This window comes from Crocodylus siamensis, chromosome 5, assembly GCF_052110815.1.
Source record: "Crocodylus siamensis isolate JL-2025a chromosome 5, ASM5211081v1, whole genome shotgun sequence".
NCBI classification, from domain to species: domain Eukaryota; kingdom Metazoa; phylum Chordata; order Crocodylia; family Crocodylidae; genus Crocodylus; species Crocodylus siamensis.
Window position 1 is genome coordinate 77607000 of NC_143399.1, and position 131886 is coordinate 77738885.

At 45.5% G+C, this 131886-nt stretch overlaps 3 protein-coding genes across 11 annotated transcripts; 1 reads left to right on the forward strand and 2 right to left on the reverse strand.

The window, feature by feature from the left end:
- Window positions 1-15726: 15726 nt before the first annotated feature.
- BRD9 (bromodomain containing 9) lies at window positions 15727-54485 on the reverse strand. 7 transcript variants are annotated; one of them, XM_090049261.1, is made up of 18 exons: window positions 54275-54485; window positions 53896-54116; window positions 49596-49728; window positions 45396-45456; window positions 43896-44040; window positions 40096-40206; window positions 39210-39322; window positions 37002-37134; window positions 36161-36202; window positions 31666-31741; window positions 30642-30737; window positions 30066-30198; window positions 26792-26903; window positions 23352-23390; window positions 22871-22942; window positions 20050-20152; window positions 17805-17972; window positions 15728-16685 (listed from the first exon to the last, which is right to left on the reverse strand). In XM_090049261.1, the coding sequence occupies exons 1-18, from the start codon at window positions 54351-54353 to the stop codon at window positions 16585-16587; spliced, it is 1938 nt and encodes a 645-aa protein (XP_089905387.1). In that variant the 5' UTR covers window positions 54354-54485; the 3' UTR covers window positions 15728-16584. The 7 variants fall into 7 exon arrangements, with proteins under 7 accessions (XP_089905389.1, XP_089905387.1, XP_089905384.1 ...); XM_090049258.1 differs by having other exon boundaries at window positions 39210-39385; XM_090049260.1 differs by having other exon boundaries at window positions 15729-16685; window positions 39210-39325.
- A 49-nt stretch (window positions 54486-54534) lies between these two features.
- On the forward strand, window positions 54535-74920 carry TRIP13 (thyroid hormone receptor interactor 13). Of its 2 annotated transcripts, XM_090049266.1 has the most exons (13): window positions 54535-54669; window positions 55997-56162; window positions 57773-57902; window positions 60551-60606; window positions 61958-62048; window positions 63610-63682; window positions 65639-65702; window positions 65982-66068; window positions 66495-66601; window positions 70988-71141; window positions 71666-71778; window positions 72518-72587; window positions 73127-74920. In XM_090049266.1, exons 1-13 carry the CDS (start codon window positions 54578-54580, stop codon window positions 73220-73222), a joined length of 1299 nt encoding a protein of 432 aa, XP_089905392.1. In that variant the 5' UTR covers window positions 54535-54577; the 3' UTR covers window positions 73223-74920. The 2 variants fall into 2 exon arrangements, with proteins under 2 accessions (XP_089905392.1, XP_089905393.1); XM_090049267.1 differs by lacking the exon at window positions 72518-72587.
- Window positions 74921-105512: 30592 nt separating this feature from the next.
- LOC149864316 (serine/threonine-protein kinase SBK2-like) lies at window positions 105513-118825 on the reverse strand. Of its 2 annotated transcripts, none has more exons than XM_090048277.1 (4): window positions 118680-118825; window positions 110157-110368; window positions 109545-109747; window positions 105513-109265 (listed from the first exon to the last, which is right to left on the reverse strand). In XM_090048277.1, the coding sequence occupies exons 1-4, from the start codon at window positions 118823-118825 to the stop codon at window positions 108696-108698; spliced, it is 1131 nt and encodes a 376-aa protein (XP_089904403.1). In that variant the 3' UTR covers window positions 105513-108695. The 2 variants fall into 2 exon arrangements, with proteins under 2 accessions (XP_089904403.1, XP_089904404.1); XM_090048278.1 differs by having other exon boundaries at window positions 110157-110331; window positions 118680-118746.
- Window positions 118826-131886: the final 13061 nt, after the last annotated feature.

Here is a 131886-nt window from a genome sequence, read left to right on the forward strand (position 1 = left end):
CTCTGCTAGGGTCTGTGTGTTGCCTCATTCCTCTCCTGCCTCCTTATCATTTCCCCCCTCACTTCCTACTTTCCCCCTCTTTTTATCTTGGAAACAAATCATTCAGAGAATTAGCATTTTAAACCATACTGGAATGTGCCAGCAGGATATTATTATTCCAGGATGTGTTAATAGGTGTCATCAGATGGTTCTTTGAGCTACAGTTAGAGCTAGTGATGCCATTGCTTACAGACTGCTAAGCGGATGCCTCTCAACCCTCCTCATCCCAAACAAAAAACCAAACCAAACAAAAAAAACCAAAAAAACAAAAACATCAAGCAATGAAGCTGATGCCTCAAATGATCCTTCACACCTTGGTACTAGTCAGAGGCTACATTCAGAAGCTGCATTAAATCTGAGCATCAACGTGACTGAATGGCTTCACAAGTCCAGCTGCCCACCATTTCAGTTTAACCCCATAAACTTTACAGTGGAAGACAAGAATTTTGATTCCTCTGCACTGACAATGGTTTCCCACTCTCTCCAGGAAGAAGCCCCGATATTTGCTGTCAAGTTAACCCTTCATGGATGCAGAAGATGACAAAAGCCAGTTCTGATTCCTCATTACTTAAGATGCTTTCCTACAGCTGTCACCTGAACCTGGTGGAACTGGGAAAGAGAAGAGAAGAGAAGCATTAGCAACATGTAAGGAGTACACATGGGTGCAAGTGCACCCGCTGGAAACACCAGCCATGAAACCAGAAGTGCTGACAGAAGCGCACTTCCGGTTTCACCGTTGGTGATTTTGGGCTCTGCGATCGGCTGCTGCTTGACCCCCCAGTTGGTGATCTGGTGCCCACCCTCCCCAGACTTGGGAGGCACCAGTCACCCATGCAAAGAAGACATAGGGGGGACAATACTGGAGGAGCATTTACATGAGGATCACATGCCCTGATGTCTCATGAAACCCTGTCCTGCCAGCCTCAGTGGATGAGAACAGGGAATGCTTAGATATATTTCTGCCTCTAGCCGGAGCCATGTATAAGATGGGAAAGCTCTGCTGCTCTACAGCATGAATTTAAATGAAGTAAGAATTAGATGACCCCACCACACCTCTGCTGAGTCCACTGAGCTAAGTTTGTCATTGGTGTAAAGAAAGAGGTTTACAAGCAAAGGATTGCTTTTTATCTCTGTACATTACAGAAACTAGTTAGAACAGGGGTGCATCCTGAAATTTAGGGGTTGGTATATGGGACAGGGCAGTGGGCCAAATCCAGCTGCAGGCACAATATGGCACACAGGATCAAGTCCTGATCTGGTACACACTAGACTGGCCCTGTGGACCAACCTCACACATTCAACTTGTGGGACCAAAAGACTGGGCACCATCAAGTTAAAACCTGCTCCCTGTTAGCAATAAGCAAGTAGTAGTTTAATCACTACAGTTTTCCTCAAGACACATTTTTGTTTTTACCTACAGTCAACTGTAAAGGACATGCATTTAAAGAGATATAATGTCTTTCCTTGTTTAGCACTTTGATCCTTTACTGGCCTCAAATTCTCTCTGTAATCTAGTTCCACAGCTCCAATAAAATGCCTTATTCCCCAAGCACAGAACTCAGGAAGCATGTACCAGGCATCAGACTTTGGCTAGGGACAAACATTACACATAGTGATCAAAAACTGGTTTAAACCTGTAACAGAACAGATGCTCAGTGAACATAAACTGGTTTGAAAATGGCTGAAACCAGTTTGAGATAAACCAAGTTGAATGTAATATCAGACTTATCTGATTTGGGTCAAACCAGTTTATGAAATGTCTGTCCCAGACCCCTTGCTGGATTAAGATAAATCAGACTCCCTCAGCACCCCGGCATGCTCTCTGGGCTGGGTGGGGCTCTCTGCTCCAACAGCGGGCTGGTCCCTCCCCTCTGCTGTCTGGCTGCACCTCCAGCAGAGGCTTGCAAGCATAGCAGTGTCTGCCTGGTTTCCCTCTGCTTTCCCCCTCCCCTCCCCGCATTACAGACACCTCAGCATTAGCAAGCAGACCACATGCTGGCAACCGTCCATGCTGTGGCAGACAGCAGTGTGGGCTTAAGGCCTTTTGGGACTAATCAAAGCTCAGCTGGTAATGTCCCCCCATTTCTTCTTTGTTTAAGAAGAGTCTGAACTAATGAGATAGGCTGTTTGTTTTCTGACCTGGTGATAAATGCTAATAACAGAGCTGATAAATGTTCTGTTATCATTTGGGGGTCAGGAAGGACACCCCTCCCTAATCCTGCCAGGGCCTGACCACACACCCACACCCTCAGCTCAGCACTGTGGAAGGGAAGGGAGGACTGCTCTAGCACCTCTGGCTTCTACCCTGAGCCACTGCAGGCATGTGCCTGCATTTCTGAGATGTCTGTGCAGTTGCACAGTAATTCAGCCTAGCCAGGTTAAATTAACCTGCAAAGATTGAATTCGTTCAGGCTCAGGCTTTTTGAATGTCTGTCCCTAGAGCCTTTATTATAGAAGGAAAAGCAAAAATGCACCCCCAGACTGCCATGCAAAACTACTGGGGGATGTTCTTTGGTATCTGTAACAATTACAGTGCTGTGTTTTTCCCCACACATTAACAGTAAGTGTTATTTATTGGTACACTTAAAGAGCTAGAGTCCACATTAATGTAAATCATGACCAGTTTTAAGTCAAACAAAGCTCCTATTAGCAGAACTTGGAAAAACTGGTAGCTAACACAAACATCAACTAAATCTCAGACACCTCACACCGTAACCCTGTAGCAGCCTTTGTGTACAGCAAAGAACTATTTACTTTTCAAGTCAACAATAGAATTAAACAAACCCACAACTTGGCTTTATGTGATTGCAGAAATCATATCACAGACCTAAGCATAAAAGTTGGAATAGATGGTTGCATTTTTAAATCTTTAAAACAGCTTTTACAATTAACGCTTATGGAAACTTGCAACATGCACTAATTAACCATCTAAAAAGATCAGCCAATTATTAGTAATAATTAGAAATTCAGGGTCTCTTGATTTGGGCTCAGCTTCAAACATGTGGAAGATGCCCTATTTTTAGAGGCTAGATGTTCAGCAGTTCCTAAGAGTCAGGATCCCTGAAGCTGTTTCTTGTTGGGTATCCGAGGCTAAGTAGTCACTACTTGCAGGGCAGCAGTCTGTCTGTATGTACACCCAGGACCAAGTTGTTAGTTATTATTATGAAAATTAGGATAGTTAGGAAGGAGTTGAAACATCCCTGAATTTATAAACAAAACAAATCAAATATGCACAGGAAAAGCTACAGTCTGCAGCATGCCAGAGAAAAAAAAAGAGGAGACACAAACTTTCATATTTAGGAGATCTGGGTTTAAGCCAATGATGATTTTCAAATATTGAACTAAGCTCTGCTGTGTCTTCTCTCCCAAAACCCCGAGGACAGATACCATGATGCATAAAAGATTGCCTACACCTATCCTAACCATGCAGCTTGTCCAATAAAAGATATCACCTACAAGAACTCTTCCCTTTCACTTACTGAAGCCACATAATCATCATCACTGTAATGTTGCCTGGCTGAGGAACTGTTAGGAAAGCATTTGCTTGCAGAACTTCTTGGTGGTCTGATGTCATGTGATTTCTACCAGTCAGACTAAACCATAATTATCAACTAAGGCTTCACATGAGTTTATGTCACATTTGATTGCTAGAGAACGTAACAGAACTCGGGAAAGGGATGTAAACCACAATCCCCCCCAAGTGAAGTTCCAAACCCAATGTGTCATCCATCCTCGTTCCCCACGCAAGGTTAAAGAGAAGGCAGGGCAGGGTGGCATCTTAGGGCACTTTGTACACATGATGGGGGTTTAATCCCTAGGGTTTTATTTTATGCTGCCTGCCCAATGGGGGATGAGCTGCTGGCAGGCCAAGTGCCCCCCCCCTGAGCTGCAGGGAGCCCTGGTCCTTCCCTCTGCAGTGATGGTGCTCCCTGGGGCCACCCAGGTCAGCTACTAGAGGGTCAGGTGCTGCCCAAGGTCGGAGGTAGCACCTAGCCCGATCCAACTGTTCCCCAAGCCTGCCCAGGAAGCAGTACCCAATGGGTTTCCAGCAGGTGGGCTCAGGGAAGAGTTGGGCTTGGTGCTGCCTCCAAGCTGGGGCAGCACCTGGCCCACTAGCAGCCTGCCTGGACAGCCCTGGCAGGTGCCATCCCTGAGGAGGGAAGGACTGGGGCTCCCTGCAGCTCAGGGGCTGCTCAGCCCACCAGCAGCTCGCCCCCCTGCCACAGACGGGCTCCGCCAAAAAAAATCAGGCCCCTTGGTGCTTCTGCCTTCAGCAGATGCCTGGGTGGGCTGCTAGCAGGCCAAGTGCTGGCCCAGCTCAGAGGCAGCACTCAGCCCAGTCCAACTCTTGCCCAACCCTCCATCTCCTTCTGCAACACATTTTCTCTACTCTAAAACAAACCTTCAACTCATCTCCACTTCTTCCTTCCAGACTACCGCCACCATCCCCTTTCTGTCCTAGACCCTTGAGGCAGGATACCCAGAGTATCCCCTCATTAACCCCCAGGCTTCTGTACCTTCCACAACTGTGAATCCTGGGAGAGGGCTGTTAAACAGCATTGTTCGGGCTTCCTTAAAATGTATTTAAGATTTATCCTAACCATGCAGCTAGTCTGATAAAAGCTATCACCCACAAGAATTCTTGCTTCTCCCAGATTTAGACAGCATTTTACTAACAAGTCTTAACATAAAACCAAAGCAGCCTTACCAATTAAGAAACATTCAAAACTCCATGTGGGAGGGATTTCCTTCCTGAAAAGATACGTACATCCTGATGGTTTTGAATATTTCAAGCAAGGTACAGCAATCTAAGTTTTCAGAGAAGATTCACTACAAGTCTGATGCCATTTCAAAGCCAGGGCAAAAATGTCACTATGGAGATTTATCTCATTTATACCTCTTCCGTTTACTGCCACTTCTTCAGCATTTGTGAACAGTCTGAGGCTTAGGCCACAATTACACTGGATTTATGGCAATAGGAAGCCCTCTTCTAAAGTGATAATTTTCTGCTGGGCATTTGGAGCTGTCTGACCTGTTATATTGTCCAGTTTATAGGCTCCATATATTTTTCCTATTTCTGCCCAAAATCAGAAATTAAATTTTATTTAAAGAAAAACAGAAGCAATGATTCCTCCCAGAAGCAGGTTCCCTTCCTTTTCTCAACCATCACTAGTTATATTTTATACCGAAGAGATGCTCTAAAGATAGAAATATACATGGCACAGGTAAATCTAAATAATGGACTTTGTTTGCCTAAATTTTTTATGGCAGACTGAAGGCTAAAGTTTCCTCTGCCTTCCCACCATCAACTATTCACGCATAACCTAAACCAGTGGTCTCCAACCTTTTTAAGTACGACATCACTTTTTGAATTGCAGTGTAACCCAGGATCTACTGCATGCCACCATGGGAGTGAGGCAGGGGTAGGGGTGAGTGGGACCCCGGCCAGGCTGGGTGGTGGGAGGATTGCAGCCCGGGTAGCTCGTCCAGGCATGCAGTGGGGCTCCCACTGCTGCACACACCCCGCTGGAGGCCCAGGGGCATGTGCCTCCCCAGTCTGTGCGTGGGGCAGAGGCGGCTGCTGCAGTATGCTGGGCTTTGTGCCCCGAGCCCCACTGTAGTTGCCTTGGGATAGGCGTGATGCCACATGCATCCTGCTCCTGGGCAGGCAGGGGGTGCAGCTCACCCCAGCAGCAGGACTCACGTGGCATTGCACCGCTCCTGGAGCAGCTTCAGCAGGGCTCAGGGTGCAAAGTCCAGTGTGCAGTGACAGTTGCCTCTGCCCTGTGCACAGATTGGGGGGGCATGTGCCCCCGGGCCTCTGCCGGGGTGCGTGCAGTGGCAGGAGCCACCCCACATGCTTGGACGAGCTGCCCAGGCTCTGATTCTCCCATCCAGGGCCCAAGTCACCCAGTGGCAGGGGGTGCAGCAGTGGATCGTCTCACTCACCCAGACCCGTGGCAGGAGGCGCAGCTCAGCCTAGTGGCAGGACGCATGTGGCATTGTGCTGCTCCCAAAGCAGCTGCAGCTCTGTATCTCAGTCTGAGGGGGCTGAGCGCATGCATGTATGTGCACATGCACACTCAGCACCCCCAGACTGAGATCAACTGTTAGAGGCTCCACGATCAACCAGCTGATCACAATCAACCGGTTGGTGACTACTGACTTAAACCATTTTGGGGGGGAACAACCATTGTTTCGATGGCTTCCTGCAACCCTGATTAGCCATATGAACAATGGTTAGCTCTCTTTTTTGAGAAGAACAATTGATATTTACATGTCCATCACCTTACTGAACTTCAAGAATTCCTGTAAGTTACCTGATTTTTGAACGATCTCTCTGGCACTCTGGAAAACTCACATTTACTAGGGAAGCAAACTTAAAAATATGACAAAACGGAAACAATAAATAGCTTCTATCACTGATATTTATGATTAGCTATTACACAACAACCTTTGACTTTTGCAAGAACTACTTTCATTTTATTTTTTTTAAAGTTAGGAGAGAGAGAAAGCAGTTGCTTTTATAGGGGAAATAAGCTATTTAAAATGCAGCTTTTCGAAGACTTTAAAAAGACAAACTCTGGATTACTCAACATGCTCGTAGTATACTTGTCTGTATGTTCTCCAACTAGTAAGTGTCGTCACTGTAGCTGGACTCTTACAAATTGAATGTATAATTTCCCAGCTCACCGCAGCTTTCAACAACTCTACAACTGTGTGCGTTCTGCCATTCAGTTATCATAACGTGCACCTCTACCCTGCCTCCTTATTGCCTCCTTATTGCATGAGGACCATGGGCACGGAGCTGGAAGTTGAGACATGAAAGGAAAGTGCTAGGGAAAAGGAATTATCAGAAGACAAACTGAATCTTGGGAAGTTGTCATCGTCTATTGTCGAGTCAAACAATTCTCCACTGAAATGAAAATATCAGCAAACACCCTTTTTGGTTTTTTTTTTTAAATTAAAAAGAATATGAAGTGAGAATAGAGGGAAGGAGAGGGGCAGGAAAGTAATGCTTTGGGAATAAAATAAACAAAGGCAGATTATGGCCTAAAATTTCTTAACTTTTTAGTTAGTCTAAGGTGCCATCTACCCTGCCATCTAATTAACTTCTGACTAACACAGCAACCTACATCTCTATAAAAGTTTATCGGTTTTAAAACTGATATGCAACTGATATCTCAGTTCACGATAAGTAATTTGTGATAAATTCCTCAGTATTGCAAAAATATGCTTGAAAAACAAATCATTAGCAAAACGTTCCAAGAGACAGAAACCTTAAACGGTTTTTCTTTTTAATCTGAACAACGCAATGATGAGGATGAGGATGAGAAAGAGAAACTGCTTTCAAGGTTCAACTGTATTAATTAGGACTAACAATAGAATACTGCTATGCTGGTTTTTTTATTGGGGGGGTGGGAATCTTAACCACTTTCATTTTTCAAAGATTTTTTTTGGTAAACAACTAGAACTTATGTACATATCTCATTCAAATGAAATTATGTTCAAAATAAAATGATGCCCTGCATGGTATACATTCCAGCCAGATCAAATGGAGCTGTTATCTACTGTATATACTTAATTACATTATCAGTACTGTCCATTTTTGGCATGTTCTGTACAAGGGATAGAGCCAGCCCCATCCAGAAAACAAGAAACAAAAGTCCCCCAACTTCAAGGCAGTTAGAGCAGTAGTACCACTGGAAAAAACCCACAACCCTTAAGACAAAGCAAGCAGCAAAACCAGGCATTTTCTAGCAGTCTCTTTTGCAGCTTTTTCCTAATATAAATGTCTATGAAAATGGGGGTCCAAAACTAATACCAAAAAAAGTAACAGAATGGTGGCAAGAGACCTGCCTCAACTTTTGTCTTCCTAAAGGCAGGTCACCCATTCATATTTGCAGTTTTACAAGACACCAACCAAGAGGGCCAACAAGGCACTGGTTTCATTTTATGGTCCTGGTGGCATAAACAGGATGCCTCTGAAAAACCTACATGAGACAGAAGGAATCCAAGTCAAGCAAATACTTGCAAACAGCCACAAAGCACCTTCCCTGGTTGTCAGGACGAGGCGGATAGTCAACATTTATATTTACAACGCTATTTTTCTCTATCTCTCTGGAAGTTCCCATAAGGGCCATATGCCTTATTATTGCTCTCCACAGCAGGTTCAGCTGTGGAGATGCATCTTTCTGCCCCAACTCACCTTCATAAGTGCCTTCAGCATTTCTCTAGTCCAGTGCCTCCTCTCTTCCCAAGTTACTCAAATCAGAAGAGCTTGGGATCTCTCCTCCCGGCAGATCTTTGGAGTTACGCGCTGACTCCCATCATACAGGGAAAAAAGCAAAAGCTGGTCACCAATACAGCCTTCCTCCGAGAACCCCCCTCTCCACAGAGACTCTCTGGTTTAAGAGAAGCCTCTAACCCAACTTTGAGGAAAGTCTGTTTGGTTGCAGCTATTCCCCTGGCAGCTATGGAAACAGTTTCTCCTAGATCCCAAAGCTAACGCTGGTTCAGGGAGGAGCCTGATTGAGAGGGTGGGACCTGCATGGAGCACCTGGGTTTTACAGCCTGAAGCTTTCAGTGTTATTCCCCCACATCTCTCAGTAGCTAAATGCTGGAGCAGCTCTTCTGTGCTCACAGGTGTAGATTCCCAGAGCTGCCGGGGCACTGCGGGGACTGACCTTGAGAGCTGGCAGATCAGGCGCAGATGCATATGAAGGACAGCGCACTGCACATATCAGACATGCAATATGATAAAGCCAACACCATTCCCATGACCTGCCCAGGGAGATGCAGCTGGATTCCCAGCCCAAAGACTTTATCCAAGAACCAACCTCTCTCCTTCCTCCATCCCAGTTGTCTCTAAGACCAAGGATTGAGTCCCTCCACCGCTTAAAAAGCAGCTGGGTTGTTCACTGAAACAAAGGGGACCTCCCCTGCCACAATCCTAGATCCCCTCTGCCCAAACCTAAGGCCTCAGCCCAATAGAGCACACCTGAGCTGGGAGGATGGAAATGATCTCTGGCTAAATGACCTGCCTTGGAAAGCAATCAGAAAGCTGCTCAGGCTTGTGGGGGGGCATGAGGCACTTGCAAATTTGCTGTTAGTGCCCCTCCCACCAGCATGCAGCATTTTGGGTGTACAAATATCTCTTAAGAGAAGTCTGGATGTGCAAGGTACAGAATCCCTTGTGGCTCTTAATCAGACAACCTACGGGAATCCCTGTGCTTCTGGTGGGAAGAATAAAGTTTGTACCCTGCAGCTGACAGTGCTGTTCACCAGTTCAGGTAGGTGAGAAGGTGCTGCTTAGCTTTTTAATGGCTAAGGGATCACTTTAAGCAGCTGATCTGCAGAGAGGGAGGAGAACTAAAGCAAAGGGAAGTCAGGACTTGAAGGAAAGAGCTGGAGCCTTAGTGAAACCTGGGCTGAAAGGAAAATAGCAGGACACTCTTGCCAGTTATCTTGGCTTCTCAGTTAAATGTATTGCTTCCCTTTGAGCTCTACCCAGCCCCTCAGGGATGAGGGGGAGGCTCAGTGGCCTCAACTGCAATAGAAAGCAGCTGAGATGCAAACTAGCATTGAGGAATCTTCTCCCCATTATTAGCAACACGTAGGGGGTGCCTGCAGCTGTACGCACACCCCCTATGGTTGGCGGTGCACCCCCTGCAATTGGTGGTTGCTACTCATTACCCCCTGCCGCCCTTGCTGTCCACACCGCCTGCAGCATCTGCAGGCGGTCACCGATTGCCAGTGGCATCTGTGGGTGGTCACTGATCACTGGTCGGTGCTCACCACCCACCCCCACCACCTGTGGGCGGTCACCATGCCCTGCCAGCCATGGGGGGTACATGTTGTTCATACTCACTATTACTGCTCTGGGGCCATTTTCTGGTGTGCATATAAGTGACTGCCTTTTAATTCCTTGTAGAATAACATATTAAAGTCCAATTCAACTCCTTGTTTTGTTTCTATTAATTATTTTTGTGTGGTTTTTTTTAACCTCAAGCCTTTGACTGTTCATTTCAGACTTCTAAATTGGTACAGACATGTTATCATATAGGAATCTGTTACAATTGCTTTCCTCATTTTGAAAATATTGTTTACTATCAATCCACATGTCTCGGGGGGAATAAACAAGCTAAAATGTTTGGAAGGATTTTTGTGTTATCCCATGCATGACTCAAGGCTTGGCTCTGCAGTGTGAGGGCAGACTGGAGATAGTACGAATAACACTATCTGCCTACAACTGGTCGCACTCCCTTAACTACACATATAACAGATTTGGAGCATTGTTGCAGTTATGATGGTGTCTGCTTCTTTCCCAGCCTTGAAGGGTACTTGTGCCCAGAAACCTGTCAAGCCTTTCTCCCAACTTTACACTTGATCCAGCAAAAGCCATCATAAAAAGCCCTTATCTTTTTAAATTAAACATGTAATATCCAAATGCATTTACTTAAACTGGTGTGAACCCATGCCTAAGCACTCTTATTTTGGTTTAGTATAAAACAACCCCTATTTAAGCTGACTTAAAGTCTGTACAAGGGTTGCATTATTTTAACTCCACGGATGCAGCTTCACTATGTAGAGTCTAGACGAGTGGTTCTCAACATTTTGGTACCAGAACCTGTTTGTAAACATTGATGGCCCCAGCCCAGTGCCCCTCACTCCCAACCCGCTAACCCCCAGCCCTGCAGTGTGTAGGATATAGGGAGCCCCATGCCACCTCTTGGAGTCTGGAGCTCTGCCAGCCTGCAAGGGAAAAGCTATGGTTTCCCATGTTTTTCTCCTTTAAAGAAGAATCCATTTTTAAAGGTTGTTTGTGACCCTTTCATATATTCTTGCAACCTACTTTTGGATCACAACCCATGGGTTGAGAAATGCTGGTCTAGACCGTGCCTCAGACCTTTCTTGCCCCCAACTCATTACACCACTCAGAAGAAACACTGTCTACTAATTGGTAGGTGTAGGAAATCTAAATATTCATAAAATTATTTTAACTGTGCCCCTGGCACAACTGGGATCAGTTTGCTTGTGTCCTGTACTACTTTTTCTCATGCACCAAGCCATTCTTCCTTTCTGTGGAATATTCTTATTAACATTGGAAATGGAGAGGCATCTACTAAAATACCATCACTTGTTTCTGCTGCTCTCAGGACTTTTAGGGTACATGTCTATGAGTGCATTTCCCTGGGGACAAATAGCAGCAGCACATAGTTGTGCTACTACTTGTTCCCAAGGAACACCCCTGAATGTGCACTCTGGTGTGTGGCAGATTGCCCCAGGTGGAGTGTGGTAGGCTGTGGCTAACATCTGGGCCAGCCACAGCAGACCTGCTTAGGATCCTGGGGGCTTTCCAGGGCTGCAGCAGTAGTGACCTGGGCATGTGGAGCCTGGCTGGCAGCCAGAGCATGGCTCTGGCTGGCCAGAGTCTAGCTTTAGGCAGCACACTTTGCAGGTATGTGCCACCCCACTTTTTTCTGGCATGGGTTTTTTAGATACCAGGATTTCCCAGGATCTAATTTTTGTGGCATGCTGCAAAAATGCAGCATCAAGAACCTTTTCACATGCACCATATGCATTTTGCATTCCCTCAGAAATCTCTGAGGCATCGCAAGGTGCATGGTCTTGCTCATCTGGACATGCCCTTGGAGTTTGGTCTAGCATAATGTGTCAACAAGTTGTGATAATGGATACACATCTGTATTTTATTCAGATCTCTGCCTTAATCTCAGGGTGCAAAGAGGGAGATGTTTGTGTATTAATTTTCAATGCAAGATTAGAATGCTTTAAGCCAAATTTGTGCTAAAGACCAGCTATCAGTATCACGTTTGTTGGAATCCGTTTTTCCCTGCTATGGAAGTTTCAGCTATTCCTGAACACAGATGGAAGGCATAGTTTACATCTGACATTTATCCTCTCCAAGGGAGGTGAAATGGAAGGAATAAATATACCTACTTCAGAGAACCAATTCAGACACTGAGTAGCAATCCAGAGTGGACTATTTATAATTTTTTTCCATTCATAGAATCAGAAAAGTAGGATTGGACAGAATGTCAGGAAGTCATCTAGTCCAACCTCCTGCTCAAAGCCAGACCATCCCCAACTAGATTATCCCAGCCAAGGTACCGAGCCAGGTCTTAAAAACTTCCAAGGACCTCTGTCCACCACCACTCTGGGTAACCTGTTCCAGTGTTTTACTATCCTCCTAGTGAGAAAATTCCTCCTAATATCTTACCTAACCTTCCCTTCCTGCAACTTGAGACCGTTGCTCCTTGTTCTGTTATCTGCCACCACTGAAAACAGTTTAGTTCCATCCTCCCTCGAACCTCCCTTCAGGTAGTTGAAGGCTGCTATTAAATCCCTTCTGTCTTCTCTTCTCCAGACTAAATAAGCTCAGTTCCCTTAGCATCTCCTCAGAAGTCATCTGTCTTAGGGCCCTCATCATTTTTGTTGCCCTCTGCTGGATTCTCTCCAATTTGTCCATTCTTTGTGTAGTGTGGGGGGAGGGTGCAAAACTGGACACAGTACTCCAGATGTGGCTGCACCAGTGCAGAATAGAACGAAATAATCATTTCCTTTGACCTGCTGGCAACACTCCTACCAGTGCAGCCCAGTATGTATTTAGCCTTCTTGGCAACAAGGGCACACTATTGGCTCATACTGTTTATTGTCTAATGTAGCCCCCAAGTCCCTTTCTGCAGAGTTGCTGCCCAGGCAGTCAGCCCCCAGCCTGTATTGGTGCATGGGATTGTTCTATCCTATGTGCAAGACTTTGCATTTGTTCTTGATGAACCTCATGAGATTTCTTTTAGTCAAATCCTCCAGTTTGTCTAGGCCACTCTGAATCCTAGCCCTACCCTCATGCATATCTACTACTTCTTCTAACTTGGTGTCATCTGCAAACTTGCTGGGGGTGCACACTATTCTATCTTCCAAGTCATTGATGAAGATATGGAACAAAACCAGCCCTGGGGCACTCCACTTGATATTGGCTGCTATCTAGACATCAAGCCATTAATTTCTACCTTCTGAGCCCGATGATCCAGCCAATATTCTGTCCACCTTACAATCTATTCATACAGCCCATACTTACTTAACTTGCCAGCAAGAATGCTGTGGATAGTATCACCACACAGTCACATCCTGGCGATCTTCAAAAAGCGTCTTGACGTCTACCTTGCTGAGGTCATCTGCCCCCAGCAGTCTTTTCTGACTAAGTGCAGGGGGGGCTGAACCTGATGATCTGAAAGCCCCCCTTCCAGCCCCCAACATCTATGAAACTATGAAAAGCCTTGCTAAAAATCAAGGTATATCACATCCAGTGGTCTTCCCACATCCACAGAGCCAGTCATCTCAAGATAGAAGTTATTCAGGTTGGTCAGGCATGACTTGCCCCTGGTGAATACATGCTGACTGTCCCCAATCACCTTTTTCTCCTCCAAGTGCTTAGAAATGGATTCCTTGAGAATCTGCTCCACGTTTTTTCCAGAGACTGACGTGAGCCTGACCAGTCTGGATCCTAGTTCCCTGGATCCTCCTTTTTCCCTTTCTTAAATATGGACACTACACATTTGCCCTTTTCTAGTCATCCGGGACCTCTCCTGATCACCGGTTTTCAAAGATGATGGCAAGCAGGTCTGCAGTCACATCAACCAGCTCCCTCAGCACCTTCAGATGCATCTCATCCAGGCCCATGGACTTGTATACGTTCATCTTTTCTAAGTAGTCCCTAACCTGTTCTTTCACCACTGTTGGCTGCTCACCTCCTCTCCAAATTGGTAGATTGCTTACTCATGTCATTTGCAGTTCTTGATCCAAATGGTTTTTCTTTGTAAACAGAATTCAAGATGGTGTAAGAGTACCATCACTTCCCATGCAGCAATTTACAGTATTATAATTCAGTGTTTGAGAATTCCTTGTGCCCAAGAAGAAAATATTTGTTATAAAGAAACCAAAAGGGAAAGAAAAACAAAAGCACAAAGCAAGCAACTGCACCCTGTATAATGGTTTATTTGCTTGCAGCATGAATTTTATTTAGTGTTAGTAGTCCAAGGTTCAAAGGCCTTCTGGCAGATCAGAAAGACAGATAGTCTTTTCCACATAACATCTTCAACCCTGTTTTATAAAACTCCTTCAAAACAGGAAAGAAAGAGCAGTCCCTCAGCTGGCTTATGTATGTGCACCTGTATTCAGGAAGAATAAATTCTGGATAAAAGTTTTAGCGATGAAGGTAAGGGTGTCATTAAAAACTGGGATACTGCTGATGACCTAAAGAAGACTGCTTTGCATTTGAAAGCCTAATCTTATCCCATGTAGCTGGTTCAATGAAAGATATCATCCACAGAAAATCCTTGCCTCTATCAAGCATAACATCCCTCCAATGGTACCAAAATTAGGATACCTCATTTGGCTGAAACACTCAGGTTTTACCAGTCAGAAAAGTTGTAGTTGTGCAATTTTGCACACTTATTAGTAAGCCAAGGTTCTTTTTCTACCTGTAGAATTGCTATTTTGTAGCCCTTTTCCAGCCTTATTCAGCTCTCAGCAATGGACCTGAATAGATAGCTAATATATACATATACACACAAAGGACATAGTGACAAGTGTATTAAAAACCCCAGCAAATAGTTCTTATCCTCTTGTGGGATGGTAAATGCTTACTTAATCATCACATACATGATATGCTTAAAAAAATTAAGAAAGAAGAAACAGGAGGTAGAAATAAGTTTGGTTTTCAACCTAAATATAGCCTGCTTTTGTTTTGGTTGATGCTAATTAACAGATTACATTCTGTCCCTGCTCTATGTAGCCATAACTCTAGAAAAATCTTTTTCTGTTCATTCTAGCCTTCAAAAACATGGTGTGTATTATATTTGGGGTCAAGTGTACTTTAGAAACTATGGTGATGTTAGCCTCAGAGCTGTAAAACACTGCCATTACACAAAAACATTGCAAGGCAGCATTTAGATTCTTAAAAAGGACCTTTCCTCTACATTTGGAGTTTCTAGATATAAAAACACATGCGAAATGCCTGTATTATTTCTTATCAACTCTTCTCTGTTTGACTATTGTCACAATGTCTGCTACATGGATGTAGAGCAAGAACTCCATGCTAAGGGTTTTTACACATGCAAGACAGTGGCCTTCTTTAACCCCAGTCACCAACACTTCAGAACAATAGAGGAACCAATTCCTTTTGGGGTTTACTCACATCACATTAAGAAACTGGTTGGCAATGCAGGGGAGGGGACATCCAAGTGATGAGCTCTTGAACAAACACCTTGAAATCTGTCCAGAGTCTTAGCCTGGAAGCTGGGAGTGAGAGACAGGGACTGCACAAAAAGCAGGTGCTGGAAAAAGGAAAGTGTCCTGCCTCCAGCAGCTAAATGGGTCCTAGCTAGACTTCAGGGGGAAATGTTAAGGTTTATATAAGACACCAAAGGTAGTATAACTAAAACATTCTATATAAGAGTGGACATACTTCCACTTAGGGACGGGCTATGCAGGACCTGCCACTTGGAAGAATGCACATGGACAGACTGAGTGGGGGTAAAAGCAGGTTACCCTGGAAACAAGTTTCGTTATACCACTATGTGCATTTTGTAGCATCAGAGAAATACAGACCAACTATTTCTGATATTTCAGGCTTGGTACAAATAAGCAAACATGCTCCCTCTCAGTAATAGTAAAACATCAACAGTTTAAAAAAAAAAGAATATTTTGTATGATTTTTATTAAGTTAATATTTACAAAATATTGCAAATATGTAACATTCATCCAGCTGACACATAATATCAATGGTAAAAAACTCTGTCATGTCAGTGTTGAATTACAAAAACTTCATTTTTAAATTAAAGTACACTTGCTTGTCCAGTATACTTTCACTCATGTAAATATACATTATGTTAAAAAGTCTGAGTATTTGGACCCCTTAATATTAAAAATACAAGGGACCACCAAAAAAAAAGTTCTTCGGTTGCAGGGCAGTATTCTTGTAATGAACAGTCTATTATTACAACCAAAGTCCTTTTGCTTCCAAATGAAAAGTTTTTGGAGTATTAAGAAATAAGATTTTAACAACACAGGAAAATGTAGACAATGTGAAAATGATCACAATCTGGGGAGCTGCATCTTGCTGGAAAAATAAATATTCCTCCTGGAGAATGTTCTTTGTCTTTGGAACTAAACAAGACTGTACCCACCCGATTAGAAATTTTCATGACTGCCAGCATGATGCTAGAAAAATGATAAGCTTGTTTTTATAAAACACATTTCTAAAACAAATAATCTGTGGTTCTTTTCTATTTCATATTCATCATACACCACTACATTAAAAAACAAAACAAAACAAAGGCTGAATATGGTGCATGGCTGACAACATGATATAAAAGCTAGGCAAATTTTACAAGTGCAGAAAATATTATTATACAGCAATCCTCATAAAAAAGAGGACAGAATCGAGGTTTCTGCCATATGACAAAAACTTTATAAAAAAGTTAAACCACCAAAAGAAAAAGAATAAATATTGTACACATCAGATTAACTTGTAGTGGCATTTGCAGGTTCTGGAGACTGAAGAAATTCATAGGGGTCATGAACCATATCTTGCTGTTCCCCTACACTCAGATGAGAAGGGCTTCCTGCAGAAGTTGAAAAGAGACCTTTTAATAAAATGAAACATCTAGGAGAGAGGTTCCAAAAGATAAAAAGCACTGGTATCCAATCTAGCTTTCTTCCCGTTCCTACCACTGCAGGTGACTTGTACACTGGATTTTCAATGAGGCCTAGGCTGCAACTAGCCTGCAAACTTACTGTATCCAGCAGCACCCTCAGAAATGTGCTGCTTTTCAGGCTCCCTATGCAACATCAGTGGTGAGCCTGCCCCCAGAGCAACAGGGCATTTATACACATACCTTTTTGTCCTGAGATGCGCCAGAGATCTGCCGCTTCAGAACAGACTCGATTAATTGAGTTTGCTCCGCACACAAGCTGATGTGAACTACACCACTGCACCTAGTGCAGTGCAAGTGATGAAATGCGCATCGGCGCACAGAAAGTGGTGGCAGTGCGTTTTTGAACTAAAACATCTTCTACGTGTTTTAGTTCAAAAGCATGCCGCTGCTATTTTCTCAGAGCTGATATGCATTTCATTGTTTGTAACTGGAAGTGATGCAGTGCCCTACACTGCATGTGTAAAAATGCCCTCAAAGACTATCAACTAATACACACATATAGATTTTGAACATGGTGCTGTCAGATACAGCAACTCATAGTCAAGACATGGCCTCCAGTTCTTCAGTCACTACTAAGGTTCCTTAATATCTTAGGTTCTCTTGAAAAAAATCTACCCTTTTCTACTACCCTAAATTTTCATTATTTACCAATTTTAATCAAAAGCATCCAAAGGAAGTTTCTTGCTTCTTAAGCATGGCACAAAACAATCAAAATTTCACATTGCCATTTGGTTCCATCTTATTCCTGGACCTCCAGATTAACTAAGGAGGTTGTTACCGTCTCCAAGCAACAGTGGATTTCCTTTGGATTAATACCCGACATAGCTGAAGGACTTATTTGAAAAGAGTATCATGGGCGTTTAAGAATTAGAAATGGTTACACTCAGCGCATAGCATGTTTCAGCTAAGTCATCTTCAAACAAGCATTTTTATTATTGGAATATTCCCTCCCTGTCCTTTTACCCATAAAGTAGGTCATGTCGCTCTGAATTGTGATGTTACAAATTCTGAGACACTCCAGCTTACCAAGGTGATGCTGATCTCTTTCAGAGGTGTTGGAGAGGGAACTGAGGTTAGATGAGGGCCTGGATCCCACTCTGTCAGTCTGAGCTTCATGAAGGTCCTGCAACAACTTTGTTGTTTCATCCAAATGTAAATGATTATCATCATGATCAAGCTCCTTCTTCACTTTCCCTAGGAACCACAAATAACCAAGATCAATGGGTATTAAGTGTGGATGAAACCAATAATCAGAGTGCACAGGTAAGCAAACAAAGATGCACCAGATTCCTTTCTTAAAGTGGACAGAACTGGTTTTCTAAACAAATACAGTTCTTTCCTTGTTGAAAAAACAAGGACACACGAGGAAAGAACTGTATTTGTTTAGAAAACTAAATGCTGAGGGAGGACTTGATAGATGTTACCACAGATTTAAAAAAGTTGTAATAAAGAGGATGGGGATCAATTTTACTTGTTGTCTAGCCAGGGCTGAACAATAAGTAATCAGCTGAATTTGCAGCAATAAAAATGTAGATTAGAAAAACCTCTCTTTTAACTATAAGGATTTTTAAACACTGAAACAGAGCATCTAAGGAGGATGCGAGAACACCGTCATTGGAGGGCTAGAGTACAGAGACTAATATATTTTGGGGATGGTCCAACTACACTTCATCTTCTCCAAGGAGGAAGGACATGAATTAGTTGACCTCTTTGATTCTTTTCAATCCCACACTTCCCAAATCAGTGGGCCCAGAACTATTAACTGGAATATGGCTACAGCAGAAGATGTGTTAACCGGCACTTTATTAGCCGGAAAACTATTAACCAGCATCGGAGGGACATGGCAAAAGTGAAACCAGAAGCACCACTTCTGAGTTTTGCCACTGCCACAAGCAGAGTTCTTGCCACTTCTTCAGCCCACAGCCCAGGGCAAAGCAGCCTGCGCAAGGCCCCCCTTCCTGTCCCCTGGCACACTGATGCCGGACAGTGCACCAGACGGTGCACATTTGATTAACCAGAATATTGGATTAACCAGCATCCCCCATCCCTGGGGGATGCCGGATAACAGAGCTTTTCTTGTATAGGATTCTTTTCTTAATACCCCCCTTTTCAAAAAAAACAAAAAAACAAAAAAACTCCAAACAAACCAACCAACCCTAATTTTACAATAAAGCTAAAGAAACCAAGCCTACTTTTAACTACTTTAATATATGCAGAAACAGATGTTCTACTCTTATATGAGGTTCGCAAAGAGATTCTCGCATTATACAATAAACAGGAAAAAGGAACTCTGCTTCCAGAAGAAATATGAGTTGATATTTTGAATGCTCCAACTGGAGCTGAATAAACTGAAGCTGAGAATTTGGAAGAGATTCCTGACCATTAGGGCAATCAGATCCTGAAACAGTCGGTTCTGTTTTTGAACACTTTCAACAAGAGGAGTAGCGACAAGAAAACCAGACTCTTTTCAAAAGCACTTAGGCAAGTTTATGAAAGGAAGGTGACATACTGCATCTGCAGTAAAAGGTGACTGTACTCAGTGACCCAGGATGTTTATCTATTCCCATCCTATTTTCCTAACTTTTAGCAAGAGGAAACATACGTAGGCCTCAATAATCATGTTTAAATTAGGCAGCAGTGTGTTTGAAGAAACTCTAGTTATTCTTTCCTAACACTTCAAACGTACACAGCCAGTAAAACCATACACTGGGCAGATGTATATTACTCTAGCACACAGAGAAACTCAGGATGAAGTTCTTAATATACTTGACTCACAACTAAACAATATTTGAAACTCAAGTCTTTTATACTTTCAGGCCTTGACAGGCAAGTTCTTTAGATGGGTGGCCTTCAACTGTGTTATGTCTACCGTTCTGGTGGCATGGAAATTCATTCATTTAATTTTTTTAAGGTCACATTTGGAAGCTGCAGCTCTGGGTTCAGTCCCAGGCATAAATCTGCAGGAACGTATAAGAAATTAAAACTTCAAATTTGTTATGACTACTTTGGTTTACAGAACAGAGTAAGAAAAAACCCCCAAATAATTATGTTGTTATAGAATGAAGGCATGCCTATGCAAAGGGAAGACAGACTGAGGTTGGCTGAAGCATTTTTCCTGTGCTGTGTTATAAATCCTTATCTACATGGATCACGAAAACATTCAGTATTACTCAAGCACCTCTTCAGTAAATCTAGAAGTTACTTCACTTAATTACTAGAGCTATATTATTATACACCGCTGAATTGGCAAGAGTATTTAATCATCACTTACCCAATGAACTTAACATGGAAATATCAAGGGACACATCTGAATATGTCTTCATAGATAAAAAGTCCAAAACAGAAGTATTATGGTCTCCAACCGATTCCCCAACCTGATTCATTATAAAATGAAGAGAAAGAAAAAGAAAGATGATCTGGAGACAGAATTAGTGGGTATGTATCAAAGTAATTGTAGTTTTTGAAGGTTATTTCTTGCATATATCCACACTCTGAAAGAATGTGATATGAGCTTGAACTTGCCAGACAGCAGTACTTGGAACTGACCACATCCTACTTCTATTAGCATGCCTGCCTCATTTAAGGATATCCCAAAGGGGTAGCCACAATCACCATCTCCTTTCCTTTCCTCTGTTGTAATGCCATAGAACAGCAGGGAAAGAGGAGGGAAGGTTGGTCTCCCTATGTAGTAACCCCTTCTACCTCCCATGCGACGATGCTGAAGTATGAAACATGTAGCCTTAATTCAGTATCTAGAAAGCTCTGAAAGGATGCATTTCATCCCCTTCCATGGATCAAGGCATGCAATATTTGAAGATGGGCAAATACCTCATCATTACGTTTGTAGATCTAACAAGTTATAATAGCACTTGCTCAAATGACCACTTTTTTGGTACCAAAATCTGGGAGACAGTTCCAAATGCTATACAGTGCTAGGCCCACCTTGGTCTTGGTTGCTGCAAGCTACCATTATTGTGATGTTATAGGGGGCAGATTAATCAGTCCAAGCACAGTACTGCATGAACACAGCTCTGCTGAAGTGTGGGGGGCAACCTTTTAGGCAAATGTGACACAAGTTAGCCCCAGTTAGATTCTCCCCAATAGCCACTATCCTACCCGCCTTGCCCTATCTGCTTTGTACTCTGTCTGAACTGCTGTTCTTCTTTCTGCTCCCTTCTCTGTGCTCCTTGTGAGATCTGCTACTCTGATTTCTCTTCATTGCCATGTCCCAATGCTGTCTACCCCTCCCCAAACTACCTATAAAGAGGCTGCCTGTGCCACAAGTTGGCCACCCGTACTCTACTTCTTCCAGTTCAGAAACATCGTATTTTTTCACATACAGCACATATCACTTCCCCCCTCAAAACCAGCAATTCCTCTAAATTGTGGTTATACTAAGCCCTAGATAGAATCACCCAGCTCTGATTCCTGCTGCACAGTGGTATTACTAGGCAGGCAGCTGAGGGGGTCAATTACCTGTTAATGACCTCTTCTTTTTTTTTCACTTCACATGTTTTAACAATCATCTCTACTTTTTAATCATCATTCCACCAATCAAGCGAACCTTTCTTAGAACAATATTGCTGCCTGCTATGGCTTCTGGCCTCTTCTCCTATTTCACAGATCTTTAGCTGTTTTTAAGATCATAGGTCCACCCCTGGAGACCATTCTTCAACAGCAGCTAAGGGTTTAGTTAAGCAGGAAAGGGAAGGTGAGCAAGCTGAAGATTAGGCTTTGTCCCTGCTCTCTACAGCTATAATTCTGGAAAAACCATTTTTTCTTTATTCTGCCTTTCAAAAACAAGGTGGGTGCACCTACATATTAATTAACGCACTTTCGGTAACGCACATTAAATTTAGTACTTTCGAGTGTTTACACACATGCTCCAGGGGAGGGGAAGAATGCTTTAGACCAGCTCTAATTAAAGCTCCTGGACCATCTCATGTATCAGCATCCCCACACTTCAAAAGGGCAGCAGGGATACTTTATCTAAAGCTCGTTGAACAGGATGCATGAGATGCGGGAGGCTGCTGAAGCAAGGTAATTGGCATGCTTCAGCAGATTCGATTAACTGAGTATTCTAGTTTGCTCCAGCACATTGGAATCCCTGCCCAGCTGAGGGCTCACTGCTAGCTGCCCCACTGGCAGATCAGGGCAGGGGATTGGGACCTCCCCTCCCCTGCAGCTCTTGCCAAGCGCTCTGCCCTCAAATGGGGAGCCAGGGCCCGGAGCTCCCTGCTGCTGGGGCAGAGGAACACTGTTCCTACCCAGGTTCTGCCACTAGAGCTCACCTGGCAGCAGGCAGCTCCCGGGGACAGGGAGCAATCTCCCAGCCCCTGTCAGGAGACAGCTGTCTCCTGGCCCTGTACTCCGTACTAGCCCCTGGGCAAGAATTCATGGGAAGCCTAAAGTTTCCCCTAGCTGCTAAAGGAGGGAGGTCAGTGCAGGACCACAGGGGACAGGAGCAGACTGCTGACAGGAGCAGCAAATCTTCTCCCAAATCCCTGCACATGTAGATGCTTGCCCAGGGTGGGTTTACTCTAGAGTAATTTACTCTAGAGTACCCCACCCTGCAGCATCTGCACATGTAGACACACCTAGTATGATGTAAACTTGGGTGTTTTATTGCATTCCTTTCTATAGCAATGACAGATGTTATAAAACTGAGTTCAGGTAAAGATGAAACAGAAAGGTAAGACTAAGTTTAAGTCAGTTATCAGAATTCTCATACACTAAGAGATCTTGTTTTCTTATTTTGAAATACTTAAAATGCAATTTATTCTGCCTTTCAAAAACAAGGTGGGTGCACCTACATATTAATTAATGCACTTTCGGTAACGCACGTTAAATTTAGTACTTTCGAGTGTTTACACACATGCTCCAGGGGAGGGGAAGAATGCTTTAGACCAGCTCTAATTAAAGCTCCTGGACCATCTCATGTATCGGCATCCCCACACTTCAAAAGGGCAGCAGATTTCAATCCACTAATCCTCAGCATTCAAAAAAGCATGTGGAGCTAGAAGTGGATACAGTACTCCTCACCCATCCTTTCTATCCATCTAACAAAGAGCAAGATAACACAGCAGTCTTACCAGGATCTGTTTGGAGGAGTCTGGGCAAGCATTGCGCAATTTATGTTCTTCCTTGATGAGAACTGGCAGAACCTGAAGTATCAAATCACATTCCAGGTGTTAGCATGTTACATGAAACAGCTACCTTCTTGAAGAACTCATCAGTTCATTTAAAATCAACAAGTTCAAAACTTGGGCTCCATATAATACTCCACCATTTTTAGATCTCTGATTGGTACATTTACAATTCGCTTTATTAGGTTACAATGTACATGGATATGTGGAGTGCACACACACAATTAGAGGGCAGATATACTATAATGCCTGCCTGGAGTGCAATATCCTCATAAAATACATCCCCACTGCCCTATTAATATTTTATATACAAAAATATGGAGTGTTTCATTAACTTCATCTCTTTGTCAGAGGCTACTGTGCTGAGTTCCCACTGTGCTTTTTTTAAAAACAGAGATGCAGGTAAAATGCTGTTGCTACAACTTACTTTAATGTCATCTGGTGGTTTAACTGGAATGTTTCGCCTCTGCAATGTACAAAGTTAATAATTTTAAGTTAGCGTAGACAGTGCATTTTTGTATACTATTAAGTACTTGCAGACCTTTTACACAAAAAAATTGGTAAAATAATCTTAATTAACATCTCTCACAAATCTAATTTATTACTACCACCATCACCATGTACATCCTGCTCTATCCAAAAAGGCTCAAAGCAGCTACACCACAGCATCTGGGTGTTTTAGAATGATATTTTTTTATTTTAAATAAAAGCTTGACTTGCATACTGTTTCTCTCATTCATACCCTATTCATTACACTTTAGTCAACTGTACATCAGCTTCTGGATTTTGATCACTTTTTTTATATTCCATGACAACTACAATCTACAATGTACCAAAATGTAAATTCTGAAAGAGATTCAGTGGCACTAAAACCTATATCCTTTGTCAACATTATAGCTGAACCAGGTTATAATGTAAATAGACACTGACATCTGGAATTAGAATTGCTGAACACGCATTTGCAGCAGGATTTAAGCTTGATGTACAAGTAGACAACTCAAAAGAACTTTTGAAGGCATGCATTAAAAAAGTTTCTTCATATAAAGAACTCAGTTGTGTGGGCTTAACTTCAAGCAGACCATACCAGAAGCCACTGTTTTTCATATGAAACCCTCATGACATTTTGCACTTTCTCCCTCTTAAAAGATTGTGGTTCACACACTCAAACTAATAATACTTCACAGTAAGTTATTAGTAGACACTACACTTGGCTGTCTGGCAAAAGACCCAGAAAAGGTTATTTACCATTGTAGTTGTGGATATTTGAAAAGATCTAGAGAAAAATCTCTGTACATCACAAGGAAATCTAGGAACTTACAGACTTGGTTAGTCACCCCCAAAATATGCAAGAAGCCTGTGTAAATAAGTGTGAAACCAGACATTTTGGGATGTGAAAAAGGCTTGGGGGGAAAAATAAATATAAAAATTCTCTCATTATGAAGAGAATCAGAGGCCTTTTTAGATAGAAATAAAGTAAGGATACAAGGTGCAGTCCATCAGCCTACCCTCGCCTGCTGCTTCCCTCATTCCAGTTTCCCTGCGTACATCACTTGCCCTTTCTAATTTTTTACACAAACCAATGTTGTTCTTCCCCTTCACATCTACAGCATTTCGCCAGATTTTCCAAGTTGTTTGGATACGGAATGCATTAAAAACAGGAAAATCATCCAACCTCAGTCCCCATGCCTGGGGCAGGAGTGAAGGAAAGAGCAAGCCAGATTTCTCGAAGAGAGCTGCCAGGCAAGCAGGGGGCAGCCAGAATCCAGTGGGCAGCTCCCCGCCCTGCTGCACTGCCCCCAGGGCCCAGCAGGCAGGACCCAGCATGGGAGGGGCACCCCACTGCTGTGGTTGCCAAGGTGAGGTGCCCCCTGCCCACCTGGCAGCAGTGCAGGGCACAACTCTATGCCACTGCAGCTATCACGCCTCACCTTGACAGCCATGGTGGCATGGGCCAATAGGGTATGTTGGGGGGGTGTATATGTGCTTGTGGGGGCAGGGTGTGGGGGGTCCCCCACATACTCCTCCCCATAGTACACAGCCCCTGCAACTGGCGACAGCAGCACCAGCAGGCAGTGAGTGCTCAGGGTGTTTGTGGCCTGTGCAGGTGCTGCTGCCCAGTGGTGCACATCTCTGGCAGCACTGCACGTAGTGGTGAGGAACACAGCCAGGCCAGTCTTCCTCTATCATGTGGGGCTCCATGCAACATATGTGCAGCTCCCGGCACTCATGTGCCACCAGGGGAAGTCCTGCGGGAAGCCTTGCATGATGGATCCAGCTGCCTTCTCTGCCCTCTGCTGTGCAAGTCCTATGACTGCCAGGAAGCAGGGCTCCCCTCCACCCCCAGTGGAGTCCCAGGACTTGCGCAGCAAGGAGCGGGGAAGGCAGCCGATTCCATTGCACAGGGCTTCCACCGGCAGTGCACAAGTGCTGGGAGATGCACATGTGCTATGTGGAGTCCCGTGCAATAGAGGCAGACCAGCTCGGCTACGCTCCTTGCCACCACATGCAGAACTGGCTGGGGCTGCGTGCTGCTGGGCAGCAGCACCTGCATGGGCCGTGAACACGCTAAGCGCCCACCGCCTGCTTCTGCTGCTGCCATTGGCGGTGCGAGTTCTGCATCCCTATACCCACATCCTGCCCACCCAAGCTCCACTGTCCTGCTGCCCCGTGTGCAGACTTGGAGCTGCCACCAGCCCCAGCCCCTTGCTCCCAGCCCCTGGCCAGCTGCAGCTGCCCCCCCCCCCGCCACCATCCTTGCTGCCAGAGCCAACCCTACAGAGTGCAGGGCCTGGGTCAAATCAGCCTGTGTGGGGCCCCCTTAACACTGTGCGGGGCTGTGGTACCACCACAAAGGGGGGGGGGGAGGGGCAGGAAGAGGTCTCTGTGCTTCTTGTACAGCAGAGGGCTGAACTGCCAGCTTCAGGAGGGCCCCATGGGAGGGGCCATGGCTGCTCAGCCTGTGCTCCCCCCCCACCACACGTGTGGGCCCAGAGCAGTCTCCCTGATTTGCCGTACCCTAGGGATGGCTCTACCTGCTGCTTCCCTACCTGGTGCCTGCAGCGAGAGGGATGCCGGGGAAGTCAAGTAGGTAGCCCAGTGGCTGCAGCAATAGCTGCCCAGAAGCTGCCTGCTGGTTTGGACAGGCCCATCCATGCACAAGGGTGGGAACGAGGCATGCAGGCTGCGTGAAGTATAATTAGTTGGTGGGTCCCTGCAGGCCAAATAAAATTCCCTCATGGGCCAGATCTAATCCACAGGCAATATTTTGCCTACCCCTGGATTAAAGTGATTTTATTTCTCATGAACCCATCTGCTGTCTCTGTTACCCCATTTGGGGTTGCGACCCCAGTTTGGGAACTTGCTTGCACGCTAAGGACAAAATGCTCCAAAGGGAAATATATTTATAGAGAAATGCTTGGAAGGAAACTAAGTGAGCTGGATTTTTTATTTTATTTTACTTTTTGCAATGCAGATAAAAACAGGAAACAGTATTTTGTAATTCTTTGGTCTTCTGTTTGCTCATTTCAGGGAAGTAACAATCACGCAACAACGTTACATGCATGGAAAGAATCTTTGCAAAATGGAGCACCTGAAAGTGTTGAAAGTTTCCATTTTAGGCGTTTCATATTACTTACTAAAACTGGCAGAATTAAAGGCTGGATTGTACTCTCTTCCACTATGTTCTAATAGTCTTAACACTCTTAAATTGCCTTTCTACAAATATTTGGCATTTACAAAGAAATGCTTGAGGCAAATCAGAAATTTTGTAATGAAACTTAAAATGGAAAGGGCTGAAACAATGAGCACAACATCCTTACACTGATTAACCAATTTTATTAGCTGAATTTCTGTATTACAGATACTCACCTGTTTTAGTTGATAAATGGTTTTGGAATGATCCCCACCAGTAATCTGATCCAAAAGATCATCCACTATTTTCTTACTATAACTTCCAGAGTCTTTCACAAATTCCTGCAGGCTACAAAAGTGAGAGACTTGAGCGACACAGAAACTTAGAACAACCATGCTGACTAAATCCTCTCCCAATACACAATTCTCGTCTGATTAGTTTCCAACATTATTCTTTTGACTCTTCAGTTTCCTTCACATTCATTTCCTCATGATTTTTCAAAAAAAAAAAAAAAAAAAAAATTATATCCAAAATGTCTGTATAGCAGCTAGGCTTGCACTTTCACTTACTTTTATAAAATCCAACTGTGATTTCTTTCTAAATGTTCACGATTACTGTGGATTGTATTTTTATCTGAAACTTGTTAAATAAAGTACTAAATTGTCTGTAGCTTTTGTAAAGAATTACTAGTTAACTTCTTTCGGTTATTTCCACCACCAGCTTCCAACACACACAGCACACATATTAAAATTCTTTATCAACTATAACAGCATCAATAAATCTAAAAAGTTCTCCAACCAGCAAGCAGAATCTCAACTCTTATATCTGGCTTCATTAAAGAAATGCACAGAACTGACTAATAAAGTAGCATGGCACTGGGGCGTGCCTGCTCTTTTAAGGGATCTAGCAGCCTGTGAAGCAGCTTGCAGGTGGCTCAGGGGCCTAATGAGAGGTTCACTTGACGAAAAGAGGGCTCAGGTTAGAGCTATACAAGCCCAGAGTCTAAGCCAATCAAACAGTTGCTCCCTGGCAGGCATGGGGTGAGGAGCTTCTGGCAGCAGGGCTCCAGAAGGGACTGGAGTTTATATAAACAGCTCTGCAGGGCTGGGAACAGAGGAAGGTTTATAGTTTCACAGTTTGCAGGGTCAGAAGTGACCTGAGCAGATCATCAAGTCCGACTCCCTGGCATGGCAGGAAAGAGTACTGGGGTCAAACGACCCCAGCAAGGTGTTCATCTAGCCTCCTCTTAAAGACCCCCAGGGTAGGAGCCAGCACCACTTCTCTTGGAAGTTGGTTCCAGATCCTAGCCACCCTGACAGTGAAGTAGCGCCTCCTGATGTCTAGCCTGAATCTACCCTCTGCCAGCTTGTAACCATTATTCCTGGTCACTCCTGGCAGTGCTCAGGGGAACAGGGACTCCCCCAATGCCTGCTGGTCCCCTCTGACTAGTTTGTAAACAGCCACTAGGATCCCCCCTCAGCCTTCTCTTGTGTAGGGCCTGCCGTGCTGCCACCTGATCATGCAAGTGGTCCTCCTCTGGACCTTCTCCATGTTGTCCACATCCCTCTTGAAGTGCGGTGCACTGGACACAGTACTCCAACTGCGGCCTGACCAGTGTTGCATAGAGGGGGAGGATCACCTCCTTGGACCTGCTTGTGATGTATCTGTGGATGCATGACAAGGTGCGGTTGGCCTTCCTGACCGTGTCCCCACACTGTTTGTTGGCCCATGTTCATTTTGGCATCAATAATGACTCCAAGATCCTTTTCTGCCTCTGCACTGATGAGAAGGGAGTTCCTGATCCGGTAGGTATGCTGCTGGTTCTTCCTCCCCAGGTGCATCACCTTGCACTTGTCAGTCTTGATACCCATCCTGTTCTTATCCATCCACCCCTGTAACCTGTCCAGGTCCAATTGCAGCCTATTCCTCCCTTCTACCGTGCCCACATCCCCCCACATCTTAGTGTCATCAGCAAATTTGAACAGGGTGCTTTTTACCCCCTCGTCCAAGTTGCTGATGAAGATGTTGAACAGTGCGGGCCCAAGGACCGAGCCCTGGGGGACCCCACCGCCCACATCCCTCCAGGTCAAAAATGACCCGTCCACCACTACTCTCTGGGTGCAGCCCTCCAACCAGTTGGTGACCCATTTGACTGTGCAGGTGTCGACACCACAGTCCCCCAGTTTTTTAATGAGAATGGGGTGAGAGACAGTGTTGAAGGCCTTCCGAAAGTCCAGAAAGACTACGTCTACTGCTACCCCTGCATCTAAGGATTTGGTGACCTGGTCATAGAAGGCCACCAGGTTGGTCTGACAGGAACTGCCTCTAATGAACCCGTGTTGGTTGCCCCTAAGTGACCAGCGACGAGGTCGAACGGTCACAAACTCCTGCAAGACCGTTTCAGGCTGGACATAAGGAAGAATTTCTTTACTGTCCGAGGCCCCAAGGTCTGGAACAGTCTGCCAGCGGAGGTGGTTCAAGCACCTACATTGAACACCTTCAAGAGTAAACTGGATGCTTATCTTGCTGGGATCCTATGACCCCAGCTGACTTCCTGCCCTTTGGGCAGGGGGCTGGACTCGATGATCTCCTGAGGTCCCTTCCAGCCCTAATGTCTATGAAATCTATGAAATAATCTCTCCTGATGGCCCTTCATGGACATGTGCTATGATAATTCTCTCAGAAAGCTTCCCCAGGATCGAGGTAAGACTAACTGGCCTATTGTTTCCTGGGTCCTCCTCCTTCCTCCCTTTTTTGAAAATGGGAACCACATTGGCCCTTTTCCAGTCCTCTGGCACCACACCAGAGCACCATGAGTGCTTGTAAAGCTGTGCCAGGGGTCCTGCAATGACCTCTGCTAGTTCCCTCAACACTCTGGGGTAGAGATCATCAGGACCAGGTTACCTGGGCAGATGAAGGTAGAGTGTTTTACAGGCAAGTGGCCTTTGTTTTATTTTGAACCCACAGAGGGTCCATGTGCCCAGGGAAAAGCTGAGCCAGGCCAGAAAGCCCACAAGTCCTCTGTCACAGTCTTGCACCCTCAGGCTAGTAGGCCCTCTTAGCCTATCTATACCTCTGCTGGACACCTGTCACCTTAAGGACTGCTTACGTGGCTCCATACCTCCCTTACCCCACTCCCCAAGCCTCACAGGTGATTCTTTGTGATGCTATTTATTTATGTACTCAGCCCCCTTGGGTCTTTGGACTTGAGTCTCCTAACAGCCATATGATGCAGATACATGATACGTTCAGTTTGAAAACTCGTACAGAGAGCTGATTCTAAGTTATGCACCAAATCAGGATTAGAGTGATTATGAGAAATCCTGAATTCTTAGCCCCCAGTTCTATGCTTTTCTATTCCATCTTCCCTCAGGTTCTATAAGTTGTTTTAGTAAGTTGCTCTAAAAGTTGATTTTCAAAATTAGTGTTGAGAAGGAAAAAATAACAAAACCTCTTTTCCACAAGGAAAAGGTCCTCTTGTTTAAACATCACCATTAAGGACATGCTTACCTTAAAGCACACTGTATTCCAGTTTCATCTCCATACGCTGAATATAGCAATTCCATTTCATCTGATTTCAGATCATGAAAAATAGAATTATTCTGCATCGAAAGTGCTGTACTAGCACTTGTAAGAAATGTGACTAAAATTAAGAAAAAAATACGATTGAAAATTAGCATGGATCTAACAACTTGTCTAGGTAAGGTTTTTTTTTTCCCCCCAGAAACAGGGACGTGAAACACCTGTTTCTACCCCAGCCATTCATAACTATTTTTAGACCTTAAAAATCACTTCTCTCTATTGAAAATTTGCTTTAAAAAAAATAAAGACTTTTACCGCATATACTACATTAAACTGAACCATAATTAGATAAACAAGCTTCTAATACTTCTTTTTCATTACATTTACTTGTTTTGCTTTGATAAATGAAATTTGCATTCAGCTGAAAATTCAAATAGTGTTTAAAAGATAGCTAAACATACTAGCAACTTGGAGGCAGATGTAATCTAACAGCAGATCTTCAGTTTGACCAGCAGGTTAATTAAGTTCAAGTTAAACTATACCATACTATCTCTAAAATGTTACCTTTGTTTCTTCGTTCATCTTTAAAGCCTAGTGTAGTAAAGCCAGGTAATAATTTGCTTGACAAAGAACTCAGATCCACTGGGTGAGACTCTTCCTCTTAAATAAATTAGATTTAAAAAATTAGTATACATTGAATGAACTTTCAAATACATCTTAGTATAAATCTTTTCAATGATAAATATTTATCATAAATATCTGCTTCTGTCTTATCAATAGAACAAATGCTATAACATTGAATAAAAGTAAACAGTTTTAAAAGTTTTCAGCCATGAGGTTCAGACACAGCACTTCCTTTCTATTTTTCAGACTGACATTTAGTTATTTCATATCTCCTAACCATAAGTAATTTTATTAACTAAATAGACTCATCTTAATAAAACATCCTGCTAGCTAGTTAATGAGCAGATAACATGAAAGCTGTGACAGCAAGGCTAGCTTCAGAAAAGTACAGATCAAATACTTCATCATTATAAGAATGCTTACCCCAGTACAGCTTTTGTTGGTTACCCCAGCCAGCCTAAATTATGTCAATTTAACCATTTTGATACACTAAGCCTTCGAACAAACAGGTATAATTGGTTAAAAAATGCACTCCTAACTGACATCACAATGTTGGTAAAATGTTTTTAGTGCTGACTAGACTTAAGTCAGTTCCATGCTCTGATTTTATCATCACATGGCTCAACAGTAGTTTAGATGAAACTATGAATTGTTACAAGAGGAAAAGGAAACCTGAGCACAGGCTGTACTGGGTAAAGAAGTAGCAGAATTAAGAATGTGGAGTATTTTTTCTTCTATATTATATAAACTGTAACACAGATGTGGGACACTGAATTAGTTTTTTTTTCAGTTCATTTTCAATTCATTTGTGCAATCCAATCAAAATGTTTTCAAAATATTAAATCTAAAGCTAATTATTGAATATCCACTAAAAAAAAGTCCTACCCTTCCCCCTCCAAAATCATGCTCATCACTAGAAACAAATCCTTAAAAAAAAAAAGAAAAAAAAAGACAAAACATTTACCTTCTGCTTCTGCGTCTGATGGATTGACTACACTGAACAGTAAACTTCCATCTCCACTCTTTTTCAGATAACCAATCTATAAATAGAAACACATAGATAAAAGGAACATAAATGAGTGCTATACTCACAGTTTTATTTAAAAACTGTACAAACTTAATAGCTGAGATACTACTTTACATAGATATCACTGAAAATTATTTCCTGGATCTGACATCACCTATACTGAACTGCTATGCTCCTCTTAAAAGGAAAAAAAAAAAAGATTCAGGTCCTGGCTGTACAGAAACTTCAAAGATGGAATACAGTTATAACAAAGATCTCTGTTTTGCAACTGATGCTTTATTTTTCTTAAATCAAAGTTAAAATTTATCCCCCAACCAAGAAAGTCCATATTCATCTTTCCTTGCAGCCTCTTTTGTTCTAATTCTCAATAAATTAAATTCACACATTCTCATTCCTTCAAGTTCAAGGGATGAAAATTTTTTATCCCAATGAAACCAGTACATTGTTAACAGCTGAGGGAGAAGTATGCATACAGACAACCAAGGCAAGATTGTCCTGTGTTCCAACAAGTGGAGCCACAATTCCCATCCCACATTTTTCATACCTGGTTCCAAATCCTGGTTTTTAAGTCTTGTTTCACCCTGTCCCCTTCTACCTTATTGATCATTGAATGAACCTATAGAGAACCATGGCAGTTTAATGATGGAAAGATTAGTTAGTCCATTAAGTCTAACCCCAATAAATATGTAATTTCAATTATTCTTCCATTAAATAAAATAGCAATATGTTTAGCTACTTTGATGGGTGCAGTATCAGAACCTTGCAGGGGGAGGAGTTAAAAATCAAGTCTACTTTGAGGATACATATCTCACTGTCAAAATATAACCCAAGAAAGAAGATAGGAAAAAATATATAGGCTTGTAGAGATACAACCACATACTGATGACTCAGTAAAGTATGATTTGAGTCAAAAGGCCAAGATACTCCCTCTGTCTCATATCTGAGGGATGGGTGTTCTCTCATTCTATTTGCTTGTAAACATGCTATTACCTCTTTACAGATCACATTAATTCTTCAAAGGACTTGGTAACTGCATAAAAACAGCGCCACACATGACATGAACATTGGTAAATAGCTTAATAAATTCCACATTACTCACAAAAAAACCAGAATGGGTGATAAATGTAAAGGAGAATTTACATGGATGTGACATTCAGCATGTGTTGGGCTGCCTAACTGTATTTAAGCATGGTCATTATTAGTTTTAAATAGGAAGCAACTTTCTCCATCTTCTCCCCTAAACTGGTTACATTCTTCAAAGAGGTCACCAATGGGCTGTTCCTTGAAGGAGCTACTTAATATGGATTTCACTTGATGCAGTTTCCAGAAAAGCCTCAGTTACCTGAACCCTCTTCTAGTTACTCAAAACAGCAAGAACATCCAATAAGGGCCCTAGGTTTTGCTCATCATCACCTGGCCCTCTCGTTTTTCAGCTGTGTCTACAGCCAACAGGACAACATAATAAAAGCCATTTATTGTATGAAACTATGGGCCCATCTAGCTCAGTGTCCCGTCTTAACTGTTGTAGGTTTAGTGGCCTCCCTCTAGACGAGGGAGTGGGAGGCAGGGGGGTGGGGGGAGCTGTAGTTCCTGGTGGGCCTAGGCTGGGGTGGGCAATTATTTCAGCTGATGGGCCACTTAATAAGTTTTGGTGAGCTGTCAAGGGTTGCACACAAAATCTTTCAGAAGATATCATTTTAACAAATTATAGCTAAAAACCAAACTATATAGTAAAAAATCAAACATCTACTATAACATACTTTAACTTTATTTAAAAAAAAATATTTTTTTGTCCCAATGTATGTATTTTTGAGTGGTGTATAGAGGCAATTGCATAATAGCTCAAAATAAAGCCTTACTCTTGTATATTGTGTGGGTAGTGGGGCGTGCACGTGTGGGGCAGGGGAAAACTGTCCACACACTAGGTCATGGGAACCAGCTGGGGGTGGGAGGGCAGGGGGCACATGCAGCAGAGTTTGCTTAGGCAGTATGGAGTCACTGTAGCTGCAGTCTGCATGCCCTACCCCCCACCCCATCCAGCCTGCACTTGCCCCACAGTGCTCTACATGGAGCTGAGCCCTGCCCACTCCTGCCTGAGGCAGCCGTGCTCCTACCCACTGATGCCCCAGCCCCAGCCCCAGTCGATGTGTACAGCTTCCTGGCACAGTTGCAGGTGCCCGGGTACTGCCCGGCTCCCTCCACCTCCAGCAGCTCCACCTCCTCCTGCCCTTGCTGCGCCACTCCAGGCAGCAGGTAGCCAAGTGGGAGGCTGACCCAATGCAGAGTGCTGTGGGGGCAGCCAGGGCAAGACACAATCAATTAGCAGGTGCCTGCCTGTGGGCTGGATCCAGTCAGTTGGCAGGCCATATTTTGCTCACCAGTGTCTCACTCAAAAAGGCTGATCTCACCCAGCGGCAGTGTGAATACTGATGGGGAAGGTGAAAATGACATGATATGGACAGAATCTTCTACCCTCTGCTCTTCTCATCTTAGCTTCTAGCATTTAGAGGTTTAGGAAATTCTGATTTTGAGGCTGCACCCCTATCTACCATTTTCAGTACCTACTGGTGGACCTTTACTCCATTTGCCTTTTAAAGCAGGTTAAGCTTCAGCCTCCATAGATTGTGGGAATGAGTTCCACAAGTAAATTACATGCTGTGCAAAAAATAACTTCCTCTAAACTAAAATATCAAACTACAACTTAGTTTCATTTTGTGTTCCCTAGATGTAGTATTTTGGGAGACCATCTTCTCTGCACTGTTTAATATTTTATAAGCCTCTATCATTTAAACATTTCTTTTCTAACCTAAAAGTCCTAAGCTATTTAGTGCTTCATCATATGGGAGTCCTTTATATCCTTGATCACCCTTGCTACCCGTTTGAGTTTTTTATATTCTTTTTTGAAGTGTTAGGGGAAAAAAACTGCATACAATATTGTAAGGTGTAGATGCACCCTTCTTAATGCCTAACATTTTGTTTGCCTTTTTACTTGCTGTCAGAGACTGAGGTGACATTTTTAGCAAATTGTCCATGATTCCACAATCCCTTTCCTGTGTTACCACACTTAATGTAGACCCCATCATATATGTTTATTCTGGGTTATCTTCCCCCCCCAGCGTACATCACTTTGCACTTATTAACACTGAATTCAATTTTTACAAGAGCCTTCTGGAGACCCTCACAGGCCACAGAGTCTTTACCATGCTGAATAATTTAGTGTCATCAGTAAACTTGGACACCTCGCTATTTACCTCACTGTTCAGGTGATAGATGAATATGTTAAACAGCACCAGTCCCAACATGTTTTTGGGTGATCCCACAGTTTACTTCTCTTCATTCTGACAACTGATCATTTATACCCACTCTTTTTTCCTACCCTTAAGCTAATTTCAGATCCAAAAGTGGACCTTCCCACTAATCCCACAGCAACCTAATTTCATTAAAAGCCTTAATGAAAGGACCCAGATAGGACCTTGTCAAAAGGCTTTTTGGATGTACAGATGCATCAACTGGATCATCCTGATCTACATTCTTGCTGAAACTCTTGAAGAACTCCTATAAGCTGATAAGCGTATGACTTCCCTTTAGAAAAGCCATGCTGATTTTCCTCGGCAACTCCTGTTGCTGAAACCCCTTCTTCCCCCCCCCCCCCCTTATTTTTTTCTCACAGCATGCTAAGAACAGAAGTTAGACTCACTGGCCTGACTCACTTAGTTTACTCTAAAATTTGTTACTGATGCCTCACTTTGGGCCAGTTCTCTTGACTTGTTCCCAGGGAGGAATAACTCTGGTGAGGGAATCTCCCTAATATTTTCCATAGAAAAGACTGGTGAAAAAACCTTATTGAGCTTCTTGGCAGTGGCCTTATCTTTCAGCACTTTTACACTCTGATCATCCAACAGCCAAACTGACTCTCTAGCAGGCTTTCTATGAGAATGTACTTGAAGAAATTTTTACCGTTAAGTTTGGTCTCTAACAAGTTTCTCCTCAAATTATTTTTAAGCTTATCTCATTGCAGTTTTGCATTTTTTTTTGCAAGTTTGTGCTCTTTTATTTTCCTCATATGGATTTGACTTCCACCATTTAAATGAAGACTTGTTTCCTATCATAGTTTCCTTTAACTCTGTCACTTTACCATGCTGGCTTCTAGGGAAATAAAAGTGCAGGAAGTTATGAAGCTAATGTTATTAAACTACTGTGCTATTCCAACATCCAAGTTCTTCAGCAAATCCTTCTGCAACAGTCAACAAATGCACACTGGGACAACGAATGGGGGACGCAGGTATCCTGAACTCTACAGAAGTCTCCAAGATTCCCACAACCACATATCTTGCACGAGAACTTTGGGTAGAAACCCATGCAGAAAAGCCGCTTTTCACACCAACCACATCACAAGTGGCAGGTGGCCAACATCATAAAATCACAAACGTACCTCAGCATTTACCCTGGCCCAAGTAGCAGCATGGAGGAAACCCTATGGACAAAGCAGTTGATAATGATGTGGTCTACAACTACCATAATGTTATGCCAGACATCAATATTGTCACTGAACCCTCCTACCCTGAGAAAAGCCTGGAACCAGATGTGTGGAGACAGTATCTGGATCCAAGCTTAAGCATACTGTTAGTGCATAGTGCACTCCAGTACAGCCAGGAAAAGGAGGCTGGTTTGTTGATAATTAGAGAATCTCTGTAGTCTTTGTGTTCAGACAAGAATACATTGTATGTACTGGGTGGTACAGTAACTAGTGAATTAAAAGTGTTCAGGAGGAAAGACATCCCAATCTCCCACAAAGAAAACTAAGAAAAAAATAAATGTAAACTTCAAAAGAGAAAGATAGAATTCCTAATCATTCCCCCAAATACCAGTGCTAAATAGTCCCCAGTTTTCTCAAAAATTATAAACGTTGTTTAACAGGGCAGGGAGAAGATCATCTTACTGCTATATTAGTCACCTTAAAGTTAGAGGCTCCACGTATCTATCCCAAACGCAACTTAAATACCACTTTATTATTTTATCCGAGAGAATTCTGCAGCAATCTAATCACAAGACCCATAGGCTACTTACACTCCACTTAAGCCCTCAGAAAATGGATTCAACAGGACTTACATGATTCTCAGTCTTAGTGTTCACCTCCAAGGATGTCACTAACTCTGAGAAAGTGTAACTAAGAAAGTGTAAAAAAAAAATTTAAATCAAGAAAGCTTATTTCCTAGGAAGTGACAAAACAGCCAGGCACCATACAGAATAACAGACTTAGCCATGAAGGAGACCTTGCTATTTGGTAGGTATCTGTTGATCCTGTCACGAGCTTCATCTGCTGCATGCTCCACCAAGGCCAGGACATGTTCTTCAGCTGTGCTGTCCGTCAGACTGCATGCATTTCCTTCTGGTTCAAATATGCAACTAAAAAGAGTACACATGGTTCAAATACAAACAGAATCAGAGCCACTAGTCAGGCTAATAGTAAATACTGCATGCTATAAATAATATAAACTTTAGACTCTTCTCTTCCTAATGTCTGTGAGTTTATGCATTTAAAATCTTAGGTATGATAAAAGGCCTGACCATAGTGTTGATTCATCGTTATTGCTTTAGAATTTAGACCAAATTTTATTTTATTTTTTTAAACTTTAGCCATTTTTATGCTACAGTAAAAAAGGAAGGACATATTTCCAGCAGAGATCAGAAAGTCTCAATGCAATTATTCAGGACAATGGTGTGACCTCATGTGGGAAAGTGTGTACAACTCTTAGTCACCCATATTCAATAAACCAAATTGAAATTGGATCAGGTGCAGTGACGGGCTATCAAGACAAACAGGGCAATGGAGTTCCTATCTAATCAGAGCAGGCTAATCTTGTTTAGCCTAACAAAACAAAGGCAGACAGACAGAGGGAAGAGCAGAGTACTGCCTTATACACTAATTCAGAAAGGCATAAATTTTCATAAGCAACAGCTTATTTTGTCAGATGACACAAAAACAAAGGCTGAGGACCAATATGACTGGATGTACCAAGGAGGAAAAATCTTATTTAAAATAAAGGGTGATTTTTGCACAAGAACAAATGGTTATAAACTAAGTACAAATAAATTTAGGCTTGATATTAGAAGAAAGTTTCTAACTATCAAAGCAGTCAGGTTCTAAACTAGTGGGGGCCAACCTCTTTGGCAGGCATGCCACAAATTAGTTCTGTACCTTCCCTAAGTGCCTCTCTGATCCCTTTTCTGATCTACTGTTCTTTCTGCTTCCTGCCTTGTGCTCTCTGCCTGGTTTGCTGCTTTGCTTTTTGCTTCCTGTCTTATCTGCCTGTCCCTTCTCTGATCTCCTGGATGCCACATGCACACAGGTTCCCTGTGCCACCCATATCACAGGCTGGTAACACCTGTTCTAAACAACCGACCAAGAGAAGCAGGAAGACCAAATTTTGAATCAGTTCAAGAAAGGATGTACAACAACAGGGAACTGGACTCACTGACCCAGAAGACCCCTTCTGGGTCTTCTTAGGTTCTTGACCTTAGTAAGAGAATCATATTCATAAACATCAATCATGCACTTTTGTTTCTGATGGCAGTCACAACATTCAGTATTTATCCTTAAGTTGATCCTTTTAATTACGATATCTAAACCAAGTACATATAATCACAGACTATGAAGACGAAAAAAAAACTGTAACGAGGAAATGGTTTGTAGGAAGATGCAAACATATTGGAAGATTGTGACAGCTGTATATTATATATATTTCAACAGGATGAATTAGAGTCTAAAAAGCTATAAATCAACCGTGAAGCTGTCAGGCGTGAGCCAAATTCCTAGGTGATGTGTAAGGCACTGCAAGTTAAACTTTCTTATACCAATCTGTTCTCCTCTCTTCTAGTCACTCAGCATGCAAGTTATAATCAGTACAGCCTAGTGGCCCAACATCCCAATTTTAGATCTTGTGGCACTTCTGTAAACATGTAAATGGCAAAAATTGCAGAACTACAACAGATCACGGGCTCATATTTATTGAAGCAAAATATCCTGTGGGGATTTAGTCCTATTTAGATTTTGTTACGAAGTCCCACAATTATTTTTAAAAAACCAAGTTCTTAAGGACTTCCCACTAGGTTTTGCATTGCTCAAAGGAACTATTTCTGTTATGTCACTGCCTCTAAAGAAATGTGATGATATAAAAGTGACAGACTTGTAAGCAAAAGGGGCTTAAAACCATCGTCAAAATAAATACTACTTTAAAACAAGTAATAAAGATAAAACGATATATAAGTTTATCAGTCAAGTCATGTTGGTTGGAAATGACTCCGTGTGGCTCTTTATGAATTTGGAATCACCAAATTTTGAAACTGAATTTTGATCTTGATAGCAAACCCTTTAATAGTTGGCAAAGTATCAGAAAGTTCCATCTTACCCAGCCTGGCCTGCTGCATTGGAAGTACAATAGCTGCCACAAAGCAGTACATATTTCCATTAAGACCTTTACCTAATAACTTCTTTACTTGGCTTTTTGGATTTCTTGGTAGTCTCTACTTGTACAGGAACGACTTCAGGGACAGGTTCCTCAACTGCTGTGTCTTCATCACCCAAAAGAGCTGCCTGCTGAGAAAAATCCATGTCCTGCATAAACGACATGCTGCGCTTCAAAGCTAACAGCCGTTCCTAGAATCAGAAAGGACAGAGTGGCAGGGACTTTACCTTTCCCTCATAGCCAAGATGCTATGATAATGGGATGGGATGGGAATGGCCATGGCCTCATTTGGTTCCTAATGTCTAACTTCTAATGGTGATGCAACATGATTTGGTCATGATAGCATGGCACCAGAACTTTGGCAGTCCAACTAACAAGAAACAAAAAAAGGCATGCAGATACAGCCACTTACTTTACATTGTGACTTACCATAATAAAAATGAAACGCACATGAAAAGTAACCTATAAACAGTAGTTCAACCTTGGAGACTAACAGCTGTTCTGGAGTAGTAAGTGTAGAAAAGATCCCTCAAGCCTTCGTAAAAGAGCTAAGCCCATTTAAAACCAACAATGCAAATAAAATTTGTCTGTGGGGTGAGACCTTGTAAACAAAGTTTCAGCCTGAAACAAATTTTTGTATTTGGATTATAGAGACTCAAGTCCTGCTTATACGCTGATTAAAATCAGTGGTATACCTCCCACTGACTTCAATAGTGCAAAATGAGGCCCTGAAAGAAAGGGTTTTTTTTAATGCAAATGACAAGCCCTTAAATATAGCAGCAATAGTGGACACTCCTATCATTAATGACTGATGGATGAAGTGTTTAGCACTGTGACTGATTACATTCCTTTTAAAAGTTCAAAAATCTTTTCTGGTTTGTGTTTTTAATAGGTCTCTTACTTTGCTCATCATCTTAAAGCCTGTGTGCAGTATCTTCTTTGCTAGCTTGTAGTACACAGTATCTGGTCTGTTGTACGTCATTGCATTATCACACATCAGCTTAAAATCTGCCTGAAAAATACAAAACAACAGTTGCTGAAACTTCAAAACCCCTTCAGTACCATAAAAAGAACATGCTGTCAAGAAATCCAGGTGGTGTGTTAAAGATGCTCAGCATTACAGAAGGTTCACAGGTATTAAATGAATGTCAGCCAAAAGCTAAAAAAGTAACTAGCAAGTGCTGGGCCTTTTTCCTTCCTTATGATGTGAAATCCCAAAATGTTATGTTTCATTTAGTTATTACACACACTTTTTTCTTGTTAGTTTTTTTTTAACCTTAGGAACAGTTGGAATATCAGTCTAGTTCCCCCCGATTTTGCAGGACTCAACAGTGAAGTAGAATAGTCACAGATCTCTACTGTCAGCTTTTTTATCTTAACTGAAGGACTGAGAAAACAGTGCAATTAACTCTTAAATACTTTCTTTTCCTCAGCATCTGCTCCCACAGTTAACTTAGCATTAGAAAAAGAGGATAACTTATTTTTAAGATCCCAAGGGCCACATGAAGATTCAGGAGGACCAACAGTAATAACAGCCTTCTTCCCTTTTGAATTGCTTTATTAATTTATATATAATGCAGTTTATTTATTTCATTCTTTTCTCACTCTCTTAAGTACTTCAGATAATTTTGCTTTCCACAGGTTTACTTTTTAACAGACCACTCTTATTTACATAAGAGGTACTAAACAAAAGTAACAGTTCTACTTAGTACTTAGCTGAGGCTGTATCCATGTCTTTTCCAGACTAAGGCATGTTGTACCTGAAATCTTGTCTAATCTCTTTCCCAACTATACAGCTGCTTCAATAAAAACATTACCAAACAAATCTTCCATAATGAAAAAGTAAAGGTGGAAAAGAACTTCTAAATATACCGAAACAATATTTCAGGGCTCCTGTATACATAAAAAAAAAGGAAGACAGCTCATTTCCCCCTCCTTCTCTTTATTTTCTTGCCCACTTTTAAAAATTTATCAGTTCTAGATAGTACTTGCAACTTGGCTTTTCTACTACTAGCTATCAAACTTAAGAGTGTATTTTTTTCCCCATCACATTGAAAAAACAGTACTGATTTTTCTTGCCTTGCAATGATACAATGTTAAGTATTATTAGCAGTTTTATCATACAATCATAAGATTTTCATAAATTTAATAAGATTTATCATAAGATTTTATCACAAAATGAAAAATTTCAAAATTCCTCTCTGCAGATTTGAAATAGCTACAATGATTTCAAAATGCTGAAAAAGTAAAAAACAATGCAAGCACAAAACACAAAAGCCATTTGGCTTTTCTTAAACTAGACAGAGATTGACACGTTCAACTGGTGCCTTACAACACTGGCTGGGGAAGGCACCTACCAACATTTTAAAGGGCACCTGTTCAGTTAGGTTTGAATTATTCTGTGCACACAGGTAGGGTTGCTGCAAAATTATTTCTTGGACATCTGTGCACATCTTTGAAGACACAGTTGTGCACACAGATATTTATACACCTTTTTAAAAATAAAGATCTTTCAAGCTTATAGACTAGAGATCAGACCTTCCTAAGAAGCAGAAATACATATTAGTGATATCTGCAAATCATGTCTGTGCTTTATTCCAAGTAGAGTTTGGCACTTAAGCACCTGGTGGGATTTTTAAGAACCTCGTTCTGCATCTTCAAAAAGGCGTTTAAAAAAAATCTGGCCCCAAGTTCTTGAACAGATTGCAGGTTAAAAATTAACTCTTTAAATAAGTAAAAATCCAATTTTCCCCTTAATTTCCTAGTTCAAAACAGGGATCAGGAACATGTTGTTATGGTGGCATTTAGGCTGTTTATGACGCCATCAGTCTAATGCAAAGGGTGAAGAGATATACAGTTACAACTGGGAGTCACAACTAGGTTGCCTCTGGCTTCATATAAGCCAAATACAGGATAAAAAGGAGGAATACAAAGCTCCTGGGTTTTGTGGAGGAAGGCAACTAAAGTGGGCCATTAGACTACCCGGCAAGTGGCTTCTTCTGCAGAGCTGCCCAGCTAAGTGGACAAAAGTCACCCCCTAGACTACCTTTGGAGCAAGCACCCTTCTTCAGAAGCAAAAATTACTGAAACCTTCTAACTTCCAAAGGCAGCAGGTGATTATGGACTCTTCTCTTACACAGTAACTCACTTATGTCTAATGCCTCAGGTAATCACAGCTGAAATCATATCAGAAGGGAAAAGGCAGTCTTGTGAATGGGACTTGATATACAAGGCAAAACAAACATCTTTAAATTCTTCTCAAAGTAAAATACTACGCAGTACTCATTCCCATTATAACCTACTTTCTACCTACATAATAAAGAGCGCATGGGGGTAGGGATCACATTTTGCACCCACTACGAATTTCTTGATTTATTAAGAGGACAGCCTCACAGAAAATACTGCAGTAATCTAACCTTAGGTGACAAAGGTGTGAACAAACGTGGCAAGATCCACATCTGAAAGAAAAAAAAAGTCAATCTCTTTGCCAAGTGCAGGCAAACTCATTAACAGTAGGAATGATTCTCATTTTTGGTGTCGTTTGCAGGTGTTGTTAAAATTTCTGTGGGCCAGATCTGGTCTGAGGGTGGTAGGTTGGACCTCCTGGACCAGGTTGTTCCAATAGAGCAGTAGCGTTGGAATAGGAAAAAAAAGGTAGATGTACACTGGACTCATGGAATCCCCCCCTTCCTTCCTAGCTCCCATAATGGCATCATATTTGCAGTGAAGGAGAAGGGAGACAAGATAGGACCACTGGTAAACCATCCTAGAAAGTACCCTTGATAAAGAAAAATAACTGTTTGCTCATCTTGCTGCAACTCTCAAAAAAAAAAAAAAAAAAAAAGAGAGAGAACCACTAAGAGCAACCTACTATCTCTGCCAAGCTTCCAAGTTGCATCAACCCACAAAACAATGAAGGCAAGATGAACAGCTGACCACAACAGCAGTTTCTGTGCTAGACAACAACTAAAATCAAAATATACCCGGTGGGAGCATCAGAGAATTTGTCCAAATCCATTAAAGAGACTACCAGTAAGTCAGTCCAATGCTTTTGCTAGCAAGCAATTTGAGTTGGGAAAGCCAATCATTTAAAAATGAAGCACTAACTATACTAGAAGACAATATAAACTAGTTAGAATAACTCTTTATCATCTCTCATATAGTAATTGCTAGAGTTATGGAGAAGCTGACAGCAGCTTCCTATTTAAAACCTATTTGAAATTTCCACTCAGAGAACATTTAATTTATGTCACAGGCCATCTTCATCATTTAACACAGGCCAAACTGCTTCCAGAAGGATAGTTTATCCAGCCGTGATGGAGTGCGTATTTAAAAATATCATCTAGACCTCCCTAGGAAACAATTTAATTCCCTGTAATACTGTTACTGTGAGTATTTATGTCCTTATAACACCAGATAAACTTGCCTTTAGCAGGGTGTTGAACTTACTCACCTCCTGAGATCCCTTCCATCCCCATTTTACCAGTAAAACACATTCCTGGTTTATGCCATAAATTTAGCATTTGTATTAGAACAGGCATCTGATACACACAGATCACAAAGTAAAAACCTACTACTACACACAAAATGTAGTGCTGATTTTTTTATATTAAAATTATATCTTATATGAATTACTTTAATTAGAAATTACATTTCCTGTTGAAAAAAAACTTAGAAGTGACCAAATCTTTATCAATTCACCTTGAATTCGGTAACAGATTTGTATTCATTTCCTGCAATCTTTTCCTTCATAGTGCCAAAATCCATGGGATGCTTTATTATCATGGAATATCCAGGAGCAATGGCATCCGTGACTGGAAAAGCAAAAAACCCATGAGGATCTTTCCTAAAAATGGGAGGGAAAGAAAAGCAGTGTGTTTATGATAACGCTTTCTTGAAGCAAATCATTTTCTCATTTACAGACAGACCCCTCCTGCTACTAGTAGGAGAAAAGTGTTTGAATTCCTCTCCATATATGGGAGACAAAATTGATTTCAATTACAAATTTTAGCAGATATTTTTATCATAAATACTTGAAATCAATTTAATTCATGTGCACATTCTATGTTTAAATTATGTTTCAAAATGATTAGGGAACCAAGGAATGGTGAGCAAAATATGAAGATACTCAATGGCACACAGAATTAACCTTTATGGTCCCTTTTGGTTCCCTGGGAACAACTAGTGGTGATACACCTTGCATTGTTGTTAGCTGTCCCTGGGGAATGTCCGTGCCATGTGCCCTCTGGCATGCATCAAGTTTCCCTTGGGGTGGCAGGGAAGGCAAGGGCCAGCATTGAGCTGGCCCCAGAAGCCTTACCTGGGGTGCTGGGGACCTCCTGGGGCTGCAGCAGCAGCAATTCTGCTGCACAGAGCCTGTCCAGTAGCCAAAGTGCAGCTCTAGGTGGCCCAGCTCTGCTTCTGAGTGGCACACACCACTTGGCTCTTTTTTTTTTTTTCCCCACCCACTGTAGATTGTTTTGACCCCTGGCTATCCAGGGGTCAGAAAAACCCTCCACACTGCTCCTTTGCAGCATGGAGAGCAATTGAACATGCAGTACGTGGCACTGCCGATGTGTCTGTGGCACCACATACTGCACGGCCATGCTCATCTGGACACAACCTATGTTTTCTTGTTGATTAGGCTTTTGCTCTATTGCAATAGTTAATTTATATGGTGCTCCCAATTGCTCATAAATTAAACTCACATTTAGTTTATGATTTTATTATGAAGAAAAATAGGTTCTGTTCATAATTTTTTGGGAGCAGATTGCATTGAGTTGACATTCCAAAAGAAAAAAAAACAAAAAACTTTTAACATGAAAAATATCCCAAAACTAGCATATCATCCACTGAACAATTTTGTGCTTTTATTTAAATCAGATAAGATCTGACTACAGCTGTTGTATTTCATAAAACATTGAGGCTTATTGCTAGCTTTCAATTGCTACAATAAGTCGCTATTAATTTGCAGACATGCCCTACAGCAAAATGAAACAATTAGTACTGAATAACTGATAATAAAAACTTAAAGTCTCTGCCTTTCTAAATGCAAAGAATTTCAATAACCTCTACTACCAGTAACAACAAGAGGTAGCAACGGCAGGTGATCAGGATTCACCCCAAAACTGGAAACCAAACAAAAGGTTTTATATTAGCTGTTACTGTTAAAAGAGCTGTGTGTATAATGTGCAGACATACCTTTGCAATTGTCGAAGAAAATGCTCTAGTAATTGTTGGATTGGCGTGCTCTCATTTTCAGCTGAGTAAAGTAAAAAGTATTTGTAAAATGCAATCCATTCAAAATATTTAACTTTAGAATCATAGATTCTTACACATTACATTTTCATAGCTGAAGTAGTATTCCATACATAACCAGACCCGCTTCAGAGGCAAATAGGCCGCCTTGATTTCAAAGGCAGCAGAAACATATCCAATAAATCTGCTGTAACTGTTCCTTCACCTTTTATTTCCTTAGCTATTCGATTTTTTAAAAATGATACTGAATAACTTTCAGCACCAACAACAATGCTGAAATAAGACATCACATATAAGCTGTGTCTGGCAAGCAACAGAATGTGTTTTGTGGCAAGCAACAGAATAATATATTAAAGTCACCTATTCACAAAGGAAAAAAGGTTTCATATGTGAAACCCGACTGTGCCAGGATCTTCAGGGGTCACCTAGTTTAACCCACTGTACAAATGCAGGAGGCTCTATTCTAAAATCACCCAAACAGATGCTAATCCAGTTTGTTCATGCAAAATCAAATAAAGTTTGTTTCACTGTTTTACTATTCGTATGTTAATTTCTGCATTTTGTCAGCACAACATTAATGCTACATTTATGAACATTTTTACATTGATTTTTCTGACTTTGGGAGCTGGTTAATTATTTTTTTAAGGAAAAAATGCATAGGTGCATATTTGCTGAAAGCTTGTTATTTTGTCCTTTAATTACTAAATACATAAATCTATTAAGTGAATTAAGGTAGCAGTATGCAATTCAACAACAGTGCACAGCTATAGAATATTGTATGCCACCTAAGATGCCTGTGGGGAACCCAGGCAACCATTTAAACCTGGGCTAAGCCTCATGGACTCCATTTCCCAGAAGCCCCTGTGGCAGCAGCTTCTTCTGGCTGCCATCACCAGACCCAGCTCTGCTGCTCAGGCACCCTGGCCAATCTGCCCTGCACCCACGGCCAGGGGAAGGGTGTGTGGCTGGGCAGTTTGGGCTGAACTGTGGCTGGAAGTGAGACAGGCAAATGGAGCCAGGCATGGGGCCAGGGCCGAGCTGAGATCTGCTGCTTGCACACCCCTGCAATGAGGATGGGTTCTGTGGACAGGGGTGTGAAGGAAGTGGATCATGGCTGTGCCTTAGCCTGGGCTTTGTGCCATCACTGCTGCAAGATCCCAGCCCCAGCCCCAGAGCAGCTACCCACCCAGCCATGCATCCTGCCTGTGTGGCTCTCAGCTGGTCTTCATGGAGCTCCTGGGATCAAAGGGCTATGAAAGTGGGGAGCTGTGACACCAAAGAGCCTGGACGAGCTGAGGCAGATCCCTGGTTCTGCAGCTCCACACTGTGGCAGCCCCCACTCTCAGAGTCTCCACGGAGACCAGCCAGGAGCCATGCAGCCACGGGCTGCTGGGAAATGGAGTCCGGCAATTGAACCATGCAATTGACACAAGCACTTTAAAGCTCAACTTAATGATATCTGCTCAGTACAAATCCAGCGCTCTTTATCTCAATAAGGCTTGTTACTTTGTTATTTAGAAATATGGGCAAATGCAAACATTTAAGCCACTTACACCCAAGCTATGCAGTAGCATCAGTGAAACAGCTGCAACAACTGATAATCTGGGAAGAGAAAAAGCACTCAGCCTCAGGCTTTCATATCTGTCAGACAAGTCTCAGGTCAAAAAAGAGCCTGCTGCACGCAGCTTAGACTGAAGTTGCAAGAAATAAAACAACAAACAGCCTAATGTCCATTCCTCACCAGGAAAATGGAGAGATTCCCTTCCCCAACCAAAATAGAAAAGACAAATAGATGCCTGATGATCTGCTTCCACAAACAGGTGAAAGAACAGCTTAAGTGACACACTTTTGACCCTCTTAAATTTGTCAGGTTTTGAAGGTCCCCCTCTACAGAGAGGAACACACAGCTCAAGAGACCAGAAACCTTGAATTAAACCTAGAATTATAGACTACACCAACAGTCAATTCCAACATCTCCCCAGGTCAGTATGCAATCATAACATGAAAACTCATCAAGCTTGGATTGATGCTTACTAACTGGAACACTGTTGCAAGCAAGGCTAAAATAAAGGCAGATATTTGGATCTATATGAAAACTCTGCACTAGACATTTACTCAAATATCTTCTAAAGGAAGAAACCCCAAACAAAGGTGACCACATCCTAGGTAATAAGTTTATTTTACTCAGAAACATCCTTGTTATCAAAGGTTTGAACTGAATTAAAAAAAAAAAAATTAAGCATTTTTAAAAATAATGGCATAACACTGATCAGTGTCTCCAGGGAAAGGAGTCAGTAAATTAGAAAGGATAAGCACACATTACACAAACATATACTGACTGCCTGCTGGCATCTGAAAGACCATAGGTTTTTCAAAGTCAAAACTTTGGGGCCTGCATCTCTCTCCCCCTACCACCCATGACATACTGCCATAGATACGATCAAATGTGTAAGGTACTCAAGCTGAATCTTGACACTTTATAAAAGATTACACTTATGGCAAAGCATTACTCCATGGCTGTTCCCTCTACTGTGGAACTGGTTCCTTCACTGGTCTGAAACAGTGGGAATACGAATGTCCTGGGTGTACTGCAAAGAGCAGTTTCTTGTTCTGGGCACTGCAGGAAGGGCTTAAAGAAGGAGATGAAGAATTGGGAAGAACTTAAGGAGGTGAATTTTGCTGCTCCATTTGCTGAATTGTTTTTTTACTGTGGAAGCTATTGATGTTTTCCTTCTTTTTGTATTTTATTATTAAGTTGCACTTTAAACAGAGTGGATTTGATTTAAATCTAATCAATTTAAATCATGATTTAAATCACTGGCCAGGAAGCCTGCATTTAAATCACTGTCTTCAACAAAAAGTGCATTCTTGTTGATAGGTTTTCCCTTCTACCTTACCATCCCCTCACTAGATCTCAAATAAATGGAGAGGCTATACTCAGTAATGTATCCCTCAAGACTTCTGGAATATTCTGCTCAAAATGTTTCTCCCGTTTCTACTGTGACTTCCTCCTTGCATTTATCTCCAGACTCCTCCTTCTTGCCCAGATCTATTCCACTCCCAATAATCCTCTATTCATTTAACTTCTTGAAACTCTGCACTTTTAGAGAGAGGTAAAGGCTTGAGTCTGTGTGCACAAACTTGCAGAAAGACAGCAGGGCTGATGGGTAGGTAATCAGGTCTGTTATCTTTCATCTCCATATAGTGCTGTTAACAAGGATGTTATCTCTGGAGACACAAATCCACAGTTTGAGAACTGAAAATAAGCAGAGAGATGCTTAATGGCATCCCATTTACTGAGTCCCATTGGGTAGAGTGGTCTTCTTTAATCTTTAAAAATCTATAAAGGAGCTTCTGGGAACCCCATAAAATTGGGCCCCTAATATAATCCATGGCCTGTTTTACCCCATTATAAATCTTTTCTAAAAATGTTACACAAATATATTGTCTCAAATAGTATAATTAGAAGTTATAATTCCCATTCCATGATGGTATCTTTGAACTGTAACATATCTTAAATTAAAACCATCTTTATATGTGTTTATATTTTTAAAAAACATCTTAACCCCCACCCCACATACGATTAAATAAAAAATCTGATTTCTTGGATTTTTTTTTTTAAACAATTGATTTTTATCCACCATAGCTTTAAAGTGCTGTTGAGGCCCTGGAAGGAGGATTAAGCATCTGTTACAGTTTCTTTTAATTGAATGTGTAAATCACTGTATTTTAGCACAACATAGAACTGAAATACAAAACTGAATTTTAAAACATTTTACTTTTTGTAAAATGATTACCCTTGTTACACTCCAAAAGAGGCAAAACCACTGCCAATGTGTAAAGAACAGAAACAAGTATGTAACAAAGCAAAACAAATATAAAACAAAGCAATAAACAAGAATTATTAAGATCTATGAGGCCTCAATGTTGTTAACAGGACTAGCTGCTTTACAAAAAGTATCTTTCCAACTTAAAAACACTGCTGCTAAGATCCTGGATTGTCAAACCCCCACACACCTGATGTTCTACATCTTAGTTACCTGACAAATGCTTATTTTTATTTTCACTTATTAAGACTTTTAAAAAACATATTAGGTCATTTAATTTGCCATGTTATCCTCATATTTGCGCTTGCGTACTTACCTGGCTGAGTCCTGCACGCTCTGACTGGGCGATCTGGAGGAGGCTCAACTTCTACTTTTTTCCCAGGATCAAAATCGTCCATTTCTCCCTCAGTGTCACATTGTTCCTTCTCCCTTTTTCTCTTCTTTTCTTCCTAAAATGGCAAGGACAGGAACTATTTAAAAGATGCTTCCAAAGGACAGCCCGAGGTTCAGATAATAGTCAATGTCTGTTAGCAACAGTGTGTCTGTGCCTTGGTTCCATGCCCTCCTGAGTGGCTCTTACTGTCATCTGAATACACGGTACTGAAAACATTTCCAAGGGGAAAACATTACTGGTAAGGGGCCACTGATGCAAAACGTGGTGAGAGCAAGTAAATGGCAACTGTACAACAAATAGATTTTGGCACGAGAAATTTAAAAAAGAAAGTTTTGCCAAAGTTATGGAAAAACCCAACTCACTGATGAACTATTAAATGGTCAGTAAGTTTAAACCACATCCTTACACATACTTTCATTTTCTTTCTTTTTTAAATGACTTCTGGGTTTAATGTGCCCCTTTTGCAATCACTTGCCTTTCCATATTTATTCATCTAGCTGCTATGGTTCTATTGAAAAAGCCTATTAAGAATATGTACAAATAAGTACACAATGTACTAGACACCCACAGACCCATAGACCATGGTGTACATGTAAGGGGACCATTGAGAAAGAATCCAAAGGTGAGATTGAGTCCAAACATTCAGTGCCTCATTGACTGTAACTTCTGCCAGAAAGCAACAGATAAGAACTACTGCTGACTGCCTAACACCTCAGTGAAGGCACATTTCTATCAGGATGATGTCCCTTAGCTTTTCTCCAACCAAAAAGTAAGGCAGTGCGGGTTAGAGTTCTGAGGTGCCCTATACTGCCCCACTCTGGAGACTGCAACACTGTGGTATTTTATAGGAGCTACCATGCCAAAAGTAGCCTCACCATGTAGCCACCAGGCCATCTAGCCCAGGCGCAAGCAATTATTTCAGGAGGAGGGCCGCTTACTGAGTTTTGTCAAGCCATTGAGGGCCGCATGACAGGCAGCCAGGAGCAGATAAATATTAATTTTTTTAAAATTTTACGGGGCCCCGCAGGCCAGATAGAATGGCCTGATAGGCCACATCTGGCCCATGGGCCACATTTTGCTCACCCCTGCTCTGGCCAGATGCTGTTTATGTTCATAGCCAGGACCAGGCTAACAAAGTAATAAACCCAGAGGGACTGTAGAGATATGTAAATGAGAATTAAAATTTAGAGATGGTCTCTTCCAGTGGGCCGTGCTTTTGAGTGTGGAACTCGGAGATGATGCCTGCGGCACACGGCAGCAACAGGGTTTCCCTGATCCTGCGCCCAGCCCCAAGAGAAACTATATTTCTGCCCCCAGGACTGAATCAAAGACTGAAGAAAGGGCACAGGGTTCCAGACCATGTGTTAAGGTACAGTAACTGAGAGGTGCAGTAAGCCCTAACCAATCATACTAATTAACTACGTAGAAAGTAAAAGGTGAAGCTAGCTGCCTGGAGCCCTGTCTTGCTCAATGCATATTTATTGTATGATATCGCGAACACTCTGGAACTCATGACCTCCACAAAAGAGCTTTGTAAGAATAGGGATACACAACAGATTTCCTCCTGAGCTCACTCTCATTGTGAATAGACAGGAATTATTTTTGTAAGTACTCATATATGCTTGGGGCAGCTCACTATCTAGGCCAACATTACGAGATAAATCTTTTTTAACCATGTTGCATTAGAGAGCAAGCACCACTGAAGAAACCTTGACAATCATAACTTAGTATAGTCAAAACAAATAATTTAGGATGCTGCAAGAGACTTATCTTTCCTAATAGTTGAGTTTTCTAGTCCTGGGGATAAGTAACAGAGATACTGCAAAAATTTGTATAGTGAAAGCTAATTTCTCACCACCTCATTCTCAAAACTTCTGAATAGTTTTTCTGTCCAGAAAAATTCAAAGTTCAGGCATAAATGAAGTCCTGAAGATCATCAAAATGAAATTATAGATGTTAATCACACCAGTTATCACGCCAGAAGAAAAAACACTCCGACACAATGATCATGATGGTGGTTACAGAACAGGGGTGGGCAAAATGTGGCTTGGTGGCTGGATGCAGCCTGCCAGGCCATCCTACCTGGCCCGCAGGGCCCCTACAAAATTTAGAAAATTAATATTTATCTTCCCCTGGCTGTCTATCATGCAGCCCTTGATGGCTTGCCAAAACTCTGTAAGCGGTCCTCTGCCCAAAGTGACTGCCTGCTCCTGTTATAGAAAAACCTTGGGAAAACAGAATCAAAGGGTGAAACAGTTGAGCTTATCAGAAAAAAAAGTTTGAGAATGGAATTACATAGGCCTTTATATCCAGGGATCAATGCCCCAGCCATGCTGCTCCCTTGCAGCACAGAGAACAGCTGAATGTACAGTGTGTGGCACTGCAGACGTGTCTGCAGCACCACATACCGCATGGCTGCACTCCTCTGGACACAGTTGTAGAGCATACTCCAGGGGTGTCAAATTTGTCTGGCCTGCGCGCTGGATGTGGAGCCTAGGGCTGTGTCATCTGGTTTGCAGGGTTGCCCAAAGGGCTACAAATTTGGTAGATAGGTGAGCAGCAGCAGTATTAGTTACCGCAGCTTGCCACATCAGATTTCTGACCTGGCCTGTTGGCCAGATGTTTGATACCCCTTTGTACTCTGAAACAAGGCTATTTATGCACTTAACAAAACTCAGTATAAGCAACTGCAGGAAAAGCCAGAACCATGCTTCTCCCCACCTCATTAATAGTTCTTATCTTGCTTCTTGGAGCCCCTTGTGCCCCTAACACCAATCTTGAAATGGACAGGACCCACTCATTTTTACCAGTTGGTTACCCAGATCAAAATTACCTTACAGAATCATAGATTCTCAGCATTTACCCAACGTGCAGATCATTTAAATTGCTACAAGTACAATGAAAGCAAAATCAACAAATTGGGACTGACATTCTGTCATGCAGTTAAGCAAATTATGCACTTATGCATCTAATGGAAGTGGAGCTAATATACGCTTTTCCAGCACTAAGGACTTTTTACTAATAAAAATTTAGTCCTATTTCAACTGCTGAAGGGAGTTAATCTGTTGAAAAAAAATCACCTTTTATTCTTATGAAACCAGACTGACATTAAAAAAAAAAGAACAAATACTATAAAGATCTTTTTCTTCAGAATAAGCTGAAAATTGCACAAAACCGTGCTTTCCTGGATTCACTTACTGCTGGGGAGAATTTCACTGGAAAGGCAGTGAAAATGTGGGTTTGTTAGGGATGCACTGATAGAGATTTTTGGGGCCCATCAGCCAGTTTCTGATACAGCTGCCTCCAGCTAGTAAGTCCAGTGTGGTGGAATGGGCAGAGGGAGGGAAGGGGCATGGGGGTGCAGATCAATGCCCCTCGCAGTGAGGGAGGAGGCAGACACTGTCCAAGTCAGGCAGGGGCAGAAGGGGAACAGGGATGGAGCCACAACTTGTGGGGGGCAGGCACTCCCATAGCTGCTTGTACCCCAGGACATGAGGAGAGCGTGTGCCCCCTAGATCTGCACAGGGCTCTTCTCTGCAGGAGCCAGACTTGGAGCACATGCGGGTGGTGATGGGAGGGGGCTGCACCCACCACAAATTTTGGGGCTGCTCCACTGCGCTCCCATCACAAAGCAGTGGCGAAATTTGAGGTAGATGTAGCATCCTCCTAGCGCTGCCAGCACCTACTCCAAGCTCAGCCCCTGCCAAAAAAAGTCCCACGCAGCCCCGGCTGCAGCTTGCCCCGGACTGCACAGATCTGAGGGTACACGCCCCCACTCTCCATACCCTCCCGGGGGGAGCCGCCTCCCCCCACCATGAGCTGCACCTCTGCCCTGCCTAGACAGTGCGTGCCCCTGCCCCGCAGCAGGCATTGATCTGCCCCCCCACCTTCCCCTTCCCCTACACCAGACTTATCAGCTGGAGGCAGCTCTCTAGCTGCAAGCTGTGCTTCTTGCTGCCTGAGTGTTGTGCTGCAGCTGTGCACAGCATGGGAATTTATCAGCCAAATAATCAGCCCCATCAAGCTGATATCCGATACAACCAGTTTTCTTTATGTTAGTACTGATCTGATATCGGATCAATAGTTTATGTTTCTGCCATGCAGCTCAGCCCAATATGTGCAGCAGAAAAAGAAATTTCAGCTTGAAGAGCACAGATGCTTTTTAGCTCTGCTGTGCAGGGCTGAAATAAGCCATCAAGGTCCTCAGGTGCCAATACCCCACCTTTCTTTTCCTTCTCTCCTCATCGTCAAGGTGCTTCTCTTTCTCCTTCTCCGACTTTTTCTTTTTCTTCTTCTTCTTCTCTCGGTGTCGCTCCCGCTCGTGGTCCGACCTGTCGTCGTAGTAACTGGAATCGTGCCCCGAGCCCGACAGCTCGGTCACTTCGCTCCCGCCCACCTTCAGTACCAGCTTCAAAGGCTTCTCCAGGGGCTTGTCCGCGTAATCTAAATGGAAACGGAGCCAGTCACTTCCCGGCGCGCGCCCGCCCCGCCCCGCCACGCCCCGGCCTGCCCCGCCCCCAGGGTCGGCGGCACCGGGGCCCGGTGCTGCTGCGGGCGCAAGGGCAGCGGAGCTGCCGGGCCAGGTGAGGTGCAACCCTCACCGCTGTAGGCGGGGGTGGGTGCAGCGGCCGAGCGCCATTCCGCCTTCTCCGCCTTGTGCTTCTTGTGCTTCTTGCCCATGGCAGGAACCAGCCCCGGACCGGGGGTGGAGGGGAAAAGAAAGGACCAGGACCGCCGTTCAAGCCCCGCCGGAAGTGGCCGTCCCGCCCCAGTTCATTTCCGGTGCCAAGTGAGAGTGCTTCCGGGGTAGGGGGCGTGACCGCGGCGGTGACGCACTCGCGCGCGGTTTTCCAAACGCTGTGGCGGTCCCTTTCCTCGCCCGCGGGAGCTCGGGCTGCAGCGCTATGGAGAAGGTGGCGGCGGAACTGCGGCAGACGCTGCCCAGCCTGAGTGACGCGTTGCGGGTCCACGTGGAGGTGCTTCAGCGGCCGGGCAGGTGACTCGTGCGGAGCGCGGGGTCCCCTCCTCGGTGATGTAGGGCCCGCGCTCCTGGCCCCGGCGGTAGCTGCGGGAGGGCCCCGGGCCCCGACGTGCTCTGGGTTGGGCCGCGCCTCCGCCCTCCCGGGGCCGCACCGCTGCCGCCTCGCCCTACCCGAGGCCACGGGGGGAGTCGCGCGCTCCTGCGCCAGGGCTCTTGGGCCGTGTTGTGCCCAGGGCCGGCTCCACTGCGGAAAGGACGCGGGCACATCGGAGAGTCCAGCGGGGAAAGTTGGCTGGGGCGGGGGAACTGGGCTTGCTTAGTCTGCAGAAGACGAGACGGGATTTAATAACAGCTTTCAACTACCTGAAAGGTGGTTACAAAGAGGACGGAGCTAGCTTGTTCTCATTGGTGGCAGATGACAACAAGGAGCAACAGTCTCAAGTTGCATCAAGGAAAGCTTAAGTTAACTATTGGGAAAAACTCTCTCACTAGGAGGGTAGTAAAGTGCTGGAACAGGTTCCCCAGGGAGGTGATGGGATCTCCATCCTTGGAGGTTTTTAAGATGCAGCTAGACAGAGATGGCTGAGATGATCTAGTTGAATGGTTCTACTTTGAGCAGGGGATTGCACTAGATGACCTCCTGAGGTCCCTTCTAACCCTAATTATTTTACAATTCTATGAATAACATGAAAGCAGCACAGGAGAGCTTGCCTGAGCTGTACTTCTTCCCAGCCTGCTTCTCCAGAAATAGAGGTGTGCATGTGAAACAGTCACACGGTGCCTTGCAATTCTTGGACACCACAGGCTGTGGGCTTGCCCAGCACTGCAGGCTGTGCCACACTTCCCTCTAGGGGAGGGAAGCCCAGAGACCTCAGCTGCACCTACAGCTTGAAGCAATTCAGGAAGTAGAAGCTGGGTGGTAGCGGGAGTGGGGGGCACACATCAACCTCTTGCAGTTGGACAGCTCTGTATATATCAACCTTTTCAGTCAACCTCAACCTTTTCAATTTAAGGCTAGGCACTGGGAAAAGAGTGAAGAAAGAGCGATGTTTATTAAACATCATTTGTTTCAAAATTAACTACTGCTTCTGGATAGAAATGTGTCTTTCAAATTGGTTTTGTACCTATTTAAATGTGCCTGAATCAACAGGTTAATGATTTTGCTCCCAAAATAGGGGGTGATTTTTTTTTTTCCTGCTAAGAAAGAAACCCATATTTCCACTTTCAGTTTCTTTCTGGGGACAAAGCTCTTCTACTTTTTTTTTTTAAGGGTATTTAGAGCTTGTTTAGTGCTAAACACACAACAGTTGGTGTTTAAATAATGCTGTTCCTCTCTTCCTAGCACGGCTAAGAGAGAAGATATCAGGGCCAGTGTGTTAAAGCTGTTAAACCGACATAACATTGTTTTTGGTGATTATACATGGACGGAGTTTGACGATGGTTTCCTCCTCAACAATGTTCAATCTGTCTCCGTTGTGGACACAGAGCTAAAACTGAAAGACAGACAGGTATCTACATTTTGATAAACAGTAAGCTTTTTAACAGAAAACTGTTTTTACTAAAAAACTACAGGAAGACTAGCAAGGATAGCAGAAGACCAGCTTGGCTCAGCAGGGAAGTCTTCAGTAAACTAAACCTCAGAAAGGAAGCTTATAAGAAGTGGAGACTTGGACAAACAACTAGGGTGGATAAGAGTATTGCTTGGGCATGCAGGGATGAAGTCAGAAAGGCTAAAGCACAATTGGAGTTACAGCTAGCAGGGGATGTGAAAGGTAACAAGAAGAGTTTCTACAGGTATGTCAATAACAAGAGGAAGATCAGAGAAAGTGTGGATCCCTTACTGAATGGGGGAGGCAACCTTGTGACGGGATGCAGAAAAGGCTAAAGTACTAAATGCTTTTTTCACCTCAGTCTTCATAGGTAAGGTCAGCTCCCAAACTACTGCACCAGGCAACACAGTTTGGGGCAGAGGTGAGCAGCCAGCAGTGGCGAAAGAAGAGTTTAGGGACTATTTAGAAAAGCTGGACATGTACAAGTCTATGGGGCCAGATGGAATGAAACTGAGGGTGCTGGGGGAGTTGGCTGATGTGATTGCAAAGCTGCTGGCCATCATCTTTGAAGACTCATAGCAATCAGGAGAGGTCCCAGATGACTGGAAAAGGGCAAATGTAGTGCCCATATTTAAGAGAGGGGGAAAAGGAGGATCCAAGGAACTATAGGCCAGTCAGGTTTACCTCGGTCCCTGGAAAAACCATGGAGCAGATTCTCAAGAAATCCATTTCTAAGCACTTGGAGGAGAAAAAGGTGATTAGGAACAGTCAGCATGGATTCAGCAGGGCCAAATAATGCCTGACCAACCTGATTGCCTTCTATGATGAAATGACTGGCTCTGTGGATGGGGAGGAACTGGTGGATGTGGTGTACCTTGATTTTTAGCAAGGCTTTTGATGCGGTCTCCTACAACCTTCTTGCAGGCAAGCTAAGGAAGGATAGGCTGGATGAATGGAATGTAAGGTGGATAGAAAACTGGTGGGATCACCGGGCTCGGAGGATAATAAAGGCTCGATGTGTAGTTGGCAGCTGGTATCAAGTCGAGTGTCGCAGGGGTCAGTCCTGGGGCTGGTTTTGTTTGGAATCTTCATTAACAACCTAAAAGATGGCATAGATTAGAGGCAGTCCTTGACTTATGACTGTTCGAGTTATGACAAACAGTACACACAACCTTTGTAAATTACAACACTGTTTCAAGGTTCCAAAGGGGTTACCCAGAGAGGTGGTGGAATCTCCAGCTCTGGAGGTTTTTAAGGCCTGGCTAGACAGCTGCGGCTAGAATGAAGTAGTTGGGGATGGTCCTGGTTTGAGCAGGGGGTTGGTCTAGATGACCTCCTCAGATCCCTTACAACCCTAATTATCTATGATTCTATTAACTGGCTTTTACATGACATTAAGTTTTAGTACTAGTCAGTTTCATTGAGCTGAATTTTTAACTCTTATGGACAACCTCAGATTTTGTCTTAATTTGCTCCAATTTTTTCAACTTGTTTCAAAAAGAGTAAAGAATACTGTTGACCTATTGTTTTTCCTTCTTGAAGCTAACTTTTCTTTTTGTTCATTGCAGCCCATTGACTTGAGCAAATGCACTCTCTCGCTTCATATTTTCCATCTGAATGAAGAAAAACCAAGCACCGAAAACCTAGAAGAGGAGAATGAGGATATTGTTGCAGCCAACCACTGGGTACTACCTGCAGGTACCTTCCTGGAATGGTTAAGGAAAGTCCAGAATAACTGTAGTGTGATGGAAAATCCAAGAATAGGCAGGTATCCAATTCAAAAAGGATGTGGAGAAGCTTGAGAGAGTCCAGAGGAGAGCCACGCACATGATCAGAGGTCAGGAAAACAGATCTGACGATGACAGGCTGAGAGCCATGGGACTCTTTAGCCTGGAAAAGCGCAGGCTCAGGGGTGATCTGATGGCCACCTATAAGTTTATCAGGGGTGACCACCAGGATCTGGGTGAACGTCTGTTCACCAGAGCGCCCCAAGGGATGACGAGGTCGAACGGTCACAAACTCCTGCAAGACCGTTTCAGGCTGGACATAAGGAAGAATTTCTTTACTGTCCGAGCCCCCAAGGTCTGGAACAGTCTGCCAGCGGAGGTGGTTCAAGCACCTACATTGAACACCTTCAAGAGTAAATTGGATGCTTATCTTGCTGGGATCCTATGACCCCAGCTGACTTCCTGTCCTTTGGGCAGGGGGCTGGACTCGATGATCTCCCGAGGTCCCTTTCAGCCCTAATGTCTATGAAATCTATAAAATCCTGGAAAGTTTCCTGGTATCCAGATAGCCAAATGGCTTTCTCTGTGGGCTGCTTGGTACCGATGAGACGTTGGCCTTCAGCTGCTGGAAAGAAACATTTTCATTGCAGCCGTCTCCTTTTTTGGGGTGAATTAATGCAGATGACTTTGAGAGAGTGCTCCCAAAATCCAACTCAAGAAGGTTGAGAGTGGTGATTAACGGGTTGGATATGTGTTATCTGAAGAAGCATTCCGTGTACACAGTTGCTTCAGAGATGCAGGCGGTTGCTGTCTGTGTTAGGTCAGGGTCATCCAAACAGAAGGCCTCAGCCTAGAGCTGACCTTTGATGTGGGGGATGGAGTCTGTGAGGCAAGGAAGAAAATTTGGGGACCAATTGTGGGGTTGTGTAGACATCCCTGCAGTCTTCTGCTTCTGTACCCCCACTCCCCTTTCTGAAATCCTGGATCTGCTTATGTTCCATCACTCCTAGTGCTCCTCCAGCATTAGCTCAAACTCTGAGATACCACTACAGGGCAGGGAGCATAAAATCCCTTGCTTCCCCTGTGGTGGCGTTTTTGGACCAGTCCAACTATAAATGGCAAAGAGAGGCTTAGGGCTAGTTGCCATATGACTTCTGTGTAAACTCCTAAAACATAGTATGAACCTTGTGTTGTCAAAGTTCCACAGTTCTGTTAGTTTCTACATGAAACTATTTAAAGTTAAGGTTACAGTATGAGATGCCAGAATTAAGGTTGACTTGGAGCAAACCTCCTGCTCTGTCTCTTCAGCTGTGCTTCCATCACCTTTGAGTGTGTATTTTTGCTCTGCACATTCAAAATCATGTACATGCACATTCTCGTCTTCCTAATGTGCAGTGGATATCTGATGCATTATAATGATGTAATGAAGTGCTTTTAAGAGGATATAAACAGCATGGAATATTTTAAGATTTATTGGAGAGTTGTAAAGTCAGGAATTAAATTTGCTCTCAGTAAAGTATGGGATGTGTGTATGTTTCTGATCGTTTGTAGAAAAGTAATTGGCCTAGACAGCAGCCATCTGGTCTATTTGGGCACTTTTTAAACCAAACATAGAATCCACAAACAAAACATTAGGTGGGTTTAGGGGTCTCAAAGTGTCTTTGTTTCAAAGGAATCAGGAATAAGACTTTCGTGGATAGGAGTCTTTCCCCCTTGCTACTACCAGATGCCTCATGGTGGGAAGGTACATATTGGGCACTTCTAAGTAGAAATGAGTGGGGAAACAGTTCCATAAGGTTTTCTTGCTTTCATGAGAAGTTGTCAGTGTGTACTGCAGTTCAGGTTCCCCTTCTTGTGGAGACAGTTGATCTCTTTGGTATCAGTTGAATTTCTGTAAAATGATATTTTAAGGTGGTTCTTCCTCATCCACCTTCTTAACTTCAATATCAACCTTTGTAAATCGACTCCTATGACTGAGGAAATGCTGAATTTAGTTTTTTGTCTGAAAGTTCTGAATATCCTCCACTTTTAAAATTTTCCAAGTAAAAATAATGTGCAGATTCAAACCAACATCAAGTATTTTTCACTTTTCTATTATTTGCCTGTTTTTCTGTCAGCGGTTGTTTGTGGTTTTTTACATGCTGATAACATTCATGTACATAAGTAGGCTGACAAAGCTGGACTTCCTATAATTTCTACAGTTAGTAATCTCACCATTTCAATTTTGCTGTATTTAATATATGTTATCCTATCTATAAGGTTTCCCCCCCTTTTCCTATCTATAAATGTTGCCGAAAGTTAAAACCAACAAAATTTGACCCATTCTTGCAATTATTGTTTATAAACATTTTATATCCTGTAGAAGCTGTAGAATTGTTTGCTTCGCTTCTGTAACTAAAGAAGTTTAATTTCAAGTGAATAAAATAATACCTATATTCTTACAATTGCTTGTTCTTGGTTCCATATCCTTAATTACGGTTGAGTTTTTTTTTGGGGAGTCGCTCAATATGGCAGACTGTCAGATAATGATGGATAGATCATCAGGCTTAAATGGCCGGGGGGGAGTTATGAATTACTCTAAACAGAATGGTGCATGATTGTTACAATATTGTTTTACAGCTGAATTCCATGGTCTTTGGGAGAGCCTTGTGTATGACATAGAAGTAAAATCACATGTAAGTCAAGAGTGAATAATCTCTTTAAAATGGATTTCATACGTAGCTGGCCTGAATAAGCTTCTCTCTCAGTTGCAGCAATCTTCAGAAATTAAAATTTTACATGGAAACCTGGAAATTTCCCCTGGAAATAAGGGGAAGTATGCTTTTTTTAATGATTCCCTTTATTATATTCTGAGTCAGTTGAGATGAAGACAAAGCTTAGTCAAATAAGATTCTTTTGTTCAGTTTTTGTATATATTTTGCACAACAGAAATATTTGGCCTATTGAGTTAAAATTGGCCAAAATGGGCATGTTAATTTTAAATACCTAAAAAAACAAGAGTTTTTCAACAGTACTGAGCACATTCAACTTGAATTGAATTCACTGAATGTGGAGGCATTCAGGACTCCTGAAAAATAGCTTATTTATGCTGGGTGTCTAATTTCAGGCTCACAAGCATGAAAATTGACAACATTAAAGGTTGTTAATATGTATTCAGCTTGTGCCATCCTTTGTCTTGGAACAAAGAGGAAGTGAGATTTCCTGAATTCAGAAGAAAGTAATTTTGCTTTGGAATAAAAGATGGATGAGTCCTGCACACAACTTTCCTTGTTCTGGGCTACACCATGAAGTTGCACTGCTTCCATGTTTAGTTAGGATTAGGAATCAAGATGTCTTCTGGAGATTTCAGAATTTTGATGGCTAGGTTTAATCTTATATTAAAATATCATTAGTCTGTGACCTGAGGATCAGAGGAAACCCTATACTTCCAAGCATCCAGAGAATCTATACTTACCACAGTGGTGAGCCTAGAGTCAGTGGAAACAAACTCTGAGACAGTCAGCCCTAGCCCATGTTGCCATCAAAGTCTTCTGATATTGCTTCTGACTAAAGGAAACTAAATCTGTGGTTGATAGGGAGAGCAAAACCTAATGTTGCTTGCATCTGATATTATTTATGCACTATGGTTGCCTAAATGAAGTGAAGGTGGGGGATTAGTTCTCTTAAACACTTGTTTTTAAACTGTATGATTTAGGTCATTTTAACCCAAATTTGAGAGATTTCAAAGTGCTACAGTCTCACTAACCTTTAGAAGTCAGCCAGTCTTCAGAATGTGCTTAGTTTGGAGAATGTATGTGATATAGTTACTCTTGTAAGTATGAGAGAACCAAAACCAGAGATTAAAAATACTTGACCCAAAGAGTTCCTCTGACATTCTATATTAAAAAAAACAAACAAACTCAGTTATGATTCCAATATTTTATCCCTCTCCACACCCCTGCCATGGTGACTTTGTACTACATTTTTTTTATTACCTGTCCTAGTAAAATGTACTAACTGTTCTTTTATTTTCTCATCTCGACCTAGCTACTTGATTATGTGACGACAACCTTACTATTTTCTGACAGAAATGTAGACAGCAATCTGATATCCTGGAACAGAGTTGTCTTACTGCATGGTAAAGATTACAACTCTTAAAATAAAGTATTAGATTGTCAATGAGTTCATGCTCTTCTAAGTAGTCTGTACTGCATTTCCATGTAGTAGAACTTAGGTTCTTTTCCCACAGACCTGTGTCGGTGCTTTAGAGAGAATCCTACTATGGCAGGAAACACTTTGTCCTTCAACAAACTTTGTCCGTCTGGCTGATCAGGAAACATCATGTGCCTAGATATCTCTAGGAGTTTTCTCTAGTCCTGTTTGGCAGGAATACTGGTTGGACTCCATGGATTGGAATTTCAAACTAACCAAGTAATATTAATGTGAAAAGTTGCATTGGTTAAAAGTTGTGTGAATGAAAGTATTTAAATCCAATTAAATGGTAATCACATTAAACCTTTCAACTGTCAGTTGTTAATAATTGTGGTATACTCAGAGCAGCAACATACCATAGTATGCATTATTCCTAGTAACATTAAGAAACCCCATATTTTAGCCACCATGTTGTTATGCTATTAAAATACATTAGCTTCCAATGCTTTGTGAGAATCTTTGGGAAAACTTTCATTTTGGAAATAATCTACTGTATTGTCCCTGTGCTTGCTTTCCTACTGCATGGCAGAAGTACTACCATCTTTGAATTTACTTGCTGCTGCTTATTACCTAAGTGAATTCTGGACTATCAACTGGTTATTTTCAAAATTACTAAAATGTCCTTTACTGGTGTATGTTATAAGCTGAACGACCTCTTACAAAGTGCTGGTGCAAAATGACCTTTTATGATTATTCCACTGCATTAAAAATATATCTTCATGCAAATGCATAGAGAATTCTTCTCTATCGTGGTTTGTAGGTCTAAATGTTAACCTACCAAGAAGTACAAAATTACTTTTGAAGGGAGAATTGGATCCCTTTTATCATTAAAGCATGTAAGTTGGAATCAATTTGTTTACGTGTTAAAGTGGGAATAGTGGGAATTTAAAATTCCATAATTTATGCCAGCATAGAAAAAGAAATAGTTTTAAAAAGTCAGAAATGCTAAAGTTGTTTAATGTGAACTTACACACTATGACTACAGTGCTGACTTTGTGACCTTTTGGAGGCGCTGTTGTCTTAATTTGTTACAAGTATCTCCATTCATTTTCTGCAAAATAGGTCAGGGTACAGGCATTTAAAATATGTTGTCTGCCTCTGTTCCACTAGTTTATGCCTAGTATGCACCAGCATTGTCACTGTAGTTAGAGTAACGTAATGCTGATAGATTTTTAAGAAGACTTGCATTTGCAGACGCCATGAGGGTGGAATACTGGTGGCTGCACGTCCCTTCTGTGCATAGACCAAGTTTAAAGCCTGTGATGCTGGCAGCTGGTTACCATCACAAGTAAATGCTGGATCACTTGCATGGCTCAAGTCTAGTGTTCTCGAGAGAGCTCAAAATAGTCAGCCATACAATATGTTGTGTTCTTGACCCTTGCCAGCTGCTATTTTATACTGTGAATCCCTACTTCTGTTTTGAGATTAAGAAGCATTTAGTCAGTGTTTGCTTTTATGCAATTTGTTTGTATGTGGTTTGACTATAGGTCCTCCAGGAACTGGTAAAACCTCACTCTGTAAAGCCCTGGCTCAGAAGCTCACCATTAGGCTTTCATACAGGTAACTTTTGTTCAGTTTTTTGCTCACACTAAAATATCTCTGAGAAGACCAGCTAATATTTGATATCAAAAGAACAGTTTCTCTTCCAGTGAGCGATTAGGTGTCAAGTGTTGGGTTAACTTTTGTACATGATACTGAAGACATTGCACTCAATTCTTCAGTCTCCTTCAGTCTGTTTGATGATTTATACCCAGGGGTATAAAAAGTTAACAGTTTGGAAGTACATGTTGGGCAATTTCTGAAAAGTTGTTCTCCTAAAATTTAAATTTAAAAACTTAAATTTTCTAGTCTATGTATCTTGCCTTGCTCATCTTGCACATTCAATTAGACCAGGGGTTTTCAACCTTTTTTAACAACTTGTACCCCTTCTGTCTTGATGTTTCAGCTCACGTACCCCTTTTTTATTTTCTTGAGGCCCCTGCAGTGAGGGAGGGAATGGAGCTGGGGTAGGGTCAGCTGAGCACTGCACAGCCGGGATGGAGCCATGATGGAGCTGGGATGGAGCTCATCTGTGAGGCAAGGGGAGATGGGGGCGGCTCCCACCACTGCGCACACCCCAGGAGGTCATGGTGGGGTGTGTCCCTGGATCGGCAGGGTGGGCTGCCACTGTGGATTGGGGCCAGGGCTATGCCAGGCTGTTCCTGGAGGGGGGCTGGGCTGGGTTGTGCTGTGCTCTGGGCATGTGGCAGCAGCATTGGGATGGGGACTACAGAAGGGACTACAGCCACTCCAGAATTTGCCGTAATTGCCCCCACTCCCAGTGCTGCTGCCACCTGCCTCAAGCACAGCTCAGCCCATCACCCATGCCAGAAGCAGCCTGGTGCTGCCCTGGCTCAAGCCTGCAGCAGCAGCCCGCCCTCACTCTGCATGCAGATCCAGGGGCACATGCCCTCCTCAGGGTGCGTATAGCAGTGGGAGCTTCCTTTCCCCCCCCCCCCCCCATACACACACACACACACCCTGTGCCCCACCCCAGCTACAAAGCCCCTGCAACTGTCCCAGCTCCATTCCTTCCCCAACTTCTGGGGCCTTGATCTGCCCCTGCATCCTCCCATGCCCTTTCCCTCACAACAGAATTAGCAGCCAGACCCTGCTGGTCACCTGCTGCTGTGCTGAGGTTGCACGCGTGCAGCATTTATCGGCGACATCAGTTCTGCGTATCCCCTACGACCTTTTTAAGTACCCCTATAGTTACACATACCCCCAGTTGACAACCACTGAGTTAAACCACAACAAAATTAAGTTAATATTCAGTTTAAGATTTGCAAATCTTTTTACTTAACATATTTATTTTAAATGATATTGCTGTACTGTAAGTCACTGCTATTCAAAATAAAGTGCCTTGGGTTTTGCTCAGGTTAGATATCTGGTAGATATGGGTTATGTACTCTTTATGTAAAACGTTAAGTTCTGTTTGCCCATCGATAACCATGTATAATTTAGCATTAGTGACAGTGTCATCATAAGAACTGGTAAGTGAGAATGCAATATATGCATAACTTTACAAAGCAAAGTGATTATCTGAAGGCGAGTATGAGGTTACTGCATGACAGTCTATTACCTGAATTGTATGCTGCTAAAAACCAGCATCAAATCTTAAGGTTTTTTCCTGGCAAAAATGGTTCCTTTTTCATATGAATGATTTTAGAGTAGGAAGAATTCCAAAGTAGAGAAAATTGAGAATTAATAATTAAACAAGGATATCCTGAAAAAATAATTGAGGCTTGAAAATGACATAGCTTAAAATAGAGAAATACATAAATGAGATATTTTAGTAAATACAGAGCATTAGTGTGGACAGAATGATGTTACTGTTTTGAAAACCATGGTATTCATTTTCAGTGTAAAATTTAGAGGCTGTATCTTGGAGAAATTGATTTGCTTTGAATCAACAATTGTAATAAAATATTCCTGAGAGAATTATTTTTTCCCTGATTTTTTTTATTTTTTTTTTAGGTACAGGTATGGACAGTTAATTGAAATAAACAGTCACAGCCTCTTCTCCAAATGGTTTTCTGAGGTAGGTGTTTAACTCGCTAAGCAATTCTAGCTTTTGGTACAAATAAACAACAATTATGATCTTAACAGTAAACAAAAAGCAATTCTGAGAAACATAAGTTATTTTAAGTGTATTTATAATATGCATGTAATATTATTTTTAAAAAAAGGTTGCTAGCATTTGAAAACCTGTTGGCTTGGGTCATCAATGTATATGAATACAATTAGACCTGTAAAGAATAAAACTTGGACAAGTATGTTAAAAAAAAAAAAAAGTTTATATGTAATTTTTTATTTATAGAGTGGCAAACTTGTAACCAAGATGTTTCAGAAGATTCAAGAGTTAATAGAAGACAAGGATGGTCTTGTATTTGTATTAATTGATGAGGTAAGATTTCATTGCCATTACTATATACGATCCCTTTAGCCTAGGGAAATATAAATTCTCAGAATTCACTTAAATGATTAGGCAAAAAAGTAGAAGTAGGTTCTGTGGCAGCATCCATGTGTGCAGACTTTAGGGAGAGCACTTGAATTGCAGAGCTACATCAGACTAAGAGAGATATAGTTTGATATTTCAAACAAAATATCCTGCTGGAGGGAAGGAAAATTTGGAGTTTGTCTTTCTATGTTGGTCCTCCTATTTGATTGCTACTTTCTACCTTTTACGCATACAGCTGGGTGATCAGTTTCAACATCAAAGCTCTCTAGCTTTGCTGTTAGTAAGGGAAGAATTTTGTAATCATACTCATGGAAGAAATGTATTTAATTTGATAGTTTCTTAAATCTATTTTTAGTTCACTTTGTTTTGCAGGTGGAAAGTCTCACAGCAGCCCGGAGTGCTTTCCGGGCAGGCACAGAGCCATCAGATGCCATTCGTGTAGTGAATGCTGTACTCACACAGATAGATCAGATTAAAAGGTAAGAACTTTCACAACAGTCCTGTTATTACTACAAGAAAACATAACTAGGGATTGCCAAATAGGAAATAATTCTGGTGTATGGAAACGTGTGCTAACTTGTTGGATTTCAATATCTGGTGCTCTTTGTGCACCACTGTTCTAAACAGGAATAAAGTACAGCCTGGAATCCAGCCTCAGAGCCTTATGCACCAGATTGGGGAGGTGGGCAAGGCCAGTTCATGGTCAGGACCAGCATGCAGGCTTGGACCTGGCACACGGCCCTGGACCTGGCCTATTCGATTGCACACCACTCAGTTGTCCCTCCATGCCCAAGAGGCTGAGCACCACTGCTTTAGAACATTTATCAAAAAAAATCAAGTAGCTGAATTATGCCAATTTTAAATTTGGTGTTTGCCAATTGAAAGTAGAAGCAAGAGTAAATTGAAAATAGATTTCATTTGAAATTAACAGAAATGCAGAACATCTTGATAATTCAAGTATGGGGTTGTATTTCACTTTGGGTTAAATAAAGCAGCTATACAATATTTTAAAACAAAATTCTGAAGTATTCTTTTCAGTAAAAAAAAAAAAAAGTCTATGTTAATGTACATCTTTTTAAAAGTTAAAGAGCAATTTTTGTATTATTAGTATTAACCATGTTAATTCTTACCTTCTACTACATCTTTAATCTATGTATGGTCTCAAAGTGTATTCTTAAGTGACTTGGGGCCTGGATGTGTAACCCATTTAGACCATTATATAAGCAGTTTTTCCATTGGTTTAAACAAGGAGGGGACACATAGGGCCAGATTCTGTTCTACTTATTGGGTATTTAAGTGAACTTACATGCCTAAGTATGACTTTACCCTGTTAAAGTCCTGAAAATCCAGTAATGCATCTGCTTTTGTAAAACACTGTCATCTAACCCATATGACTGAGTCATAAAAAAGCAGAGAGGAGAAGAACCTACCTTCTGCATTAGGGAGTTGAGCTGGGTGGAATGGAATTACACTTAAGCACCAAAGTCCATTTACCCATCTAATAGATGGAGTAGAATCTGGCCTGCAATGTATAGTCCTACACTGGTATAAATTACAGAGGTATAGATGGTGTGTGGCTACTTCTTTTCGGGGATGCTGTTTATTCAATGCAAAAAGGTTCCCTTGCCACCTAATTATAAGACACCTAGTGTGGATGCTACCTTAGAGTTGAGAGACTGTGCTTTGGGATACTAGTGTAACTTTTCATCAGGTTGCATACTGATTTAAATTAATCCGATGTTACTGTGTCAGGTGTCCAGGACCTTAATCTCCTTAAGGTTTTTGGAAAAGCTTTTTTTTTTTTTTTTTTTAATAGCATTTGCATTTAAAAAGCTGTTCATGGGAAGGGAGAACAATAAGCAATAGGTAGATTTCATAGACATTTGGACTGGAAGGGACCCTGGAGGATCATGGAGTCCAGCCCCCTGCCCCAGGGGCAGGAAGTCAGCAGGGATCATAGGATCCCAGCAAGATAAGCATCCAAATGTGTCTTGAAGGTGTTCAAAGTGGGTTCTTGAACCACCTTGGAAGCAGTCTATTCCAAAACTTGGGGGCTCAAACAGTGAAGAAGTTCTTTCTTATGTCTAGCCTAAATCGGTTGCGGAGGAATTTGTCACCATTCAATCTTGTCATCCCTTGGGGCGCTCTGGTGAACAGACATTCCTCCAGATCCTGATCAGCACCCCTGATAAATTTATAGGTGGCCACCAGAACACCCCTGAGTCTGTGCTTTTCCAGGCTGAAGAGCCCCATGGCTCTCAGCCTCTTGTCATAAGGTCTCTTTTTCCTGACCTCTGATCATGTGCGTGGCTCTCCTCTTTACCCTCTCAAGCTACTCCACATCCTTCTTGAATTGTGGAGCCCAAAACTGGAAGCAGTACTCCAGCTGTGGCCTCTCCAAGGCCAAGTACAACGGGAGAATGACGTCCCGGGATTTGCTTGAGAAGCATCTATGGATGCAAGCCAGCGTTTTGCTTGCTTTACTAGCTGCAGCATCACATTGAAGGCTCATGTTAGGCACGACATTAGCCGTCTTCCAATCATCAGGCACTTCACCAGAGCGCCAAGAGCTCTCAAAGATCTGTGCCAGGGGCTGAGCTATGATGCTCCCTGTGCACCCTTGTGTGTAACCCATCAGGGCTGGCTGACTTGAAGGTATCCAGCCTGTTGAGGTGTTCCTTCATGAGGTTAGCTTCAATGGAGGGCAAGGAATCTCCCTCACCTGGGCCTCCCTGACCCATAGTGGGCAAGGCCGTCCCATGGGACTGGTGGAAAAACTGACACAAAGTACCTATTTAGCAAGTTTGCTTTTTCATGGGCATCAGTTGTCCCATCTGGTTTAGCAGGGGCCCAATGTTGCCCTTGCTTTTCCTCCAGCTCCCCATGTATCTGAAAAAGGACTTTTTATTTTCCTTGATACTTTGCAGCTAGCTGGAGTTCCATCACAGCCTTGGCTTTCCTGATTTGCTCTCTGCAGGTCTGGACCAGAGCAGAGTATTCCTCCTTGGTGGCAGTTCCAGTCCTCCATCCTTTATGAGTCTTCCTTTTAAGACGCAGGAGGTCTGCTAGTTCCCTGGAGAGCCAAGGGGGCTGCTGTGCCCTTTTGCTGCCTTTCCTCCAAGATGGGATGGACTTTGCTTGCGCATCCAGGATTGCTCCCTTGAGGAGCAATGGCTCGTCCTGAACTCCGCTCACCATTGGGTTGTGGTCTTTTTAGGGCCTCTCTGGCAAGCCTCCTTAGCTTGTCAAAGTCAGCTTTCCTGAAGTTGAGGACTTCTGTATTACTGACTGAGTTGCCAGCTTTACAGCAGATGCTGAAGGTGATCAGCTCATGGTCACTGTCACCCAGCTTCCCTTCGATCGTTAGGTCACTGATTGGGTCATCCCCAGCTGCCAATACAAGGTCAAGTAGTGCTTTACCTCTTGTCGGTCCATAGACTTCCTGTGTCAGATAGAGGTCATCCACACACAAGAGAAAGCTTTGCGACCGTTCAGATTTGGCCAAGTGCTCCTCCCATGAGGTAACTTTCAGATTTCCTATTTAAGGCCGTGTATAGATGAAATGAGGCGTGTTTGCACGACACTTTAAAGCAGGCTAAATGCTTTTGCACTGCTTTACTGGTGCTGGTGTTTGCACACCTTGGCGGCATACTGTGCATTAATTCCAGCCACTGTAGGAAATTTGGCAATGTAATGTGCCTTAAATGACTTGGGGCGCAGCATTTGAGGAGTTTTAGTTTGCTGCCTCTGCAGCCATGGGGTGCAGCACCGGGCTCAAGTGCAGCTCCACAGCCCTGCAGGCAGCCTGGTAGCAGCCCAGGAAAGCAGGCTGTGCCCAAGAAAAGCAGCAAGCCTGATCATCCCTTCCCGGAGCCTGCCTGAGCTGCACGGAGACCCGATGCTTCCTTCCGCAGCTGCGGTGCGCTCAGGGACCCACCCGAGCCAGGTGCTGCCCCAGTGGAGGGTGCAGCTGCTGCGGAGGGAAGCACCAGCCGCCCTGGGTCAGCTCCACCTGCCGGCAGCTTGCCCTTGCCTCTCCACCAAAGAGGCAGGTAAGTCAGTGGGGTGTTTGCACAACACAGGAGTTTAATCGGGCCTAAATTGGAGCAGTGTTTTTTTTAAAACTCACCACTCTAATTTAGGGCCCCAGCTTCATCTACACACGCCCTAAGCATCTTTGTTTCACAGCTCCTTTTTCATTCTTTAGAGGTTGACTTTCCTGAACTTTTTCATGTCCAGCTGTCTTCCTATTACATCTTGATTCTCCTGAGCTGCTTGTCAGACCATGTACCTTTAAAGGGGTTGCATTAAGCTTCTGATTCTCTTACAGGACCAAAAAGTAATAAATAATAGCCCGGCTGCCCTGTATAAGTGCCATCTGTGTTGTGCTACAGGCCTGATGCATGAGAGCAGCTATTTTCCTTAGCCCTCAAATTGCAAGAAGAAATTTCACTTTAAAACCTACTCTAAGACATCTTTGTAGGAAAGCACTTTGGGGGGGAGGGAGAGAGGAAGGAAGAAAAACTAGAATGGTATATTTCTTTGACTTGTAGATTTAATACCACAAGCTGCTAAAATACTTCTCTTGGTGAATTGGGTCATTACCATTAAATTGAAAAGAAATGACAGACAAATTGTTGAAATTTATAAAAGCTTTCTCTTTTTTTGTTTTTTAAAATGAACTTGATATTTATATATAAAAGAAGCTTAATTTGAAGCCACTGAAAAGTAAAGTTTTTGTCTTCTATAACAACCTGGCAACTTCAAAACAACCTTGAGAAGAAACCTGTCAGTTGCTAGTCTCCTGAGGGGATGATTTGTATGCATATAACAGAAATAAAGTCCAGTATTTTTGTATCTTAAAGGTATCCCAATGTTGTTATCTTGACTACTTCAAATATTACAGAGAAAATTGATATGGCATTTGTGGACAGGGCTGATATAAAGCAATACATTGGACCTCCATCTGCAACAGCAATATTCAAAATATATGTTTCTTGTTTGGAAGAATTGATGAAGGTAACATTTTGTAAATAAGATTCTTAGCTTAGATGCCTTTTTAATAATAATCTATGATAGCATTTAAGTACAGAATCTCAAATGCTAGAGTAGTATACAGGTCATGTCTTATTTCTCCTTCTTGACCTAACCCTGCTAAGCCAGAGTGTTTAAGTAGTACACAGAGAGGGAGGGACAGGTATCAAATTAAGTCACAGCTTTGGTGTTATACATGTTTATTCTTCCATAATCATTTCTCAAAGTGATGCACTCTGCTAGCCAACTTGGTTTCCAAGTCAACCCATCTCACCATTTTTATGTCTGTGTTTTTGCCGAAAGCAGGTGCAGATGGCTTATTAACAGTATTAAGAGAAGGGGAATTCAAAACACACTAAAGTGACATCACTCAGGTCAACAGTTATTCTAGATACAGACAAGGAGTGGGTCTGTTAAGTAAAAACTTGGCATTTTTACATCGTGCATCTTCAGAGAACAACAGGAGTTTGCATATACCTTGTTGCTTACAGATACCATTTTTCTTTCAGTGTCATATAATATATCCTCGACAGCAGCTGCTGACACTGAGAGAGCTAGAGATGATTGGTTATGTAGAAAATAATGTGTCAAAACTAAGTCTTGTATTAAAAGAAATTGCAAGGTAAGATTTGTGCATTCACCCCTTCTATCTTACTTGTTTAGCCCTTATGTGAAAAAAGGGTAACTTTGCTGATGAATTCACAGAATTATGTCTAAAGGCGTTGAACGTAATAGCCACAGCTAGTCTTCTGAAATATTCCAACCTTTTTTTTTTTTTTTTTGACAGGCTTTTCCCCCCCGTAAGTGCCTCTTAGATCTACCAGGAAGCTAGCTTTTAGAAGCACTAATTCAGGAATGAGCTGAAGTGAGGGAAGCAAGAATTGTTTTAGGACTGCTTCCATTTTTTTTTTTTTTTTTTTCCTGAAAGCACTAATGGGACAACTAGTCTTTCCCAAAAATGAAAACAAATGTGTGATATAATAAATAGATTATTTCTTGTGTTCATACCAAGCAAGACCTTTTTTTTCAAAATGCATAGGTCCTTACCAGAGTTCTAGTCATAGAACAAAGTATCAGAGCAGTAAAATACATACATACAGTATTGATCAGAACAGTCTGGCCAATAGTAGAGAAAGTTTCGATTTTATTTTCTACCCTGTGTACCTTGATCGGAGGGCTGTGCACCCTGCGCATCAAGTCCTTAGTTTCTGTTGAGAGTTCCAGCAAGGGTGCTGAGTGAAGCCAAGTGATAGTAATGTGTGTTTTTCTGCAGAGAAATCTCATCACTACAGAAAGAAAACCCTTGATTTCAGGAATGGTGCTTTAGTAAAATAATAGTATTTGCATGCATCTCATTGTAGAAAAAGTGAAGGTCTTAGTGGCCGGGTCTTGAGGAAGCTTCCTTTCTTAGCACATGCACTTTACATACAAGTAAGTTTTATTCTGGTTTCCTTTTTAAGTTTGGAAGCTGCTTGCACAGCAGTTTGGGGTTAGAAGGGATGTGCCTACAAAAGTCTGTATTAATTTGAATGACACTGGATCTGCTTCTAGTTGGATTGGAACCATTTTGTGCCACCTCATTTAAAGAAGCTAAAGAGAAAACCAACTTGTGTATTATGTTGTTAGTAACACAGGATTGAGCTGTGCAAAAAATTATATGCCATGATAAAACATCAGTTTTACTTTAATCATTAGCTTCCTTCGTTGCTCTGTAAGTTTCAGTGGGGTGTATAACATTCAGGTTGTTTGTTAGTTTTGGATGAATCTACAGTTAAAGTGATTTAACCCTTGGATATTTGCATGGCTTGGCTTATTGTATATCCTTAATGCCATTGTACATCCTTTAGAATTTGAGAAATACTGATGTGTAGTACAAAGTTTTGCTCTCCCCTCAGATGCTTTGAATTGTTTGTAAACTACCATGTTGTTGTTTTGGACATGTCTGACCACTTCTTTTCTTTTGTTTTCAGTCTCCAAATGTTACAATGGCAGCCTTTCTTCAGGCTCTGTCACTTGTAGTGGATAAACAATTTGAAGAAAGAAACATACTTGCAAACTGCATTTGACTTTATCTGCTGTTCTATAATTGTCTGTTTTCCTTGTTACCATGGAAAACAGTGTTCTGCACAATCTGTGTACCAGTTATTCCATCTGTAAAGTGTAACTCAAATTGGATTAGGAAACCCCAATTTCAAGATGTTGGTTTATAAACAGATCTGTGGATAATGTTTACAGTATACTTTTTTTAAAGAAGACTTATTTCAAATTCCAGTACTAGACATGATTCAAAATTTGTTTAATCCCTAGAATGAGATTTATTTTTTTTTAATTTTTTTTTAACTCCTTTTCACAATTATTAAGTTTCCCCAAATTATGTTCCTTGTTCCTAACCATTTTACCTATTTGTATTCAGTCTTTATCCATTTTTGGAGGGGGGGGTTGTTTTTTGGGGGGGGGGGTTTGTGAACATATATCAAACCTAGAGATCTGATAGTTTATGTAATGCAAAAAAGGAGTTCTTGTTCTAACTCTACAAAAGTAGGAGGAATGTAACGAAGGGTTGGATTTTCAAAAACAGTCAGCAACAGCTGGACTGTTCATGCCAAAGGAATTCTACAAGTGACTAATGAGAGCACAGCTAAATCAGCGTATAAAGCATTTTTGAAATTCCACTCTGTCCTTAATAGTAAGATCAAAAAGATTATCTTCATATTATATTTTGTATTGTTAGCTTTTTTTAAATGAATGCAAGGAAGTTAACTACAGGAAAGTGAACATTTACTGAAGAGCACAAGTGTGTCTTGTAGAATTGTAGGCAGAAAGTTCTTTTAAAAATGTAAAGGCTTTGATTTTGACTTCCACTTAAGTTACAGACCTTAAGTTACAAATCATACTTATTGTAAAGTGTTCATGTGCAAAACCAAGGGTATTAATGAATTTGTGTTCTAGAGCAGTGTTTCTCAACCCGTGGTACGTGTACCCCTGAGGGTGCGCAAGACATGGGCAGGGAGTATGTGGGTGGTGCGTTTTGGTCTTTGTCTGCTTGGGGTGGAAATTCCAGCCACTGCCCCTCCCACCATATCCGGTGCACCAGAGCTTTCACTCCCCAGCATCAGTGTGCTAGGGGATAGGGAGGGAGGACGCACACAGGCTGCTTTGCCCTGGGCTGTGGTGGAAAAAGTGGGACTCGGCTCATGGCAGCGAAACCGGAAGTGCCACGGTGGGACTTCTGGTTTCGCATATGCCATGTCGATTGGCAGGGGTTACGTAAGGTACGAAAGGTTGAGAACCACTGTTCTTGAGGAATACAGTTAACTTGACATCGCACGTATAACTTTATCCAGTACAAACGTGACAGCTACTATTTAGTTTAATGGAAAAATAGTATGTATTTTCTTTTTTTAATTCAGTTTTGACAGCATTTCAGCTGTCGGGTGAAACAGTTGTTTGCATGGAACTTTCACCTTATTTTTAAAAATAAACTGATTGTAAAATTTAAACCAGCAGCACAAAGAAGTAGTTCAGCTGTAATAGCTGAATGATACTGAATTTAGTCTGTTTCAATAAAATGAGTTAAAAGTTGACAGTGGTCCTTTAACATGTACAGCTTAACTTGCTACTACAACACTGTTAATGACAATCTGTAGTGATTCAGTTCTTTCTGATCAATGTTGTACATGTTTCATGAGATGGTAGGCTTACTCCATTGTCGTGAATTGTTCATATTGATGAACACTATAAACTGCATTAAATAAATTTACAGAGCTCATTTCAACTCAGGCTGTTTAATGTTGCCAGGTTGGGTTTATTTTCTATGCATGGTACCTACTTCATTAAGGGTGTCTTTTCGGGCTGTGTGAAATGGAGCATTCTGTTTTGACCAATGTTTCGGCAAAACAGCATTTCATTTCGAATTTTGTTTGTATTCGAAACGGTGACACTATTTTGACATTTCACACATTGGATATAATGGGGAAGGACAAAACAGCCTGTAACTTTGTCACTTCTGGCTTGATTTGGATGAAGTTTGCAGGAATGGTAGGCTGTTACAAGGTCATGAAGCCTGCTAAGATTCAAATTGCTGGGTTCAGGGAAACTGCACCCCAAAGTTTTGAAAGCAATACTTGTGTCACATGCATGTGTTAAGCCACAACAGGGACAAAACTGCAGGCATGCTAGCCTCTGCTGAGGCTACAAAGCCTGCCAAGTGTCAAGGAGATAGGTACAGGGGTTTGGAGGAAACTGTACCTCAAGCTTCAGACAAGCAGAACTTGTGACATGGGTAACACTGTGTGTGTTAAGGTGCAGCAGGATGCCCCTGCGGAGGCCATGAAGCCTGCCAGCTGTCAAGGAGATAGGTGAAGGGGGGTTCTGGGACCCTACACCTCTAGCTGCTGACAGGCAAAACTCGTGACATTGGGTGCTTGTGCAACTGACTGTGCCTGTCTTGGGGCAGAAGCAGTTCCTGGCTCTGTATTGATTCTTTCCTCTCCTTAGTCTGTGGTTTTGTAGGTGTTAATCCTTGCTCATTAACTTGTTATCCTAGCTAGCTACTGTGTTCCATAAGTAGTCATGATTCACTTATGGACCAGCTCAATACACAGTAGCTAGCTACAATAGCAAGTTAATGAGCAAGGATTAACACCTACAAAACTACTGGACTATAGTAAGAGTATGAAATAGATGTCCTATTTACTATGCTATTCTAACCATGTGATGGGAGTGTGTTCATGACAACATACACAAGAAATACCTTTTCTAAATTTTGCTAACAATAATCTTTTGGAAGAAAGTGTTCTTTTAATAATAATTGCTTGTGGGAGACATTCTTCATTAACTATTGAATAAACCTATTTAAGTACAAAACTAACTTGATGGCAACCATATTAAAATCAGCTGAACCCCATATTGAAAGACTGCAAACACAGATATAGGCATTAAGTGTCGTGGGAGACTGATGACATTAAACAGTGACATGAGAGAGAACGTTCTAGATTTTGCTGTCACAATATTTACTCGTTTATACCCACCCACCCCTATTGGAGTAGTCTAGGGGTAGTGTTATGAACATGAGTCATCAGTGTGATGCTGTAGCCCTCAGGGCTAACAATACCCTGGCATAAATTTAACCAATGCATCTCAAGCAAAACCCAGGAAGTGATTCTTCCACTTTACTCAGCATTGGTGAGGCTGCAGCTGGAGTACTGTGTCCAGTTCTGGACACCACACTTCAACAAGGACGTGGAAAAGCTTGAGAGAGTCCAGAGAAGAGCCACCCGTGTGCTCAGAGACTTGCATGGCAAGCCATACAAGGAAAGGCTGAGGGACTTGGGCCTCTTCAGCCTAAGAAAAGGGGAGGCTGAGAGGGGACTTGGTAGCACTTTGCTGGTACATCAGGGGTGTACATCAAGGGCTCAATGAACAACTGTTCACCAGGGCATCCCTGGGGAAAATCAGGAGTAATGGCCACAAATTCCTGGAAGACCATTTCAGGTTTAACAGTAAGATAAACTTTTTCACAGTCGGGGTGTTCAGGCTGTGGAATAATGGGGGCGGTGTACCTCCTGATCTGCCCAGCCAGAAAGATTCCAGCCTCAGCCCACCCTGCCCTATGCAGGTGTGGGTACACATGCCCCCCATCCATGCCCTCCTAGACAAGCAGCAGGAGCAGCAGTGGGAGCCACCAGACAAGCCATGCGCAGCAGCTTGAGCTACCCACCCCCGCCCCGTGCTCCCCTGATGAGCCCTGGCCCTGGCTGGGCAGCCCTGGCCGCACATGCCCCCCCCGGCTTTATATGCAGGCTACCCTGCCACTCCCAAACACACCTGATCCTCCCTAGGTTGACTGGTAGGGCTGTGCAAAATGGCTATTTCGTTTCTCTTTTGGATTTGGCTGTTTTGGAGCGACGGTAATCCGTTTTGGTATTTCAGATCGTTATTCCTTTTTGATGCAGCCAAATCTGTTTTAGAGTTTCAACGCTGTTTCGGCGCCGATTCAGAGATTTGGATCTGCCAGGGAGAGACAGGCACAGCCGGGTGGCTTTTGGTTCTCCTGCAGCTCCTCCAACTGTGCCTGCCTGTCCCAGGATGGGAGTAGCTGCAGGAGAAGCCCCTATGGCTGCCCTGTCCCCTGCCTGGCCCCAGCCTCCTGGAACTTTAAAAAGAAAAAGCCCCGCACTCACTGGTTGTAGCAGCAGTGATCGGGGCCTCTAAGGGCTCGTGGCAGAGCCTCACTGTGCAGCTGGGGGGCAGCAGGGATCTGGCACCCACATGGCAGCTGTCCCATTGCACGGGTACAGCTCGGCTCGGCAGACCACTGCAAGCTGTCTGAGCCCGGAGCCACTGGGGCTGAGCAGTGCCAGGCTCTGGCTGACTGCTCTAGACGCCCCAGCTCCCAGACGACGCACAGTGCCGTGCTGACCTGCGCTGCACTCATGCAATGTGACAGTTGCTGCACGGGTGCAAGTGGGGAGGCAATCCCTGCTGCTCCCTATGCTGTGCAAATGGGGGGCTGTGCCACGAGCTCCCAGAGGCCCTGATCGCCGCTGCCAGAGCTGGTTAGAATAGGACTTTAAAAAAAAAAAAAAAAGTGCCAAGAGTCTGGGGCCAGGCAGGGCAGCCATAGGAACTGCAGGAGAAGCCTCCATGGTTGCCCTGCATGGTCTCATCCGCCACCTGGCCCCAGCCTCCTGGCATTTTAAAAGAAGGATTGCAGGGCTGTGCCAGACTCTTCCTAGGCGGTGTGGGCCCCTGGATCTGTGCGCAGGATGACAGAAGGCTGCTGTCCTTCCCCCAGAGCACTGGGATTGGAAGGGACCTCAATTATAGATTTCATAGACATTAGGGCTGGAAGGGACCTCAAAGATCATCGAGACACTGGCCAGCTACAGATATCAATATCAGAGCAGTTTCCCCACCACCACCACCCTTTCCTCCTCCCTCTTCTGAGTTTCTGTTTCTTCGCAAGCCTGCCTCCAAACATCTGAAACATTTCCAAAATGTTTCAGAATGGTCTCGTTTCGGAGATGTATCAGAACCTTCTCTTTAGTTTTGGATTTGGTGTTTTGGGCGCTGAAACAGGCTGAAACACCTCCGAAACCAAGTTACACACAGCCCTATTGGCTGGCACAGCCAATCTATCAGGGCCCTCGTTAGGTTTCCCCATACCTGTATGCCAAGTTCCATTGTGATTGGCTTGTAAGCACCTATCCATTAGGGCTGTGCAAAACAGCAGCGTTCTGCTTCGACATCCATTTCAACGGAACTGTGTTTTGTTTGGAGTTTTGTTTCCATTCAAAAACACTGATTCTGTTCTGGTTCATCAAAATGGTTTCTTTATTTTGATGCCGTTTTGAACTTCCCCAGCCTGATCATAGCACTGGGGAAGGGAACTCAGCTGGGCTGCTTCAAAATGTTTCGAAACTTTCAAAAAATTTCAGATTTCATAGATATTTGGGCTGGAAGGGACCCCGAAGGATCATGGAGTCCAGCCCCCTACCCCAGGGGCAGGAAGTCAGCAGGGATCATAGGATCCCAGCAAGATAAACATCCAAATGTCTCTTGAAGGCGTTCAAAGTGGGTGCTTCAGTGGCAGTTTATTCCAAACCTTGGGGGCTTGGACAGTAAAGAAGTTCTTCCTTATGTCCAGCCTGAACACAACTTCAGTCACGGCGCAGTTTGTGACCATTCGATCTTGTCATCCCTTGGGGTGTTCTGGTGAACAGACGTTCCCCCAGATCCTGATGAGCACCCCTAATAAACTTATAGGTGGCCACCAGATGGCCTCTGAGCCTGCGCTTTTCCAGGCTGAAGAGTTTTGACTGCCCTTGTTTCATTTTGAGGCTATTTCAAAGCCCTTCCTTTTGATTTCACTGTTTTCAGCTGGAAGCGAAACAGCCTGCAAAATTTCGCACCTCCCATCAGCCAGCTGTGGCCATGTGACCTCCAGGTAGGTGTGCTGGGTCAGGTTTCTACTGCTGAGGCTTTTAGCTCCCTAACTGGCTACTTGCTCTTGTTCTGAGCCTGGTGTAATTTTTTGCTTTTGGGTGTGGCAAGGGTTGCTGATGACTTGTTTGGTGATTGCTTCTGCTTCCTGGGTGGTTGGCAGAGCTAGGGTCCCTGCTGCCTCAGCTCTAAACATCTAATGGGCTGCTTTTTTGTACTAAGCTGCAGTGCCCAGTCCTCATTGTTTGGCTTTCCCTGGATGAAAGGACTTGGAGAAGGAAGCAAGGTCAATTCCCTCACCCCTTCCCCACTTCCATCTATCAGCTCCTCTCATTCTCTCTCTTTAGACAGCAGTTCTGCCTCTGCATCTGCTTTTAGCTGTTTTCAAATACCAGGGTCTTTTATGCAGTACAAGCACTAAAGTGCCATGCATGTGGGTACACATGTCCCCATTTCATCTTCTTCCTTCCCATCAGTCTGGAGCATTAGGCCCCTTTCCCTGTGACACTCCCCTTCATGCCCCCTCACCCCCAGTCCCATTTTTCTTTTTGCTTACTCAGCCCCATTCCAGTGTGTACCAACCCCTATCTTCCCCCAAGCAATACAGTCTCCCCCTTGTTTCCATATTCCCTTCATCTCCTGGATCTGCCTCTCCACCCTGCTTGCTGAAGCCCATTGCCCACCCTGTCTGACCCTGGCCAAACGTTTTGCCATGCTCCCCATTATTCACCCTAGTTACCCTCAAGTATTACATCGCCAGCTTTTTTTTCACTTGACTTTTAGTTCTGTTTACTCAGCCCACTAATGCCCCCTTATCTTGGCATCTCTCAGGCAGCCAGAGAACCAGCTTTTGTTGGACCCTTTCCTTAAGTAGATTTTATCACAAGCCTTTTGCCCCCTCCTGCTCTCCAGTGGCTTAACAGACAGAAGTGGTCAGCCTCTTCACCCCGTCTTCCTTTCATGTGGCTGCGTCTTGCTGGTTGTTCTTCAGGGTTTGCCTCATTTCAGGAATCTGTGGGGCTTACTATGGGCTGGTCTCAGTTGCCCTGGGATGGGGAGGAAGGCCACCTTGGAAAGCAGGAAAGCCACCAGACAGGGGTAAGGGCACCTTCTCCTGCTGGTGAAGCTTAACCCCCTCGCCACTTCATCCACTGACAGAAAGGGTCAGGGGAAGACAGAGGTCCACAACCCTCTCTGGGAAAGGACTTGAATGGCTGCTCCCAGCCCTAGGGGTGCTGATTGATCAGCCTGCAGAGGACATGCCTCTGAAGCTCACGAAGCAGTGTTCCTATTTGTATGTCTCTTGCTCCTTTCTCCCCTGTGATGAAACATCTGAAAATAGCATCACATCAGGGCTATGATGGCTCACCAAAAGCATCCAGGAATGTCTCCTTGCTAAAAAGGAGGCTTACACCCAATGGAAAGAAGGGGTCATCACCAGGGAGGACTATTCTGTAGTTGCTTGGGGATGTAGGGGGGCAGTCAGGAAGGCCAAGGCAGAGATGGAACTGGGACTAGCTTCCCAGATTAAGGACAATAAGAAGTCCTTTTTTAAATACATAGGGGGTAAAAAGAAGGTCCCGGGTAACGTGGGGCCCTTGCAGGACGCGGTGGGAAATTTGGTCATCACACCGGATGGCAAAGCTAACATGTTTAACAATTTCTTTGCCTCCGTCTTCCTAAGTAGGGACCAGAACAGCCACCTCCCTGCTGGGCCCCCCTTGGGCCCCAGGGGAGGCACATCTGGGCCACGGGTTAGCAAGGATTTAGTTAGGAAGCTTCTGGAGGGGTTGGACATATTCAAGTCAGCCGGCCCGGATGATCTCCACCCTAGAGTTCTAAAGGAACTGGCCGAGGTCATTGCAAGTCCCCTGGCACGGCTTTACGAGCACTCGTGGTGCTCTGGTGAGGTACCGGAGGACTGGAAGAGGGCCAGCGTGGTCCCCATCTTCAAAAAAGGCAGGAAGGAGGACCCGGGAAACTATAGGCCGGTTAGTCTTACCTCGATCCTAGGCAAGCTGTTTGAGAAAATTATGCTGGCACACATCCAGGAGGGGCCAGCAGGGGACTGCATGCTTAGGGGCAACCAACATGGGTTCATCAGTGGCAGGTCCTGTCAGACCAACCTGGTGGCCTTTTACGATCAGATCACCAGATGATTAGATGCAGGGGTAGCAGTGGATATAGTCTTCCTGGACTTCCGGAAGGCTTTCGACACTGCCTCTCACCCCGTTCTCATAAGAAACTGGGGGGCTGTGGTGTAGACACCCACACAGTCAAATGGGTCGCCAACTGGCTGGAGGGACACACCCAGAGGGTGGTAGTGGATGGGTCCTTCTCAACCTGGAAGGACGTGGGCAGTGGGGTTCCGCAGGGCTCGGTCCTCGGGCCCACACTGTTCAACATCTTCATCAGTGATTTGGACGAGGGGGTAAAAAGCACCCCGTTCAAATTTGCTGATGGCACTGACATGTGGGGGGACGTGGGCACACTGGAAGGATGCAACAGGCTACAATCAGACCTAGACAGGTTACAGGGGTGGGCGGACGAGAATAGGATGGGTTTCAACACAGACAAGTGCAAGGCGATGCACCTGGGGAGGAACAACCGGCACCATAACTACAGGTTGGGGAACTCCCCACTTGTCAGCACAGAGGCGGAAAAGGATCTTGGGGTCATCATTGACTCCAAGATGAACATGGGCCGGCAGTGTGGGGAGGTAGTCAGGAAGGCCAACCGCACCTTGTCATGCATCCACAGACGCATCTCGAGCAGGTCCAAAGAGGTGATCCCCACCCTCTATGCGGCACTGGTCAGGCCGCAGCTGGAGTACTGCATCCAGTTCTGGGCGCCACACTTCAAGAGGGATGTTGACAGCATGGAGAGGGTCCAGAGGAGGCCACTCATATGATCAGGGGACAACACGGCAGGCCCTATGAGAAGAGGCTACTGGACCTGAACCTGTTCAGCCTCCAAAAGAGAAGGCTGAGGGGGGGATCTAGTGGCCTGTTATAAACTAGTCGGGGGATCAGCAGGCATTGGGAGAGTCAGTGTTCCCCCGAGCACTGCCAGGAGTGACCAGGAATAACGGTCACAAACTGGCAGAGGTAGGTTTAGGTTAGATATCAGGAGGCGCTACTTCACTGTCAGGGCGGCTAGGGTCTGGAACCAGCTTCCAAGAGAAGTGGTGCAGGCTCCTACCCGGCGGGTGTTTAAGAGGAGGTTAGACGAACACCTTGCTGGGGTCATTTGACCCCAGTATTCTTTCCTGCCATGGCAGGGGGTCAAACTAGATGATCTGCTCACGTCCCTTCCGACTCTAGAAACTATGATTTTCCTCCTGCTATAGTAAGCAAGGGGTGATATTCACCAGGAGTGGATCTGAAGAGATGGAAGTTTTCTCTGCATGTGAAATGAAAATGCCCTTGTTCTGCTCTACCTGAACTGGGGGGCAGTGCCCCTTTAACAGGATGTCTGCATGAGCTCCTTCCACTAGGTGTTGCTGCAGCACAAAGGAAGTGAGCTATTTGCTGAATTTATACATACTGTATGCCTTCTGCTCCTGGCCTCCACAATCTGCTTTGGCCGCTCCTGTGCAAGCAGCCTCCTCTATCTCTTTTTGTAGGCCTAGGAGAAGGAAGCAAAGACCCTTTGCTTCCATTGTGAAAGTTGGAGGGGACCTGCTACCTGCACTCCCATGCAGTAACACTGTATACAAGCAGCTGTGAGTGCAGTAGGGGGAATAAAGAGGTGAGGTGGGTGGGGAAAAAAATGGAACAATCCATTTTAACTTTCAAGAAACCTTTGGATAGTTTTAAAAGGCACAAAGGAAACTGGCGGGGGTGGGGGGAGGCATGAAAGCCAAAGTGCTGTAGTTCAGAAACTGGCCAAGAAGAAATAAGGAGGTGGCAGAAGGGACAACAATGGAGCACCACCGGGATCCACTTTAGGAGAAAATATGGTAACACTCCCTGACAAGAGGAGAACAGGAGTAAGTAGATCAGGGAAAACATAAGAGACTTTCCAAGGAATCAAACCAATTCAGGAAAAGGGACAGCAAGTTAGAGAAGGAGAATGCTGAATAATGCAAGATGGTGCCAATTGGAATGAGTACTTTGAATGGCTTCTAAAATTCAGGCTGGTGTTAACAGCTAAGGAAGAAGACTGGATTATCACTATAAAATGCCTAATGAAAAAAGTGTACTTCCTGCACAGTGGTGATCAGAAAACAAACACGGCTAGGGTGCGAAAAGAATACAATAGAAAATAATGCAATTACTGTATAACCAGATGCATCTATGTCCTGATTTGGTCATGTTAATTAACCTGAATCTCTACTATATCTTTTTTGTTACGTACCAGGAACAGTCCAAATGACTTGGAGCACGGGCAAAAAAGTCATATAATTGAACAGATTAGGGCTGTTCCAGGAAGGAAAAGGGGACATGATAAATATATACAGCGTCATGAATGGAAAGAAGATGATGTATGTAGAAATGACCATTTCTGTAATACGTGAGGTAGGAGGAATTGAAAGGCAAGTTGAAAACTAAGTGGGATACTTTCCATAATTCCTCACTGAGGCCAAGAGTTTAGCAAAGTTCCAAGGATTGCATGCTTGTGTGGACAGTGAGAACAAGAGTTGCATTAAAAAGGAGGAAAAAGCAGGGGGGCGAGGGCCCTGAAAGGAACACAGATGTCATGTCTCAGGTCATAAGTTAACCACTTCCTCAAGATTTGAACAACAGATGGTTTCTTCCCATCATTGTGGGGTGTCTTGTACCTCCCTTTGAAGCGTGTCTGCTTGTGGTATCTAAGGGAGTTTGTACATGTGATTAAAAATTGCCTCTTTTTGTGGTTTAATTGTGTCTCACTTTACACATGTGGGGTTTTTTGTGCTGTAAATGAGTTTGTTGTGATGCAAAATAAACCACATCCTGATGTATCTTAGTATGCATTGACAAATTGCAACAATACAACCATTGATCTGTCATGTGTACATGTCAAGTCACTGAATGATGTGTAATGAGCCTCTTTGTCTACTAGATGCTGCTCAATTTGCAGGTATCTATGTGCAGTGGCTATTTTCAGAAACCAGGTGTAGTAGCCCAGCCCAACATGAATCAGTCTTCTACTCGGGTGGATTATGGATGCCCCTGCTTCAGTGCAAGGACTAACTAGCCCCTGCTTCATGCAAGGAATATAAAGCTGCCTGGCTGCTTTATGGAGGTGGCCAGGAGCAGTTGCATTTCTCACTAAAAACCTAATTGCTGCTGCCCGCTCCCAGGCCTACAAGCAGCGGACAGCTGTGGGAAGCACCTGCCGCCTGCATGGACACCCCGGCTTGCCAAGCATTGCCTTGCTCAGGGTGCCCACCTGGGCCTTGCTGCCGCTGGCTCCCCCATGGGGGGCCCTGACTGCCAGTGGCACTGTGAGCTTATAACCCTCCCCTGCTTCATGCAATGACTATAAAACTGCCCAGCCGCTTTACACAGCTGGCCAGGAGCAGTTGCATTTTCCATTAAAAGCCTAATTGTGGAGAGGAGCTATGCTCTGCAAAAAAACTTTCAGCAACTTGCATTTTATGCTGTAGCCAGGGAGCGGCGAGATCTGAAGGTCTTGGTGCCACTGGCAGGGGGTGGAGGGGTTCTTATGAGTCACGGTGAGGAACTCAGTGCCAAACTTAGTGACCCAGACACTGCTCCCAGAAGCCCCTGCCCAGATAACCAACTGACTGACACCCCCCCCCCCAACTCTTCAGGACACTGCCTGCCTGTACCTTCCCTGGCATTGGGCCAGGCACAAGATGGGTCTGGCATGTATCTGAAACCTCAGTCACCATGAAAAGTGTCTGCCCTGGTAACAAAATTTATGTGGGGGAGGGAGGTTTGCATATCAGAGAAATTGTTATGATGCCTGCATGCTAAAGCCTGCAATCCTGGAATAGGACAACTCCATACCGCTTTAAATGGCAAATGACACACTTTGTGATGGGCAAGACTCTCATCATGGATGTCCAGGATATTCCCCCTGTGACGGAGGCATGCTGTTGTGTGGCCCAGAAAGGATGTGCAGCTGTAATCACAGCTAAGTATCCAAGCATCTTACAACTTATACTTTATGTGCAATACGGGTATTTGTCCATAGTGGGAAAACAGGAAGCAAGAACAACTGACTGGGTAGATTTGGATATGGGCCCTACTTTGACATACATCTGGGCAGCAGTACCATGTGACAATAAAAATCTGGCTTGACCTTTAACAAACTGGCATATCTCTCCCTCATCTGTAACATACCACGCCTTGCTGCCAACTGCCGTTATCTGGGCTCTGAAGATGCTGATCAGCCTCTCTTCCATCATCCCACAGGAAAGAGGTAAATAATTGCAGGGCCTGGGTGTTGGGAGAGAAGCTTGTGGTTCCTCTGTTCACTCTCTGTATTGAAGCACCTCTCCATTTCAGCTCTTGGAGGGCTTCCCAGGACCTGCCAGGGGAACATTTCTCACCATGTTAAAGAGCCAGTAAAACCTGCTGACAGTGTTTTACTTTGTAACGGCCTTAACAAGTCATCTGCATGTTGCAACAGAGGCAGCACCCTGAGAGCATGGGTCAGTGGATGGAGCCCACCCAGAGAACAAGCCACTTCCTCAGTTCGTAAGGGATTGGTCCTGGCATCCCACTGTTGTGTATGTGTTAATAACTGTACCTTTTAGAGGCTCTGGCATCTGCATTTGGAACTGGTAGTCATGTTGTGCAGAAGCTTGTGTAACCCGGGCGGTACTCCAAGGGGTACCCCCTCTCCAATTGAAGGGATCAAAGCAGGTGCACAAGCTCTGTGGGAGGAGATGTAGGGACTCTCCTCCCCCTACAGAGCAGAGCCAGATCACCAATGGGGACTTAACTATGTACATTTTAATGAGAACACAATACTGGGAACATAACCAGTATAAGCCAGGGGGTATAGGGGACACTACAATGCCCTGAAGGGGCAGGATTCAACAAAGGTTAGACACTTACAATCATAGACATATTCATGCAGATGATGAAACACAGGGTTAACCAAAATGTAAGACACAAACAGCGGAACAAACAATACTGGTTAGTGAAATAGAAAAAGGCACAAGATACAGAATGTCAGATGACAAGGAGTATAGGGCCTAGGTACCTGGAGGGGGAGGAAAGGGGGGGAAACACAATGGCTCCTTTCCACTGCAAGAAGAATGTCTCTCTGTTAACTCACTCACCCCAGCTGGGACATAAACTTGGATGTCCCATATGGTAGGCAGAAACTCTACCACAAAGCTGTTAGAAATATTATTAAAAATGCATTATCAATAGCAGATTTAGAAAAAACACAGCTGCTAGCCCTCCTTGTCTCCTTAATGGGAGAGGGAAGGGGGGGGGGTTGGAAATTGAAGGGAAAACTACCAAAGGCTCTTTGTACTAAGGTATCACTCCCTCTTTGTTTTGCAAAGTTACTATCTCTTTGTTACAGTAAAGCATATACCTCAGCTTTTCTCATGCAGATAAGAGTAATTGCCATTTTAGCCTTCAGGTTGAACCCTGAGTAACCTTGGGTCCCTTCTAAGCACGCGCAATAACCTAATACATATTAAGCCTATCCGCCCCGCATACTTAAGTAGTTAATTATAATGCACATGGGACGTATGAAGCAACATGTTTACATATATGTTTGTATGAACCGGAAATGAGTTGTAAAAGTTCCTCCTTCTGGACACGTGGTCAGGAGAGAGGGGATAAAGCCAGCTGGGCAGTTTCCCTCGGGGGCAGCAGAGTGTTTGATCTTTTGTCTCTCTCTCTGACCCTATTTGCAAATATATACCTTTTGTGTTGCTAATAGAGTGTGTCTGTGGCTAAAGGTTTTTTTCCGCCTCCCGAGAAACGAACCGCGATTTTTACATCAAAGCTACCAGTGCTGGGACTGCTTCAGGCTGCTAGGGGTCTTGACCTTCCTGGAGCCCTGGCCTCATGTCGAGCTGCCTGGCCTCTTTGGAGGAGCTGGAAGCAGGGCTGGGAACCTCTCAGGTCGCTGTTCAGATCCTTCCTGGAGTGGGGGAGCCTCTCCTGTTGGCCACAGGCTCTTGTAGGGGATCCTGGAGCCCAGCAGGGAGCCCCTCCTGCCGGCCGCATGCCCTGCTGCTGAGGGTTCAACTGCTGCCTGCAGGTCCCGCTCCTTCAGGTGCTTCTGGGGCAACTTCTCCCACCCCGCTGGCCCAGCTCTTTGAATCACCTTCTTTGTGGTCTCTCACTGGTCACCCCCCCAAGTCAGCTGCACTGCCACTTTTATCCCCCCGCAGGTGACCCAGGGGGCGAAATCAGGTGACAAGCGAGTCTCTGGGGCCTAACTGGCAAGGAAAGGGAATCCCAAGTCCTCCATCTTTTGCCCTTTCAAAACCCCTGGGCTAAGTCACTGCCAGCTAGCGCGTTGCACTTGTGTTACTCAATGCTGATGTGTTGGAAGTCAGGCACTGGAGCAGGTGGACATCTGCCTGGCTCCAAGTGTTGACTGAATAACCCACCGTGGGCACCACCTTACACCCTTGTTCCAGGAGTCCTGGCTTGGCTTGCAGCAGACTGCACACATTTAGCTACAGCACTCTGCAGGCTTTCAAAGCTTACAGGCATTCGGCACTGATTGCAGGTTGTCTTGGAGAACCAGACCAGCTGCAAAGGATAATTACCTGGACCACCGAAAGCTCAGGGCTCCACACCTCCCCCTTCACTCGGGGCCATGGGGCTTCTCTCCCCTGTGGACTCAGGTGGCCATAGCCATGCCTGGCCCCCACTCTCCCTCCTCAGGGTCTAGTGCCCCATAGGGCTCAGATGGCTGCAGCCATGCCTGGCCCCACTACCTCTGGTGTCATCTGACCCACCCAAAGGTGGGAGTTGGGGTTAAGGCACCCCAACTCACCTTTCACCAGGGTAGTAACCAGCCCAGCATTTCCTGGGGGCTCCTGCACCACTGAGAGCCCCACCAGGCCACCCACTCCCAGCAGGGTGCAGTTTTAGGTCATGCCCAGAACCAGAAACCTCCTAAACCATCCCCTACAGCTCTTCCCTTACTTCCAGATGAGACCAGCAGCCTTGCAGCCAGGCAACATTGTTACCTGGCCTTCCAACAACAAAATGCCCTACTTACATAGGCAGCCCTGACTGCAAAATGGCTGCTCTCATCAGGCACATGCTGGCTGCTGCTGGGTTCAGGCCCTTAACGTGGCAGGCACAAACAGTGCCCTGCCACAGTCTGCAAGCTGTCAATATGTCCACCTCAAAAGTTACACATTTTTCCATGCTCTGATCATATATCCCATTTAAATAGCAATATCTTTTAAAATTAATGGAGGTCTCACTGAGGTAAAAAATTTAGTCATTAAATAATTTGAATCGATCATACAAAGTTTAGAACTTAACACAGTTTGTTGTGGTTTCCAATGTACTTTTAAATGGGTTTTATTGCCTTTATAATGAAAAGATATGATTTAGACAAAATGTGGTTTAAATACTGGTACTGCATCTGACTGCAGGTACTCATAGTATGGTAGCCCCTATAAAATCCCACAGTGTTGTAACCTCCAGGGTAAGGCAAATTTAGGGTGCTTCAAAACTCTAGCCCCCACTACCTTGTGGATACTCCTTGGTTGGAGTAATGCTAAGAGACATCACCCTGACAGAAACGCGCCCTTGCTGAGGTGTTAGCAGCAGTTCTTATCTGTTGCTGTGTTAGAAATATTATTGAAAATGCATTATCAATAGTGTTGTTAGAACAGCACAGCTGCCAGCTCTCCCTGGTGGGAGGAGGAGGTTGGAGGAGATACTAAGGGCTCTTTGTATTAAGGTATCACTCTCTCTCTGTTCTGCAAATTTACTATCTCTTTATTACAGTAAAGCATATACTCCTTAGCATTCTCATGCAGATAAGAGTAAATTGCAATTTTTAATAGTCTTGTCCTTGGAGCAGAGAAGGTTTGAACTTTTGGTAACCTAAAGTACTTTCTGAGCAGGCGCAATTAGCTAATGCATATAAGCCTATCCGCCCCGCATACTTAAGTAGTTAATTATAATGCACATGCGACGGATGACGTGACGTCATTTCATATATGTTTGTATGAACTGGAAATGAGTTGTAAGAGTTCCTGCTTCTGCACACGTGCTCAGGAGAGAGGGGATAAAGCCTGCTGAGAAGCTGTCCCCGCGGGCAGAGTGTGGTCTTTTGTCTTCGCTCTGACCCTATTTGCATATATATACCTTTTGTGTTGCTAATGGAGTGTGTCTGAGACTGAGAGTTCTTCGCCTCCCGAGAAACGAACCGCAGCCATTTCTGCAACAGCTGTCTGGCAAAAGCAACAACCCTCGAGGCACTGAGAGTCTGGACTCAGTCTGGCCTTTGGATTTTACCTTGATGGTCTAAAGGGGGGATGGTAGGTCTAGGGAAACTTCCACTCCTCCATACTCTTGCTTAGGCACACGTGCTGAAGGTCTTGGTGTGATGGTCGCACAGACTTCTTATACGTACAGCATGACCCAGAGGATCAACAGTTGCCAGGACTGAAGGAAGGTTAAATGCAAACTTCTGCTTTGTTTAAAGCCATCAATTTTGGATGCACCTGGCTTCCCACATGCTGTGCATTAGGCAAACCAGTGACTACATGTAGGCCCCAGCAGATGTCAAATTCCATAGCAGAGGTTGGGGTAGATGTGCACCTTATAAAATAACCAAAGTAGATGTAGATGTAGATATAGCAAAGCTTTCATGAGTTGAGGCTCACTTCTTCAGATGCTGTGAAAGGTCGTGTAGAAAGCAGAGTACAAGAAGGAGAGAGAATTCCATCATAACCAGAGTGCTGCCTGGGAGTCGGTGCTCACAATTTAGTATAAAGTCTGAGTACCAATAGGAATGTCCTGTTCCCTCCCAGCAGCTTAGATGAACTGCACTGCTTCAGACTATAAAAGGGCAATTTTGATTTAAGTGCCTTATGTCATTTCTTTCCCAAGGTATCCCATATGTTGCCCTGAATTAAATCCCAAAGGGGTACAGTTCTCTCTCTGTCTCTGAATAGACTGTCTCATGAAGTTCTGTGCCAGTGGCTATATTCATCAACCACCGCCCTTTCTCACCACCTACCTTGTAAGTAAAATCTATGCCTTCTAGCACTATGGTCTCTCAAGTGCCTGTCACAAGATGTATTCCCTGTGCCCTTGGGAGGGATCGAGTAAAGGGGGGCTTTCATTCCTTACCCTCAAATAGTGGGTGATGAACATGTAGGGCTCTTGAGCCAGAGTAGCTGGTGAGTTCACTGCCAGTTCTTAAAGCCATAACTCAGACAGCTCTGCTTTCCTGCTCTTGTTGCTGCTGCCTTGGTTTGATTCTTGGTTTAGGTATCCCCTGACTTTACTAGTTTCCTATATTTCAGCGTCCAGCTACTGTGCTGGCTGGCATTTTGCAAGTGCCTTGTAAGACTGCTAGACACAAGACTTCCTCATTAGTATCACTTGGAACTGGAGAGGGGCCAAATCAAGGCTGAAAAGGTCAGCTTCTAATGCCACACTTGATTTCAGGAAAGCGCTGCTCTCCGCTATCTGGAGTGGCCAGGAAAAGAAATCAATGGAGGGAGAAGGCTGCCTGGGACGTCTACTGACCCAATTTATTCTTTTGGGTCTGAGAAAGAAGAGTGGATGAATAAAATGGCTAAAACCTGCTCTGGAGAGCAGGGCAGGCCCACATTTTTTTGGCATCCCCTGCAAGATATAGTTTTGGGGGCCCTGGACATGAAGAAGCCTTGGGTGCAGGCCCCCTGCGGCTGCAGGTTCTGCAGGATAGGGCAGGCCAGGCCTGCTGGAGAGGTCATTCCCTGAAAAGTCTTGGCACAGGGCCTCAATGAATCACTGGCTGAGAGGCCACATTTTTCCACTCTGCTGACTCAGTCTCTAAGCAAACCTGCTTCTCCCAAGCTCCATTTCTCCCTTCTGAGAACCCGGGGTCTCATTCTTTCCTGTTGCAACTATGTGAAGTGCTAGCAGTACATATGGATTGGTGTGACTGGCTCGCTAACTCTTCCTCTTGACAAAAAAACCCCCACTGCAACCATTACCCCTCCCTTCTTCCTGCAAAAAGCAAGTCATCCTGTCAGCCACCCTTCCTTCCTCAAGGGGCAGAATGTATTTAGCAGTGAGTTATATACTCCAATCTAGGTCCAGGGGAGATAAAACAGTTCTAAAGAGATACGTTGTGTGCCAGTGGGAAGTGGGTTGTATTACTAAACCATGGGCCAATTTGGATTCCTGTGGCAGGGGCTACTGGGTATCTGAATCTGAATCCCTGGCCTGCTCCCAGTACTGGAGACTTCAGCAACCGAAAAGCTGCTGCGTGCAGCAGCCAGGAAAGTGAGAAGTAGCAACGATAATTCCTGTAGGGAAACAGTCCCAGTAGATGCTCCCCAGTAGACAGAGGAAGAGGAGGGGGGAGTGAACACAACTGATTGACTGCTCCATTGACAAGGACCTGACTGTGTCCAAAGCCCTTTCACCTGTTGCAGTGTGTCATGGGATTATAGCACCAGCTCCAACAGCAGGAACTGCTCCAGATCCTTCAGAAGGAAGAAGCTAGTTCCCATGAGGATTTAAATGTGGAACTAGGGCTTAACCTGTTATCACAGTGTCTCTGTTCCAAGAATTCCCCTTCCTGAGGCCTGTCCTGCAAGCAGGATTTTTAAGCCCCTTGCTTTCTGCGTGGCTGTGGATAATGGACTTTTCTTAGAGTTAGGAACTTCCACCTGAGTCTCTACAAATTCATGCAAATGCTTTCCTCTATGACTAGCCTGCTGCTCTTCAGCTTTCTTCGGGTTCGCCCTTGGCTGTGGGCTCCCAGCTGCTTGCCCGGGTGGACGGAAGGTGGTCTAAGTCGGGGCAGGCAACTGGGAGCCCACAGCCAAGGGCGGGCAGGGCACCGCAGAACAATTTCAAAAGCTAAAAGTCACAGTAAAGGACATTCTTGCCTAGCCAGTCAGCATGGTGTGGGCATGGCCTGGGCATAGGACTGTTGCTAGCAGTGGTTAAAGCTCGTGCCATGACCCGGTAGCTAACCATTCGCAGCCTGGTACCAGGCCACAGCCTGGTGGTTGGGAACCTCTGAATTAAAGCAGCTCTTGAAGCCACTCTGAATAATGTACCCTCCCCACCCCCAGCATGTGTATAAACACCCATTAGCTGTTTAGAAAAGCAGCTAGACCATTCAGTACTAGGGTGACTGCCCATCCCTAACTGGAGGGGACAGTCCTGAAATTTCAACATCAAGTCCCAGTCCCGGGCTGAATGACTTCAAGACAGCATTTGTCCTGGATTCCAGTATCATTCAGGGATCCTGGTTTTCCATTCAATGTGGGAAACAGTGGGTCTCCCCTTGCAAGCTGGCAGAGTTCCAGCCTGCAAGGGCCTGGGGGAAGTGAAATGCAGGGGGCTCCACATGCATGTGCATGCATGTACACCTGCAGCCAGGAATACAGCCAGGCAGCAGTAGAAAAGAGCTCCCTCCAGGGAATTCAGACAGAGCCATGGGTGGCTCTTCCAGGGGGTGACATGGAGTCTGGCTCCCTACTGGTGTGTGTGCTTCCAGGGAAGGGAGCAGGGAGGGGGTGCATGTGCCCCCCTTAGACTTGTGCATGAGCAGGAGCAGATGTGGGATGCCTGCTGTGGGGTTGGGGCTCCCTGTCCTGCTTCCCACCTTTTGGGGCCTCTGCAGGAGGGCAGAGAGGCTTGGTATTGCTGTTGCTGCTGCCACCAGGAGCCCCGCACTGGCTATACCACTATGGCAAGGTGCCCCCTACCCACCCAGCAGTTGTAGGGGTGGTAGTGGCAGCACAGAGTTGTGTCCCCCTTTACTGCCAGGTGGGTAGGCAGTACCTTGCCATGGTGGCGCAACTGGCACAGGGCTCCCAGAGGGAGGGCAGCAGGGCAGGGAGCCCCGAGCCTACAGCAGGCAGCCTGCATCTTCCCCTGCCCCCATGGGCTCTGCTGAGCTCTGCTCTGGCTGTGCTTCTGGGATGGGGGTGAGGGGCAACTGTACGTCCCACCTTCCCATTTTGAAAATGGTGGTCACCATATCCAGTACCTGAGCTAGTTATTACCTGAGTTGGCTAGTACCTGAGCCCCTACTTAGGCCCCAGGCTCATGTATCTGGAGCTTATTGCTTCCAAAGTGGATGGCTGCAGGCAGCACCAATTGCATCTCAAGCCCTGGCGTGGGGCTGCAACACATAGACCTGGTGGGATACCTTCAAAAGACTGTGCTGAGTACCAGTTGCATCCTCAACCCCAAGCCATCACCTTGTGCTGTCTCCTAGAAGAATGCAGAGCTGTTTCCTGCATGGCTTCTGGCCATTCTTGTAGCTCTGAACATGCTTTGTGAAGTGTGGATAGAAGACCTGGAAATCGTTCTGGTTGTTGTCTCCCTTGTGTCTCAGACACTGGTATTAGCAACCTCATTGCTTTTGTTTGATATTCCCCTGCTCCAACCACCACAGATTGCTTTGGTCCTCCAGTATGACATGGTGCACTTGCTAGTCTTTTTCAGAATCGCTGCTTTCCAGGTGATAGCATCTTAAAAGTGAGACCTACATTCTGCATCCCCTAGCTCAGTTGTGTTAAACTCCCCTGGAGCCCTAGGGCAGATCTGGATGATGGGACTCCTTGCAAGCCAGACCTGGCCCAAAACATGCAGCAATGGCAGCAGCAGTGAGCAGCATTTATGAGGCAAGTCACCTCTGATCAGGCAGTTGTTTGCCATGGCAGAGGTGTGCAAACAGCAGTGGTCCAAGTGGCTGCAGGGGGATTCCTAGATTCTGCAGCAGGCCACGCCTCCCATTAGCCACCCCACAAATGTCCTCGCTTGCCAGTAGCCCAGCAGGCCAGACAGAGTGGGTCTGTGAGCTGGATCTGGCCTTCAGGCCAGACGTTTAACATTCCTGTTCTAGATGAAAATACATTTCTCTGCTTTAAACCACCTTGGATGTGCTACCCATTTCTAATACCTGACCCTCTGCTGCCCCCCAGTGCTCAATGCACAGCAGAGTGCCCCTTCCAGTAAGGTAGAGATTGGTTCCAGGAGGAAATTGTCCCCGGCATAAGGAAAGTGCTAACTGACATAACATCCCCAGGGGTGAATGGTTGCTCTGAGTCAGGAGCCCTATTGCACTCTGATGTGGAAAGAGATTCAATAGATGCAATGTCCCTCATAGATGAGCTGTAAAGCAGAGATTTTGATTGACTGACACCAATTAGGAGGGCACTGGAAGGCTGCCTGCTTGCAGGCCAGGGTACAGGCCTCAGGGGATCCCTCAGCACTGAGGGCAGGACAAAAAAATATTGGATCTGAACAGTGGTGGAGGCAGCAGGGATGTTTGTTTGGGCAATAGGAAAGCCAAGGTTGGGATGTACAGGAAATAGAGGAGGGAGCGGGCCCAAGTAGCTTGGAAGAGGGCTCAGGATTTCTGGTGTGCAGCTAAGCTCTGGGGCAAAAGAACAACAGAGTCAGGTTTTGCTCTCACCACCACCACTTCCTGGCAGTGTGACCTTGGGTTCAGCTCCAGTCTTCTGTCCACATCTAAGGTTCCCTAACTAGGCCTCCTGTGTACAAGAAAGCCAGACTGATCCTGCTAGTACAGCCCTCTGTGTGATGGTCATGCAAGGTAATGGGGGAGCCTGAGCCCAAATAGCCAGCAGGGTATGCGGGATGGGATAATGAAAGCCATTCCTCCCATCCTACCATTGGTACCTTCCTGGCTTGTGCCCCAGTTGATCCTATGGGCCTTTTGATGGCAGCCACTTGACACCACAGGCTGTAAGCTCATCTCCTCCCCCTCAGTGACAGAGTGAAGGAAAAGGACACTGGGATCCTGTTACAGCCGGGCCTCTGCCAGCCCTATCTGATTCCTGATGTGCTTCTGTTTAGCCAGCGGCTCCGCGGGAAGGTGGGGGGATTGCTGTCTGGTCTGGGCAGATCACAACCCGTACCTGGCACAGCTCCCGATTAGTTCCCATGCTGCTACCAGTTAAGAGTGCTCTTCTACTCTGCACGCTCACCCACTCCTTGGGTAGCAGCAATACCTTCTCTTTGCTGCACTGCTCAGTGAACTCGGGCATAGATGGGAGGTGCATCCCAAGAATTTGAAAGAGGTAGAGCCCAGGAGTTAGGTACTGATGTACGTTTGGGACCGAGGAACCTTAGGTTCCAGAGAGAATGACAAGGAGGGATGAAAGAAAGAGAGTGAGATGGAGTCAGGAGTGAAGGGGAGGGAAAGATGGAGTTAGAGATAGCAGTATAGGGAATCCCAGCAAATTCCTGAGGAGCTGACAAAGGAGGGGAGGCCTCTGTGCCTGTATTTCCATGGTATATGTGTTGGGGGCTCTGACTCTTCTTCCTATACCAGCCCCATCAGCACTGCATAGCTTCCCCCTCATACATGCTTCTCTTTCCAACCAGGTGGGCCACATAGCACAGCAGCCTGGCTATACTGGATCCATAATGCCTGAATGTATCTATGTAAGAGTGGTGGAGCTGATCTGCATTAAGGTGATGAGTATAAAGAGGCCATGGTGAAGGTGAATGCTGCAGGAGGCCAGATCAGTCAGGGAAGCCAGTGTATATTGAAGCTTTGAATTTCTTGTGAAACTGTATGGTTATAGCTTATATTGGGCACTTGTATCATATACCTGTAATTCAGTGGAGTCTGCACATGAAGGTAGTACAATGGCTTCCCCAGTGAAAACATAGAAATTTTATAGACATTAGCGCTGGAAGGGACCTCACAAGACCATCGGGTCCAGCTCCCTGCCCAAAAGGCAAGAAGTCAGCCGTGGTCAGATGACCCCAGCAAGATAAGTAGCCAAACACAACTTGAACGTGTCCAGAGTAGGTGCTTGCACTATTTCTGGGTGGAGTCTATATCAGACTCTGGAGACTTGGACAGTAAAGAAGTTTTTCCTTATGTCCAGTCTAAAATGGTCTTCTAGCAGCTTGTGGCTGTTGGACCTTGTGTTCCCTAGGGGAGCCCTGGTGAACAGATGTTCTCCCAGATTCTGATGTACACCCCTCATACACTTATAGGTTTCCACCAAGTCCCCTCTGAGCCTGTGCTTTTCCAAGCTGAAGAGTCCCATGCCTCTCAGCCAGTCCTTATAAGGCCTGCTCTCTTGACCTCTGATCATGTGTGTGGCTCTCCTCTGGACTCTCTCGAGCTTCTCCACACCCTTTTTAAAGTGTGGAGCCCAGAACTGGATGCAATACTCCAGCTGCGGCCTCACCAAAGCCAGGTAAAGTGGGATAATGATATCTTGGGTCTTATTTGAGATGCATTGGGAAATGCAAGCCAGGGTTTTATTTGCTTTGCCAGCTGCGGTATCGTATTGGTGGCTCATATTCATCTTGCAGTCAATCATGACCCCCAAGTCTCTTTCAGACGTAGTGCTAGTGAGTGAAGCACTGCTGAGCCTATAGGTATGGTGTGGGTTATTTTTCCCAAGGTGGAGCACCTTGCATTTCTCTATATTGAAAGTCATCAGATTTATATACACCCACCTTGCAAGCTTGAGTCAGCCTGAATCCTCAGCCTATCCTCCAGTGTAACCGTGATTTTCCACAGTTTGGTGTCATCCGCAAATGTAGCCAGTCCACTTCTGACACCGGAATCCAGATTGTTAACGAATATGTTAAACAGTACTGATCCAAGTCCTGAACCCTGGGGGATGCCACTGGTCACCACACACCATGTTGACTTGCTTCCATTGACTATCACTCTCTGGGTCCGACCACAGTGCTAGTTCCCCAGCCATTGGACCATGAAGTTATCAAGGCTGCTGTTTCCCAATTTTGCTATGAGGACATCGTGGAAGACCAAGTCAAAGACTTTCTTGAAATCCAAGTAAATGACATCAACCTCTCACCCCCTGTCCAGGTGACATGTCAACTGGTCATAGAAGGAGATGAGATTGGTCAGCCATGACCTACCTGTAACAAAGCTGTGTTGTCTATTGCTCAGAATGGCACCTTCTGTCAACCTGTTAATGATGGATTCTTTGCTAATTTTCTGCAAGATCTTCCCAGGGACTGAGGTTAAACCGATTGCCCTGTAGTTCCCTGGATCTTCGTTCTTTTCTTTCTTTAAGATAGGTACTACATTGGCCCTCTTCCTATCTTCAGGAACCTCTCCTGAGCACCACAAGTTCTCAAATATTCTTGCCAATGGCTGAGCTAAGATGTCAGCCAATTTCTTTAGCACTCGTAGGTGCATTTCTTCAGGGCCCTCTGACATAAAGATGTCCAGGCACTCATGGTGTTCCCTCACAAGGTCTTCACCAAATGTGTATGGTTACCCATACCTTCATAATCCTGTGTCCTGTCAGGCAGAGTGATACCTTTGGGCTGGTGAAGAAATGATGGAAAGTAATCACTGACATTAGCTTTTTCCTGGGTGTCAGTTGTCAGCTGCCCCATTTGATTCAACAGGGGTCCAATGTTGCCCTTATTTTTCTTTCAACTTCCTATGTATCTGAAGAGGGAGCTTTCTATTGTCCTTGATTCCTGCAGCTAACTTGAACTCGGTTTTGGCCTTGGCTTTTCTGGTCTGCTCCCTACAGGTGTGGGCCAGTGATGGATAATCCTCCTTAGAGGTATTTCCCATCTTCCAACCCTTATAGGCTTCTCTCTTAAGAGTAAGGAGGTCCATGCGTTCCCTGTGTAGCAGGCTCACCTTTCAGAGCTTAGGTTGAGTCCCAGGCTTGAGATCCTGCTGTTTTGATTGGTGGAGCCCATCCACCAATCAGGAGGCAGCAGGAGAAATAAAGTCATGCCCCTTTCCTGAGGGGAGGGGGAGAAGAGCTCCCCTGGACCTGACTGAAGACTGTAAACTGTCAGGTCCGGAAGATTTCGGGGGTGGAGCCCTGGAGCGTATAGAAGGAGCTGCGTGCCCAGCACGAGGGGCAGACACGGCGAGGGACTCAGGAAGAGTAGAGCCAAGAAAAGCTGGGGAGCTCTCCCTCAGCAGGGAATAGGCCCAAGACTCCTGAAGCTGCCACTGGAGGAGCAGCCTTGGGAGCAGTGCGAGACTGCTTGGGCTGTTGAAGGTGCACAGGGAACAGTGCGCAGAGACCCAGCCCTGGGAGTGGTGTGAGACTGCCTGGGCCCATCATGGTGCACAGTTTTGTGCACAGAGCCCAGGCTTTGGGAGCCGCAAGCAACAGCTTGATCCTGCAACCCCAGCAGGGCCTTGGGGGCTGCAGTGAGGTGGCTCAGGCCCCATTTCCCAGCAAGTGGCCAGGTCCCATGGTATTCAGGGCAGCACACGGGACTGAGCCTTGGGAGCCAGGGAGCAGCAGAGGCTGCTTGGGTTAGCCACTTGCTTTGAGGATGGCTGGCTAGAGCCTGAAGGGCCTGGCCTGTGCTAAGAGAGCCCTCAGTGCCAAGCCAGAGCACTGGGAAATAGTAGTGCTGCAGTGTGAGGTGCAGCACCCAGAAGCCAGCAGCAGTGGTGCAGCAGCTTAGAGGAGCTGAGCCCTTGGTGCCCAGAGCGGGGCAGGAGAGGCCTGGAGAGGTGCTTTAGCAGAGGAGACCCCATTGAGCTGCACCCTGACCACTGCCACCTGAGGGAAGCGTGAGTCATTGGGCCCTTGGGTCCCACAGGGGAAAGATGCTTGGGGTGGGCAAACCCAGAGAAGGGTCTGGGTGAGCAGCCCCCCCGCCTAGTCAAGGCCCTAAGGGGAGGGACCCTGGAGCTTCCTCGACACACCCCATGGGACCCCATTGGAAGGAGAACTGTTTCTTGCCATGGGTCAGGGATTATATTAAGGAATAGATGTTATTAAAATTGTCCATGTTTGCGTCTTATATTTTGTAATTGAAATGTTCTTTTGTGATGTTGTAAATAGTGTTATTTAGGGTTTGACCTTGGTTATTGGTTAGTGTTCTCTGTGTAAATTGTATATGATATTTAGTTTTATGTTTATGTATATTATAACTTAATAAATTATATATAGTTAAGAACTTTGGGCTTGGGCTAACTCTATAGAGGAAAGAGGGATCTGCTTGAAATTCTGGCATCCCTCCCACAGCACCCACTCCTGCCTACCTATTCTATTCAATTGAGAATAGGGCACACTCTTGGGTGTACCCAGGTTACACCTATTTAGTCAACGGGGTTTCCCAGCCCTTTACTACCCTTCCTGCAGGTTGGAATGGATTTCCCTCGAGCTTTTAAGATTAGGTCCTTAAGGAGCGACCACTCATCTTGGACTCCCTTCCCTGTCAGATCATGATTTTTCAAGGCCTCAACAACCAACCTTCTGAGCTTGTGAAAGTCAGCTTTCCTGAAGTCAAGGTTTTCTGCATTGCTGACTGATTTGCCAGCTTTGTGATGGATGAGGAAGGTGATCAACTCATGATCACCATTACCGAGCTTCCCTTCAATCCTCAGGTCACTCACTAGATTATCCCCTTTGACCAGAACCAGATCTGTCAGCGCCTTTCCTCTTGTCAGCCTGTGGACTTCTTGAGTCAGACAGAGCTCATCAGTGCAGGTGAGGAAGCTCAGATTTGGCTGAATGCTCCTCCCAGGAGATGTCAGGGTGGTTGAAATCACCCATGACAACCATGCATCGAGAGTGTGCTGCCTGTTAGTTCCCTAGAGAATTCATGGTCAAGCTCTTTCTCCTGGTTAGGTCTGTAATAGACCCCTATGGTTATATCCCCATCACCACGTCCTCCTCATATTCTAACCCAGAGGGTTTCAAGTCACCCTCCTTGGGTGCAAATCTCAGTTAGTAGGAAGGTGTATTGCTCCTTGGCATAGAGAGCTACACCCCCACCCTTCCTCCCAGCATGATTCCTCCTGTACAAGGTATAGCCATTGATACCTGTGGTCCAGTCATAGGTGGAGTCCAACCAGGTCTCTGTTATCCTTACAAGATGATATTTGTTATTGCTTAGCAGGAGGGCCAGTTCCTCCTGTTTGTTCCCCATGCTCCTAGCACTAGTGTACAGGCAGATAAACCTGCCATTGGTAGCCCTAGGCTTCTCTGTGCACTTAGGAGTGTCCCGTCCATGGGTTGGGGTAGAAGTAAGTTTGATTGTATTTTCTGACCTGCTGATTATGTGCTTATCTCTTCCTGGGCTTGTTTTGATGGTTGTCCGCCTATCCCCTGGAGAGCTTAGTATAAAGCTCTGCCAAGCAGGTCAGCCAAACTGATTGAAAAAAGCTTCTTTCCTATTGGGGTGAAGTAGAAGCCATCTCTTCCCAGCAGACTGCTGCCTTTCTCCCTGAGGTGCAGACTGTAATTGAAGAAGCTGAAGCCTTCATGGTGGCACCAACACCTCAAGTCTTCTGTTTAGCTCTTCAGTGCATCTTTTCCTATGGGGAAGATGGTTGAATGCCAAATTAACTAGACACACATTTTGTGGTCTTTACTGTCTTTAAGTTATGGTTTTGTTCTAAAGACCCAGTGTGCTTCAAAGGAGCTTCTCAGTCACTGGTTCCCATTGTCATTGCTCCTAAGGGAGCAGAATGGCAGGGTCTGGGTATCAGTCAGACTTGCTGAGATAAATCATGGTTGAGACTCAAGGGACCGCAACCCATGACCTCTGCAAAAACAGAGGAGTTGTGTGATTCCACTTCATGAGATGGGGAAACTGCCAGAGGCCTGAGACCTCAAGGGAACACACTCAGGACAGGAGGGATCAGAGGTGCAATTAGTCTGCGTGACAACTGTGTCTCCCATCTGTCACCACCTCAGGCCTGGTCCAGTGCCCATTTCCCCTCCTACATACACAGATGGGCTAGCACACCAGACTCATAAATACGCCCAGTTCCCTGTCAGCTCAAGTGAAAAAACAACCTCCCCCTATAGCAACATGCAGCCCCGCACTCCTTCAGGGCTAGACGTGGGCCAGCAGGCTGGTGGAGCATGGCTTTTGATAAGTCACAAGCAAGGACAGCCAACATACTGGGGGGAACTGTGTGAAAGTGTCCAGGGGGGATTCTCACCTTTCACAACCAGAGCTGAACCCAGAGTCTGCACACAGCACCAGGAGGACAACGTGCAAAGCCATATCTCTGCATCTGTCTTGAGCAGCACTGAATTACACTACACAATCCTGCTGTTCTCTAGATTGCGGGGGGGCAGGCACTCACCAAGACCGTCCATGGAGAATGGAAGATACCAGTTCAGCTCCTGTGCACCCTGCAAATCCAGAACATTTCCCTCTTGCATATACATTCTCCACCAGACCTCTGTGTGGTAAGAGCCCAGAACAGCGGGGGCCTAGCTGTAGCTCCATGGGATGCTACATTTCTTTTGGCATGGATTCTTTCCAAGGGCACTGTCCGTCTGGTGCTGTGTCCCTGGCCTTCCTGGCTCCAAGTCTGTAGGCCTTGGTCCTGCAGGACTGCAGCAAAGCCAGCTGACCTTGCCGTGTTTTTTTTAGCCTGAGAAAGCTATTGTCTCAGTTCCAATCCTCTGAGCAAGTTTCTCTTCTCCCACTGCTGTGGCAATGCTTTCATCTCCCTGGTTTTTACCTGTGGCATGATGTTCTTGTGGTTTTGTGCCTTGTATCTGTGTGGTGTTTTGGGGAAGTCCTCAGGTCAGTGATTGCCTGCACCACTGGCCCAGACAGCTCTTTCAGTCTTGTGTTCCTATTGTTGTGCTGGCTTTTCTAGGTCATCATCATGGCTTTCAGCAGGACACGGCAGTGATAAGCAAACTGTAGACTTCCACCCTCCATATTCCCCTGCTACTGCCCATCTGCTGCCCAACCACTCCTGGGCCATGTTTTACAGTACATGGAAGGTCTACCCTGCAAGTACCATCATACACCCAGGTGACTAAAACATTCCCTGAAAACTTTCAGCCTTTGGCCCTGCTTCTTTAAAGGGATCTTCTGTTCAGTCCCCTCTTCCTGCAATGAGTGCTGCCCTGCCTGGCCATAAGAGTCCTGTTGCACAGTCAAGCCTGATATGCCCAGGATCCTAGGTGGGAAGGTGATGAGCATATGGAATCTGTTTGAGCTCTCTCTAGGGGACATGCCTATGAGCAAGCCTCACAGAAATACTGAGGGTCAGGCCCTTTCCAAGTACAACAGGGACATCCCTCTTCTGAGAGGCTTACAGCCCAGCAATGGTATGTGGGTTTCTGGAGACTAAGGAGAACTCAGCAGAGCTGGGGAAAGGGGGTCTGGGAAGCAGTGGCAGTGCTGGAGTCAGCACTAGGAAGAGCTAGTTGGCATCATGGGGGTGTACCCAAGAGCCCTGCTAGATGCTGGAAGTCAAAGTGGCCAGGAAAGGGACAGATCAGTCCCCTAAGCTGGTTCCTTGCAGCTTCTAATACTGAGAGTATCTGGAAATGGCCCCAGCCTAAGTGTGGATGCAGGAGCCTGTATTGGTGCTGGCTGCAGCTTCATGTTCTGAGCTCTCCAGACTGATAGTGTCTTCCCAGTCCTGATGGGAAACAGGGCTACAGCGAGTACCTCTCCTGGCTATACCTGGATTCAGTCAACACAGCATGGTCCCAGCTTCATGTCAAGCCCTGCCTACAGAGCATGGGGACCCAGGGTTAACCTCAGTGTGCTATCTTCAACCCTGACTGCAGGCTTCAGCCTTTTAACTTCTGCTCTGTTGCCTTGACTGATAACTGTTGTCTACCCGCAAATCTCTTCCACCCTGGCTTGCAATTAACACCCAGAATGCAGTTCCGCAGACACCAGTCCCCTTTCCCAGACCTCCTTCATCTTCATCCTACATTCCTCTCAGCTCCCAAGTTGATCTGATCTGGTAAGCTCTCTGCAGACCGCAGCTGTGTTGGCTTCATCCCACTGATACCATCATTTATTTGTTTTCCAGAGATGATGGCTGTTGTGGCCAAACTATTGTGCAGGCCCTCAGCTAAGGAGCTCCTGACTCCATATACTCTTCAGCCCCTGAAGTACCAAAAAGCTGTCCTATCACATCCTGCCCAACCCTGACTTGCCTAGTGACGCAAAACCTCTTGTGAGCAGCAGCTGCCTAGGCTGCATTTACTGCAGGAATAAAAACCAAATTCTCCACATGCACAAGCTGCCAGATTCAGGGACCCAGAACTCCAGGTCCAGAGGATCCCCACTTCTGCCCCATGGTAGCAGTGTGCTCTGGACACCAGCAGGGCACTAATGCCACAATTCATAGTGCAGCCAATTCTGTACTTACCTACTTTCCCCCCTCACTCCATCTCAGAAAGGAGTTGAGTGCCAAGGCTTTCCCTCCCCTTTGCAGCCACTTGATGCTTGTTTGGGGATGTCACCAGATCTGCCTTATCCCTGGTGCCTGCATAAGCTGAAGTGTTGCCCTTTACGGCACTAGGCACCAGGCCAGCTCCCCACCCCCAGCCCCGGCGGCAGGAGGCTGAGCGTGCAAAGGGTCAGAATGCTTGCACGCAGCTCTGTTCTGTTTGGCCTCTCAGCAGCTGCTGCGGGGGTGACAAGGGCAAGAAGATCCATTTTCAGACCCCCAGGGAGAGACTCCAACAGACCTGTTTATTCGTTGATTTAAAAAAATCTAACAGTGAACACAACAAGGCTCCTAGGAAAGGGAAACCCAGACTAAGAGACAGAGTACTCAGCTGGGCATGTGTTGCTGGACCTACCTGGTAAGGAGGCTAGGTGTGCTGTCTTAATTTCATCTTCCCCACCACTGAACACATGGTCAGAGTGCTGGCTTTGACCCTGAATGATACACTGCACAGCAACAGAGACCCTGCCTGCCAAAAGCCATGTGCTTCCCCATGCCAGAAGAGATAGTCAAGATAGGGATGGACAATCCTGGACACTGACACTGCCTCACACAGAGCTCAGTGCTGATGGACTTTGCCTCTCAGCCCCCAGAGTTCACTCAGCATTCCTGCCTCCCCTTGGCAAGCAGATTTCTTCAGCACAGAAAGCTTCAGGCTTGATTAGCGCAGGTGGAGAATGGTCACCCTGCTTCACAAAGGACATACACGTTTCAAGGTTTGATGTGAAAATCCCAAATCTGCCAATCTTCTTTCCTGAGAGAATACTCATTCTATGCCCAGCTTCCCTGGGGCTCCCTGCTCCTAGACAGTTTGCCTGGTAATATGCTCCAGAGCTGAGGATCCTAGAAAGAGGAAAGCCCTGCTTGCTTTCTGGTGGAAACTGAGACATTTTGATTGCAGCTAACTGGCAAATTTTGATGGAAAAATAACAATCGGTTGAAACTCTTAATTAACTCCAGTGCTGACTCCCTTCTTCACTACTCTGACCATTAGATACATATAGTGCAAGATTTGAGAGACCCATCATTAGCTCATCAAGCCACTTGTATGTCACAGGCCATCACGTTTCATCCAGTCACCCTTGAGTCTGGATAACACACATCTCCCGGAAAGGTCTTTCTTCTTGAGCTGAAGAGACCACTTCTCTTGGTCATTCTTTCTTGGTCATTCTTTCCCATGATTAATCTGCTAAACATTTAGTGCTTTGGCTTTAATTTGTCTCGCTTCAGCTTCCAGACATTGACCCTTCTTTATGACTTTCTCTGCTAGATTACACAACCCTTTAGAATCAACATTACAATATCGTGTGATATGGAGTCAGATGTCTCTGTCATCAGTCTTTGCACATTAAACTGGGCTCCTCCTACCTCCTCTGGCTTCTGCTGCCTGCACCTGCCCCTGGGGATGGAGCAGAGCAGCATGGCCCTCAGGACAGAGGGAGCTGGGGGCCAGGGGTCTTGGATACCCTGTGTAGTGTGGAGGCTGCAGTATGGTATAGCAGTAGGTTCCCACTTTGTAATATGGGGTACTGCATAGGGAGATCGTGCAGGGGGTGCTGTGGGTGCACAGCACGGGAGGTAGCCTTTGTAGTATAGCATGGTGGGGGCACATTGCTTGGGAGGCCCATAAGGTAAAGCACATGGCCCTTGCAAAGGGTGCAGAGGAGAGCCACGTGCATGATCAGAGAGGCTTATGATGAGGCTGAGAGCAATGGGGCTCTTTAGCCTGGAAAAGCGCAGGCTCAGGGGTGATCTGGTGGCCACCTATATGTTTATTAGGGGTGCTCATCAGGATCTGGAGGAAAGTCTGTTCACCCGAGCCCCCCAAGGGATGACAAAATTGAACGGTCACAAACTCCACTGTGACCGATTCAGGCTGGACATAAGGAAGAACTTCTTCACTGTCCGAGCCCCCAAGGTTTGGAATAGACTGCCACCGGAGGCAGTTCAAGCACCCACTTTGAACGCCTTCAAAACACATTTGTATGCTTATCTTGCTGGGATCCTATGATCCCTGCTGACTTCCTGCCCCTGCAGGAGGCTGGACTCCATGATCCTCCAGGGTCCCTTCCAGTCCAAATGTCTATGAAATCTATGAAATGTGCACAGGGTGTGTGGCCCACACAGCATGCAGCCGGGGATCCTATGGCCCCCAGTCACTCAGAAGTTAGATGGCCCTGACCTAAGGAAACAAAAAAAGACTTATTTAACAAGAACCAGAGTTCCATTTTTAACTATTGATATTTATTAATAGTCTATCAGGCCAGATTGTTCATTCTTTTGCCCAGGAATGTAACCACACCAAGAAGAACAACTCCCTGGGTCATCCACTCTCCCTCTTTTGAAAACGGCCACAGCATTAGCAGTCTGGAGTTTCTCCAGCTTTCCAAGATTCATTTAAAATTAAACTTTGAAAGCCAGAATTGCCATGGTGACTTCTGTTAGGAATCTTGGGTGCAAGCTTCTGGGCCAGCTTCTGGGAGTTAGAAAGAGGTAAAAGTGGGGTGATGCTGGGTGTTGGAGAGCCATAGCAAAGAGGTGAGCATGTGGAACTGGAAAAGGGAATAATGGGGGCAACAGTGCTGCTGGGCTGGAAGGGAGTTATAGAATCATGGAAAAACAGGTCTGGAAGGGGTTTCAGAAGGCCATCGCATCCAACATCTGATTAAGGTAAGATCAGCCCTAGAAAACTGTTTGTTTAATCCAGTGGTTTTCAAACTTACTAAAGTCATGGAACCCTTTCATCACTTCTTTTGCTTCAGAACCTGTGCCCCTATCCTAAAGACTGACACAGAACCAGGCGATGTGGCTCGACAATGGTGGCGTGGGTAGGGCAGGGCACTGCCTCCTGACATGCTCCACTATTACCCCAATCTCTTCGCAAAACCTCTGATGATCTGTCACAGAACCCTAGGGTTCCACAGAACACTGTTTGGAAACCACTGGTCTAGCCAGGTCTTAAAACTGCATGGACAACCCTCTCACACAACTCACAGGAGAAGAATGGGACTGCAAGACTAGGAAGGCATAGTAGGGACTATAGTAGGTATAATGGGTAGCTCATTGGTGGGCAATGAAGGAGGAAAGGTGGAAGTAGTTCAATACAGCTGGGGACTGTAATGGATTTCCATGGGAATGAGTGCTAAGTGGTGGCAATGATTAGTAGAGGGATGGGAGCTGGGTTATTGGAATAGGGTTGATGGTGGATAGGTGCTGTAGAACTGGAATAAGGGATAAATAGGATGGGAGCCAGGTTGCACAGGGTAGAAGAGAAACAGCAGATGGACTGAGACAGTCTCATCCTCCATTTGTATGGGTGGTATAGTTTTCTGTATACGAGCATTATGTGCAGTGTTATAGAGGGCTGGAAAGGCCTACCCACTGCTAAATGGGTGCTATGGGGCTGGAAGGGGATTAGAAGAGGAATGGAGGTGGAGGGCTAGAGGTTACTAGCACAGTGATGGGGTTGGGGTGGCTGGAATTAGGTAACTGGAGAAAGGAGCTGTGGGTTGGATGGGGTAGTGGATGGTGCTGGGGTCTGGAAGACATCAATGAGGGATTTTTGTTGCTGGGGATGCTGGACTAGTTATGTTTTAGGGTTTCTAGCTAGCAAATCCCTGCCAGCATACCTACACACTACCACTGGCTCAGCATCTGACATGGTACTCCCTCTCCCCTGGTTACACCTGCTGCTGTCCCCACCACCCAGCATGAGCAGGTGTCTGCCCTCTTAGATGCTTTCTTCTTCCTGCACTTGCATTGTGAAGCAAGTGTTCTGCTTCCACAAAGAAGATGATGTTAGTGAGAGTCTTGGTCATTGTTCCAGCACTGAGAGGATAGCAGTCATTGAGGGAAGTAGGCTGGGTGAAGCTGGCAGTGGGGACTCTCACTGTAATAACCACTGGCCAACAGCTGGATGCCTGTTATCAAGCACACAGCAAAGGAAGGAAACACTGCCCATGCCAGGGAGGTAATGAAAAGTGTAAAAGGGAGCTCCCAGTTAGCCATTTTTCTGTTGGCCAAGAAGGAACCCTAAGTCAGCCATCCCATTTGCCTGTTATACAATTGTCCTTGTGGGAAGAAGAGAAAATAGCTGTAGATGAGCTGGGGAAGTCCCAACCCAAGCCTCTTCCTTTTTAAACAAAACAAGACAAACTCATCCCAGAAGGTCCAGGCAGGAAATGAAAACTTCTTGTCTTTGGAGCTGATGCCCTGGCAGGGAACCGCAGAACCAGTATGTGCCCTGAACAGTCCCAGCAAGTGGGCTTTGGTTCACTTGGGCCTGTGTGGAGTGTTTAACAACCCATTGTCAGAAAATCATACATTTGGAGGGGACCTCAACTCCCCTTTTCTTTGTCACTGCCTTTCAGCTTGCAGACTCCCAGCACTGCTGAAAAGTGTGCATGTGTGTGTGTGTGTGTGTGTGGAGGGGGTGCTGACTCAGTCATTGAACCAGATATGGAAAGAGTGCGACAGGACACACAACTGCAGCTTCACTGTTCTCACCTAAACCAGTCCCCCTGCCCACTACTGTCTCCCATCTCACTGCCCCCATTACCCCAACCAACTGAGGTAACAGACCCCTAATCCTCCTCTTTAGCACCTAACCCAATCCCACTGCTACCCCCAGCCCCACATGACTTCACACTAGCCGTCTGGCACCATCCCCCTGCTACTTCCACCAGTTCCCTGGGACCACCCCCAACTATCTCCTCACAGCTCCCCAGTGCCCACCCCACCATTACCCAATGTCATGCAGTACTGGGCACAGGGTAGAGCCTCTGGGCATAAAGAAAATCTATACGGTCCCCATAGGCAATCCTGATATGGGTCTTGGGGCCAGGTTTCCCTTCCCAGGGAGCCCCATTTCCTTATGGGAGAAACCCCTGCACATTTCCTTATGAGAGAAAGAGAGCCACAGACAGCTGGTTTATCATAATTAGCTCTGTTTCTATAGCAACAGAGGAGTAGCAGTGCCTAGGTACTGTTCCTGGCATGTGTGCATCTCCCCAAAGCAGTGAAAGCCATCTTCCCTGGAGGGAGGGTCTGAACAAGAAAAATCCATGTCTATAAAAACTGAGGAACTACAGAAGTGGAGGCCAGGGGTTGGGAGGGAAGGTCAATAATCAGTGGTCAGTGTGTTGAGACAGGGGCTGCTACAGTGGCTCCAAGAGCCCCTGGCACCTTTTTCTCCTGGAGCAGACTTGCAGGGCCTGGTAATACTGCAGCTGGGACACAAGGCAACATCCTTCTTCCCTCCCCCCAGCAGCAGGCACCTTAGGGCTTGCTAGCCTCCTCCTTGCTGCAGCAGTCTTTCACTCGCCAGGGGCTGTCAACGTAGTGCATGGCCCCGCTGACAGGGCTACGCTGCGCAGGGTCCAGGGCCAAAAGGCTCCGCAACATGCGGGTGGCTTCAGTTGTCAGACGTTTCCAGTGGCGTGGCAGGTCCTCATCCAGGCCCGACTCCTGCCACAGCATGAAGTCCTCAAAGAAGGGGTCCTGAGGCAGACTCTGCTCCCAGGGGAAGTAACCGGTCAGGAGGCAGAAGAGTAGCACACCAAAAGCCCAGGCATCCAGGCTGGTGTCAATAGGCAGGCCCTGGGTGCCAGTGGTGCTGCTCAGCTCTGGGGCAGTGTAGGGGATCACCCCAGCCACCAGTTTGAGCATGGTGCCCTTGGGCCGTGTGAGCCCAAAGTCAGTCAGCTTGATGCGCCGGCACTCGGGGTCAAAGAGCAGCACATTCTCAGGCTTGACGTCACGGTACACCAGCCCCCGGCTGTGGATGAACTCCAGGGCACTCACCAGCTGCTTGGTGCATTGTTTGGCAGCTGGTTCAGGGATCCCATCCTGCATAAGGGCAGAAGTAGGGCATATAGCACACCAGTGGCATCCTGGCAGCCCTGCCAGCTTGGCAAACACATGCCAGTCTTGAGGAGAGTTCTGGCATTTCTTACACTGGATATGTAGCCAGTCTCCCCATGCTGAACTAGTCCCCCTTAAAAGGATAGACTGCCTATCCCATTCCCCAACCCTCCTGAGCCAACCAGGCCTCATGCACTGTGGCTGGACCAACCCCAGCTCTCCCCAAAACAGTTCCAATCCCTATGCCTTTGTGGAGGCACTCACCCGTGGTTTGATGATAGAGATGAGGTCTTTGTGCAGTGCTGGTTCATACAGAAAACCATAGTACTGGCTAGACTCTATGGCAATGCCAAACATGCCAATGATGGCAGGGTGAGTGGCAAGGGAGAGCGCCACGCAGTACTCATAAAGGAAGGTATGCAGCTTTGTGTGGGCTTTGGGCAGCAGCTTGAGGGCCATGGGCGTTCCTGGGGACAAGGGTGATGGGTTAGGCTCTTCCTGGACATCAACTTGCACCATGACTGGGCAGGAAGGACATCAGACAGCCACACATCATGGAACACAACTCACTGCTCCAGGGCCACTCGGTCAGCTGCCATGGGGAAGTGAGAGGAGGCAACTGTACTGCAGGGACTGGGTAAGAGAATGGCATGGCTGGCTGCCCTGGGGATTGGGTCAACCATGCTTGGGGTGGGTCTGACCAAGAGCAGCAGAGCCAGGGGGTGCTAGAATAGAGGGGCCTGGTGATCTGACCTAGGCCAGCAGAGTGTAGAAATTAGCAGGCCAAGTGGACCCACTGATCTGACTCAAGGCAGCTCAAGGGGCTGAGGAGCAGGGGCAGAGGCAGAGCAGTATGAGATGGGCGTCATTCCTTACCTCTCTGCCTGTGAGTCACCAGCACCACGTGGCCATACTTGCCCCTGCCCAGCTCCCGGATGACCTCATAGTGTTCGGCCACCTCAGTGTGCACCAAGCTCTGGGCTGTGATCTCCAGGAGCTCCTCTAACACAGCTGGTTCAGGTGCATCTGTGCACTGGTCCATCGCTGGGCTCTGCAGAGATGCCAAGGCTGAATCAGGACCAGCTCTCCTGAGACACAGAGAGGAAGGTCTGGCATCTTGCTCTATATCCCATCATCATAAGCTATCTTGGAGCCTAGAGGCACCCTGAGGAAGGCACCCAGCCCAGTACGCTGGCAGTGCATCCTGGGTCCTCCTTGAGGAAGCTCCAACTCCTGCACTGGCAAGTGGTTGAGGGGTTCACCCATTCCATGGCCCAATCCCCCTTAGTCTGCTGCTCAGCAAAAGGCCAGTTAGTATTTGATTGGGACTCCCCTGTTTCTCTCATGCAGGATGATGACATGCTGCCTTTCAGGAGAGGAAGGGTTTCTCTCAGGAACAATACCCTGAGCTGCCTCATCCCACTTTTTCACTCCTTACAAGGTATGTACGCTCACTGCCAAGTGTGGCAAGGATCCAAATGTACCAGCCCAGCCACAGCAGGAACCAGCTTCATTCCCCAATAGAAACACTGGGTCTTTTCACCTTTCCCTATTTCATCCTGACAGTCTCAGTTGTTGGCCTTGAGTCCTGTGTCCTGACTAACCCCCACAGGGATGCACATTTGTTCTTATTCTTGGTTTGAATTGCCCCAACACAAGCCAACTAGTAGTGGTGTGATAGAGTAATCGAGGCGTTGTACTATGGCTCTAGGGGTACAAATTCAGGCCCTACTTGTGCCATAGCCCCCACAGCTCTACATGGGTTCCTGGTCACTTGGGTTGGAGTGCCAAAGATGGCTGGATGTGATGCTTGCCACCTTGCTCCTTTGTTGGCTAGATAAACTGGTATGCCTCAAGAGGACCTCTGACCTTCAGCCAGGCTCCCTGGTTCTTATTCATCTACGGCTTGCTGCTGCTTTGCAGCCTAATTTCCCAGGGCTTCCCCTGCCTCCTAGCAGTGTGCTACTGTTTCTTTCTGACTTCTCAGCATGCGTGCTTGGTACCACACTGCATATTCCTCTTCTGCTCTCCAGGCTGTTGGCTATGAGTAAGGAGAAACACCTGAATATACAACTGAGGGCAAAGGGCTACAATAATGTCTGTAACCAAGGACCCTCCTGAGAGACTTGAACGTGGAAAACTTGGCTTCCTTTGTGTCTGATAATGCTTCACTTCATTATGGGAAAACTCATTCTGTATTTTGCTATTTGAAGACATTACCACCTAACCTGCCACAAGCAAACTGTTAAACTCATGTTTTGCATAACACAGCCAAACATGGATGTAGGCAGCTGAAGTGGGTTGTGGAAAACTTAATAATCAGCATTTAAAATAAGTTGCCAAACTCTGCTGAAAAGATGAAGGAACTCCAGGAACATTTTGCAGTCATGGAGAAGAATACTGCTATCTTTTGGTATATTTCAGCAGGAAGTCTATCACTTCTTTCAGCTACTGAGAGACATTAAATGCTGAAACACTGTGAAAACATACTCATAAGGGCAAGAAACTCTCACACTGATAAAGGGCTTCATAACCTGTTAACAACATGAACAGACAAGTGATAAAAACATCTCTCTTGGTGAAGTCTCTTTTTAATTTATGCATAGTTATCTGAATGCTTTCGGCACATCAGTGAAAGTACTTGAAGGTGATGCAGCTCAGGCCACAGACATATAAAGAGTAGTTTCACAACTAAAGCTGAATGCCAGTTGTGAAAAACAGGTTATGAGACTTCTTTGGTTTCATAGCAAGCCAGGATTTGGGGAAGATGCCTACCATGCTTCAAGATGAATTTACACTAGATGCCTTGAGCATGCATAAGAGAAGTGCTGACTACTAAAGAAATAGTTCCCTTTTGGTTCAAGTTCTTTGAAAACTTCACAGCACTTAGCCTTTCCACTCAGTTCATATCTGTGGATGTCATGGACTGTTTCAGGGCTGCACATGTCAGATCTGGAGGGAGAAGTCTTGCACAATGCATTGTGCGTACACACTGAAGCAAAGCCAAAGCTCCAAGGTACTGAACCAGTGGATCAAGAGGGGACAAATTATTCTTTGACATTAAGTGTCCAGCTTTTCTGAAGACAGCAGAGCTTGTGTTAGCTGTGCCTGTGTGCAATGCTCCAGTGGCTGAAACATTCTCGAGGATAAAGAATCTCTGGGCAGACAAGAGTAATAGTATGAGAACTGACCTTGAACAGGGGTGAACTATGTGCTTAAGGCAGCTTCAAGAAGCCATGTGGTGAGTTCCACGAATTCATCCTTCAGAGAAAGAAGCTCTCTTGAGAACACCAAAGAACAACAACAAATATGCCTTCAAAAAGAGTATTCCAGCCATTGCATAGTACTGCAGTTTACAAGAAAAGAGTAAGAGCAGCAATATCCCTTGTCCGTACTGTACTGGATCTTTCTCATGACAAACCCCATGATAGGACATTGTGCTGTGCTTGTCCCAGACAAAAAGGTAGCCTCTTATCTGGGTCTCTTTGCTCAGGAACAGGGTAACAGATCCTCTGGTGAGTGGCCCAGATTGGCTGCTGCCTGGGCCAGACACCACTTCATGGGGGAGTGGAACCAAGCTGTCTAATAAGCAGTCCCTCATTGACCCCGTTAGACACCCTTGCAGGTGACAACCTGTGTCCAAGTCTATGCCTGTGCCTCCTGAGAAGAAGTTTCAAATCCAGGTGTGTCTCTGGGCAGGATCCTGAAGTGCACAAATACACTGAACTTCATCCCCCAACCCAGCTGAAAATGCCTTGGCCTTTCCTGGCCTACAGCCCTGTGCTGCTCCCTCCTATCCCCTCTACATGGGCTACTGGTAGCCCCATGGGCCTCCTAGCTAATGAACAGGCTGAATCCCCTCAGCTGTGTTAGATCATCCTAGAGAGCCTCTTCCTACCATGCTTTACATAGGGTACTCAGCCCTAGGAGACAGTGAGGATCAGTGCGACTTGGCATAGCTCATAGAGGAAGCCTGACACTGAGCTATGACCTAGACCCTGGTTTCTGAAGCTGCAGCCCAAGAGATACTTCCTTTCCCAGGGACTATGTAGACCTAATTCCACTTACCAAGGGTACCCTCCTCTGGGATGGGCTAGCCCTGGGCAGGCCTAAGGGGGAAGGCCACATTGCAACGCTTATCAGAACAAGTTGTAGTGAGCCAGAGGCCAGAGCCAGAAGCCTCCTGCTATTCCTCATAGTTGACCCCTGGCCCAGTACTATGCTGGCAATGCTAGAGATTCCCCTCCACACATCACATGCTTTTTTCTTCCCCCCCCCCCACTCCCCCGCAGAAAGTCACTGGTTTCCCCCAGCCAAATGCCAGGTTCACCGCTATACCAAGGCAACCCCTACTGGCTTGATGGGGTCACAATGGGATTTCCCTCCCTTGCAGGTTCATCAAATCCCAACTCACCTAATAGCCCTGACCAGAGTGACTATTTTGAACCAAGTTTATTTGTGGGCTCTGCTCTCTGGCCAGGTGTCTAATTATCCTTCCTGCTCCTTCCCAGGAAAGTCACTCTGGGGTGGAGAGCATTTAGATCAAGTCCCCTTCAGGTGTTCTCCATTCATAGTGCTAGGGAGGGCAGGCAGGGCATGAACTGGTTTTCTTTTCCCCTCTCAACCAGTGCAGCAGATCCACCTGCTCCTCTAATGATCCACCCCCAGCACGTCAGTGAGAAAAGTCTCTGAGGTACCTGCACAGAGTGGTCCTTGCGGTTTGAGCTCACAGGGGCCCAGCCTCACACAACAGCACTAGGCACCTGGCTAGGACATGGCACACATTGGGATGATAAGGCAGAGGCATCTTGTCCTGAGCCCCTGCAGGAGCTCAGAGCCCCACAGGCCTTCTGGGGACCTTTGCCCAAAGCCACGCATGCCTGGCTGACTCTGTAGGGGGTTGGAGGGAAGTTGTGAAGTGAAGCTTGGACTTTAGCGGTGCCTGGGTCTGAAGGGCAGCTATTTCAGGCCCATCTCAGAGAACTCATATCCCCATTCTCTCTGGCTCGGTAGCCAGCAATGACATGGTGCTCTTTGGCCAGCTCTTCACGTTGAGTCAGGATGCTGGGTGATCCTATGTGCAGGAAACAGTAATCTCTGAAGAAGGGCCCTGAGGGATTACAGCTTTCTTGTAAAGGCCTAAACCACCTTGTCTAGCTCTTCTCCTGTAGGACGCTCTTCAGCCAGTTCTGGTGTGGCTTCTCTAGAGGCAAGCCTCTGGTTTCGAGACCCTGGGTTTTCTTCAGAGGTGCTGACATCCCAAACAACACAGCAGCAGTTCTTTTTCAAAGAGTCCTTACTGAGCCACCACAGTCCTTTGCTCCCTAGAGGACTAAACCCCATCCCTGCACTGGAACATTAGGTTGGATCTCCCCTGCTGGGACTCCTACTTTCTACCCCTCCAGCTATACTAGAGTGTCCTTTTCTTCTCCCTAGGGACAGTGTACCCCATTAGCAACAAAGTGTAACAAAATTACAGTATAGTAGTTAAGTGGGGTGGAGAAACACTAAGGCTCACCCAGTAAAAGGAAACATAATGTTATGCAGGGGTTTTCAACCAGGGGTACACGTACCCCTGCTGGTACTTGGGATGGCCTCAGGGGGTACTCGACAGTGGGTGAGTATTTCCACCACTGTCGTGTCGTTGGCATGATCACCAATCGACCACTAGGGGATACCCCCTTCCCACAGCTTGTCTGGCCATCAGGAGACTCCTGTTTTTTCGACCAGCTGCTGGGGGGTAGAATGACCCCAAAAAGCTGAAAACCCCTGTATTATTGGGAACCAATCAAAGAGTTGTCTGGGGCCTACTGCTACTTTTATTTTCCCCTGGGGCAACGGTTTCCAGCCATTTGGGGCTGCAGCAATAAAAAATGGGGTCACCAAGACACTCAAGAATATTGACCAATTTTGATGAATACACTTCCTGTTTAGAAGTATGCAACTCTCGCGCATGGCAGTTGTACATCTGTGCACAACAGTTGCATCTCCAATGCAAGGTGCCTGTACATTATAGGAAGCTGATTTAAGATCGGTATGTTGATAGTGGCTGACTGAAATACGTTTTACATGACAGAAATCTAACCTGGATGCTTTTCTCCAAAAAGTTTCTGCTTTGAGCTCTAGCAGTAAAACTAACGACAAGGATGAGAAGGAGAAACAAAAGGAGTACAAGACACAAAAGCAGAAAAGTGATGAATTCTTCCTTGTTGATCTTGTCTGCATCGTTTCAGGGTCACAAAATATTTCCAATGTTTAAATGGGGTCATGGTGAGGAAAAGGCTGGCTAGCCCTGCCCTGGGGTGTAGAGGGCATTCAGATGGCCCACTCTATCTACAGCAAAAGTGCTCACATTGGGAACTCAACCCACTTGGCCTCTCTGTCACTACGTCTACATGAGACACAGACTGTGCAGTAGCCCATGGCTACTGTGCAGTAGCATCATGTGGCAGAAAGCATGATGCAATGCTTCTGCGCACTAGTCATAAGCTACTGTGCAGACAGTGTCATGAAAAAGCCATTTCCTGGTGCTACTGTGCAATAACTCTGGTTACTGTGCAGTCATTTAGTACTTGAGCAGTTACGATTGAGCAGTTAACATCTTGTATAGATGTGGCCAGTCAGAGGGACTTTGCACTGCTAAAAAAGCAGAGGAGCATGAGTGAAAAGAGCAGGAACATAGTTTTTTCCCGTTGGGGTTAATGTTGCTGACAGAAATCTAAGCTTGTTCTGCCTCCTGCATCCTCTTGCTCACCTGTGACCATTTCCCAGTTCAGCCAGAGATCTGGCATTCAGCAAATGAGCCATGGAATTGCTGGGGAAACAGTTAAAGAGCCAGATTTGTACAATCCCCTTCTATTCCCAGGAAATGGTCTCTCTGTATCCAGGGTAAAGGAGATAGGCCGTGGGGATACAAGGTCTCACTCAAAATCACCCACACCCCCACAGTTGCCACAAGAGAAATCTGATCCTGGCTAGGGGCACTTTCACCAGGATGAATAGCACATTGCCGTAAAGTACACTCTGTGGGTGCCAGGACCAAAGCCAGGCAGGGATACAAAAGGATCTCATTAAAAGGAAATCCGCATAACAACCCAATCACAGATTCAGAGGCTTGAAAGCTAGAAGGGATCATTAGGTCAGCTAATGTAATCATATTCCATGTATCAGTCTCAACACTGCAAAATACAGAAGTAAAATCCCTCTCAGGTCTGTCACTGCCTGCTTCCCTGTTTACACAGATGTCACAGATCATGTTAATAGTTTTTACCATGGCATCACACTGGGAGTCTGGGTCGAGTGTCTTGACCTCTTTGATCCTTTTTCAGAGTCATTATTTTACAGGATATAGTCCTTAATTTTGTAGACATGGTCTGCATTCCTCTCCCCTAGATGGATGGCTTTTGAGTGTGACTATACTAAACCACATTTTGTCTGAATAGGCTCTGTTTGTCAAATGATCCATCTCACTGCATAGAAACAGCCCTGTCCCCTTCAGTATAGACTACATTTACCAATCTTTTTGTCACCAGAAAAGTTTATCAGAAGGGATTTTTAAATATTTATTTCCAGACCACTGACAAAAATGTTGAACCATGTCAGGCCAAGTATTAATCCCTGCAAAAACCCCACTTGAAAAATCCATATTCTACGATGATTCTGTATTGACAACTATTCATACAAATAGATGATGGCATTTATACAAAACTGAATGCAGAGTATGTTGAATGGATTAACAACTGGCTAATTTGAAGGTCACAATGTTACCGTTAACAAGGACCCATCATTAAACAGGTTTGTTTTTCTTGAGTCCTACAGGGTTTGGTTCTTAATCCTATGCTGTTTGATCTTTTTACCAGGGACTTGGAAGAAAACAAAAAATCCTTAGTGTTCATTTTTGCATATGTCACAAAGATTGGAGGAGTGGCACGTAATGAAAAAGACAAATCACTGATAATAGTGCTATCTAGACAGCTGGATAAACTGGGCACAGACAAACAACATGGGTTCCAGTATAGCTATATGTAAAGTCTAGAAACAACAAGAAAAATGCAGGCCATATTTATAAGATGGAGGAAATCCATCTGTGGAAGCAGTGATTCTGAGAAAGAGTTGGAGTGCAGGATACTCAGGTGAACATTAGCTCCCAGTGCACCTTTGTGGCTATAAAAGCTAATGTAATCCTTGGATTTATAAACCTAGGAGTTTATATTACATCTATACCTGGCACTGGTGAAACTGCTACTGTGAAACACTGCTGCCAGCCTAAGTGTCCCACAGTTCAAAAAGGATGTGGATATACTGGATGGTTCAGAGAAGAAACATGAAACAGATTAACAAATTAGAAATCGTGCCTTATAGTGAGAGACTACGGGTGTAAACTATTTGCACTTAACAGTTGTTAAGTACTTGTACGGGAAACGGAAATTTGTTACCAGAGAGCTGTTCAGACAAGCAGGCAAAGGTGTAATAAAACCCAAGAGAAAAGGCTGAAGCTAGACAAATTTGGACATAAAATTAGGGGCAAATTCTTATCACTGAGGATAAATAATCATTAGAACTACTTCTTTACAGTTATTTTTTAACTGAGATTGGACGTTTTTCTAAAAAACATGTTCTAAAAGATATGTTCAGACTAGAATCAATTCAGGGCAGGGCTGTGATGGCCTGTGTTATGCAGGAAGTCAGGCTAGCTAATCACAGTCTCTTCAGGCCTTGTAATGGATGAAATGGTGAACTACTTTTTTGAGATTAGTCAATGAGCCAGCTCTTAATGTCACCAGACAGAACTACAAGACAATCTCTCCAGGCAGAATCACCAAATGATCTTCCCAGGCAGAACTGCATATTGATGTTCCCATGAAGAACCACATAATGGTCCCCCCTGGGTGAACTGCAGAACAGTCTCCCCAGGAAGACCTGCAAAACAGTCTCTCAGGTGGAACCACCTCACAGTATCCCCAAGCAGACCTGCCTAACCGTCTTTCTGGGCATTAACTGTCTCACAGGTGAAACTGTATAATAAACGTGCAGGTACAGAACCACATAAGAGTTTCACTGGGGCAGACCCATGCGCTGATCTTACTGGGGCAGAAATAAGTAACAGGCTGGCACAGAACCGCACGCAGTCTCACTGAATCAAGCTGCTTCACAATCTCCCTGAATAAAGCGATCTCTCTGGGCAAAACCGCAGAATGATCTCACCAATGATCAGAAGGCACTGGCTGCCAGATGTCTGAAGCTTGCAGGCTCCATGTTCCATGCTGCACCGAGCCCTGTTCCCTGACGCTGGTTAGCAAGTGCTACCCTGTTATGCCCTTCTGTGCGCCTACGCAGTGGCTCTGACATGGCTTGGACTACACCGTGCCCCCCTCTATCTGCCTGTGCCGAGCCTCTCACCTTCTCCAGCAGTGCAGAATTGAAGGCTGCAGGCTGTCTTGCTTTCCCCCGGCTGCAGCTGATGGGTTCGGCTCAGACTGTGCTGTGCAGCTGGAGGGGCTGCCAGGCATTACAGGGATAAGCGTAACGCTCCGCCCCCACCCCATACCTCTGTCCCTGGGGGCATGCTAACTCTGTGCTGAAGGTGACCAGTTGAGGGGGCAGTATAATCTATCGGACGGGACTCAAGGAAGGGAGGGTGTTGGAGGGACTTCTGTCCCCACACAGAGTTCAGGGTGAGGCCACTGGGTCCTGTGCACTGTGAGCCCAAGGGATGAGTGGGTGTGGTTGATAGCCACGTCTGTTTTCAAACCCCTATCTCCTCACCTCAGTGAGACAGCAACACCCTCTCTACCAGGGAAGGAGCCCCCTGGAGATACTCGTCTTATGGAAGAGCACAGGACTATCACCCTCAAAACTCTACTGTGGTTGCCAGGCAGGCCTAAGACCCCTCTATGTACATATTTATCCACACCTAGGGACATCAGGGGCTGGAACAGTAAGGGGAAATGTCCCCTTGGTGGGATCAATGAGTCCAGCCTCCTCATGCTGACCATAGGAGATGGAAAGCCACACAGAACTGACCAGCAGGCTGCCACCTAGTTCCAGCTTGCTGTCTCTGTACAGAGGGAAACCATCCACCAGGAATCAGCTCTTTTTTCCTCATAGCTAAGGGCAGACTGAAAATCTGCTCACTATAACTTCCACTTCACCCTGATTCCAGCACTTGGTCCCAGGAGAAGGGCCTTTGTTCTGGAGCAAATGGCCCCCAATGCTTCTGTGCTGCTCAGAGGGTGACTATGAAGCTTGTTTTCATGTGACATGTTGCTGGCATGGGGTGAATACCCTGCTGCCTGGTGTTGGAAAGTGTCATTGGTGACACATACTGGGTACACGTGTGTACATGTGTACTCCCTGAGACTGGCAGGGCACCCCCTGAGATTGGCCACTGCCATCGCTGGCAGCAGCACTTGCTAGTGGTTGCTACTCACCACCCCGCCATCCCCCCACTGCTGACACTGCCAGTGGTGTCTGTGTGTGGTTGCCAATTGCCACTGGCTGCCTCTGCTGGCAGCGTCTGCGGGTAGTCCCCGATCACCAGTCGGTGCTTGCCAACCCCCTCCCCTGCCCCACTGCCACTGCCACTGCTGTGGTCACCTGTGGGAGCTCCCCGCTCGGCCCGCCCCCATCACCAGCACCACCATTGCCACCTGTGGAAGCTCCTTGATCACCGTCACCATGCCCCCGCCACTGCCACCACCACCTGCGAGCGGTTGCCATGCCCCCTCAGCCTCGGGAGGCAAGCAATGTTCATGGAAAGTGCTGTGGCCCTGGTCTGACGCAGGAGTGCTCCCTGTGACCATAATGGTGCAGGGACCTGCCTGTTCTTGACTCTCACTGTTGCTGCCCCAGAGTCTCTTTGGGGGTAGCCATGTCTGGGGGACTAGGAGAAGGCAGTGTGGAAAAATAACCCCAGTCCCCAGTCATGTGAAACTGTGCAGATATAGGTGCTTGGACTTCAGGGGCTTCTCTGCTACCGCACAGCTGCTGAGCCTCTCCAACTGTTCTCCAGAGGGAGAGATGTTGTACCAAGGGCCTGTCACTTGGTGCCCAGCGCAACACAAAGGCAGTGGGGAGAATCTCACTGTTACCAACCCACAGCAGTGGCTGGCTCCTGTGGGGCAGCACTGCATGATCCCATAGTACACAAGTTCTGCCAGCCTCCCAGCAGCCTGACCACTGTGTATGCCTTGGGAAATGGAGGCACAGAGAGAGTGAGAACACAGTCCCTGCTTGTGGGGTCTCCATTTTTAAGATATAAGTCAGAGGTCAACAGTGATTCAAGTAACAGAGCCAGCAGTAGAACCCAGGAGTCCTGTTTCCCAGCCCTTCATACTCTAACTAGTACATGCCACTGGGTTCTCAGAGCAGGGAACTGAACCTAGGAGTCCTGACATCCAGTTTTCCACTCATTGCTCCAGCCCTGTACTGCTGCTGTTACTCAGCACAGAAAAGCATATGGTGACCACCCATCCCCAATTGGGTGGGACACTCCCAAAATATGAACATCAAGTCCTGGTCCTGGGCTGAATGACTCCAGGAAAGCATTTGTCTCAGATTCCCAGTATCATGCAGGGAACTGGTTTTTCATTCTCTGTGGGAAAAAAAATATGGGAAATGGTGGGTTTCCTCTTGCAAGCTGGCAGAGTTCCAGCCTGCAAGGGGCTACTTGGGTCTGGGGGGAGTAAGATGCAAGTGTCACCATGTGCATGTGTGTGCACATGGCCGGGAATACAGCCAGGCAGTGGCAGACAGCAGCTCCCTTCAGGTAAGTCTATGGGGGGGAGGGGGCTGGGGAGCCAAGGAGGGCAGCAGATTGAGGTCCCAAGTTAAGGGAGGGAATGATGCAGGGGCTGGGGCTGGGGCTGGGGGCATTACCCAGCTGGGGTAGTACTTGGGGTCTGGGGCTTCGGTGGGAATGCATAGAAACAGGGCCCAGCGAGGGAGTGGGATGGAGCCATGGGAGGTTCATCCAAGAGGCGGTGAGGGATCTGGCTCCCCACTGCTGTGTGCACGCCTGAGGAGGGAGACATAGGGGGTCATATGCCTCCCCAGATTTGTGCGTGCAGAGGGGGCAGATGTGAGCTGCCCACTATGGGCTCAGGGCTCCCTGCTCTGCTGCCCATCCCCTCCACAAGCCTCTGTGGCCCAGCAGGAGGGCAGGGAGGCTTGGTGCTGCCACCACTACTACTGGGAGCCCTGCATTAGCCACACCACCATGGCAAGTTGCCTCCTGCTTACCCAGTAGCAGCAAGGGTGGTAGGGATGGCAGCAGCAGCATGGAATTGTGTCCTGCACTGCTGCCAGGAGAGCAGGGGTGCCTCACCATGGCGGTATGGCTGGTGCAGTGCTTCTGGGGGAAGAGCAGCAGAGTAGGGAGCCCTGAGCCCTCAGTGGGGATGCCACATCCTCCCCTGCCCCCCACAGCCTCCACTCAGCTTTGTTTTACTTGTGCCATTGGCAGAGGAGTGGGAGAAGTGGGCATGTGTCCTGCCTTTCCATTTTGAAAAGATAGTCACCTGAGGAAAGCACCAGCTTGGAAGCCCTTGGACATAAAACCTCCCAGAGCAAGAGCAATTCTCTATGTACACATTGTCCCCCCACCCCTCCCACCTGGAGGGCCCACCCTAGCTAGAGTCACTAGCTTCAGTCCTCAGGGATGCCTGGTCCTTGGCCTGTCTGTCAGGGGTCCTTTTGGTGACTTGGCTTCCACAATGATGATAAGAAGATTAGGGAAATAGAGAGAGACAGATCTGCTGTGTGGCAGGGACTTCAGCATGGGAGCTATGCAAGTCCAGACAGGGAAGGCTGGCTGATGGATGGCAGCAGGACAGGCAGGAGCACTGTCAGTGCAGGCAAGGAAAAGGATTTTCATTCAGGGTTTTATAAAGCGGCACATGGCAGACAGGAACAAAACTGTGAAAGATATACATTTTGTGTGACACCTTCCCATCCAACTGATTTGTCACGCTTTCCCCCAGCTTAGTGGAAATGTCAAATGCTGTGCTTGCATGTGGGAGATACCTCACCCAGCTCTCCCAAGCAACTTGGACCCTAGGGGCAGAGCATTGAGATGTACCCTGGGAATTCCTGCCCCTGCTCTTCTACTAATTGCAGTAACATCTGTGTACTTCACAACTCTTGTGACCAATGAGAGCTTCACATATCAACCTATACATCCACTGCACAGATAAGTTAACTGGGAGGTTGGACAAGGTCATCATGGGCAGATCTGGGAATGGAGCCCAAGTCTCTGATATGACCAAACCAAGTCTCAGCACCTTTGTTATGCTGCCTTTCACAAGGAATCTTCTGAACTATGTTCTTGGATATGCAGCCTCTCACCAACAGACCACATTGTCCACCCAGTCCTAACTCTGGTTTGTCCAAATCTGCTATCTCCAAATCACTGTGTTTCTCGGTTGCAAAGCATGGGTTGCATCTCTGCCTCTTGGCAGTTCACATACATAATGACTGCATGGCTTACTAGCAGTTGCTCCTACAGTAGAATGAGAGAAGGTCTCTATTGTGGACCTGCACACCTTGGATGCAAACCCTCCTCAAAGACTTTTGATGGAGGGAGGGAATTATATTGTAAGGAAGAAGTATATATTTGGGTTGCTTAAGAGGTTCCATTATAGAATATCCCTTTCCTTGAGAGGCTTTTACTAGGGCTGTGCAAAGTTTCGGTCCCTGATTCGATTCAGCAGAGATTTGGCCTGATTCGGTGGCCGAATCTCCAAGTACGAATCAAATCAGGAGACCCTTTTTTTCTGTCCGAATTGAATCGGAACACTGTGAATCGGTTCGGAGAAATTCAGAAAGATTCAGCCATAGTTTCGGACATAGACACAACTTTAAATGTTTTTTCTATGTACCTCTAGGTAGCAGGCAGCTCGTGAATGCTGTGATGCTGGGGTGCATGGAGTGCCTCATAGGAGCATGGGGTGGCTCCCCAGCATGTTCGGCAGCAGACCTGGAAGTGGACCAGAAGCACTTCCGGTCCACTTCCAGGTCCACCAGGGAGCACACAGGGCCCACCCCCCACACACCTCCCCAGCTCAGTGACTGGTGCCTCATGGGTCTAGGGGGGTATACCCGGGGTACCTCTGCAGCCGATCGCCAAGCATGCTTCCCAGCAGACCCAGAAGTGGACCAGAAGTACTTCCGGTCCACTTCTGGGTTCACCTCCGAGCACATAGAGGGCCCCCCTGTACTCCTGTGGGACGTTCCATGCACCCCAGCATTGCAGCCCTCATGAGCCATGCGTGCTACCTCAAGTTATGTAGAAAAAACTTTTAAAGCTGTGACTATGTCCAAATCGCTGATTCTTCAAATCAGCGTCAGATCTTCAGATGCAGATTCAGCCAAATTGAATCAGGGACAGTGATCCGAATCAACAAATTGAATCACTGTCCCTGATTTAGGCCGAATACAAATTGAATAGGGCCCGCTTCACACACCCCTAGCTTTTACCCTCTCCCCACAACACTTATTTGCATCAAGGCTTAGCCTGGGGGAATGAGTTACGCTGTCACTCTGGAGATCATCCCTGTGCACCCAGCTGAGGTGTTCTGGGAAGGCCATGAATAGAGGCAGTCTGCCCTGAGAGCTCCATTTCTCACTGAACAGTGCTGTTATTTGCAAATTAGCAAAATTTGCATAAACCATTACTCATAGCAGTTCTGCACAGGGATTCTTGTCTCCCAAGACCCAGCATCCTGGCTCAGCTGGGTAAGCCACATTTGCTGTCCTTGACTTCAGCAGCAGTGCCAACCTGGAACCTGCTGCTGAAGTCAGGAGATCCCCTGGCTTCTCTGCCTCTCCTATGAATAAATCACACCTGTGCCAAGTCCAAGCAGGCAGCTGGGACAAGCTAAATGGTGGCTTGGGATGGGGACTGCTTTGCTGCCATGAGAGAAGAGCGGCAACCATGAACTGACTCAGCTCCCCAGCACAAGCAGGACTCCCACTTGCTTCCACCAGCTGCACTGGCCATTTGTGCTGTGAGGTCATTTCTGTCTATGCCATTGCTGTGGAATCTGCTGGCCCCTTCCCAAGAGTACACCCCTACTTCCAGCCAAAGCAGCAATCCACTTCAGTGTGAGCTAGTGAGCATCCTGCTTCTCAAGGGCTGTTTCCCACCTGTACTCTGGGACCCAGGCAGCACGCTTAGTTCTTAGGACCTCTTATTGCCAGGGTGGGAGTTAGGGGCTCCAGCAGCAGGGAGATGGGGCAGAGGTAGAAGCCCAGGCATTGTGGAGTTAGGGGTAGGAGGTTCAGGCACTAGGGAAGTGGATTTAGTTTTAGCAACAAGGAGAATCGCTTGTCACAGGGATCCCTCCCTGCTTCCCACCTGTTAGCCTGAGTTGTGTATGCTGCCTACCTCATCTGTTCCCAGGAACTCTCCCTGGCCTCTTTTCTACTGCCAGAATCTTCCAGGTCCCACCCCTGCCCTGCATTTTTCCCCACTAACAAAAAAACAAAAAAGAAGAAGAGGACATCAATAAGGGATGCTGTCTTTGCAATCAGCACTGGCCCAAATGTGCTAGCATGGGCCAAGGGTCTGGCCTACCTGCAGTAGCGTGGCAGTCTCAGAAGGGGATACATTCTGCCTTAGTGGATTTTCGTCTCCCCCTCCCTGGGCTTAGGGTGTCCCGAGGGGCTAAATTGGCTATTGCTAATTCTAGGTATGGCCAAAGCCCTCCAGGCTTTTAAGGGTATCAGGCTGATCCCAGTCCTCAGGCTCTGAAAGAAAAGGCTCTCCAGCTGGGACTTTCAGCATGTCCGGTGGCTCTGGTCAGGATCCCCTGGCACATGAGAGATTGCCTGGGAATGAAGAGGATGAGTAGAGCAAGCTGGAACCAAAGGAAAGTGTGAACCCAGTGAGTTTATGCATGATGATAGGGGATGAGGGGAATTGGGGGCTGGGACTTGGTAGGGTAATGGGCAGGATTAGGTTGCATTTTGAAGAGTTACCTCTATCCTTCTGTGCCACTTCCTTCCTTTTTGAGGAAAGGGGCAGCTCTGAGATAGCTTCCTGGTACTAAAAACAGATAATAACCTATAAGGAACAGTAAGAGCTCAAGTCCCTCCTCAGGTCTGATCAAGAGTCTAAAAATTTGTGTTTGTTCAAATCATTGGGCATCTGGTCTCATGTGTAACTTCGCAATTGCTCTGAGAGTGGTGTTGCCCACCAAAGGGAAGTCTGTCTTGGGGTTATGCCTGTGGCTTTGTATCCAAAACCTTGCAGTTTTACAACCTACAAGCGGCTCTGACCAAACTCTTTCCCCCAGCATCAGCGCTAAGACAGTGCCCTCCTGTGACAGAACAGCTAACAGCAAAATGTTACTGCCTATCCTGCTCTCCATGATCATTCAGCTTGCAGCCAGGTGTGCGGAGCCCATGACGCAGTGCAAATGTCATGGAGAGTGCTGTGTGCAAATAAGCTAGATTTCCTCTCTTCTCCATTCCTTCACAAGAACACAGGGGATTTGAAGATTTCATGAAAGACTTCTTTCCCATTTGGTTGACTTATTTGGGAATGCTGGAGCTTAGAGAGGATCATGAGACTGACAAGCTCCCAAGGTCTGGCATCTGCTGGGAACTTACTTCTCCAAATGCATTTGTTGCGGCTAATGAAATGCCAGGTGTTGCTGCAAGCACACAGCAGCCGCTTCTTAGCTAGGGCCCCTGTGGCTGGGCGAGGGGGGAGGGGGGCTGTGGCCCTTTCTACTCTTCCACAAGGTCCCTTTAGGGTGACAGTGGCTCAGACCCAGGTTGAAGGGGATTTCTGTGTGTGAAGAGTCACAGCAAAACTGCTCTGCCATTTAAATGTTCAGTCACTGAAGGGGTCTTCTGATTCCCCTTCACCGATGAGCTTGTCCCTTGTTGTCCTTTACCAGCCTTCCAACAGGCCTCCCCTGGGGGACAAATCCTGACCCCTGTACAGCGTGGGGCAGAAGCTTGGACAAGGACAGGTTGGGCTATCGCCTTTCCTTAGTCCCTCCCATAGGCACTCTCCCTGGGTGGAGGCACCTGGGTGCCAAGGCGTAGATCCCATTCTCCCTCAGTGTTGGCATATCCTTTCACAAATCAGTCCTTCCTCCCTGCAAATAAGTAGGGGGTTGAGAAATCTTCCTATGAACATCTTTGAATCTGTGAATCTATGAACTCATCTGTGAGAAGGAGGCTGGTTCTGTCCCACCCGGCCTGTGATGGAAAGAAAGCAGCCCCCGAGGTATAGCTAGGAAACACTGACCCTAGCACTCCCACCCAGAAAGCAACTCCTTATGCTGCTCTTTGTGCAAAGGGAAGTGTGCAGGGCACCCCTCCTCCCTGAAACGCCCTTCCATTTAGGCACAATCTGAAGTGTGTGAAAGTGCTTCCAATCCAGGAGAAGTCCCTGGTGAACTGCCAAAACTTTCTCCAACAAGCCTCTTGCTACTGCTTAGCAATGGATCTAACAAGGCCACTGCTGATGTCACTAAACGCTCAGAGTTAGCAACACAGCATCAATATGGCCTTCTTGAAAAATCTTGTTGTTAACGAAGCACAAGTCCTGCAGCACATCACTGAGGTGAAGAGACAGTGTTTACAGCTCTTGGGGAAAGCCAGAACAAGGTACTGGCAGAACAACAAATCTGTGTCCTGCCAACTGCCATCACGGAGGCTGATCCATCCATTCTGGTCAGAGGTCAGAAAGATTCTCCACTGCTTCAAGCAGGATCTTACTTAAGATCTCCAGATCACATTTCTATATGCAAGCTGGCAGTTTGCCTCTCTTATTTTTATTTTTGTCATAAGGCCATAGGGGTCCATGGTTTACATTAATGTTAAAACTGGAGGTTTGTGGCTGAAGCTGTAGAGGAGCAGGAGACCTCATTAGCACCAAGGGGCATTGTGATTGAGGGCTCAAGAAGTTGTGCTGCACTAGCAGGTGCAGCACTAGGGCAACAAGCCCAGAGTCACTTGAAGGGATGATAAGAGCCTTGAAGCCAGGGCCTAGTGGGTGGACTTAGGTGAATGGCCCTAAACACAGAAAGAGGGGCAAAGCCAGAGGGGGCTGAGGCCCCCAACAGCCTGGTGCCACAGGGGTGCAGTGTAGAAGGGCAAGAAGACCTGGTATTATGGAGAGTATGAAATGGAGGTCCTTGAGCCCAAGCAGGTTAGAGAGCTAGAGTGTTGTAGTCAAGCCCTTCTTAGTGGGTTTTGACTGACAGACCTAGCTAGAGAGAGATGGGATAAGCCCATAGCAGCTGAGACCCCAACACAAAGAGAAAATTATAAAAACATCTGTGAGGCATGGGGCACATCAAGGGCAGGTAGGAGCGTGCATTTTGCCCGTAAGGCAACAGCTAGTTATCCTACAGGTGGTGACCCTAGAGCCTGTCTGGGAACCTTTGGATAAACCTCCCTCTTTTTAAGAACCAAGTTACATCAAGTCGTGACAGGAGAATAAAAAGGGGGGAAGCTTTTATTCAGGGAAGGAATTCAGCAAGTCTTGATGGGTGCACACTCACCTGCCTTAAAAAAAAAATGCAGCTGAAGACGGCACCCTGTCACACCCACACAATTTATTCACTGCTTTTTACCAGGGTGGATGATTAGGCCCATGACAACTTGCATCTGCTGAAAAGCCCATTGGACCAGTCATCTCCCAGTGCTACTTTTATTACTGATGCCTCATATGAATCCCTTCTTCCCACTCACCACCTGCCAACTTTCTCCTTTTTCCACTCTTAGTATCAAGCATCAAGTACTAAAAATATGGAGGCTGCATCTGACCCTCCCAAGGGTTGCCTTGTACTCAGTCCTGGCCCCGGGGTTTGAAGACTGCTTCTGTGTTCCTTGCGGAGAGAGGACTGATTTTTTTTTTCAGTGTGACAAGAGAAGGCAACTCTCCAAGGACAAACTGGAAACAGTTCAGCAGAGGGCAATGAAAATGGTTGGGGGGTGGGGCACATGACTTATAAGACGTTGAGAGAACTGGGCTTATTTATAGTCTGGAGAAGAGACATCTGAGAGGGGATTTAATAGGAGCCTTCAACTCCCTGAAGGGTGGCTCAAGAGAGGATGGAGCTGGACTGTTCTCAGTGGTAGCAGATGATAGAACAAGGAGCAAGGGTCTTGAATTGCAGCAACAGAAGTTTAGGTTAGATATTAGGAAAAGTTCTCTCATTAGAAGGGTGGTGAAACACTGGAACAGGTTACCCAGAGAGGTTGTGGACTCTCCATTCTTGGAGGTTTTTAAGACCCAACTAGACAAAGCCCTGGCTGGAATGATCTAGTTGAGGATGGTCCTGCTTTGAGCAGGGGGTTGGACTAGATGACCTCCTGAGGTCCCTTTCAACCCTAATTTTCTATAATTATATGTATCCTTCCACTGCTAAGGCAGTTGCTGGGTTGCACTGCAGAAAGACAGGCTCTGCAGGAAATCAGTCTTCAGAAAGGGAAATGGCATACTGGGATTTTACAAGTACATCCTTAGCAAAAGGCAACTCCAAGTGTGGCCAACACAGCATCTAGTCTTTTGTTTGCACAGAAACTAAAATGTCCTCTCCATGGTGCGTGCTCACCTATAGCTGCAGATTCTGACTTGCCAAGATGAGACCTCAGTTTGTTGTTAAAAATAAATCTAGGAGGGAATTGGTAGCAATTTTCCTCTGTTAGGAGACCCAGTAGATCAAAATCTCTTCCACCTTGGATTTTTATGGTCTCTAGAAACTGGGAGCAAGTGCATTTGGGATGGTGTGGCTAGAGGATGAATTCATTGCTTCAGTGCAATGTTACGGGTGTCAGTTCGGGCAGCTGAATCTCTCTGCCTAACACACTATTTTCTTTCAATTATCTCATGTTTATAGCATTGTTTCCTCAGCTTCAGTCTCTTCCCAGGGAATTCCTTGTACAAAGATTAAAACTTTGGCAAGAGGCAGGCTAGAACAGCATTAGACTGCAAATCTCTCTACGGTTGGTGATCTTGGCATCATAGTATTAGCATGTCAGACAGATGTTATCTGAATCCTTGTGGGAATAGGGACCACTAACAACATGCAGTGCTCTAAGTGGCCAATTGAAAGAGCTGAGACAGTCTCCCCCAGGCTGCTGGCTGGGCTACAAGCAGCCCAGGAATCTTTGCTGACCGCTTCCCTCCCAGGTAAAGCAATTTGCCCCTCTCTCACCACCTTCCTGATTTAGGGAAATACTATGTAATGAATGGATGCCTCAGAAATTATACCACATCCCTATAAACACAATCCTATTGGCTCCCTCTGACTTTCCTCAAGCTCCAGTATGTTCACAACAAGCATGTCTCTCATCTCTTCCTCAGACTTCAAGCCCCAGCATCTCACTAGAATATTTCAGTACCACCACTACTGGCCTTCCATTCTGTCCAGCTACCCACCTCCCAACCCCATGACCCACTGACCCTCCCGTGGCACTAGGGGCATATCATCCCTGCTACCACACCCAGCCATGCAGACAGGCTCTGCTGTTGCCAGTCTTTTTTTTCATTTCTTTCTCCCAAGGCTTTGCTCATCCTTCTGTATCCAGGGCCAGGCATGGCAGCTTTTTCTCCCCTGCCAAGAAATATCACCTGAGCAGCTGAATGAGCAAAACCTAATGGGACAAGTGCAGGCTGCTGTCAGGTGTCAGCCTCCGATCTCTTCCCTCTTCTTTTCATCCTTTATTAGTTCCTTTTCTCCCTTTCTCCCTTCAAAATACTTCCTTTTCTCATCACTCTCTGATTCCCATCAGCTACTATCTCCATCCTCCATTTATAGTCCAGCTCCCACAGTGGCTCCTTCTCCTTACTGCAGGGATGGGCAAAATGCAGCCCACGGGCCACATGCAGCCCACCAGGCCATTCTATCCAGCTCGTGGGACCCCTAAAAAATTTAGAAAATTAATATTTATCTGCCCTGGCTGCCTGTCATGCAGCCTCCAATGGCTTGCCGAAACTCAGTAAGTGGCTCTCACCCCCCTCCCCCGAAATAATTGCTCACCCCTGCCTTAATGTCTATTCTCTAACTGGATTTCCCTCTCTAGAATCCCTTAATTTTCTTAAACTATTTCTCAGCTCTTTCCTGCCTTCTCTCCTTCAGCAGCATTTCTCAAGTGAAGGGAGGCAATGGAGAGACAGAGCCTTCACTACGCTGAGGTGACAGCTCTTTTAAAAATGTGGGATAGATACAAGAGTGCCTCATATCCAAGAAGACATAGCTTCCCACTTTAGAATTAATCTCTGAAGTACTGCAAAAAAGGGGGAAAGATTCTTCCTGCTAAAAGGGGGGAAGAAAATAAGAGGTGAGGGCCATAAAACAGCACAAATAAGCAAGCAATAAATGTTTCTGTAAATTGACCCAGTTTGGCCACTTTTGAAAAGCAATGGCACAAAGCCCTTTTTAGTGTAACACTGTTCTGCCCCTGCACACTTCTGTGACCTGGGTACACCCAAGGGTGTGCCCTATTCTCAATCGGATGGGAAGGGTAGGCAGGAAGGAGGTGCTGTGAGAGGAATGCCAGAATTTCGAGCAGATCCTTCTTTCCTCTATAGAGTTAGCCAAAGCCCAAAGTTCTTAGTTTCATAGTTGGTAGGGTCAGAAGGGACCTGAGCAGATCATCAAGTCCAACCCCTGCCATGGCAGGAAAGAGTACTGGGGTCAAATGATCCCAGCAAGGTATACATCTAGTCTCCTCTTAAAGACCCCCAGGGTAGAAGCCAGCACCACTTCACTTGGAAGTTGGTTCCAGATCCTAGCTGCCCTGGCCATGAAATAGTGCCTCCTGATATCTAGCCTTAACTATATACAATTTATTGAGTTACCAACATATATATATGTGTATATATATATACACACACACAATTTACTGAGTTACAAACATATATATATATATATGTTGGTAACTCAATAAACCATATATATATACACACACAGAAACACAAACCCTTTCAGTTAGATATAATCACAGATATCAATACAAATATACATAAAGTTCTGTTAGCTGGAGGAAGTCAGCCCTAGGGAGGGCATTCGGGTAAGTACCTGTGCCTCAGGCCCAGAAGAGGGGTAGATCCTAGGCCAGTCAATCCAGAAAGTTTATACCCCTTGACTAAGGTGGCACCTTTCACCCATGGCCATTTGACTGACTTGAGAGCCCCTCTACACTGATCCCCTGGCCTGGGGGATCACTTTAACATTCCAGGCTCCTCAGCAGATTCAAACAGTCACTACTTTATACTGTTAGGATTCCTACCACAAGTTGGAATCAAAGGCAAGAGATGACAAATGTCTTGAATGGCCACTACCTAGTGAACCATCTTGTTAAATCCCTTCCTGTACCCCAACACTGAGCAGAGAATGCAGGCTTTCTAAGGCAGAAAGGATTTGCGTCCAGCCTGAGAAATCTCTAGCAGGGAAGATGTTGGTGGCCTTTGAAACCCCAGTGCCTTGATTTACAGCAAAACTCTTAAGAGACAAATGCCAGTGACAGAGCCCAGAATACCATGCAACTTGTGGTTTAGGCTCTAAAGCCAAAAGACAATCCTGCCTCTGACAGAAAAGAAACAAGTATGTCTGCTGGTTTGGTTAACCATAAATCTGTT

Excerpts from the sequence above, each read along its gene's own strand:
- BRD9 (XM_090049258.1), bottom strand. The coding sequence starts at position 54,353 with ATGGGCAAGAAGCACAAGAAGCACAAGGCGGAGAAGGCGGAATGGCGC. Across the intron at positions 45,457-49,595 it reads AGCGTGCAGGACTCAGCCAG|CTGAAAATGAGAGCACGCCA; the intron begins GTAAGTACGCAA and ends TACTTTACTCAG. Across the intron at positions 22,943-23,351 it reads AACCACCAGATGACATTAAA|GTTCTGCCAGTTCTCATCAA; the intron begins GTAAGTTGTAGC and ends TTGATACTTCAG.
- TRIP13 (XM_090049266.1), top strand. The coding sequence starts at position 54,578 with ATGGAGAAGGTGGCGGCGGAACTGCGGCAGACGCTGCCCAGCCTGAGT. Across the intron at positions 54,670-55,996 it reads GTGCTTCAGCGGCCGGGCAG|CACGGCTAAGAGAGAAGATA; the intron begins GTGACTCGTGCG and ends CTCTCTTCCTAG. Across the intron at positions 60,607-61,957 it reads ACATAGAAGTAAAATCACAT|CTACTTGATTATGTGACGAC; the intron begins GTAAGTCAAGAG and ends ATCTCGACCTAG.
- LOC149864316 (XM_090048277.1), bottom strand. The coding sequence starts at position 118,825 with ATGGGGTGGGGGCGGAGCGTTACGCTTATCCCTGTAATGCCTGGCAGC. Across the intron at positions 110,369-118,679 it reads ATTCTGCACTGCTGGAGAAG|GAGAGCTGGTCCTGATTCAG; the intron begins GTGAGAGGCTCG and ends TCTGTGTCTCAG. Across the intron at positions 109,748-110,156 it reads GGTGACTCACAGGCAGAGAG|GAACGCCCATGGCCCTCAAG; the intron begins GTAAGGAATGAC and ends CCTTGTCCCCAG.